We start from the raw sequence: 142852 nt of genomic DNA, 5'->3' as shown, positions 1-142852 counted from the left end.
CACTGCTCTCTTGCTGGTTATACTACAACACTCATTTCGGAAGTAATTGCTTTGGCACATTTGTTATTCATTTTTATTATAAAAAATTGTTAATAACTTTACTGTAACACACTGTACTTCCACCATATTCAGTCCACACATCACTGCCTTCCTTGATGGTTATATTACAACACTCATTTAGAAAGTAATTGCTTTGTCATATTTTTTATGAATGTTTATTATGACAAATTAATAACTTTACTGTAACACACTGTACTTTCACCATATTCAGTCCACACATCACTGCTCTCCTGCTAGTTATACTACAACACTCATTTGGGAAGTAATGGCTTTGGCACATTTTTTATAAATTTTTATTATGAAATGTTTTAATAAATAGCACATAATGAAAATAAGAATTGTTTACCCAAATGATGTTGTTACCCACCTAACATATTAGAATATATATTAGAATATACATAATTCACAGTGTCATTAAGCTTGGACTTTGTCTTGTGTTTGCACCTTTCCCTGCCTGTGCTCATTGCCATGGTCACTGATGCCATTTCCTTTAGCTGTGGTGACTTTCATGAGCTGTAAGCTCTAATCTTCAAAATTAAATTTTTAAAAAAAAAATACCTTTTGAAGTGTTTTACTTTACATGTAATGAATCTAAAATATATGAAAGTGTTACTTTTTGAAATAAATTATAAGAAGAAATTAACTTTTTCACCATATTCTAATTTTCGGAGATGTACCTGCATATATCAGTGACCGTGGCAATGAGCACAGGCAGGGAAAGGTGCAAACACAAGACGAAGTCCAAGCTTAATGACACTGTGAAATTTTCTAATATGTTAGGTGGGTAACAACATAATTTGGGTAAACAATTCTTATTTTCATTATGTGCTATTACATCCTAGTTAATGGAAAAGTAAATTAATTCAAAGTAGTTATATATCGATGTTTAAATTTAGTTGAGTTCACTTAATTCAGTTATGTACATCCTGCATTAGGTATCTGAGTTGAAATAACATGTTTCTACTGTGTGGAACCAAAGCTAATAATTTAAGTAATTTTATTACATCATGAAGTTATGTTGTTACGAAGTTATTACCATTTTTTTCTTAATGAACAATTAAAGAAAATATGGAAAAACATTTATTTTCTAATTAAATCTTGAAGTACAACCAGCAGGAGAGCAGTGATGTGTGAACTGAATTGATTGAAAGTACAGTGTGTTACAGTAAAGTTATTAACAATTTTTCATAATAAAAATTAATAAAAAGGTGCCAAAGCCATTACTTTCAAAATGAGTGTTGTAGTATAACTAGCAGGAGAGCAGTGATGTGTGGACTGAATATGGTGAAAGTACAGTGTGTTCCAGTAAAGTTATTAACAATATTTCATAATAAAAATCATAAAAAATATGCCAAAGCAATTACTTCCCAAATGAGTGTTGTAGTATAACCATCAGGAAGGCAATGATGTGTGGACTGAATATGGTGAAAGTACAGTGTGTTCCAGTAAAGTTATTAACAATTTTTCATAATAAAAATTCATAACAAATATGCCAAAGCAATTACTCTCCAAATGAGTGTTGTAGTTTAACCACCAGGAAGGCAGTGATGTTTGAACTGAATTTGGTGAAAGTACAGTGTGTTACAGTAAAGTTATTAAAAACATTTCATAATAAAAATTTATAAAAAATGTGCCAAAGCCATTATTTTCAAAATGAGTGTTGTAGTATAACCATCAGGAAGGCAGTGATGTGTGGACTGAATATGGTGAAAGTACAGTGTGTCACAGTAAAGTTATTAACAATATTTCATAATAAAAATCATAATAAATATGCCAAAGCAATTACTTCCCAAATGAGTGTTGTAGTATAACCATCAGGAAGGCAATGATGTGTGGACTGAACATGGTGAAAGTACAGTGTTTTCCAGTAAAGTTATTAACAATTTTTCATAATAAATATTAATAAAAAATGTGACAAAGCAATTACTTTCAAAATGACTGTTGTAGTATAACTAGCAGGAGAGCAGTGATGTGTGGACTAAATATGGTGAAAGTACAGTGTGTTACAGTAAAGTTATTAATAATGTTTCATGATAAAAATTCATAAAAAATATGCCAAAGCAATTACTCTCCAAATGAGTGTTGTAGTTTAACCACCAGGAAGGCAGTGATGTTTGAACTGAATTTGGTGAAAGCACAGTGTGTTACAGGAAAGTTATTAAAAACATTTCATAATAAAAATTAATAAAAAATGTGCCAAAGCCCTTACTTTCAAAATGAGTGTTGTAGTATAACTAGCAGGAGAGCAGTGATGTGTGGACTGAATATGGTGAAAGTACAGTGTGTTACAGTAAAGTTATTAACAATATTTCATAATAAAAAATCATAAAAAATGTTCCAAAGCTATTACTTCCCAAATGAGTGTTGTAGTATAACTAGCAGGTGAGCAGTGATGTGTGGACTGAATATGGTGAAAATACAGTGGGTTACAGTAAAGTTATTAACAATATTTCATAATAACAATTTATAAAAAATGTGCCAAAGCAATTACTTTCAAAATGAGTGTTGTAGTATAACCAGCAGGAGAGCAGTGATGTGTGAACTGAATTTGGTGAAAGTACAGTGTGTTACAGTAAAGTTAACAATTTGTCATTATAAAAAAAATCATAAAAAATATGCCAAAGCAATTACTTTACAAAGGAGTGTTGTAGTATAACCATCAGGAAGGCAGTGATGTGTGGACAGAATATGAGTAAATACAAATTCGCGTTTGGCACTTTGCAAACGGTCCCTTAGGACTTGTCTCTCAGACGCCAGTGCATTTAGATCAATGTATCTTATACAGAGCGGAGGAAACCTTGTTTTGAGGAAACCTCGCTTGTAGCTCGTTTTCTACATCACTAAAAAAGAAAAGTGGCGTCATTTGTGTATTAAAAACGATTTGCTCGCAAGTTATTGATCCGGAAAAGTCAATATCTTGTCAACTTTACCGAACTGTCTAAGGATTGGTTAAACCGCAGAGGGAAGACGTGATTTGTTTGCACTAGATATAAAAATGAGTTTATTAAGAACTCATGGGACTATTTCTGTTATTCAGAAACAGCGCATAAAAACTTAAAACAAAGTTCATATTGTTCCTTCTTTTATTTAGTTTTATATAGCTTTTTACACTTTTTTTCAGAAATGTTCAATTGTTCAATTTCACTTGCTTCGTTAAATGTGAGCAGTCTACAAGATTTGGTCAAAAGAAAGGCTTTGTTTTTATTTTGTAAAGGGCAGAAACCACCTTGTCTTTTGTTACAAGAAAGTCATTCTTCCGAGTTAGACACTAAATTCTGGGCTAACCAATGGGGTGATCGAATATTATTTAGTCATGGGACCAATAAGTCTGCTGGTGTTGCAATTTGTTTTAATAGGTTTCCAGGTGACATAATTAGGGCAGATGATCAAGGTCATTGGTTAATGGTGGTTTTAAAAGTTGATAGTTATTTTTTTATCTTAACAAATATATATGGACTTAAAACTAATGTCCAAAATAAACAAATGCTTGAAGATGTTACAAACACACTATCAGAGCACAAAACATTATACCCTACAGATTTTATTTTAATGGGAGGTGACTGGAATATGACACCGGATGAATGGGAAGACAGATGGCCCTCTAAATTCGACAGTAACCACTTTAATAGCATAATTGGAGAATTTGTTACGAGAAATTATCTGGTAGATATATGAGAAGGGTAAATCCAAGAGTAAGGCAATATTCCTGGCATAAACCTAATAGCACCTGCCAATCTAGGATTGACTATTGGCTGGTTGTTGATGCACTTACTGGGTTTGTCTCGGATCTTTTGATTTCTAAAGGAGACTGTCCTCCTCCAAAAAACGACCCCATAGGTCGTATGTGCAAGCAGCTTATTACGGCCATATCTTACGTTTTAAAGTGAAGCGCCCTCTAGCGCTCCTGTAAATAATGGCAGTGCCGTGTGTCATGAAACGACGTTTGACCGTCGTTACTAGTTCAAATAAAACATTTTTTTTTACAGTCTATGGTTCAAATACTATTTATTTTATCTTCGTATTTACACGATATTACTTAATAAAGAAAACTGAGTTGTTTAATAAAAAAGAAAAAAATCTATTTTTGCACCATTTTGGAAAGTAAAGAACCACATTAAAATTAAACTCTTTTCAAATATAATTTGAATTGTAATTAGGCCTATATTATTATTATTATTATTATTATTATTATTATTAGTATTATTAATAAATCTTAATTAAAAAAAATAACTTTCAATTAAACGTTTTCTAAGAAAGCACACACAAAAAAAAATAGCTGAAAATGTTTAAAAGCACTTCAGATAATTCAAATTATATTTTTTCCTTCTGTCAGCTAACGTTAATGTTAACAATATGACCATAGCGACACACACACACACACAAATCAATCAATCAATCGATAAAATAAAATAATAATCAGAATCAGAATCAGAATCAGAAAGAACTTTATTGCCAAGTGTGTTTGCACACACAAGGAATTTGTCTTGGTGTTATGAGCTTCCAGTACAAAAAGTACAACATAGTGCAGACAACATATAATTAAGGTGATAAAGAACACTAATGAAGAGAATATACAATAATTAAGGATAACAATAGTAATAAAAATAAAAATATACAGAAAAGAGACATGACCATAGACAGAACTGTGAATGTGCATGTGTCCTATGTACAGATGAAGGTTTGATGGGTTATTTACAGATGTACAGTACCGGGGTGTGTTATGTGTTGTTCAGGTGGGATACGGCCTGGGGGAAAAAACTGTTCTTGTGTCTGGCTGTTCTGGTGCTCAGTGATCTGTAGCGCCGGCCAGAGGGCAACAGTACAAAGAGAGAGTGAGCTGGGTGTGAGGGGTCCAGAGTGACTTTCTTAGCCCTTTTCCTCACTCTGGAGGTGTAAAGCTCTTGAAGGCTGGGCAGAGGGGCACCGATAATTCTCTCAGCAGTCCTAACTGTCCGTTGTAGTCTTCTGATGTCTGTTTTGGTAGCTGAACCAAACCAAACAGTTATAGAAGAACATAGGACAGACTCGATGATTGCAGAGTAGAACTGTTTCAGCAGCTCCTGAGGCAGGTTGAACTTCCTTAGCTGGCGGAGGAAATACAGCCTCTGCTGGGCCTTTTTCGCAATAGAGTCAATGTGATTGTCCCACTTCAGGTCCTGGGAGATGGTGGTGCCCAGGAATCTGAATGACTCTACTGAAGTCACAGTGCTGTTCATGATGGTGAGTGGGGGGAGAGCAGGGGGGTTTCTCCTGAAGTCCACTATCATCTCCACAGTTTTGAGCGTGTTCAGCTCCAGGTTGTTAAGACTGCACCAGACAGCCAGCTGCTCAACCTCCTGTCTGTAAGCAGACTCGTCACCGTCCTTGATGAGGCCTATGACTGTAGTGTCGTCCGCAAACTTCAGGAGCTTGACAGAGGGGTCCTTTGATGTGCAGTCATTCGTGTAGAGAGAGAAGAGCAGTGGGGAGAGAACGCAACCCTGAGGGGCGCCAGTGCTGATGGTGAGAGCCCTGGATGTGAGTTTGCCCAGCCTCACTAGCTGCTGCCTGTCTGTCAGGAAGCTGGTGATCCACTGACAGATGGAGGAGGGCACAGAGAGCTGTCTCAGTTTGTCTGAGAGAAGGTCAGGTATGATGGTATTGAAGGCCGAGCTGAAGTCCACAAATAAGATCCTTGCATAATTCCCAGGTTTGTCGAGGTGTTGCAGGATGTAATGCAGTCCCATATTGACAGCGTCATCCACAGACCTGTTTGCTCTATAGGCAAACTGAAGAGGATCCAGCAAGGGTCTAGTGATGTCCTTCAGGTAGGCCAGGACCAGTCTCTCAAGTGACTTCATGACCACAGACGTGAGTGCGACAGGTCTGTAGTCATTAAGTCCAGTGATTTTGGGCTTTTTGGGGACGGGAATGATGGTGGAGCGTTTGAAGCAGCAGGGAACTTCACACAGCTCCAGAGATCTGTTGAAGATTTGTGTAAAGATGGGGGCCAATTGGTCAGCACAGACTTTTAGACAGGCAGGTGAAATACCGTCTGGTCCTGAAGCTTTCCTAGATTTCTGTTTTCTGAAGACCCGGTTCACATCCTCTACACAGACTTTAAACGCAGGTAGAATGGTGGGGGAGGGAGTAAGGGGGGTTGCAGGGGGGGAAGGTGAATGTGTGAAGTGCAGATCAGAGCGGGTGCTGGGTGTCAGTCTGGCCTTTTCAAATCTGCAGTAGAACACATTGAGATCGTCAGCCAGTTGTTGATTCTCCACAGACTGTGGGGGTGGTGTCTTGTACATGGTGATGTTCCTCAGACCAGTCCATACCGACGCCGGATCGTTGGCTGAAAGTTCTTTTTTCAACTTCTCAGAGTAGTTCTTTTTAGCCACTCTGATCTCCTTTGTTAGTCTGTTCCTGGCCTGGTTATACAAGATTTTATCCCCACTTCTGTAAGCGTCCTCTTTGGCCTGACGAAGTTGTTTGAGTTTCCCAGTAAACCACGGTTTATCATTATTGAATGATAAGAATGTCCTGGTGGGGATGCATATATCCTCACAGAAACTGATATATGATGTTACAGTCTCTGCGAGTTCATCCAGATCGGTGGCAGCGGCTTCAAAAACACTCCAATCAGTGAGGTCAAAACAAGCTTTTAAATCTTGCTCTGCTTCATTAGTCCATCTCTTAACAGTTCTTAATACAGGCTTCGAAGATTTGAGTTTTTGCCTATAGGTCGGTATGAGATGAACCAAACAGTGATCGGAGAGCCCCAGAGCTGCCTGTGGGACAGAGTGATATGCATCTTTAATTATTGTGTAACAATGATCCAATATATTACTGTCTCTGGTGGGACATGTAACGTGCTGTCTGTATTTTGGCAGTTCGCGGGCGAGATTTGCTTTATTAAAATCTCCAAGAATGATTAAAAAAGAGTCCGGGTACCTTTGCTCTGTTTCAGATATTTGTTCAGCCAGCTGTTGCATCGCGGCGCTCACGCACGCGTCCGGAGGCACGTACACATTCACGAGAATGAACGAGGAAAACTCGCGGGGTGAATAGAACGGCTTACAGTTTATGAAGAAGGCCTCCAAATTAGGAGAACACATCTTCTTCAGAGTTGTTACATCTGAACACCAACCTTCATTTATGTAGAAACATAGTCCACCACCTCTCGTTTTCCCCGTTAGCTCCGTGATGCGGTCTGATCTGAACAGCTGATATCCCGGCAAATGAAGCATGTTATCCGGGATGTTTTCACTCAGCCAGGTTTCAGTGAAGCACAATGCAGCAGAGTTTGAAAAGTCCTTATTTGTGTGGGTGAGGAGAAGTAGTTCATCCATTTTGTTAGGAAGGGATCGGAGATTCGCTAGATGAATGCTTGGGAGCGCAGTTCGGAAGCCGCGTTCGCGGAGTTTAACCAGCGCGCCGGCGCGCTTCCCTCTTTTCCGTCTGAGCGCGCGTTTGACTAGGACCGCTGCCCCTCCGACCAAAACATCCAACAAAGCGTCTGAATAATCAAAAACCGGAAAGAAATTGTCCGGTGTGTGTTGCCTTATGTCCAGTAGTTCGTCTCTGGTAAAACTGACAGTAGGAGAATAACTAAACACAGAACAAACAAACAAAAACAACAAAAGTACGGGAGCGTTCCACACCACAGCAGCCATACTCGGCGCCATCTTGAACAATAAAGAAAAATAATAATATAAAAAAAGCAAAAAAAAAAAAAAGCTAGCAAGCAAGGGCCAAGAGGAAGATCTGATGAAGCAAAGGAAGAAGAAGAATGGAAGTCCTGGGCCAGGCGTTGCACTGATCGTCGTAGCTAAGGTGTGCATTTCAAGTATCCTGTTGTTGTTTTTTTAAATATTCATAAGTATTTATGTTGATTGTCTGAAATTCATGTGGAACTATGTAAGTCCAGCTCAACGTTTTGATTATGGTTTGGTTTTATCCATTAATAACACGTTATTATCTTAACGTACCTAACGTACTATCCATGATCGCTAGCATCATGTGCTGCTAGCTCACATGCAAACATTGCAGCTAGGTAATTACTTAATTAGTTCGTGCACTTTATAACATAAAATCCTTGCTTCCCAATTAACTATAAACCGGAGAAGTTCATTTAGGGGGGCCTTCCAAAATTTATCCGGTTAAATTATAAATAGACAATAATTTAGGAGGCATTCCCTCCTAATAATAATAATAATTATAATAATAAAAAGGTTTTGAAAAGACTAATGCCCCTTTTGTAACAAAACACGTGTAAATGAATGGCAAATAGCAATTAAGATATGACCTCTAAATTGTCTGATGAATCACATTCTCTGTCCTGAACTAAACTTTATGTAATATTGCCAGAATTTGCCACAATTAACTTTAGCTTAGTCCATAAATTTAGGTAGGGTCACCATTATAAGAATATTTTCTAAATCGCTTAATCTAGATTACTTAATTTCAGCACATTATGGAAAACTATCAATTCCTCTTTAAATTAGGGATATACAATTTTAAAGAATTATTTAAAACATAACAGGTGCAGTATTGGCAAAATTGTTTGTCAGAATCAGGTTCAGGTTGGAAATAAATAAATCCCCATTAGTGCGTTCAGATTTATATTTTTTTTATCTTACCGAGGCCTGGTTGTTCTGTTTGGTGCACTCTCAGAAGTTGTGTTGACACTCAGCTTATTCCTCTTTGACCTTTGTGGTTATTTCAGAAACAAGTTCAATGCGGAGTTGGTACAACTAATCCTATCACATCTGTTTGTTTTTCAGGTTTTTGTACCCATCTATTCCATCACTGAAATATAGAAATCAAACGGTTCTTTTAAGAGCCAATTTCTTTCTCCTCCTCTGTCTCTTTTTTTTTTTATATCTCTCTATTTTGTACTTGTTTGTACATTGACTTTATTCATTATTTCTCTTAAAGAGGAATTCCACAGAGTGGCAGGTTTGTCCTTTGTAGTAAAATCTATGACGCATATTAAGATTAGATTAGATTCAACTTTATTGTCATTGCACATGTAAAGTACAGGGCAACGAAATGCAGTTAGCATCTAACCAGAAGTGCAATAAGCAGAGGTACAGGATATACAGTGCCTACAATATGTTACATATGTACAGAATATACAGATAAGGCAGTAGTACTATGGACATAATTTACAAGTTTTTAAATACTATCAGTAGGGTATACAGATGGGTGATATGAACATACTATACAGATGGATTGTGCAGTAAATGTATGTACACTATGAGCAAAAACTATGAAAATAATTACAAATGGATATGAATAAGCTATAAATTAAGATATATAAACACTAGTGCAATGAACATTGAAAGTGCATAGAAATAAAAATTTACAGCACATAGTACTCAGTGTGTAGATTGGTTGTTTTTTTTGTTTTGTTTTTTTAATCGATTTAATGATGGGGAGGGGTGAAGAGTTTGTAGTGGTGTGTGAGTGGGGTATCATTGGGCAGAGTTTAGTAGGGAAACAGCTGTGGGGAAAAGGCTGTTCCTGAGACTGCTTGTCCTTATTCGGAGGCTCCTGAAGCGCCTCCCAGAGGGCAGTAAGTTAAACAGTCTATGGTCAGGGTGAGAGGAGTCCTTAAGAATGCCGCGAGCTCGACGTAAACAGTGTTTTCTCTGGACGTCCTCAATGGCAGGGAGTGGTGTCCCTGTGATGCGTTGGGCGGTTTTCACCACCCTCTGTAGTGCCTTGCGGTCAGCAGCTGAGCAGTTCCCATACCAGACTGTGATGCAGTTGGTCAGGATGCTTTCAATTGCACACCGGTAGAAGTTCCGCTGGATGATTGGAGACAGGTGGTTCTTCTTCAGTGTCCTAAGGAAGAAGAGGCGTTGGTGAGCCTTCTTGACTAGGCTGGATGTGTTAGTGGTCCACGTCAGGTCCTCCGAGATGTGGGTTCCCAGGAACTTGAAGCTGGAGACACGTTCAACAACCATCCCGTTAATGTGGATGGGGTCATGCGTTCCACATTTCTTCTTCCTGAAGTCCACAATAAGTTCCTTTGTCTTGCTGGTGTTGAGGAGCAGGCTATTGTCAGCACACCATGCAGCCAGGTGCTGTACCTCCTCCCTGTAGGCAGTCTCATCGTTGTCTCTGATGAGGCCAATCACTGTGGTGTCGTCAGCAAACTTGATGATGGAGTTGGATCCATGCACAGGCCTGCAGTCATGGGTGTAGAGGGAGTAGAGAAATGGACTCAGCACACAGCCCTGTGGTACGCCGGTGTTGAGTGTGATGGTGGTGGAGCAGGTGAGGCCTGACCTAACATGCTGAGGTCTGTTGGTCAGAAAGTCCATAATCCAGCTGCAAAGGGAGGTGTTAACACCCAAGTCTCCAAGTTTAGTGGTCAGCTTGGAGGGAATGACGGTGTTGAATGCTGAGCTGAAATCAACAAACAATATCCGTGCATATGTGTTGTTGTTTTCCAGGTGTGTGAGTACCGAGTGCAGTACTGTGCCTACTGCATCCTCAGTGCTTCTATTGCTTCTATAGGCAAATTGGTGTGGGTCCAGTGTGGGTGGGAGGCAGTTCTTGAGGTGTGCCAGGACCAGTCGCTCAAAGCACTTCATAACAATGGGTGTGAGTGCTACGGGGCGGTAGTCATTCAGGCACGTTGGGGAGGAGTGTTTCGGCACTGGCACAATGAATGTGGACTTAAAGCATGTTGGCACCATTGCTTGGGTGAGTGACAGGTTGAAAATGTCTGTGAAGACCTCTGCGAGCTGCTCTGCACATGTCCTGAGCACACGTCCAGGAATGCCGTCGGGGCCAGCAGCCTTGTATGCGTTGATCCGGCTCAATGCTGTGCAGACATCTGTGGAGGTGAGTTTGAGGGTCTGATGGTCTCCTGAGAGTGTGATCTTGGTGGCTGTCTCCTTGTTGTTGTTGTCAAAGCGAGCATAAAAGTCATTTAGCTCGTTAAGGAAGGAGACGTCTGTGACCGTTGGAGTGGAGTTGCATGGCTTGTAGTCACTGATGACCTGGATGCCCTGCCACATGCGCCGGAGGTCAGAGTTGGAAAAATGCTCCTCTACCTTTAGCTTGTAGCAGTGCTTGGCCTTCTTGATGCCCCTCTTCAGGTTAGCCCTGGATATGCTGTAGGCCTGAGCGTCATCTGATCTGAAAGCAGTGTTGCGGGCTTTCAGCAAGAGCCGCACTTCCTTGTTCATCCATGGCTTCTGATTAGGGTACGTTGTGATCTGTTTCTCTGTTGTGACACTGTCAATGGAGGTATTGATGTAGTCCAGTACAGAGGTGGTATAGATGTCAATGTCCGTGTGAGAGCCACTGGCAGCCTGAGAAGCAAACATACTCCAGTCCGTGTGTTGAAACTTGTCCTGAAGTACAGACTCTGCTCCCATTGGCCACACTTTGATGGTCTTCACTGATGGCTTCACACGGTTGATGAGGGGTGAATACTTGGGGGTGAGAAACAAAGAAAGGTGATCAGACTGTCCGAGGTGGGGGAGGGGAGTCGCGATGTAAGCTCCAGCGATGTTTGTGTAAACATGATCCAAAGTTTTTTCTCCTCTAGTGTGGCAGGAGACATGCTGATGGAATTTGGGGAGCACTGTCTTTAAGTTGGAGTGATTAAAATCACCCACAACAATAAATGCAGCTTCCGGGTGTACAGTCTGTTGTTTACTAATGGCCGCATGCAGTTCGTTCATAGCAAGCTTGGCATTAGCATCCGGGGGAATATAGGCTGCAGTTATGATGGTGGAAGTGAACTCCCGCGGCAGATAGAAAGGTCTACACTTAACCATGAGAAACTCTAGGTTAGGTGAGCAGTGTTTTCCAACAATGTCAGAGTTCGTACACCAAGCTTTGTTTACATAAATGCACAATCCTCCGCCTCTGGTCTTGCCGGAGTCATCTGCCGTTCTATCTGCTCGGAGCGTGTAGCGTCCGGTTAGATCAATAGCATTATTGGGTATGTCGCTATGTAGCCATGTTTCAGTGAAAACCATGACATTGCAGTCCAAAAGTTTCTTACTATGGGTGATGCGAAGTCGTATCTCATCCATTTTGTTCACCAATGACCGCACATTAGCGAGGAAAATGCTGGGTAAAGAGAGCCGGTGCGGTGTTAGCTTTAGCTTAGCTCTTAGTCCTCCACGCTTCCCCCGCCTTTGTTTACGATCTCGGCGCCGCCTGTGAGCACTTCCGCCTGGCCGAGCAGAGTGCGTTGCCTCGGGTGTTCTGGAGATCTCCGGGATGAGTCGATGATTGGTTATAAGATTGTTGGAAAAGTGCAGACCGATATCCAAAAGCTCCTGTCGGGTGTATGATGTTAAGGCAAAGCTGTTCAGTGAGAACAGACCCAAGATGAGCAGGAAAAATACTGCAAAATTGCAAAAACTGGTGAGACGCTGAGCCTCGCGATGTGTTCGCACCGCCATCTTGGTCTAATGCCCCGCCATCTTGGTCTAATGCCCCAACAGGAACCCCAACAGGGTTTTGCACACAGAGATGGAAGACTATTGAGAGACAGGATTTGTCAAATATTAAATATGTAGTCATACTATTTATATCTATACATGTATTCATCCTGCACACACACACACACACACTTTAAACTTCCATATATGACTTTCTATTTCAGGATTTCCAAATGTAATTGGGTGCATTGATGGCACACACATTCCTATTAAAGCTCCTTCAGTAAATGAGGGAGACTATGTTAATAGGAAATCTATTCATAGTATCAATGTGCAGGTAACAATTTCATTTTGTGTTCCTAATTTTTTGTCTTGTTAAAATCATTAAACTCATTACTTTTTCCCACTAACTATAGGTAATATGTGAGGCAACCCACATCATTACTAATGTGGAGGCAAAATGGCCAGGATCGGTGCATGATGCCAGAATTTTCCGCGAGTCATCATTATGTCAGTCATTTCAGGAGGGTATGTTTTGCTGTATACAATTTCTTTTTTCTTTTTTTTTACTATATTTGTATTGTACACTTGAATCATTACAGGACAGTACAATGGTTACTTGCTGGGGGACAGAGGATACCCTTGTCTGCCCCATTTAATGACACCCTACCCTGAACCTGATCCCGGACCACAGACCCGCTTTAACCTGGCTCACAGCCGAACACGGGCCAAGGTGGAGATGACCATAGGGATCCTGAAGTCTAGGTTTCAGTGTCTGCATGGGCTCCGGGTCAGTCCAGAGAGGGCATGCGACATCATAGTGGCTTGTGTTGTGCTTCACAACATTGCCACTATGAAAGGAGAGAGCCACCCTCCTTGGATTGAGGAAGATGGCCCAGAGGAACCCCAACAGGGTTTTGCACACAGAGATGGAAGACTATTGAGAGACAGGATTTGTCAAAATTACTTTTATTAAAATGTTTGCACTGGTCTGCTCTGCAGTTCATTTCTTGATTACAATGCTTTATAGTACATTTTTTGGAAGGTAATGGTACTTTTACTTGAGTATATATTTTCAGTACTCTTTCCACCACTGTATTTCAGGAAAGTTGCAAACGACCTATACGGCCGTATGGGTTGGAGAACTTGTTGTTCTAAAGCCCCATTAACTTTAGATATATTTATATTATTTATATTAATGTATAATAGAAATGAAGATAAATTCAGCTAATAGAAGAAGTAAAAATAAAGGTTATTGGAAATTTAATTCAGGTTTGTTAAAAAATAAGGGATATTCTACAAGAATAAAGGAAATAATAGCCGAACATTCCATCAAGTTCAGTAAGGAGTTAATCAAGGAAAAAAGAAAAGAAGGCGGCTGCCTGTTTCAGGAAATTAGTAAATACTGTGAAAAAGTTGCTTCCATCTGGTAAGAGCTTCCGTAGCCTGATGGCAAAAACTGAGAGACTTAGGAGGAGCTTCTTCCCCCAGGCCATCAGGCTCCTAAACTCTAACTCTGTGTCATAACATCACATGACTCCATGTATATACCACTATATCAATAGCTATTCATAATTTTTCTCTACCTCATATTGCTGCTATTTAAATACCCTGGACAACTTTTTGCACATTCTTTTTGCACATTCCTCTTATTACTATTTAAGTCAACAACATACTGACCTGTACTGACCTGCACATTTATATTTATATTTTTTTATCTTTTATTTTATTTTATTCCTCTTATTTTTTCTATTTTTTCTTTTTCTTAATATTTGTATTCTATATAATTGCACTGTCCTTGGAGCGGACCTGACCTACATTTCACTGCTGGTTATACCCTGTATAATTGTGTATGTGACAAATAAAAATCTTGAATCTTGAAGTAGAATCAAACGGTGACGATAAGGATAAATTATTGATACTACAAGCTAAATTAGATGATATGTACTGTAAAAGAACCCAAGGCGCTTTTGTAAGATCACGGGCAAAGTGGATAGAGGAATGGAAAAAGAATACCTCGTATTTCAGTGGAAAAGGTTAGAGAAAAGGAGACAGGAGAATATCATAAGTCATATCAAGTTTACTGATAAAAGGTGTCACGGTTCACTAATCCATTGCTTTCTCCTCGTGTTAGTGTTGTCATGTTGTGTGTAGGTGCTTGTGGGCGTGACCTGCCCATCACCGCTGATTTGTCCCGGCTGTGTCTCGTTTGCAGCACCTGCTGCAGCTCATCATCTCAGCTACTTATACTCACCAGTTCTTCTATCCGTTGCCAGATCGTTGTTGATGTCTTCCAGTGTGGTCACCTGTTTCCTGTTCCTGTTGGCGTTCTCTGTTCCGGATCACTCAGCACTCACGGATTATCTCTTCACTTCGGCCATCTGTGTGTCCATCAAGGTTCCTGCGTCAATCACCATCATCCTGTGTTTCCACCTGTGTTTCTGTCTGGCTTTTAATAAAGCTCTCGTTTCCCTCGCTACTGCTTCCTGATCCTTTTTACGACGTGACAGAACGATCTGGCCTTCGCATGGAAGCAGCGAGGGCGTCATCTGACTCCGGGGAGGAGTTTTTTAGACTGAGCACCCACAGGATGGATGCACAGGAGGCGAGTCTGAATAACACGGGCCGTGCTATTCAGGCTCTAGTGGCGCAGGTGTCCGAGCTCACCCAGCAATTCCAACATCTGCGACCCCCCACTGTGCCACCCACGCTGCTGGCTCCTCCTACCCCACCTGAGACCCTTTTCCAGTCAGAGCCGCGTCTACCTGTTCCCGAGCTCTATTCAGGGGAGCCCAGGTACTGTAGAGCTTTTCTGACTCGATGCTCCATGCACTTTGCTCTGCAACCACGGAGATTCGGGGCAGAGCAGAGTAAGGTGGCGTTTGTATTGACGCTACTGACTGGAAGAGCGGCATTATGGGGGACTGCGGTGTGGGAGAACCAGGATCCATGCTGCGCCTCGTTCCAGGCACTATCTGAAGAAATGAAGCGAGTATTCGATCGTGCCGTCGCTGGGAGGGAGGCGGCCAGGATGCTCGCCGATCTCCGTCAGGGTGAGAGATCAGTTTCGGATTATTCCATCGAGTTCCGGACCCTGGCGGCAGAGTGTCGCTGGAACGAGGAGGCACAGTGGGACGTGTTCCTGCATGGGCTGGCTGACCGCATCCAAAGGGAGATCTACGTCCTGGACCTCCCCACTACACTCAATGGGCTCGTTGAGCTGGCACTTAGGGTTGACGCACGGCTCAATAGAGTGGAGCAACGCGCCCCTGCCAGCCGAGCCCCTGGAAGAGCGGCGAGTCCGCGGTTCAGCGACGGGGATGTGGTCAGCCCCACCTACGATCACGAACCCATGCAGGTAGGGCGGGCTCGGCTTTCCCGGGAGGAGAGGGAAAGGCGGAGATCCCAGAGCCTTTGCCAACACTGTGGAGGAGGCGGGCTACTATCGGGTGGAATCTCCGCCGAGATGACCTCATCACCTTCATCGACCCTCCTTCCGGTGAAACTGAGATGGACTACACATTCACGGGACTGTCGGGCACTACTGGACTCTGGGGCGGAGGGTAATTTCTTGGACCATACTTTTGCACTTGAACTCCAGATCCCCATCAAACCACTCACTCACAAGATTTACGTTCACGCCCTCAACGGCCATGCATTAACCACCATTTCGTTTACCTCTGGACCCGTCACCCTCATCACGTCAGGCAATCACACCGAAACCATCTAATTTTTGATCATGGACTCCCCCCTCGCACCTGTTGTCCTCGGTCATCCCTGGCTCATCCGTCACAATCCGAGAATAGACTGGCAGCAGAGATCCATTATAGCTTGGAGCACTAATTGTTATGAGTCCTGTCTTATGTCTGCCTGTCCGTCTGTTTCTGTTTCTGTTTTTCAGGAGGAGGCAGTGGATTTGTCTAACGTGCCCGCAGAGTACCAGGACCTGAGGGAAGTGTTCAGTAAGTCTCGAGCAGCTTCTCTTCCTCCGCATCGTCCTTACGACTGTGCTATAGATTTACTGCCAGGTACGTCTCCGCCGAAAGGCAAGTTATATTCGCTTTCTGTACCAAAGAGGGAGGCTATGGAGAAATATATTTCTGATTCTCTAGCATCCAAGTTCATCCGCCCTTCCTCTTCTCCAGCGGGGGCGGGATTCTTTTTTGTGGGGAAGAAGGACGGGTCTCTGCGTCCTTGTATTGACTACCGGGGGTTGAATAACATCACGGTAAAGAATACTTATCCTTTGCCGTTGATGTCTTCAGCCTTCGAGAGGTTGCAGGGAGCGTCTATTTTCACAAAACTGGATTTACGTAATGCCTATCATTTGGTTCGCATAAGGAAGGGGGATGAGTGGAAGACTGCCTTTAACACCCCCAGGGGGCACTTTGAATATTTGGTCATGCCCTTCGGGCTTTCCAACTCCCCGGCGGTCTTCCAAGCACTCGTCAATGATGTGCTGCGAGATATGGTCGATCAATTCATATATGTCTACCTGGATGACATATTGATTTTTTCTTCTTCTCTCCAGGAACATGTGCAGCACGTCCGCCGAGTGCTTCAGAGGTTGCTAGAGAATGGGCTTTTTGTCAAGGCGGAGAAATGCGCTTTTCATGCACAGTCCGTTCCTTTTCTAGGGTACATTGTCTCGTCTGAGGGAGTGCGCATGGATCCTGAAAAGGTTAAGGCTGTGGTGGATTGGCCAAGTCCAGATTCCCGTAAGGCCCTACAGAGGTTTCTGGGGTTCGCCAATTTCTACCGGCGTTTTATTCGCAATTTCAGCCAACTAGCCACGCCTCTGACTGCCTTGACCTCCCCCAGAACTACGTTCAGGTGGTCTAACACAGCCGAGGCTGTGTTTACCAAACTGAAGGGCCGCTTTGTTTCAGCCCCTATCCTCATAGCCCCTGATTCATCACGTCAGTTTGTGGTGGAGGTCGACGCATCAGAGGTGGGGGTAGGCGCAGTGCTTTCCCAGCATTCTTCCGCAGACGACAAGATGCATCCCTGCGCGTTTTTTTTCCCATCGCTTATCACCTGCCGAACGTAATTACGACATTGGTAACAGGGAGTTGTTGGCAGTCAAGTTAGCGTTGGAGGAATGGCGTCACTGGTTAGAAGGGTCAGGGGTACCTTTTATCGTCTGGACCGATCACAAGAATCTGGAATATATCAGAACTGCCAAAAGATTGAACTCCAGGCAGGCTCGGTGGGCACTTTTTTTCGGTCGTTTTGATTTTTCCCTCTCGTACCGTCCGGGTTCTAAGAACATCAAACCCGACTCTTTATCGCGTATTTTTGATCGCTCCGAACGCCCGTCCACTCCCGAGTGCATTTTACCCGAGAACCTTTTTGTCTCCACACTCACATGGGAGATCAAATCGAAGGTCAGAACGGCCTTAGAAGGGGTAACGCCTCCGTCCGGGTGCCCACCGAATCGGTTATTCGTGCCGGAGGGATTACGGTCCAGCGTTATTCAGTGGGGACATTGTTCCAACGTGGCTTGTCATCCAGGAGTCAATCGCACCAATTTTTTGGTCAAGCAACGATTCTGGTGGCCACTTATGGCTCGCGACATTCGCAGTTTTGTTTTGGCTTGCTCGGTTTGTGCCACTGGTAAGACTTCCAATCGACCCCCAGATGGGCTACTTCAACCGCTGCCTGTCCCTTCGAGACCCTGGTCCCATATTGCGCTAGATTTTATTACCGCCCTCCCGCCCTCCCAGGGCAACACGGTCGTTTTGACCGTGGTGGACCGATTCTCGAAGGCGGCCCATTTCATTCCCTTGCCCAAATTACCCTCAGCCAAGGAGACAGCGTTGACAGTCATAAACCACGTCTTTCGCTTACATGGCCTCCCGATAGACGTGGTTTCCGACAGGGGACCCCAGTTTGTGTCCAAATTTTGGCGAGAATTCTGTAAGTTGCTGGGAGCGACTGTCAGTCTGTCCTCAGGGTTTCATCCCCAGAGCAATGGCCAAACCGAGAGAGCCAACCAAGATTTGGAGAGGGTGTTGCGATGTTTGGTCTCCAAGAATCCTTCCTCCTGGAGCCAACAACTGTCAATGGTGGAGTACGCCCACAATGCATTACCAGTGTCGTCCACGGGCCTATCTCCATTTGAATGTAGTTTAGGTTACCAGCCACCCATTTTTCCCAGTACGGAATCCGAAGTCGCGGTCCCCTCCGCTCACGCCTTTGTCCAGAGGTGTCACCGCACTTGGACTAGAGCCCGTGAGACTCTACTCCAGGTGAGGGCGCGCACCAAGGCTAAAGCCGATCGCCACCGGTCTAAGCCTCCCGTTTACGTCGTTGGTCAAAAAGTGTGGCTTTCTACCAAGAACATTCCTCTCCGCTCCGTTTCTAATAAACTGGCTCCCAAATTCATTGGCCCGTTCACTGTCACCAAGATCATTAGTCCGGTGGCAGTCCGCCTCAACCTCCCTCCGGTGTACAGGAGGATTCATTCCGTCTTTCACGTATCCAAAATTAAACCCGTGTTTCACTCCCCCATTAATCCGCCAGCCCCGGTTCCCCCCCCGCCGCGACTCGTAGACGGGGAACCCACATTTTCGGTCAACCGTATTCTGGACTCTAGACGGAGGGGACGCGGATTTCAGTACTTGGTGGACTGGGAGGGTTACGGTCCGGAGGAGAGAAGTTGGGTGCCTGCGAGAGACATACTGGATCACTCTCTCATCGATGATTACAATCGACAGGTAAGCGAACGGTTCACTAATCCATTGCTTTCTCCTCGTGTCAGTGTTGTCATGTTGTGTGTAGGTGCTTGTGGGCGTGACCTGCCCATCACCGCTGATTTGTCCCGGCTGTGTCTCGTTTGCAGCACCTGCTGCAGCTCATCATCTCAGCTACTTATACTCACCAGTTCTTCTATCCATTGCCAGATCGTTGTTGATGTCTTCCAGTGTGGTCACCTGTTTCCTGTTCCTGTTGGCGTTCTCTGTTCCGGATCACTCAGCACTCACGGATTATCTCTTCACTTCCGCCATCTGTGTGTCCATCAAGGTTCCTGCGTCAATCACCATCATCCTGTGTTTCCACTTGTGTTTCTGTCTGGCTTTTAATAAAGCTCTCGTTTCCCTCGCTACTGCTTCCTGATCCTTTTTACGACGTGACAAAAGGAGTAGAGTGTAAAGATGTTAAAACAATTGAAAAAGAGGTTTTTACTTTCTATAGAAACCTCTACACATATATGTACTCTCACTCCAATTCTTCCAAATTTTTTGAATAGAATTAAAGACTTCATACCCAAAATTGATGACACATTTAAAGAATTTTGTGAGTCTGGTTTAAGAATAGAAGATTTGGATGAGGTGACCGTGAAACTGTCCCTGAATAAATTTCCTGGCCCTGATGGCTGAATTTTACAGGTTTTTCTAGACTTTTGTTATTTAAAGCAGTTCAAGAATGCATAGAAAGAAAATAATTACTAACAAGCATTTAAACAAGGCATAATAATACTAATTCCTAAACAGAGCAAAGATAAAAGATTACTAGACAATTTAAGACCCATTATACTTCTCAACACTGACTACAAATTATTATCGGGAATTATAGCCGCTAGGATGAAAAAAGGCCTGTCTCAGATAATAAGTGAAACTCAATCTGGCTTCCTTGGTGGAAGATCCATTCATAACAACATAAGTTTGGTTTTAGATTTGATCGATTACAGGGATATATTTGTAGAGGGGTTTCATCGTATTTTACAAAGCCTTTGATTCAGTAGAACATCCATTTATCTTAGAAGCTTTAAAACATTTTGGTTTTGGACAGAAATTCACAAATTGAATTAGTTTACTTTATAATGATATTAATAGTTGTGGATCTTTAGAACATGGCACTTGCTCAAGATTTTCAGTTAAGAGGGGCATTAGGTAAGTTTGGAATAGCTCTCCTTTACTATTTATAATGGTTGCTGAACTATTGTCCATTATGGTAAAGAACAGTGGATCTGAAGGCTTTAACATATCATCATTACTCAATTTGCAGATGATTCAACTTTGTTCTTAAAAAATGAAAACCAAATTGTTACAGCACTAGATTCAATTAATACATTTTCTAAAGCATCGGGTGTTATGCTAAATATTAATAAGTGTGAAATTCTTGCTTTGCATGAACAACCAGCTTGCTCAATCAGTAACATGAGAGTTAAAACAGAAGTTAAATATTTGGGTAATACAGTCACACGAAGTAAAGAACTAAGAGAGAAAGAAAATATTCTTAAAAATATTGATAAATGTAAAAAGAGGCTAAACTTATTGCAAAGCGATATAACAATATTTGGCAGGGTTCTATTGTCCAAGATGGAGAGTATATCCAGAGCTATTTACCCGGCCTGTTCATTAGGAATTTCAGAGAATATAATAAATTTATTAAACAAAACAAATTTAAATTTTATTTGGAAAGAAAAATGCCATTACATTAGGAAAGCTGACATGATTAAGAGTATTGAGGAAGGTGGCATGAATGTTATAGATTTTTCTGTGATGAATGGTGTACTAAAGTTGAAGTGGTTGAATTCCTTTGTTAGTCATAAGGACTCCGTTTGGTTTAATATCCCTAATGCAATTTTTGGAAAATTGGGTGGAATTGATTTATTGTGCTGTGATTATGATTTACAAAAATTGCCTGTGAAACTATCAGATTTCCACCAGCAGGTTCTTAGATATTGGAATTTAATATTTAAACATAATTTCACTCCACATAATACTGTCACGGTGCACACACGAGGGAGGAACCAGGAACACGCAGACAAGGATGTAAACTCAAAACACAGTTTTTACTGGACATCAGGACATCAAGACAGGACAAGGCAAGGCAGACACGGACATCACACACCGGGGTTAACGAGTAGACCAGACGAAGTTTAACTGAACAGACAGGACTAATATACACAGGTAAATCATAGATAACGAGACAAACACGGCTAGACAAGAATTAACTAATGATTACGCTTAACAAGGACAGGAAACAAACCAAATAAGGAAACACAAGGGGCAGGAACACATGACACACACGACAGTTCCCTGACAAATATACCCCTGTGGAACAATAGATATATTATTAGTAATCTTTGTTTTTAGGGACTTGGATGGAAAAAGGAATATGGGCAATATCACATTTGATGGATAATTTTGGTAATTTTTTATATTATAGTGATTTGTGTGATAAATTCAATCTACAATGTTCAATTAGAGAATACAACAAAGTAATGAAGGTCATCCCAGCACCCCTGAAAACAATGATTCAGCAGTTTGTTTTGTACTCTAGTACTATACCAGAAATGAGATCACTCTGTATTGAAGGTACAAATTTAAAGAGCAAATCGTTTACAAATAAGTTTATTAGAAAGGTAATATCCAAAGAGTACTTCCCCAGTCAACTTAAAAGAAAATATATTCTTCAAGAATTTAGTGAAGAAGAGGCTAAGAAAATAAGGAAATGATATTTAGCATATCCAATACTTCCTAAGGCCAAAGAATTGACATTCCAAATTCTAAATGACAATTATCCATCTAATAATTTACATGAAAGATTTAATTGGGAGAATAATTAATGCGGGTTTTGTGAGAAAGACATTGAAACTGTAGAACATATGTTTTTCCAATGTGAACTTGTAGAGAATTTGTGGATTGAATTTCAAAACTGGCTTCATTCTAAACATATATCAATACACCCTTTGACTGTGGTCTCAATTAAAGTTGGAGTACCTTGGAGTTGGAGTATTTTATGCAAACACTTTATTCACAGATGTAAATATTTAAAGGTTAAGCCTCACTTCAGCAGATGGAAGAATGAACTGAAGATATTTGCTAAGTCTCTTTATTACATGAAGGACAGAAATGCCCAGAAACTCTTATATAATTTGAACTTGTTTTTGTTGATTGAAGACCCACACTCTTCTTTTCTTTATTCTTATTTTATTTATTTTTTATATTTTTTTCTTGTTTTTCTTTTTCAAATTACTGTATCAACGCTAATAACTTGTGTTTAGTTGAAAATGTGCCGTTAAAGTTTGTATTTGAATTGTATGCCTTAAAAAAAAAAAAAACATGACGCTGAAAGTCTATGGCAAGGCGTATTTACATTTAAAACTTTGTTTTGACTATCCATAAATATAATTTCGGATAGTCACAATTGTAATTCCAGATATCTATATTGCAATTATGACGTAATTGGAATTAAGATATCTACAATGTGATTATGACATTTAGATATATGTATTGAAGATATCTACAATGCTATTAAGTATGGCAAGCCGTTTTAAAATTTAAAACTTTTTTTTTTACTATCCATAAATATGATTTGGAAAGTCACAATTGTAATTCGGAGAGTCATAATTATAATTTGACTAGTCACAATGACAATTAGAGATATCTGCAATTATAATTGCACTAGTAAGGAATCTATGGCAAGCCGTGTTAACATTTAAAACTTTTTTTTTGACTATCCATAAATATAATTTGGATAGTCACAATTGTAATTCAGAGAGTCATAATTATAATTTGATCAGTCACAATGACAATTAGAGATATTATAGTTGCACTAGTAAGGAATCGGATTAGAGATATCTCTAAATACTTTATGACTAGTAAAAACTCCATTTAAGATATCTGTAATTACATTAGATATATCTTCAATAGCGTGTCATACATCCGCAAATGTAATTAGAGATATCTCTAATTCAATTTCGACTAGTCACAATTATAGTTTAAGATATCTGAATTGCAATTGCTCCTGGTCGAATTGCTCTTGTGTGATGTGCGAATAAATTTACTTAGCTCCTCCCAGAGCTACCCCCCCCCCCCCCCCCCCCCGCCTGCTGCTGACAACATAATAAAAGTACGCTTTTGTTGTCATGGAGAGAAAAGCTAAATAGCTAAATAAATCTGGATGCAGCCTTATGTGGTAAAAGGTCTCCAGCGTGCATGTATGTATGTGCTGTGATTTTAATTGAATCATGTTGCAATACGGACCAAATGCAGTGTAATATTCAATAAAGGCAGAAAATCGCAAACTCATCTGAATTTATGTATTATATATTTGAACACAATGAAAAACAATGGAAATATTAAAAAAAACAACAACAAAAAACAACAACAACATGAAAAATTGTACAAACAAATGCATGACGGACAAGAACAAAGCCTAATCAGATGCAGTGAAAAAAGGTAAAGGCTGATTTTAAAAAGATTACAATTTAATGAAAGTTTAACTGACATTGATGACATTTATTAGTAGGTTACGTTACGTTGTGTATGAATTCAGGTTCACTTGTGTCATTATGGCAGCTTGTTTCACTGCAAAATGCTGTGTAATGTTCAATAAAGGCAGAGAACCGCAAACTGCTCGTCTGAATTTATTTATTATATATTTAGACACAATGAAAAACAATGGAAATATAAAAAAACAACAACAAAAAACAACAACAACATGAAAAATAGTACAAATAAATGCATGACGGGCAAGAACAATGCCTCATAATCAGATGCAGTCAAAAAAGGTGAAGGCTGATTTTAAAAAGATTACAATTTAATAAAAGTTTATCTGGCATTGATGACATTTATTAGTAGCTTACATTACGTTGTGTATGAATTCAGGTTCACTAATGTCATTATGGCAGCTTGTTTCCACCATGGAATAAAAAATAAAGATAATTTGCAGCTTTTTATTTCTTTATTTAGTGGTGGAAACGAGCTTCCATAGGAAATAGCCCACAAGGTGGGAGTATTGTATTGTATTACAGCAAGAGATCTATGATGATGATTCTGCTGTGTTCAGTAATTAGCGCCAATGTATTATTTTAGGCAGCGGCTATTTGCACTAATTAGATTATATTTACACTAATTGCAAATAACATTTTCTTAACGATAGATGCTCTTTACACTAAGTGCAAACAGCTATAGATTTTATTTACACTATGTTAAAATAGCAAGATTTTCTGCTATTTATACTACTTATTTGAAATAGTGGCAATTATCTGCACATCAGTATTGTAGTACATCATAAAACAGTACCCAATAATAACGTATTGAATGTAAATGATCATTTTAATTCCAGTTTTTAAATAGATGGCACCTTATTGGGACAAGAAAGCCCTCCCTACACCTACCCTAACCCTAGCCAGTATTTATTTTCAACTTTTGAATTATTTCCTTAATTTTTATTGAAAAGAAATGCCTTTCCGATACGATATGAGATTTGAAAAGGGAGACAAAAAAAAGTTCGGCAAAAGGCAAATTCGAACTCGGGTTGATCGCATCAACAAGCATTCATTGTTACCTCTACTCCACTGAAAGTAATGCTGATTGAGCGTCGTTTTTCATTCTTGACTATCCAAATCACACGTTGGTAGGTGAATAGTTTAATATATTATTACACTATTTGCACTTAGTGTAAATAGACACTCCGATACTTTTAACATTATATCAAATGTTGCAACGGCTGGCATGAGGCTTATACATGTGTTCGTTTGTAAATAAAGGCTAACACAATTTAATCCACAGCACACACGTCTCAACATTACGATATAAAACAGGACAAAAGCCTATTTAAGTCCTCTCTTTTACACATGCTTTTACACATGCACAAGCTACATTTTTATTTCCATACTTTTGAATTACTTCTGTATAAAACCGTTTTAAATCACCCAAAGACGCAGGACCTTTATTATACAACTCTCAGACAAAATGGTGGATGACAACAGTTTCCAAGCTAGGATTGGTTAATGAAATGTTAAAGGTGGGGCTCAACAAAGGTGTATTTGCATGTGCATTTTAGATATCTAGAAAGGAATTTTGACTAGTCAAATTGTTAATTCCAGATATCTACATTGCAATTACGCCTAGTCACAAAGCTTAATGCAGATATCTCCAAAAAAGTTCTTATTGAGATATTCATAATTAAATTGCAGCTTGGCTCGGCTTGCCATATTACTAGTGCAATTATGATTGCAGATATCTCTAATTGTCATTGTGATTAGTCAAATTATAATTATGACTCTCTGAATTACGATTGTAACTATCCAAATTATATTTATGGATAGTCAAAAAACATTTTAAATGTTAAAACGGCTTGCCATAAAAAGCTTAATGCAGATATCTCCAAAAAGTTCTTCCTAGTCAAAAATCTGATTGGGATATCCATAATTAAATTGCAGATATCTTTAAATGGGTTTTGACTAGTCATAATCCCAATTTAAGATATCTATAAATATAATTTCCCTAGTCAAAATTCCAATTCAAGATATCTACAACTGTAATTTGACTAGTCATAAATGAATTGCAGATATCTACAAATGTATTTTTGGATATCTTTAAAAAAAATTGAATTAAAGATATCTCTAATTGTATTTTGACGATTCAAATCATATTTAAAGATACCTTGAATTGGGGATTACGACTAGTCAAAACTCATTTGAAGATATCTCTAATTGAATTATCACTAGTCAAATTGTAATTGGAGATATCTCTAATTAGAATTTTGACTAGGCAAATAATATTTAAAGATATCTTGAATTGGAATTATGACTAGTCAAAACTCATTTGAAGATATCTGCAAATATTTTTCAATGGAAGTCAATGGAAGAATATGACTAGTTGTAATAGCATTGTAGATATCTGGAATGTGTATTATGACTAGTCAAAATGACATTGTAGATATCTTCAATGCATATTATGACTAGTCATAATCACATTGTAGATATCTTAATTCCAATTATGACTAGTCATTGCAATATAGATATCTGGAATTACAATTGTGACTATCCAAAATTATATTTATGGATAGTCAAAAAAATGTTTTAAATGTTAAACTCGCTTGCCATAGAAAGTCGTCGTCTTCGTTTTTTTGACGGATCACAACAAAAGTCGCCCACTACTGCCACCATTTACATTTACATTTATTCATTTAGCTGACGCTTTTATCCAAAGCGACTTACAATTGCTATATATGTCAGAGGTTGCACGCCTCTGGAGCAACTAGGGGTTAAGTGTCTTGCTCAGGGACACATTGGTGTCTCACAGTGGATTCGAACCCAGGTCTCTCACACCAAAGGCATGTGTCTTGTCCACTGCGCCATCACCACCACCCGCCACCAGGAGCATGAACCGATACTACAACCCACATGACATTAAACAAACCAATCAAAATCTTCTGTTGGTTTGTACAGCCCACTTGCAGCTTATGTCCCACCCACTTGCGGCTGGCCCACCCATTTGCAGCTGGCTCCGACCTCCACCCACCCATTTCCTGCCTGTCACGCAGTGTCGCCAAGTTCACAGTTTTCCCGTGGAGCTGGGCTATTTTAACACTGTTTCCGCGGGATGTCTTTCATGTCCGCGGTTTGAAGCCCCCCCAAGAAACAGGGAAAGCTTTGGGCTAGTTTTAAGTAGCGATTGGGTGGGTTTTGCTGTGAAAACCTGGCAACCCTGCTGTTCAAGCACGTGTTGTCCAGTAATGACGTTAGGAAAGCAGATGTGGGAACTTCCTTAAATGTTTGTTCAAGTACAAATGTATTTCAGGCTCTCGTTGACAAAAGGATAGGATGTAACATCACGGATTTACAGGTAATGTGAAGAGCTTTTTTAAATGTGTTTAAGTGAAAGTTCAAACACTTGGAACTTGATTCATTTTACTTGCAATGTTTCAATCGTCGCACAAAGAAATTCGTTGTTTAATAACAATTCATTGATTTGCAAATTAAGGCAACATATTCGGGGACATAGAGGTCGCTTCAATACTACTGTGTTTAACACTTTATATTTAGTTAGCTTTTTGTTACTTTGGTACAGTGATAGAATAAGTCTTGTGTGTTTGTTTGATATAGCCTACTGTACGATATAGATACAATTATCATCATTTTACATGATGCACCAATATACTTAAAGGAATACCATGGAGCTACATGGTACTTTTTCAAAAATCCATGTTAAAGACATTCATTTTTAAAGTAGCTTAGTGTTAAACTGTTTTTCATCTTCCTTGCACAGGTGTAAGGGTGACTTAAGAATCGGGTGAATTTATCAAGACCCCATCCACTAAAGGTACTTATATTAAAACATTTATTTCATAATGATGTTCCCCCCATTTAAAATTCTTATAATTCTTATTACCCAATGAAAGGTTAGATTTTTGTTTTATATATATCAAAAAGGATTAACAAAACAGATTAAGTTTCGCAGCCGCCTTTGATCATATTTACCAAGGGTGCCGATATTTTTGGCCAAGACTGTATTATATAAAATATTAATTAATCTATGCCCGTTGGTCAAGAATAATACACCAACCAATCATGATCTGGCACAAGAAGTACCAATTTCATTGGACATGTGAAGTGGAGCGGTCATTTCCTGTTCTTATTCATAAATCGGTTGAAAATTACATGGACAGACGAGCTTACATGTGTGCAGCGATCTGGATCTGCGGTTTGTCTCATTTTATATATCAAATTGCTTCGCTGAGAAAAATGGATGCTAAATGACTACAAAGCACTGCACAAAACTGTGAAGCGCCAGAATTCGCAATAATGGTAAGCAGTGTTCTATTCACTTATATTTATGTACCTTATATTGATACACCATTTACTATTTCATGAAACTATAGTTAATGAAGCCAAAGTGCCACCTACAGGCCTATTATGTTTAGGCTGGCGAAATGGTGACGTGAAAGGACTTTATTGTAGGCTATTACCATTTTTTTTTATAATTATGCAGCATTATGAAAGTGTGTTATGCTAATCAAGTCTGCATTTATTTGATCAAAATTACAGAAAAAAAATTTAATATTGTGAATTATTATTACAATTAAAAATAATGTTAATCCAGTTGTGCTGGATTTTCTTTTCTTTTTTTTTTTTTGGAACCTGAGATACTTTTTTGGGGTTCATTGATAAACAAAAATAAAAAAAGAATAGCATTTATTCAAAATAGAGATGTTTTCTAACTATATAAATCTTTACTTTTTTAATAAATTTAACAAATCCTTGCTGAATAAAACAAAAAGCGAATTTCTTAAAAAAAAATACTGACCTCAAGCTTTTGAACGGTAGTGTATTTTGTTACAAAAGATCAAATCAAATTGCCTTTATTTATATAGTGCTTTTAACAATGCAAATTGTGTCAAAGCAACTGCACAATATCAAAATAGGAAAATAGTGTTAATAATGTAAAATGACAAGATTAAACACTCAATTTTCAGTTAAAGGCATTTCATTATTGAATTCAGTGATGTCATCATCGAGCTCAGTTCAGTTTAAATAGTATGTTTGCAATCAGGTCGAAGATATCGCTGGAAATGAAGTGTCCCCAACTAAGCAAGCCAGAGGCGACAAGGAACCAAAACTCCATCGGTGACAGAATGGAGAAAAAAAACCTTGGGAGAAACCAGGCTAAGTCGGGGGGGCCTGTTCTCCTCTGGCCAAACGATCCAGCAGTTCAATTCCAACTGCAGCAAAGTCAGATTGTAAGGGCTTAACTGGTTCCAGTAGTCTTTTCCCGATGGCTGTCTAAGTGGCAGGGTCCTCACTGGGGATCTGTCTCTGAGGCTCATTTAGGTGTCCTGGTCTCCGCTGACGTTCAGGGCTGTAGAGGACGTCTCTGGGTGCTGATCCACCATCTGATCTGGATACGAACTGGATCTGGTGACTGCAGTGACCATCTGGGCTGATACAGACCAGATCGGATGGCTATGGTGACCTCGGAATAAGAGAGAAACAGACTAATATTAGCGTAGATGTCAATCTTCTTACGATGTAACAAGTACATTGTGTGTTATGGGACGTCTTCCCGGTTCAGGTTGACCTAGTTAATGCAGCCTAACAATCCTTTAACAGATTTGAATATTAGAAGCGTATTAGTTGTTTTATGTGTACGCCAGGTTAAAGAGATGGGTCTTTAATCTAGATTTAAACTGACAGAGTGTGTCTGCCTCCCGAGCAGCGTTAGGTAGATTATTCCAGAGTTTGGGCGCTAAATGGAAAAAGGATCTGCCCCCCGCAGTTGATTTTGATATTTTAGGTATTATAAAATGGCTAGAGTTTTGAGAAAGTAACGCACGTGGAGGACTATAATGCGATAAGAGCTCGCTCGAGTACTGAGGAGCTAAACCATTCAGGGGTTTATAAGTAATTAACAATATTTTAAAATCTATACGATGTTTAATAGGGAGCCAGTGCAGTGTTGACAGAACCGGGCTAATGTGGTCATACTTCCTGAATTAAAGTTATATTTTAAATAAATGCTTTTCTTTATTAACTTTTTATTCATCAAAGATTCCTGAATCACAGGTTATAAAAAATATTAAGTTGCACAACTGTTTCCAACATTGATAATAAATTAGCATTTCATAAAATATATTTTAGAGTAGGCCTATATTAAAATTTTGATCAAATAAATGCAGGCTTGATGACCAAAAGTGACTTCTCTCAAAAATCTAAAATAGTAATGTATCCAAACTTTTGACCTATAATTAATTTTTTTATTATTATTTACATTGCCCCTATTTTACATTTTAGCCACTGCCCCTGAGGAACTCTCTGCACGTCCCTGCGCAGCAGCAGCAGCATGCGTGCCATCAGCGCAGCTGAAGAGTTCTGCGTTCAAATGCACGCAATAGGCTAAAACTTACCGCAAAAGTAATTACCATGAATGTGTCAGGGGGAAATAGTAAGAATAGTAATAGTAAGAGATATTTGAATTATTTTTTCTGAGTCCGTTTCGCAAGGATGAAGTTGCCGATCCTGACTCGCCTCGCTGTCTCCTCATTAGACGCGCCTTTAGAGAGAAATGCATCTTTATGGATTATGATTATAATGAAAGAGTTTTTGTTTTCGATTTGTTTTATTTCGTTAAGTAGTAATTTAAAGCTTTATACAGATATATTTATCATGTCTGTGAGGCATGTATTCGCTGAGTTTCGGTTCATTTTTGTGAAGCGCTCCAGTTCAAGACGAGACGGCAGAAAGTGCATCGTTTTTTATTTTATTTTATAAAAGCACAACGTTTTGTTGATATTGTGAGTGCACACAAATAAACGTAGACCCTTTACAGTTCCGAATGATGTATTATTCTTACCTTTATGTGTAAAAATTACAGTGTAACCACTGAAAAAAATGCAAATGATCGCGCTGGCGTCTCCATGTCCTGCAAAGCGCGCTTTAGCTTCCACTCTCCGCACAAACTACTGGGTACAGCACACATTTATCTAGGTTTAGCGTTTAAACATTGTTATATGCTTGAACTGTTTTATATCTATAGATTTTCTGTAGAAGTCGTGATGATTTGAGAAGGCTAAATTGATCAAACATAGACTATGATCAGCTTACTGTTTGCCGCTGGCCGCTGGGTCGTTACTTTAAAAAACAAAAACTTATAACGAACAAAAAATGCGCCAAATGTTTTTTCTAAATTAACTTAATAAAAAAACAAAACTAAATACAGGCTAATCACTTTGCCATTACATACAAAACTGAACTATTTTAATAGCTGCAACAGTAGTATAAGCTGTTTTGGGAGAAGGGGGAAAAAAGACTGGGTTGTAGGGCTGGTAATTCTGATGAGGTGACAGACACGGGCCAGGCCAGGGCGTGAGCGTCTCGGGCTGGGCTAGGGCGTGAGCACCTCGGGCCGGGCTAGGGCGTGAGCGTCTCAGGCCAGGCTAGGGCCTAAATTTGAGGCCCGTGCAGGTTGTATAAATAACGAACTGTATTCTATATGAGAGAAATGATGAGTTAAATTCCATTGATTAAAAACCTGCTATCAAATGCTTCACTGTACTGGTCAACTTCAGCACGCACAGCTCAAATGCAGAACATTAATAACTACTGACATATACATAACGTTATAATGAGAGCACTGTTGTAAAAAAAATTGTGAATTCTTAGGGTTTCTCTGACATTAAATTTTTTGTATGTGTGAGGTGTCCATTACACATTTTCCCTGTGTGTTAACGTCAGTAATCATGACTATCCAATGTCTGACTTGACTCTTGGTAATGTATTTTGCCCCCTAGGGATGCATCGATCCGCTACTTTGTATCGGTATCGGCTCCGATACTGGCATTTTCTGCTGGATCGGGTATCAGTCAGAAGAGACCGATCCAATTCTGATACTGTGTGTGTATTATTCTGTTATTGTTAAGCCCCACAAAAGGCACAAAAACATTATAAAGCACCATACAATTTTCGTGCACTATATTTCAAGCTGTTCCATAGTTAAGTGTGAGGTACAGATTCATATTTAAGTCATTATATTCAAGATGACGTGAACTCTTCTTTCCGCTGCGGCTGTCTGTCATCCTCCATTCAGCATTCAAACTGCGTGCCATATTCGGTTATTCTTCAAGAGTGCACAATGGTGGGAAGTTGTGGCCTAATGGTTAGAGAGTCGGCCTCGTAATCCAAAGGTTGTGGGTTCGAGTCTCGGGCCGGCAGGGATTGTAGGTGTGGGGGAGTGAATGTACAGCGCTCTCTCCACCCTCAATACCACGACTGAGGTGCCCTTGAGCAAGGCACCGAACCCCCGGGCGGCACTGCATAAATGGCTGCCCACTGCTCCGGGTGTGTGTGTGTTCACTGCTGTGTGTGTGTGCACTTTGGATGGGTTAAATGCAGAGCATGACTTCCGAGTATGGGTCACCACACCGTATGTCACGTCACTTTCACAATAACCGAGATTTAAAATTGTTATAAGTTAATAAGTTTATTTTAAATTTCATGGCATCAACACATCTCAAAAAAGTTGGGACAAGGCCATGTTTACCACTGTGTGGCATCCCCTCTTCTTTTTATAACAGTCTGTAAACGTCTGGGGACTGAGGAGACAAGTTGCTCAAGTTTAGGAATAGGAATGTTGTCCCATTCTTGTCTAACACAGGCTTCTAGTTGCTCAAATGTCTTAGGTCTTCTTTGTCGCATCTTCCTCTTTATGATGCGCCAAATGTTTTCTATGGGTGAAAGATCTGGAGTGCAGGCTGGCCATTTCGATACCCGGATCCTCCTCCTACGCAGCCATGATGTTGTATGTGGTCTGGCATTGTCATGTTGGAAAATGCAAGGTCTTCCCTGAAAGAGGCAACGTCTGGATGGGAGCATATGTTGTTCTAGAACTTGGATATACCTTTCAGCATTGATGGTGCCTTCCCAGATGTGTAAGCTGCCCATGCCACACGCACTCATGCAACCCCATACCATCAGAGATGCAGGCTTCTGAACTGAGCACTGATAACAACTTGGGTTGTCCTTGTCCTCTTTAGTCCAGATGACATGGCATCCCAATTTTCCAAAAAGAACTTCAAATTTTGATTCGTCTGACCACAGAACAGTTTTCCACTTTGCCACAGTCCATTTTAAATAAGCCTTGGCCCAGAGAAAACGCCTGCACTTCTGGATCATGTTTAGATATGGCTTCTTTTTTGACCTATAGAGTTTTAGCCGGCAACGGCGAATGGCACGTTGGATTGTGTTCACCGACAGAGTTTTCTGGAAGTATTCCTGAGCCCATGTTGTGATTTTCCATTATAGTAGCATTCCTGTATGTGATGCAGTGCCGTCTAAGGGCCGAAGATCACAGGCATCCAGTATGGTTTTCCGGCCTTGACCCTTACGCACAGAGATTGTTCCAGATTCTCTGAATCTTTGGATGATATTATGCACTGTAGTTGATGATAACTTAAAACTCTTTGAAATTTTTCTCTGAGAAACTCCTTTCTGATATTGCTCCACTATATTTCGCCGCAGCATTGGGGGGATTGGTGATCCTCTTGCCATCTTGACTTCTGAGAGACACTGCCACTCTGAGAGGCTCTTTTTATACCCAATCATGTTGCCAATTGACCTAATAAGTTGCAAATTGGTCCTCCAGCTGTTCCTTATATGTACATTTAACTTTTCCGGCCTCCTATTGCTACCTGTCCCAACTTTTTTGGAATGTGTAGCTCTCATGAAATCCAAAATGAGCCAATATTTGGCATGACATTTCAAAATGTCTCACTTTCAACATTTGATGTGTTATCTATATTCTATTGTGAATAAAATATAAGTTTATGAGATTTGTAAATTATTGCATTCCTTTTTTATTCGTAATTTGTACAGTGTCCCAACTTTTTTGGAATCGGGTTTGTAATAAACTACTCCTCAATCTCTCTTTCTTTTTGTGCTTTGAACTTCTCTATGCAGACTGCAGAGCGCTGTGTTGCGACGGGATGTGCATAAGCGTTTTGTTGAAGCCTTTCGTATTATAATACTTCTGCACAATGAAAGATTATTAATAGTCTTTCTTGTTTTGTCCTATCTATCATATGTTGCTGCTTTCTTTACTGTGTTATACATTTAAAATAAATGTTTTTTTTAGGCTTTTAAGTCTTTTTATTAGATAGGACAGTTGAGAGCAGACAGGAAAGCATTGGGTGGAGAGAGGGGGGCAGGATCAGCAAAGGACCTCAAGACAGGAATTGAACTTGGGTCACAGTGAGCACAGTTATGCTATATGTCGGCGCACTAACTATTAGGCTATCGGTGCCGACAAAAGAATGTATTTTACAACAATACAAAGAGCAATATGTAACATTTTACTAGATTTAATCCTACACTTATTAACTTTTATTTGTTCCCTGCTAAATAAGGTTGTTTCACGAAATGATTAGATTTTATAAAATTATTGTGTGCCCATGATTTTTCTAGAGTAACGTTTGCTGCTTAATTATTTTTAAAAAAAATTATATATTTTTATTATATATTTTTTTATTTTTGATTAAGTAGATTGTTTATCACACAAAAGTGTGATGATCAGGTCAACACACAGAAGTATAGAAATTCTACATTGATTTAAAAAAAAAAAAAAATGGATCGGTATCGGCAGATACTCAGAATTTTCAGTATCAGATCGGTTATGAAAAAATGGTATTGTTGCATCCCTAACATTGACCTGTTGTATGTCAAAAGATCAAGGGAAATTTTATTTCTCAGTTCATGAACCCTTTAAAGAGTTTTGTGGAGTGTGAAAGAAAAAAAAAGTGTATATGTTTTAGTTTTTTCAATGCATTTAAGGTAAAGTATGTGTGATGTTAAAAAGCTTTGTGTATTTTGGTTTTAAAAACGGGTCATCGGATGCAAAATTCACTTTTACATGTTGTTTGAACTGAAATGTGTGTTGGCAGTACACAACCACCCTATAATGATAAAAATCCATCCAAATGTTTTTTTTTTTTTGTTTTTTTTTAATCCATAAAAATTATAACCCCTTTCTCAGATCAAGCCGTTCTCACGATTGTTGATTGACCCTTGGTGTCTTACCTTAGACCCGCCCTGTGTGAGCTGTCATCAGTCCGCCATTGTTTCGACGCCGGAGCAAGAGTAGAATGTCTCTTAAGCGATTGAGGTGTTTTGTTGTTGGATGTAATAATGAACATAGGAGTCATTTACTCCCAACATCTGAGCCACTGAAGACGCAATGGATATTCCCTTTTAAAGGGAATATGCCCTCCGATCTACCTAAATGCGTCTATGTTTGCACAAATCATTCGTGATCCAGCTTCACCTACAGAAGAAATAAGTATAAGGTTTTTTTAATGAATTTTTGCAAATGGCCTTTCCTAAAAATGTGCTAGTTGGCAAGTTCCGTGGCTAAATGCAGTTAAAAGTGGCTAAAGTTTACAGTCTCATGAGAATGGCTCGTCACCCCATGGAAGAGAGGGGCGAAGTCAGCAGAACTCATTAACATTTAAAGGAGCATGCACCGAAATGGGTTGCAGTGAACAGAGCTGTTTTTGACAAGGTAAAAAGGGTGTTGTTTTACACTACCATTGAGAAATTTTAACCAAAGTATGTTATAGACTTTTCATTAAGACCCTAAAAAATCATATCAACTTGTGGAAAATGGGCATCTGATGACCCCTTTAATGTTACAATAAAGGACTTTTTTTTTTTCCTTGTTCCTCATTTCTTGGTGGTCCAGCTGAATCATTTCTGTTTTGTACTTTTATTTCAGGTTCGTGAGGTTCCTGCTATTTGTGAATTATGATCAATAGTCAAAATGAGGACCACTTACATGGGGCAGCTTTTCCTCATGTCTCTCTACTTTACAGGTATGATGTAAAGTGTGTGCACATTGTGTGTGAAATCTAGCAGCCAATGTCTTTTGTCTCAAAGTCATTTGTATGATATTTAATCATGAACTAGATACCGTTTTAGTCCATGACTAAAGATTGAATAAATGCTCACAAATAAACCACAAAGTTTTTTTTTTTTTATAGTTCCAACAATTTTAGGTGTTGTGGATATTTTTGATAAACTATTGACAAGACAAAAAGTAAAAGATAAACATTGATTGTTTGTTCTAGGTGTCATATTTCTTTATGGTTTTATTTCTTCTAGTACTTCACACAATCCCTGCTCCTGTCAACTTTACAATATTGTCTCGCAACTTCAAGCACGTTTTACAGTGGAGCCCTGGAATAAATTCTCCTCCACAGACTGTTTTCAGTGTAAATCGAAGGTGAGTGTTCTCAAAGAGCAAATAAGTCAGGAACCAATTCTGCAACAAGTAGATAAAACCTTTCAGCTCACCTCAGGACAGAAAAGAAGTTGCTTTATTTTGCACACTGAAATTAAGTGCAAAACAGTTGGAAAAGGTTATGTTGTCAGTTTTGAATCATTCTAGAGACATTGTATCAAGTTAGCAAAACATAACATGATCAGTTCTAACACTAGGGAATGAATTTGTCACTGTGCCATTATGTTTGATACAAACAAATATATCTTAGCTCCCAGTTAACACCCTTTCCAGCCTGGTTGTTATTCAACAAAGTGTTGCAAAAGCATCTGATTATTTTGTTTGTATCAGAATCAGAATTATCTTTGATCGCCAAGCGTGCACAGGCACACATGGAATTTGTTGTGGTTTTTAAGGTGCTCCTGGTACATGCATGCATGCATACATACATACATATCTGACACGTAAACTGAAAACATTTAAATAGTAAAGGTCATTGCACACTGAGTCCGAAATTTTCGCGTGCGTTTTTTCCCCTTCCTCATCCTTTCCTATCAAAATGCATGCTACGGATGCGAAAACGCAGTAAATCGAACCTGATCAGAATTTTTTCATGACGGATGAAAGTTTCAGAGGCAGTGTGTAAACGTGATTCGTGAGGTCGTATTTATTTTTTAATGTGCGAAAATTTCAGACGAAAATTCCAGACTCTGTGTCCAATGACCCTTAAGAATTAACAATAAATAATAATAATGTTTATGAATCTGGAACAGAACATTTATGTACAGATTTCTGCCTAGTTTTCTCTATATACAGCTGTATAAATAGTGAGATATGCATATGCATATATATATTTACTAGGGGTGGAGCAGTTCTTTGTAAAAAAAAACATACGGTTCCCCACACGGTTCGGCATGCACTAGGACTGTGGTTCAACTTAAATCTGATAACTCATCTGTAATATGGTTTGTTATAAATAACAACACGTAAAACAAACAGGGTTCGGCTAATGTATGTTTCTGTTGATGGTTGCGCATTCTGGCTTCCCAGTACACTGTTAAAAATTGCTGTAAAAAAAATGGCCAAATTTTGACAGTAACATGCTGTTTTCCATTAAAACGGTGCATTCTGGGTAATATTTGTCATTTTCAAGAAAGTAGCCTGCTGCTATATATCGTGAATTAACAGCGTTCAAAGTCGACACTCAGAGACTGTTTCAAATCACACCCTACACCCTCATTCACTATTCCCTACATTTACTAATATAGTCCACCTGACAGAGAGAATGAAAACTGATGAGTGAGTTCAGACACTGATGAACACCTGCTGTTAACGAGCAGAATCACTGATGGAAAGAGAAACAAGACAAACACAAGAACTACAGCTGACTTCAACCACAGCTTTAGATGAAATCAACTGAAGATTTAAATAACTCAACAAACAGCTTTACCAGCTTCACACATTACTAACCAGACTGACTTTATTTCTGTCAGACATCCACAGAGGATCTTATTGAGAACGTTGACGTTACCATTGTGGAGATCAGTGTTTGCTTTAGCTCCTGACCCTTGACTTTTGAACATCAGTTTTTGTTTGAGTGCTATAACTGTATCTTTAAGATGCATTTATTACAGTAAAATAATTATGGTTGGTCAGGTGATGTTGGCTGTTTCTACTAATCTACTAGACTGACTTGCAGTGCTTGCGAATGTATTCATACCCCTTCATTTTTTTCACATTTTATGTTGCTGCCTTATGTTACACTGCTTTAAATTACTTTTTTCCCCCACATCAAGCTACACTCCATACACCATATTGACAAAGCAAAAACAGAATTATTAAAAATAAAAAACTCATAAGTACATACAGTAAGTATTCATACCCTTAACTAAATATTTAGCTGAAGTACCTTTACATCAAGTCTTTTTTGTTTGATGTGACAAGCTTTGCTCATCAGCATTTGGCAATTGTCTGCCATTTGTCTCCTCACCTCTTCACCTCTCAAGCTCTATCAGGTTGGATGGGGCAGATGCACATTTTCAGGTTTCTCCAGAAATATTTGATTGGGTTCAAGCCCAGGCTGTGGCTGGGCCACTCAAGGACATTCACAGCGTTGTGTATAAGCCACTCTTGCTGTGTGCTTAGGGTCACTGTCCTGTTGGAAGGTAAACCTTCTGCCCGGTCTGAGGTTCTGAATGCTCTGGACTGGGTTTTCATTAAAGGTGGAGTAAGCGATTTCTTGAAGCCAATGTTGATATTTGAAATCACCAAAACAAACACGCCCCTACCCCAAAAGGGTCTCGCCCCTATTTTGATAGCTCCGCCCCACATACATGTAATCTACGCAACCCAGGCAACGATTAGTTGCGTGAAACAAAGCAAAACAATGGGTTTAAAGAGAATAAAAAATAATATCAAAAAGATCGGTCCTGTCTGTTGTTTATTTATTCAAGCGGTGACGTTCTACAGTATTGTATCATGTTTCATATTAAGTATTGTATCAACTTACCAGTGACCGAATTCGTGTACACGATCAACTGATTCACGAGCTCGGGAGCTAGGGAGCTGATTGAGACGCACACCGTGTCTACACTAGATGCTGCGCGGCGTGACAAATCTCTGACAGAGAACTGCTGCCGCATTCTATTTATGATGTACTGACACAAATTTCAAATTATTTTCAACAGTCGCTTTATCGCGTCCGGTGTAGGCAGACTTTAGCTGTTGCGGTGCGCCGCATCCGGTGTTACTCACCTGATTACTGATTTCCTTCAAACACGATACTTAAGGCAGCAACATGAAACGTGAAAACAAATTAAGGGGTATGAATACTTTCGCAAGGCACTGTAGAGGAGTCCTTTGCACAATCTGATTCTGCTTTAGCTTAGATTTAAACTGCTGATTTTGTCTGGCCAGAGGAGAATGACATTATTTCGACACTATTTCCCCGTCTAAAAACTGTAAAGCTGATATAAAGCCACCCAGCTTTATATCAAGCCGACGTAAAGCTGCTTTGACACAATTTGCATTGTTAAAAGCGCTATACAAATAATATTGACTTGACTTGCTGTCAAACGCCATGTAGGGCTGTGACTGTTGTTTTAGCACTTCTGTCAGTGAACAAAACGCAGCCTGCAAAACACTAGGCAATCAAAGAAATAATACAGTTAAATAAGAAACTAGCCTAAATAATTTGTAACAACTTCAATCACATGCTGGAAATCTGCGTTGGCCAATTAGTACGTAAACATTAATGCTTAAGCCTACCTTGGCTTTTATATAATGTTAGATTTAAAATTCTTTGACAGAAAAACAAACATGTTGATATTGTCCGGTTTAAGGGAGTGTTAAGATGTTTCCAGCCACACTGAACATGCGTTCAGATGGTGTGCGTGTTTTAAGCAACCGTGGCCCCTGGCCAGGTATCTTGCCTCATTTATTCCACCACCAAGCAAGCCGGGTCTTCGCTGGCCTCCTCTCGCAAATAGCAACTGGAAACTGCTCTTGAGAAGTACTCTCCCACTTAACACTTAACTTGCCGCACCGCAACAACTAAAGTCTGTCTACACTGGACGCGACAAAGCGACTGTTAAAATCATTTGAACTTTGTGTCAGCACAAAATAAATAAAATGAGGCATCAGTTTACTGTCGGGGATTTGTCGTGCCGCCCCGCATCCAGTGTAGACTGCATCACTGATTATAATGTATTGTGTTCTATTGTATTTTGTCGTGCCGCGCAACGCCTCTCGCGTCCGGTGTAGACACAGTATAAAGGAAATGCCATGGCGTTTGAGGTAATTTGTGAATTTTGTGAATTAACAGTCTAAATAAAACAATTTACAGCTAAATGGTATATGCTATAAATACCGAATTCTATTGCAACTGTTACTATTATTGCACTTTTATACAAAACTTTGTATTTTATGCTTATAGAGTGTGTTATGTCACATGCATTACTGCCAGTGGCAGTGGACCACCACATTGACGCGGTTGTCATGGCGACCATCACAGCTCTAGTTATAGTGTTATATATTTTTTGATTGTGGCAATAAGGATTTAAAAACCGTTTGGGTTTAAAATATTTTGAACTACTATGTTATTTACACTCAAAGAGAGAGAGCCATCAAGAATCAGCATATGAATCTCAGCAGTGGTGACAATCAAAAGCTGCATGCTGGGTATCAGCACAGGACAGAACTTATGGAAGCATATGTGTAGCAAAATTCAATTTGCAATGTAATATGCAAAATGGCAATTTATTTCTGTATTTAAATGTACATTTTCCCATACATATGTGCAGTGCTTGAAGTGGAAAAAAAGAAGTGCCGGTACCCCCCCCCCCCCCATTTATTTATTTATTTATATTAAATAAGTACTTTTTAATAATTCACAATGTATAGTGCCACAATCAATCAATCAATAATTACATAAAAGTTTTCAATACAAATTAGCACAAATCAAGCTGCAATACCAAACAGGACCACAGGGAGACGCCAAAGACCACTAAAGCCTGCCTTTAATATACAGATCTATTAAGAATCGCTAAATCTCTGACCACCGCATAATCAGCGTTCATTATAAAACTCTTGCTTTTAAGCCAAATACATGCTGAAAATAATAATTTTACTGACATCTGAACGTAAGTCACTATTCTCTCCGTAATCGCTGATGAAATCGGCCGCGTTTTCTCTGCATTAGTGCTGTTTTGAGCTTACTGTTTGAATTTGTTCACTGGATCCTTGGACTTTCCAGGAGTTTACGGTTTAAAATTATGTGATTGCTAAAGCCTGCTTCTTTTCATTTTAAGATATGATACTGCGTACTGGCCCACTTCAAGTGCTGCATATGTGCAACATTTAGTGCAAATTAAAAATGAAAATTCAATTATATAATTTACATTTGCCATTTTCTACACTAGTTTTAATATGCATATTAAAAACATTTTAAAGCTTTAAAAGTTGCTCAATTAAAATGTATTACTCAAATTGTATTACCCAAATTGATTAGATATGTTTAACATGTCCAAGTAAAAACTGTAGCAAAATTATCATTTAAATGCTGTTTTTACTAAATGCATTTAGATTTAGAGGTAGGACACTTGGGATTGCATTTTCATCATGATACCATGGGATAATTGTAACAAAATGCAGTGAGAGTTTCAAAATGCATTCTGAGCCAAAGGTGCAGCAAAATGGCGATTTAAATGTCTTTTTTTTGTCTTAAAAATGTATCGACACTTGCATATGACGTTTCAGTTGCATTTTCATTAAATACCCCGTGATGAATATAGTTTGTCATTGTGGATTTGAAAATGCATTCCGAGCCGAGCACGCCCCCTAGCTGTCAATCATTACATCAAGGCGGGGCTCGGCAACAGGACGCACGATAGGTACTATTCTCTCAAAAGTCGGAAAATTCCTGTTTATTTTTACATATGTTAATCTGAGGCGTTGCGGGTTGCGTGCATTTTGCTTGACTGACTGATATTCCACAGTCTGTTCAGAAACCATAGGCTCTCGAGCCATATATGGATCTTTTAGTGAGTGGGTTGACGAAAGGAAAAAAATAAACCAAACAATGTTTAAAAATAGTTTTCATCAATAATGAAAGCTAGTGTGTCGATTTAAACATCCATATATTATATATTTTAGAATATTACATAATTCATCAATGCCCGTTTCTCATGTATAATACACCAATCAATCATGATCTGGCTCAAGTTCAAATTTCATTGGGTAATAATGTGAAGTGGAGTGGTCATTTTCCGTTTTTATTCATAAATTGGTAGAAAATGACATGGGACAGACGAGCTTATTTGTGGAGCGATCTGGAACTGCGGTTTGTCTCATTTTATAAATCAAATTACATAGCTGAGAAAATAGATGCTGAATGACTACAAAAGCACTGCACAAAACAAAAGTTGCAATAACGGTAATCAGTAGGCTATTCAATTCACTTATATTTATGTATGATATCCTACACCGTTTACTATTTCATGAAACTCAAATGCCACCTACAGGCCTATTGTTTGAAGTGTAGGCAGGCGAAATTGTGACGTGAAAGGACATTTATATTACCATTTTTGATAATGCAGCATTACGAAAGTGTCTTATGCTCATCAAGGCTGCATTTATTTGATCAAAAATACACAACTTTAATGTGAAATATTACATTTACATTTACATTTATGCATTTAGCAGATGCTTTTATCCAAAGCAACTTACATTGCATTCAAGTTACAGTTTTTACATTTTATTAGCTCTTGCTCATTCTTTTTACAATTTAAAAGAATGTTTTTCTATTTCAATATACTTTAAAATATCATTTATTTCTGTGATTCAAAGCTGAATTTTCAGCATCATTACTCCAGTCTCCAGTGCATGGTTCTTCAGAAATTATTTTAATATGCTGATTTATTATCAGTGTTGAAAAAAGTTCTGCTGCTTAATATTTTGCTTTTTATTTTAATTTAATTTATTTATTTTGGAATCTGTGATACTTTTTTGTGGTTCATTTGATACATAAGTTAAAAAGAACAGCATTTTTTCAAAATAGAGATGTTTTCTAACAAAATCGATCTTTACCATCACTGTTTCTATCAATTTAACAAATCCTTGCTGAATAAAAACGTTCTTAAAAAAAAAAATGACAGCAAGCTTTTGAACGGTAGTGTATATTGTTACAGAAGGAAAAATGCAACTATGCAGCAGTGATGATTTGGGTCTGTTACAGCACTTATTAGGCTATGCCTCTGTTAATTTCCTATAAAACACGGTAAGTATGACAGCATGGTAAATAAAAAATAAATAATATATACATATATAATGTGTGTGCGTGTGTGTGTGTGTGTGTGTGAGAGAGCGAGAGGAAAAATTACACCTGTAATTTTAAAGTGAAGGCTTATAAAAGCGCTCTTTTATTTCCTACTTGACAACCAACCAATCACAGTCTTCAAAAGACTGTCATTCCTAGCAACGAGGTCAACCCCGCCTCCTCACTAAGATAAAAGTTTTTGTCTTTTCCTTGCTCAGAGTTGCTCTCAGATTGGTCCTGAATCACTCTTAAGCTAAGACTCCTAGTTAGAAATTTTTAAGCTAAAATAGGAGCTCTCTGAGAGGATTCTTAGAATCTTTAGGAATATGGGCCCTGGTCTGCGGTAGCGTAAACTGTCTGCATGCCATATCTCAATGGTGTTGGTGGGATCGAAGTGCATGATATCAGGAGAGTTCAGCTGGACAGTAAGCAGGTCACAGAGCGTTTCAGCCTTCAGTCTTGCACACCAGTCAGTTTTCACCAACTTCATTAAACTAAAACCTCGTTCACAGTCAGCAGAAGATGATAGGATGTATGAGGTCAAAAAGTTTAAGAATATCAGGACACTCATGACCCAGCATCCTGTTCACAGCAGGCCTGGTTATCTTCTCTAAGGGCCCCATTTGCTGGTACAGTCGTGACTTTAGTGCAGTCCATTGATCTGGGATCAAGTCAACATCCACTCCAGTTGACGAGAAGAGTCTTGAAATGATGTGTGAGCTCTTCCACGTGTCGCCAAAGTATAAAATACATCATATTTATAAAATATGTTGATTTCCATAATACTGTTATCATCTCTGTTAAAAGGTGTTGGTTAAAGCTTAAATATTTAAATACTAACCTGTACTCATGTCTGCATCTGGCCAGCGTTGGAAACTCATCAGTCGCATAGCCTTCAGGACACCACTGCTTACGTCACCAAGTATTTCATTGAGGCACTGGCAAGTCAAGTCAATATTATTTGTATAGCGCTTTTAACAGTATTTAGACAGAGAAATAGTTTGTTGAAATAGTGTCATTCTCCTCTGGCCAGACAAAATCAGTAGTTTAAATCTAGGCTAAAGCAGAATCAGATTGTGCAAAGGACTCATTTTAAGGTCTCTGGGGCTCATCTAGGTGTCCTGGCTGTAGAGGTCATCTCTAGGTGCTGATTCACCATCTGATCTGGATACAGTCTGGATCTGGGTGGCTACGGTGACCTTGGAATAAGAAAGAAACAGACTAATATTAGCGTAGATGCCATTCTTCTAACAATGTAACAAGTACATCAGGGCCCGTATTCATAAAGATTCTAAGAATCCTCTCAGAAAACTCTTAATTTAGCTTAAAAACTTTTACGTAGGAGTCTTAGCTTAAGAGCGATTCGGGACCGATCTGAGAGCAACTCTGAGTAAGGAAAAGACAAAAACTTTCATCTTCGTGAGGAGGCGGGGTTGACCCCGTTGCTATGTATGACACAATCTTTTGAAGACTGTGATTGGTTGGTTGTCAAGAAGGAAATAAAAGAGTGCTTTTAAGAGTAGGGTATATTATAAGCCTTCACTTTGAAATTACAGGCGTAATTTTTCCTCTCGCTCTTTCTCACACACACACACACACATTATATATGTATATATATTCTTTATTTTTTATTTACCATGCTGTCATACTTACAGAGCCGGCTCCAGGGCACCTCCATCGGGGGGCATTTAAATTTCTGGGGGGGGGGCACAAATCACGTTGTGTGTGTGTCGGGGGGGTGGGGGGGCTGCAATCTGTGATCTCGTGCAGTTGCTGACGCTCACTAAAGCGTGCAATCGCATTATGTGCGCTGTTTTATCTGTACTTTCGCTTTCAAAATCGATCGCGTTCAGCAAGGAGGGGAGAGGATGGAAAGTGGGGGGGCACAGTAACTCGTTTGGGCGCCTTGGCGCCGGCCCTGCATATTTACTGTGTTTTATAGGAAATGAACAGAGACATATAAGCCTAATAAGTGCTGTAACAGACCCAAATCATCACTGCTGCATAGTTGCCAAATATTTTAATGTAGTGATTTCTGGCGCTATGGCAATTCTGCGCGGTGTCTGAGATGTTAGCATGTCTTTAATAAGATCAGTCACAAACATGATCCCTGCACGAACTAATGTGTAGTGTCTTATTAACTCAGTCATGCATTGTGTGCAACACATTTCTTCTCCCTCTTCATTTTCGTCCATTTTCTCCGCTGTTAAAGAAACTCTTAAGCCCCTTAAAAGTCCTCGTCCATACTCCTAACAAGTTTGACCTTAAGACCTCTTTTAAGGGTTAAGATGCTTTCTGAATTACTTTTTTCTTTACTAGGATTTTTTCTTTAATTTTAAGAGTAAACGCCCACATTTCTAAGAATTTTCTTAGAATTTTGTCACTAGGAGCTACTTTTTGCATTAAAATTCTTCATGAATACGGGCCCAGGTGTTTTGGGAAGTGTTCCCGGTTCCGGTTGACCTAATTAATGCAGCCTAACAATCTTGTAACGGATTTGAATTATAGAAATGTGATAGATTTAAACTCAGTGTGTCTGCTTCCCGAACAATGTTAGGTAGATTGTTCCAGAGTTTGGGAAAACGGCCAGAGTTTTGAGATCGCAACGGACGTGAATGACTATAATGCGATTAGAGCTCACTCAAATACTTAGGTGCCAAACCATTCAGGGCTTTATAGGTAATTAGCAAGATCTTAAAATGTATACGATGTTTAATAGGGAGCCAGTGCAGTGTTGACTGAACCGGGCTAATGTGGTCATTCTTCCTGGTTCTAGTAAGAACTCTAGCTTCTGCATTTTGAACCAGCTGGAGTTTGTTTATTAAACGTGCAGAGCAACCACCCAATAAATCATTACAATAATCTTGCCTCGAGGTCATGAATGCATGAATTAATGTTTCTGCATTTGACATAGGTCGTAATTTTGATATATTTTTAAGATGGAAAAATGAAGTTTTACTCTTTACTGATCTCTCTTTACTGAGCTCTTGTGGTACAAAGTATAAAGACCAGTCATTAGGTCTTCAACCTTCCTAGCCATCAGACTTTGTTTCACTGCATCATCATAAGCTAGCTCAAGCCTATGGGCCATGCAGTGGATGCCTAGCACATAAGACCTGTCTCCCCGGATTCTTGTGACCACACCATTCTTCTCACCAGTCATCACCGCAGCTCCGTACAATTTTTCTCTTCCACTGAGTGCTGTCTGTACTTTTCCCTGATATACTGTCCATAATGCTACTCACTGCCTCAGCAATGTGGCTGGTGTCTGGCCTAGAGACTGCCTGAACACCAGCAAAATCAACTTTTACCTGCCCAGCCTTTACGGTCCATCTCTTCTTCCATAACTGAAGAGTCTACAGATCCATCTGTCATCACAGACATAAATTTCGCAGTGGACACACTCTCCCTTAACTTTCTTCTCTCTTCCTCCGCTATGCAGTGCATGAATAGCTCTGCTTGATTGACGTTCCTGTATGTTTTCCCTACATCTAGACCTTTCTGACCGTCAAGTCTAAAATGTCATAAAACAAGAAAAAAATTATTTAACATATTCAGTGTTTAACAATACAGTTGGGCAAAAAAGTATTTAGTCAGCCACCAATTGTGCAAGTTCTCCCACTTAAAAAGATGAGAGAGGCCTGCAAGTTTCATCATAGGTACACTTCAACTATGAGAGACAGAATGGGGGAAAGAATCCAGGAAATCACATTGTAGGATTTTTAATTAATTAATTGGTAAATTAAGTATTTGGTCACCTACAAACAAGCAAGATTTCTGGCTCACAGACCTGTAACTTCTTTAAGAGGCTCCTCTGTCCTCCACTCGTTACCTGTATTAATGGCACCTGTTTGAACTCGTTATCAGTATATAAGACACACAACCTCAAACAGTTACACTCCAAACTCCACTACGGCCAAGACCAAAGAGCTGTCGAAGGACACCAGAAACAAAATTGTAGACCTACACCAGGCTGGGAAGACTGAATCTGCAATAGGCAAGCAGCTTGGTGTGAAGAAATCAACTGTGGGAGGAATTATTAGAAAATGGAAGACATACAAGACCACTGATAATCTCCCTCGATCTGGGGCTCCACGCAAGATCTCACCCCGTGGGGTCAAAATGATCTCACGAATGGTGAGAAAAAATCCCAGAACCACACGGGGGGACCTAGTGAACGACCTGCAGAGAGCTGGTACCAAAGTAACAAAGGCTACCATCATTAACACACTACGCCGCCAGGGACTCAAATCCTGCAGTGTGCCTGACGTGTCCCCTTGCTTAAGCCAGTACATGTCCGGGCCCATCTGAAGTTTGCTAGAGAGCATTTGGATGATCCAGAAGAGGATTAGGAGAATTTCATATGGTCAGATGAAACCAAAATAGAACTTTTTGGTAAAAACTCAACTCGTCGTGTTTGGAGGAGAAAGAATGCTGAGTTTCATCCAAAGAACACCATACCTACTGTGAAGCATGGGGGTGGAAACATCATGCTTTGGGGCTGTTTTTCTGCAAAGGGACCAGGGCGACTGATCCGTGTAAAGGAAAGAATGAATGGGGCCATGTATCGTGAGATTTTGAGTGAAAACCTCCTTCCATCAGCAAGGGCATTGAAGATGAAACGTGGCTGGGTCTTTCAGCATGACAATGATCCCAAACACCGCCCAGGCAACGAAGGAGTGGCTTCATAAGAAGCATTTCAAGGTCCTGCAGTGGCCTAGCCAGTCTCCAGATCTCAACCCCATAGAAAATCTTTGGAGGGAGTTGAATGTCCGTGTTGCCCAGCGACAGCCCCAAAACATCACTGCACTAGAGGAGATCTGCATGGAGGAATGGGCCAAAATACCAGCAACAGTGTGTGAAAACCTTGTGAAGACTTAAGGCCATTGCACACTGAGTCCGAATTTTTCGTCCGAAATTTTTGCACGTTGAAAAATAAATACGACATCACGTTTGCACACTGCCTCCGAAATTTTCGTCCGTCAAAAAAAAATTGGATCGGGTTCGATTTTTTGCGTTTTTCGCATCCGTATAAAGCATTTTGAGATGCTTTGAGAAGGTGTTTTGACAATTCAGAGCCACCGTACAAGCGAAAGCCAAAATCCAAAATAGTGTCAGACAAATTAATACACTTCGTCTTGCAGCACAGAGCACTTTATGACAAACAAATTGCGGAATACAAAGATACAGAATATAAAGAACTGCTGTAGCCTATTTTTTTATGCCTGGCGCGCACCTTTCAGATGCCGCAGTTCGGTGTGTGTGTGTGTGTCCATACCTCAGACAGTCTCTGTTCAGGATAAATTGGTTCACGGAAATTGGTGGTCTTTTTAATATGTGGATGCAGTATCGCTAGCAAAGTATCAAACTGAGGCACTGACATCCTGAAATAAACTTTGAATCTCTCGGGATAATCCCGCTACTCTTTGATAAGGAGGTGGAACTCTCCTTCCTCTCTGCGCAATCTAAGGATTGGATGGACCCAATATTTCCTTTTTCTTTTTGTTTTTTAAAAAGAGAGAGGACAACAAAATCATCCTCACTGCTTGAAGACATTTTGTATAGTTTTGCGAATTTTTTCGCAACTGATTAATTAAAACGCATCGGACTCAGTGTGCAAGGTCTCTGTGCGTGACGAATTTTTAAGATTGCGAATGCGAAAAAACGCATGCGAAAATTTCGGACTCAGTGTGCAGAGACCTTTACAGAAAACGTTTGACCTCTGTCATTGCCAACAAAGGGTATATAACAAAGTATTGAGATGAACTTTTGTTATTGACCAAATACTTATTTTCCACCATAATTTGCAAATAAATTCTTTAAAAATCAGACAATGTGATTTCCTGGATTCTTTCCCCCGCATTCTGTCTCTCATAGTTGAAGTGTACCTATGATGAAAATTACAGGCCTCTCTCATCTTTTTAAGTGGGAGAACTTGCACAATTGGTGGCGGACTAAATGCTTTTTTGCCCAACTGTACAGTACTGGTTAAAAGTCTGGACATTTTACTATTTTTAATGTTTTTAAAAGAAGTCACTTATTATCATACCTGCATTTATTTGATCAAAGAAATAGAAACAAAAAATGTTATACTCAAAATAATGTTTTTCTATTTTAATATACTTTAAATATCATTTATTTATCACAATATTATTGTTTTTTTCTGTGTTTTGGATCAAATGAATACAGGCTTGATGCGTATAAGAGACTTCTTTCAAAAACATTAAAAATAGTGATGTATCCAAACTTTTGACTGGTACTGTATATGTTTACTATACAGCATAGTTTAATAAACGTAACCATTTCCTATGTCACTGTTTAGTAAACAATCTACTCTTATATTGGAGAGCTTGCATATTACTTGGCTAACAATTGATCATAAACCGTATGTATTTTAAGTATGCCTCTGTAAAGGAGCACAGCAAAAACAACATCCATGTGTAATCCGAGAAAAATAAGTTTCATTCGGTCTAAAAGCGATGACTTCATTGATAAGCATTTAGCGGCAACGCTGTTTTCAATAGATGTTGACTTTGCTTGTTTTGTTACAATGCTTTGGAGATGACTTTTAGAATTTTCGTGGTCTTTAATAGCTTCCACTTTCAAATTGTTCATTCCAGTGACAAAATTATAGTCATAGACGAGCCATTCATAGCCAGTTTGCCACTTGGTATTAAAACTTCTGCTTTTCTTTTCTTGGTCTCCTTCGTTGTTTGGGGCTACTTTCCTTTTTACGTTAGTAACCCCAGCTAAGTATCGCCACAAGTTTCTCATAGTCAGTATGTTGTGGACCCATCAAAATAAAGTGTTAGAAGATATTAAGCAGACAGTCTACTAATACTCTAATGACTGCTAGTAGACATGTAGTCTGTTACCAAGAGATTTAATGACTTTTATTTCATTTGATTTCATCTGAAGCTATGGCTGAAGTCAGTTGCAGTTCTTGTGTTTCTCTTTCATTCAGTGATTCTGCTTGTTAACAGCAGGTGTTCATCACTAATGCACAGTCATCACTTAATTAATCACAGAATTATCTCATTAACTTCAGCACTGATTCAGTGTTACTCTAACACTCTGTAGTGTGAACACATTATGTGTTCATTTAAAACTGAGGATTTTGTTTTGGGGTTTAAAGATTAAAAAACAGCACGAAGTGTAATTTAACAGTAAAAACTTTAATTTACGGCAACACACTGTAGAAAAACAGTAACATGCTGGCAACCAGAGCTGCCAGTAGATTACCATTAATTCAAGGAAAAAAACCGCAATATACTGTAAAACGTAACAGTCAGAGTTATCAAATTAAACAAGATAATTTCACTAAAATATTAGTGAATGTTTATACTGATAAGTAGAGTAAATATTAATCTGAACTGTATTAATGTGCTTTTGCACAAGAGAGATCTGTTAGTTTAATTTAGCTTTGTGGGTCACCATTGTGCTGGAGAGTAGAGCCTATGCTTCAGGCAAATAATGAGCCACAAACACTGATGTTCTGCTGCTTTATTTAAAGACAGTAACTGTGGAGTTGCTGCTACAATGACAGCCTCTTTACTAAGCATTTTAGTATATAAATATGTGCTGTTGCTAGTTATTGACAGTCTACACAGATTTGAGTAAAAGCCATGTTTTGCTTGCTTTATTACACTTTAAGTGTTTGCAGTTTTATATTAAGAAATATTTCTTAGTGGACTTAGTGGTAGTAGATTACTTTTATTTTACAGCGCAATTATTTACAGTGTACATTACAACAACAGCGATGGAGGAAAAAAAAAAAAAGTGGACCAACCATTCACTCTTGTTCCATGCGAGTGCTGTATGCTGGAATATGAGCAGTCATTTATTCCGTCATCGTGCTGATGGCATGCGTGCACAGGTGAAACCTGAACAGCGCACGTTGATATCTGTGTTTAAACAAAACTCATTTAAGCCTTGCCAGTTTAAACATTTAAGAGCCATAGGATTCGAGCTCGCTCGCGCGCGCAGTGAGAAGATTGTTAGGCCTACCTAAACAAAACTGAAAATCACTGTTTATTTTATTTGTATCTTTACTCTGTTGTATTTATTTGTGCTGTTGTTTGTAGTTAGATTATTCTTATTTTCTTTTATTTTTATTTGACAGTATAGGCCTAGTTTTTCCCTAAACATAGCACGTACCAAACCGTACCAAAACCGTGACGCTAAAACCGTGATACAAACCGAACCGTAAGCTGAACCGTTCCACCCCCAGTATTTACATAATACTTGATAGTCCAGGTGATATGCGCAAAATTTGAGGTCATATGTTCACTTTTTCATAAAAGCATGAAACTTGGTACAATTGTAGAGGTTAGGGCCCTAAACATTTTCAGAAATGGAGCCATTGCAAAAAGACCTCTGGTTGCCATAGTGACCATATTACTTTCTGCCATAACCAAATTATGTATTTTGTGTCATATCTCCTGAACCAAACATAACACAGAAAAGGTGATGTCTACCCCTATGTTTTGATGATCAAGGATTACAATGATACCATATACAAAAACAAAAACTGTTCAGGTGAAGAGTTAATGGTGAAATCAGCAATGTGAGAAAGAAATAACAGCACCCTCCTACTTCCTCCTCTCTCTTACGAATTTACATCCCCTCCAGAAGCCTGAGATCTGTAAGTAAGCGATGCATTGTGGTAACATCACAGAGAGGCATTTTCGTTCACCTTTCCTGGCTTTCCAGCCTTTTACCACAATCACAGTAATTAACAGAACACCCAACACGTTATCTGACAGCAACACATACTCAACCCTTTTGACATAAAAACTGGGACCCGAACCGCACCTGCATTAAATCTCCTACATGAGGTGTGAATAGATTAAATACAGAAAGCAAGCAAAGAGTTCTCCCTTTAATATAATCACTACAGCTGTCAATCAGTGACAGCGCGATTTGCTACATTGCTCAGCGTGTACTGGACCGAGTCGAAATATTCTTGGTTACTGGACCTGCAACTCGACCATGCCTGTCACCGTCCAGCCCACACTCGCACTGCACCCTACACATAAATATTATACCACCCGTTACATCAAATATTAGCGATTCACCTGCGTGTACTCGCCTGCATGCAGGACCCTGGCTTCCCCCTTGTGGACAACATAATAGACAACTCTGGCCCTAGAGAGTGATTGTAAATTAAGTTGAAGTTAAATATGTTTGAAATTTCATTGTAATCCTTATCTTAAAGTCACTGAATTCACCATTAACCCGGAACTGAGATTCAACAAGCAGATCAGTGCTGTGGTTGAGAGCAGTTTTTTTTTTTCCCCCGGATCAGGCATCTTGCTCGATTAAAATCAATTCTTTCGACTGAAGATCGAGGTTCGAGAAGAAGGTTATAAATGCCTTTATTTTGTCTCTTTAGACTACTGTAATGTTCTTTGTGTGGGGTCCTCTCAGGCATTTTTGTCTTTAAGATCAACTAATAAGCTCCTAAATTATAAAGGGATCAAGCCTTTGCTTTTACCGGTCCGAGACTTTTATGTATTTGTATGTTGATTGTACAGCACGTTGGTCTGCATGTGCAGATGTAATTAAATTAAATGAAATGTGTCTCTAAGAACATCAGATGTCAGGTGTCTCTTGGGTCTGTGGTCTGAAGAGCTGGTAACCGCTTCCTGTTGCTTGTTGAGTTGCATTCAGTGTAATTTCATATCAACTCTAAAAAGTGATATTTTCGTGGCCATAGAAAATAACTTTCTTATAGTACTATTAGAGCATGTAGCAAGATCAGGAATTGTTAAGGGGACATTATCCACAAGCAGTGACAGAACCAGAAACTCATGTAATTTGTACACCAACTAATCCATTAACTAAACACTAACACAAACTAGTCTTCATACATACACACTTATGCATACATACACAGGGGAGTTAAAGTGGATGAAACAATGAAACTATTAGAGGAACCAGATAATTCAGCTCTGGAAAATGAGTCTGTTAACCACCTGAGTGAAACATCAGGAACTGCTGGTGTTATAATAAGGAATAAGCTTATAAAATGAAGAAGAACGCATGCAGTAACCCGAATGGGGACTAGAAAGGTAAACTCTCCTGCCAATTTTAGCCACTCTTTTGATTACATACTAATTTAAGAGTAATATTAAATATGAATTACCTTTGCAAAAACCCCGGGAACATTAGAAATGCTGGGTTATTAAAGCAACAAGCTTGTAATTGAAATATTGCTCTGAGATGCTCAAAGTTGTATCATGACTCGCACATCTATAAATGAACACAGTGTGGCACACATTTGACTGTGAAACCCACAGTGCTTTTATTTTTTTAAATTCCAGCCTTTGTGATTTGATCATTGCGACAATGCATGTTGCAATATTGATTTTATTTAATTATATCGTGCATCCCTAGGGGCAACATTATGCTCAGGGTTTGCAACTTGGATAGAGCCAAAATATATAGGAGTGTCCTTGAAGAGTCATTGTTTCTGACTGCCAGAGATCTTGGATTTAGTGTCAAGATTAATTTTCCAGCAGGACCTAAGAGAAAGTTCAGTATTTTATATTAGAGTCCAGGGGCCGTATGTATAAAGCCGCTTAAATTATTTAAGAGAGCTGAAGAGGTCTCCTAATCTAGTTAGGAATAACAAGATGGCAGCAAAGAGGAGACGACAAACACTTTCCATCGAAGATGTGACACATTGGAGTTACATGATAATATGGAGTTGACCAAACGATATAAACTTTGTCAAGATCAAGATCTTCCACTCAAGTCAATGCTCTAATTGCAGAAATGAAAGTAGTAATTAATAAAAAAAATATTGCTGCAAAATTGGAAAAATGCAGCAATGCACCGGTGATGACACTGATATTGTGGAACTAACCCCAACAAACACAACAGTGGCCAAAAGTGATGTGTGGATTTTTATTTATGACTTTATTTAGTTTTTTTTTTTTTTATGACCCCACATTTCACTTAAACCATTAAAATACAAAGGACAGAAAAACACTGACCAGTGCCAAATGCTTTCAATTGAAAGTAGCTAAAACTGGTCACTTAATGTTGCTAGATGACCTCATAAAGGTGAGTTCACTGATCTATATTTATATTTATTTAGATCAGTTAACTCGCCTTTATGACATCATGGGAGAGTCTCGGAATGTAGATAATGTTTGTCCAAGAAATTGATTTTGAAAAAAAAAATTCTCTAAAGGGATGAGGAAGTCACTGAAACTAGTGAAAAAATCACTAAATTGGCAACATAGGCACACTGACTACAACATAAGTTGTTAACATTTCATTGGTCCTCTTTGTTTTTGCATATGTTCATAATTTCTTTGTATGACAGCATGGCCAAAACTTATGACCACACAGTTTGGCATGTTTCATTACATTATTATCACAATTAAAGCAACTGACTCTAAGCAACTATGCAATATGCTTACAAAATCTTGCATATTTTATTTTGAGTGAATATGTCAAATTTCCTAGGCCGGACATCACTTTTGGCCACTACTATATGGCAGTTTATTGACTTTCAGTCGTGGCCTAGGGATTGTAGGTGGGGGAGTGAATAACCAACACTCCATGACTGAGGTGAGACCCTTGAGCAAGGCACCGAACCCCCAACTGCTCCCCGGGCACCGCAGCATTGGCTGCCCACTGCTCCGGGTGTATGTTCACTACTGTGTGTACACTTGGATGGGTTAAATGCAGAGTACAAATTCCGAATATGGGTCACCATACTTGGCCACACACCAGTTCTATTTCCCTTTCCTTTTCATTTCCAACTGACCGCCAAACCATATTACAAAAACAAGGATTGTGATTGTGAGGATTGTGGGCTTTCCTGGAGTTGTTGGAGCCATTGATGGAACTCATGTTCACATCATTGCTCCAACTGTAAACAAGGAGACATATCAATAGAAAATGAAGCATCATTAATAATTTATGATAATTTTGCACAAGGGCAAAGCATTTAAAAATATACATTTAAATATTAAAATATTTCAGTGTCTTAAATTTATTTTTATTGTAGTTACATTTAAATGATTGGTGTTGTGCTGCTACAGTCCCGGCGCCATGGGCGGGTAATGGGGGGCCTGGCCCGCCCTCTGAGTCACTAGTGCCCGCCCTGGACGAGCCTGCTGAGTAAAGAAAACTTTGTACTATTCAAACATCAGTTATTATTTATTTACCCTTGCATTGAGAAAAAGCGGAGATCTGTTTCCTCCAGGCTCAATCTGAAAGGAGGCGGGGTGGAGTTACGAGTAGAGCCCTGCATTTCGGCCCTGGCCCGACGGGCCCCGACTTTTTTACGCCTCTATAGCCGGGCTTCGGGCCAATTTCCACGTCATAGTTCAGACGCGGGCCGGGCATCGGGCCTGTTTTGGGTTTCTCCTTATTTTATATTGTAGACATCTATCCATTGGCGATGAAAAAAATTGCCGCGCTGGTGGAAACAACACGAGACCGTGCCGCGACTGAGAGCAGCTCGATGGTGTTTAGTGTCTCGCAGCAGCAGCAGCTGTTCTGCGTTAAAATGCACGCAATAGGCTAAAGCTTGCTGCAAAACCCCAGCAAACATAACCATGAATGTGTCTGCGGGAAATAGTAAGGAGATATTTGAATTATTTACTACTAAACTAATTTTTCTGAGTCTGTGTTGCAAGGATGAAGTTGCTGATCCTGACTCACCGTCTCCTCATTAGACGCGCCTTTAGAGAGAAATGCATCTTTATTGATTATGATTAAAATTATAATAAACGAGTTTTTGTTTTCATTTTTTTTTATTTTGTTAAGTGATCATTTAAAGCTTTCTATAGATATATGTACCATGTCTGTGAGGCATGTATTCGCTCGGCTTCGGTTCATTTTTGGGAAGCGCTCCTGTTAAAGACGGCAGAAAGCGTATCATGTTTGTTTTCTTTGTTTTATAAAAGCCTTTTGTTGGTATTGTGAGTGCACACAAATACAAGTAGACCCTTTACATGTCCGAATGATGTATTACTCTTACCTTTATCAATAAATAAATAAATAAATAAATGACGGCGTAGGTTATTTTAATTTGTTTCCACTGAAATAAATCCATGTGTTTGCTGGTGCCTCCATGTCCTGCAGAGCGCGCTTTAGCTTCCACTCTCCACACAAACTTACATATAGGCTAGCGCACATTATTATTATAGCAGGTTTAATGTTTAAACATTGTTATATACTTGAACTGTTTTAGTATATCTATAGATTTTATTTTAGGCACGTCGTGATGATATGAGAAGGCTAAATTGATCAAACATAGGCTATGATCAGCTCATGCCGCTGGCCGCTTGGTCGTTACTTAAAAAAAACAAAAACTTATAGGCTATTTAACGAACAAAAATGCTCCAAACGTTTTTCTAAATTAACTTAATAAAAAAACAAAACGAAATATGTTAATTTTGCCATTACACACAAAACTGAACAATTGTAATTGCCGAAACAGTAGTATAAACTGTTTTAGGAGAAGGGGGGAAAAAAAGACGGGCTCGGGTTGGACTCGGGCCAGTAATTCTGATAAGCTGTTGGACGTGATCGATTTCAAAAGCGAAAGTGAAACCAATAAAACAGTGCACATAAGAAAGCGATTGCATGCTTTAGCGAGCGTCAGCGACTCACCCCCCCCCCCCCCAACAAACACACACACACGTGATTTGTGCCCCCCCTGGACATTCAAATGCCCCCCTGATGGAGGTGCCCTGGCGCCGGCTCTGTGCTGCTATGACTTTACATGAGCAGGCTCACTATTGGCTGATTCAGAGGTCGAGGTCAGCCATTTTGTGTTGACATCATTGTAGTCCTTAGTTCACAACACTTAAGTGTCACCTCAGTCAACACTTAAGAATCAGTCTTAGACTTTACTGAAAGTTGCTTTTAGCTTCTTTATAAAAGTCTCCTACTCTTAGAAAAGTCCTACTTTTTACTAAGAATGTTTTGACACTTTTTGACACAGTCAAAGCTACAATGATGTCAACACAAAATGGCTGACCTCGACCTCTGAATCAGTCAATAGTGAGCTCATGCTCATGTAAAGTCACCGCAGCACAACACCGATAATTTAATGTAACTACAATAAAATAATTTGATTAAGACACAGAAATATTTTAATATTTAAATGTATTAAATTTCTTACTTTGTCAGTTACAAAAAAAAAAAAAAAAAATTGATCTTGAAGTTTGTATCGTTTTATCAATTCCATATCATCATATAACCCCAATATGTCGAATCTTTGCTGGAAAGTGTTTGTCTCCTCTTTGCTGCCATCTTGTTACTCCTAATTAGGTTAGGAGACCTCTTCTATTATGCAATATCAATGTGCAATAACCTTATATTTATTTGCTACCACCTCCATCCTAGTACATCCCTGCATCTCCTTCTATTCTATTCCATTCTATAATCTATAGCACAACTGTACATACAATCATTTGTTTCAAATTTTTCATTTTCAATTTTTTGTTCATTTATAGTTACATGTGTATTTTTTATTCTCATCTTATTTTTATTGTCTGTTTGTCGTTGTTGTCTCTGTGAACTGGAAGCTTATGACACTAAAACAAATTCCTTGCATGCGCAAGCATACTTGGCAATAAAAGCTCTTTCTGATTCTGATTCAGCTCTCTTAAATAATTTAGGAGCTTAGACCTAGTCTTAACACTTAGGAACTTTTATGAATCACTCTTATTCTTCTAGGAATAAGAGTAATATTACATCCGTCTACAATTTTGACACACTTAGGACTAAAATTGTATTCTGAGCGGCTTTATACATGTGGCCCCAGATGTGGCTTTCCACCAGTACTCTCCATTCAGTTTGGAAGGATGAAGCTAAAATTCCAGTCCACAAATATGCAAAGCTCACACAGACATTTTCAAAGGTGTGAATGCTTCCTGAACCCATCGTAAAAGACAACTCTCCTTTTGTCAGTATCACACAAATTTGGTTGAAGTTTCTCCTAGTGCAAAATATCAAACATATTTTTTTCCTGTTATGCCCATCTTACTAAAGAGACTGATTTATTATTTATATAGCTGTTCTTACAGAAAACCTCAACGTCTGCGACTGAACATTAGAAATACGACAGTAGATGTCTCTGAAATGTTTAAAGACATCTATACATTCTGCACATTCTTTCTTTGGGCATCGATTGACAACATGACATCTTCGATAGTTAATAAAAGCATTATACCATATGAAGACAGTAAGTACTTGAATATCTATGTGTTGTTTGTGACGTGAAGATAGTTTTACAGTTAATACATTTACTGAGTCATATTTTCTTTGTCAGTTTGCATATGCAGGTCTGTCAAGATCTACTGTAGTTTTTTGTCTTTATAAAATGGTGTATATACAGTCAGGTCCATAAATATTGGGACATCGACATAATTCTAACATTTTTGGCTCTATACACCACCACAATGGATTTCAAAGGAAACGAACAAGATGTGCTTTAACAGCAGACTCTCAGCTTTAATTTGAGGGTATTTACATCCAAATCAGGTGAACGGTGTAGGAATTACAACAGTTTGCATATGTGCCTCTCACTTGTTAAGGGACCAAAAGTAATGGGACAATTGGCTTCTCAGCTGTTCCATGGCCAGGTGTGTGTTATTCCCTCATTATCCCCATTACAATGAGCAGATAAAAGGTCCAGAGTTCATTTCAAGTGTGCTATTTGCATTTGGAATCTGTTGCTGTCAACTGTCAAGATGAGATCCAAAGAGCTGCCACTATCAGTGAAGCAAGCCATCATTAGGCTGAAAAAACAAAACAAACCCATCAGAGAGATAGCAAAAACATTAGGCGTGGCCAAAACAACTGTTTGGAACATTCTTAAAAGGAAGGAACGCACCGGTGAGCTCAGCAACACCAAAAGACCCGGAAGACCACGGAAAACAACTGTGGTGGATGACCGAAGAATTCTTTCCCTGGTGAAGAAAACACCCTTCACAACAGTTGGCCAGATCAAGAACACTCTCCAGGAGGTAGGTGTATGTGTGTCAAAGTCAACAATCAAGAGAAGACTTCACCAGAGTGAATACAGAGGGTTCACCACAAGATGTAAACCATTGGTGAGCCTCAAAAACAGGAAGGCCAGATTAGAGTTTCCCAAACGACATCTAAAAAAGCCTTCACAGTTCTGGAATAACATCCTATGGACAGATGAGACCAAGATCAACTTGTACCAGAGTGATGGGAAGAGAAGAGTAAAGTGAAAGTGATAAAAGTGATAAAGTGAAGTGATATATAGCCAAGTATGGTGACCCATACTCAGAATTCGTGCTCTGCATTTAACCCATCCAACGTGCACACACACAGCAGTGAACACACACACACTGTGAACACACACCCGGAGCAGTGAGCAGCCATTTATGTTGCGGCGCCCGGGGAGCAGTTGGGGGTTCGGTGCCTTGCTCAAGGGCACCTCAGTCGTGGTATTGAGGGTGGAGAGAGCGCTGGACATTCACTCCCCCCACCTACAATCCCTGCCGGCCCGAGACTCGAACTCGCAACCTTTGGGTTACGAGTCCGACTCTCTAACCATTAGGCCACGACTTCCCCACAAATGGAGAAGGAAAGTATGGAGAAGGAAAGGAACTGCTCATGATCCTAAGCATACCACCTCATCAGTGAAGCATGGTGGTGGTAGTGTCATGGCGTGGGCATGTATGGCTGCCAGTGGAACTGGTTCTCTTGTATTTATTGAAGATGTGACTGCTGACAAAAGCAGCAGGATGAATTCTGAAGTGTTTCGGGCAATATCTGCCCGAATAATCTGCTCCTATTCAGCCAAATGCTTCAGAACTCACTGGACGGCGCTTCACAGTGCAGATGGACAATGACCCAAAGCATACTGCAAAAGCAACCAAAGAGTTTTTGAAGGGAAAGAAGTGGGCTTTTATGCAATGGCCAAATCAATCACCTGACCTGAATCCGATTGAGCATGCATTTCACTTGCTGAAGACAAAACTGAAGGGAAAATGCCCTAAGAACAAGCAGGAACTGAAGACGGTTGTAGTAGAGGCCTGGCAGAGCATCACCAGGGATGAAACCCAGCGTCTGGTGATGTCTATGCGTTCCAGACTTCAGGCTGTAATTGACTGCAAAGGATTTGCAACCAAGTATTAAAAAGTGAAAGTTTGATTTTATGATTATTATTCTGTCCCATTACTTTTGGTCCCTTAACAAGTGGGAGACACATGCAAACTGTTGTAATTCCTACACCGTTCACCTGATTTGGATGTAAATACCCTCAAATTAAAGCTGACAGTCTACAGTTAAAGCACATCTTGTTCGTTTCATTTGAAATCCATTGTGGTGGTGTATAGAGCCAAAATTTTTAGAATTGTGTCGATGTCCCAATATTTATGGACCTGACTGTGTGTATGTATGTATGTGTGTATATGTGTGTATATATGTGTATATGTGTATATATATATATATATATATATATATATATATATATATATATATATATATATATATATATATATATATATATATATATATATATATATATATATATATATATATATATATATATATATATATATACATATACATATACATATACATATATACATATACATATATATATACATATATATACATATATATATACACATACATACATGCATACATACATACACATATATATACATACATACATACATACATACATACATACACATATATATATATACATACATACATACATACACACACATATATATATATACATACATACATATATACACAGTGGGTACAGAAAGTATTCAGACCCCCTTCAAGTTTTCACTCTGTTATATTGCAGCCATTTGCTAAAATCATTTAAGTTCATTTTTTTATTTCCTCAATGTACACACAGCACCCCATATTGACAGAAAAACACAGAATTGTTGACATTTTTGCTAATTTATTAAAAAAGAAAAACTGAAATATCACATGGTCCTAAGTATTCAGACCCTTTGCTCAGTATTTAGTAGAAGCACCCTTTTGATCTAATACTAGGGCTGGGTATCGTTCAAAAATATTCGATACCGATACCTTGAGTTCGATACCGGTTCCTGAACGATACTTTTTTCGATATCAGTTTTAATATTACATTATCTCAAAAAAATATTTTTTAATGTTGATATTTATACAGACTCAAAGCCTCATCTCCTGAGCCACTGCACAATGGAACAAAATATATCCAACACAATAAATAAATAATTTTAATAAAGTTCAAATTGTTTTCAGTTTACACATCTGTTAGGCTACGTTTACATTAGTGCGTGTTCATTTTAAAACACATCATCACTTCTAGGTTGTTAAAGACTTCAAGAAATTTTAAATCTTCATCCACTTTAAGTGGGTGTTTTATTTTCTTTCACCATGTTTTATTGTTATTAAATTCTGGTGTAGTATGTCTAATTATTTGAATGCATAAAAACAACTTAGTTTATTTAAACTTATTCTTAAAATAGCCTTATGAAATGTTTTATTTTTCCTCAGAAATTCTGTGTTCTGTATCTGGTTTTCAAATGAAGACATAAAACATTCATTTAATTTCTTTAAATTATTGAAAATCAAAGTTTATTTATTTTGGCAAACAAAGGGGGTTTACTATTAAAATAAAAAAATGGAATAACTGTTGTGTGATAATTTCTAAAAAAAAAAATAATAATAAAGTTTTAATTTTAACAGTAGCCCAGTAGTAGCAGTATGTACTGTCCGCTGAACAATAATATTTCTGCCGCAGTGTCTTCCAAGTGAAACCGAACTTTTATTTTGACGGGTTTCTGGGAATACCTTTACAGTTCTGTGTGTAACTTATATGATATGACGTTAGTTTTACTCGAATCAAACGGTAAAATGCTCATTAATTGACTCTCACAGCAGTTCTGGAGATGTTGTTCATGTGTTTATGTCCTCATTTAGTTAGGCGGCAGAAGCTGAAATCACCGCGAGGCGCGAGCATCACGCGAGCTTCAGTCTGTGTGTAGTAAACAAACCGCGCGATATAGAGAGCAGACTGCTCCGTGCGCTTTCGAAACGCTCTCGCGGTATGTCAAACACTGATCTATCAGCGCCGCGCCGCTTCTAGTCAAACACACCTAGTGCTGCAGGATTATTGGCTCACTGACGGTGATGAGATTAACCCCTTAGGTATCGAAATTTGGTACCGAACGACAAGACGTTTTTCGATACTCGGTGGTATCGAGGCAATTCGGTCGGTGCCTAAAAAGTATCGAACTCGATACCCAGACCTATCTAATACAGCCTACAGAGTCTTTTTGGTAAAGATGCAACAAGTTTTTCACACCTGGATTTGGGGATCCTCTGCCATTCCTCCTTGCAGATCCTCTCCAGTTCTGTCAGGTTGGATGGTAAACGTTGGTGGACAGCCATTTTTAGGTCTCTCCAGAGATGCTCAATTGGGTTTAAGTCAGGGCTCTGGCTGGGCCATTCAAGAACAGTCACGGAGTTGTTGTGAAGCCACTCCTTCATTATTTTAGCTGTGTGCTTAGGGTCATTGTCTTGTGGGAAGGGAAACCTTCGGTCCAGTCTGAGGTCCTGAGCACTCTGGAGAAGGTTTTCGTCCAGGATATCCCTGTACTTGGCCACATTCATCTTTCCTTCGATTGCAACCAGTAGTCCTGTCCCTGCAGCTGAAAAACACCCCCACAGCATGATGCTGCCACCACCATGCTTCACTGTTGGGACTGTATTGGTCAGGTGATGAGCAGTGCCTGGTTTTCTCCACACATACCGCTTAGAATTAAGGCCAAAAAGTTCTATCTTGGTCTCATCAGACCAGAGAATCTGATTTCTCACCATCTTGGAATCCTTCAGGTGTTTTTTTTTTTGTGTCTTGCACTCAGGAGAGGCTTCCGTCGGGCCACTCTGCCATAAAGCAGAGCTCATTAGCTTTATTAAAGCAAAATCTTCTGCTTTGTGTGTTAGTTTGTATTCAGCGCGTATTAAACTGGTGGAGGGCTGCAGTGATGATTGACTTTCTACAACTTTCTCCCATCTCCCGACTGCATCTCTGGAGCTCGGGGTTCTTGATCTTTGGGTTCTTTGGGTTCTTCTTTACCTCTCTCACCAAGGCTCTTCTCCCCCGATAGCTCAGTTTGGCCGGACGGCCAGCTCTAATAAGGGTTCTGGTCGTCCCAAACGTCATCCATTTAAGGATTATGGAGGCCACTGTGCTCTTAGGAACCTTAAGTGCAGCAGAATTGTTTTTGTAACCTTGGCCAGATCTGTGCCTTGCCACAATTCTGTCTCTGAGCTCCTCAGGCAGTTCCTTTGACCTCATGATTCTCATTTGCTCTGACATGCACTGTGAGCTGTAAGGTCTTATATAGACAGGTGTGTGGCTTTCCTAATCAAGTCCAATCAGTATAATCAAACACAGCTGGACTCAAATGAAGGTGTAGAACCATCTCAAGGATGATCAGAAGAAATGGACAGCACCTGAGTTAAATATGAGTGTCACAGCACCTTTGAGTCTGAATACTAGTTGGCTACTTCCACACAAAGCCAGATTTCTCCCTATCCAATCTTTTTTTTTTGCCTCAAATTCCGTAAACACGGAGTCGTCTCAGGAAATATCTGCGTACACGGAATCACTGAAACCGACTGAAAACGATGTAGTACACATGCCAGACCAATATGTGGCGCTGTAATTCTGCCACAGAGATACACAAAAAAACAGAGAAGAAGACTTGGACCATGTGCGTAAACCTTGCGCGCTGAATACAAACTAAAGCCGGGCTCACACTGTGCGATTTTTTTTTTTTTTTTAAAAGTCTTTTGCAATTGTTGCTTGTCACACTGTACGAACATGATCCCCATGTCAGACTGTAGGATCTCAGTTGTCTTAATGTCAGACTGTACGACAGTCAAGACGCGACAAAAACGGACGTACTCAAGAAGACTTGTCCGGAGTTTTACGTCATCAATACGTGACCCGCGTTCTCTCGCTATAATGGTAGCTAGCAAACAACAGCAACGTGTAGCGTTAGTTTTATTAATTACATGCCTTGATGTTAAAAAAAAAAAAAAACGAAAAAGACGACGTGTGTGGAGCAAGTCATGGCTGGGCAAAAGAGGACTTTATGGACTTCCAGTTCTACAGAGCGAACTTGAGGTAATTTTGTTATTCGAGTTTAAACATCCTGCCCCTTAATAAATAAACTTTAAGTAAACTTTACTTTGTACATATATTGTTTTTACAAATAAACGAAGTTGAAGTTTGAAGTTGTCGCGCTAATTGCGTCATCAAGTTCAGTGCTCCTATTGGTTCTTGGTTTGACGGTCGTCGTAGGAGATGTCACACTGCAGGAAAGTTTCTGAAATCTTCTGACACTGCCAGAATTTAATCGGAGGAAAACGGCGTTTTCAAATTTATCCACCCTGGGACCCGGTTTCAAAAATGATCGGTTTCACTCTTCGAAAACGCCGGATTCGTGTGGACGAAACGCCTATACGGTAAAAAATGTATGCGTATACAGCGAAATGCGTCTTTGCGTGGACGGGGCCTCAGGACCATGTGATATTTCAGTTTTTCTTTTTAATAAATCTGCAAAAATGTCAACAATTCTGTGTTTTTCTGTCAATATGGGGTGCTGTGTGTACATTTAATGAGGGAATATATATATATATATATACCCTTTAAAATGGTAAAACGCATTGTATATTCTATGTATGTATTTTTTTTTTTTTTTTTTTTTTTTTTTTTTTAGCAATTATAGGTCCACCCATTATATTTCTGTCTGGCTGTGGACACTGTCTGAATATCAGCATCTCTCTACCCAGTGAATCAAGGAAAGTAGATCAACTGCATCCGTTTTATAATTCTGTGTCCTTCAATATAAATTGGAAGAAAGCTGGACAGAATGAGGTAAGTATCCCTGTGAAAGGAGTCTTTTGTATCTGCCCAAACAGAATAAGATGTGTTATCACAGACTTTGCTAATTTCAGTTGTTTTTTCACTGAAACTCATCATGAAAACTCTCCTCTTGTTTAATGCTGTAAGGTGTAGTGAATTGGTGAATCTCATGAAAACATGTCCAAGTCAAGTTTCTCCACAAAATCTGATTATTTTATGTAAAAATTTGAGGCATATTTTAGGACCATTATTTTCTATGTGACCCTGGACCACAAAACCAGTCTTTTTTTTTTAAATTGAATTAAAAATGATTATTTATCAATATTTGGCTAAGATACAACTATTTGAAAATCTGTAATTTGAGGGTGCAAAAAATCTAAATATTGTGAAAATCGCCTTTAAGGTTTTCCAAGTGAAGTTCTTAGCATATTACTAATCAATATAAAAAAAAAACTTGCTACATGTACTGTAAGCTAACTGAGACTTGTTATAGCACTTGCATATCATTGCTCTTTTGTTAATTTTGATTGCTTCCATTATCCTCATTTGTAAGTCGCTTTGGATAAGTGTCTGCTAAATAACTAAATGTAAATGTTATGTAATGTAAATGTAATCAAAAATTAAGTTTTGATATATTTACAGTAGGAAATTTACAAAATATCTTCATGGAACACGATCTTTACTTAATATTCTAATGATTTTTGGCATAAAAGAAAACTCGATCATTTTGACCCATACAATGTATTGACTATTGCTACAAATATACCCATGCCACTTATGACTGGTTTTGTGGTCCAGGGTCACATATATGCATATTACTCTCTTATAGGTCTTCAATCCTCAGTTCAGTGTAGTGTTACAGTAACTGGAGCACTGAAAGTGTTTGCAAAAACCAGCTGTCATTATAGATCGTATGTCATTATATTGGCTCATTTTGAGTCACAGTGACTGTCAGACAAGTGAGTTTTGATTTGAGTAACCTGTAGACGTCCCCTGCACCGTTAGAAACAGGAGCTGTCCCCCGCACTTTGACCCACCGCCAATATGTCCACCCACGTTCTCTGATTTGTTACTTAGATCTGAGTGAACTAACATTCAGCCAATCACAAGGCGAGTCATCTCTTGGGCGCGTCTGCCATGAGCTTCAAATCTCCCGTTGCTCTCACGGTTTCATTCATTCACTTCTTTGCTCTTTGGCAGTCTGGGGTAAAATGCACCCCAGAAAAAAGCAGAGGAGGATTATGTTTTTCAAACACACACACTGTAAGTGTGTGTTATGTCGCGATGACACGATTCAAGTGATCAAATTTCCATGTTATGGTTTAATCTACTGTAACGCCGCATCTAACGTTACACTGGATGCAAGCACTGCGATCATGTGACGCGACAAAAGACAATAGAACCTCACGTCGCACCGCTTTTGTTGCATCGTGCTACTCGCGTCCAGAGTAGAATTATCCTTTCCCAAGTCCAACTGTTAAGAATTAAGATAAAAGGGTTACACTTTATAATAACTGCACGCTATGAATCATTAGGTAAGCATTTATAAATAGTCAGTTCATCCTTTATAAAGCATTGTCCCAACATTAATAGTCGTTAGTAAGCAGTTTATAAATAAAGCTATAAATGCCTTGTTCTTGATTTATAAGCATATCTATTACAAAGGAGATTTAAAGGCTCAGTTATCTTCCTAACAGAAAAAATTAAACACAACACAGAGGGATACAGAGCTCAGAAATATTTATTTCAAGATGCAAAAAAATTAAACTGTACACTTGAATTTTATTTCTATGGAAATAGTTATTTTTTTTAATCAAATGTACAGTTGTACAGTTTAATTTTTTTTCATTTTGAAAATAAATATTTCTGTGTTCTGTATGCCTCTGTGTTGTTTGTTTAACTTTTCTGTTTGGAAGATAACTGAGCCTTTACATCTTTGTAAATGCTTTACAAGGTATATATACACTCACCTAAAGGATTATTAGGAACACCTGTTCAATTTCTCATTAATGAAATTATCTAATCAACTAATCACATGGCAGTTGCTTCAATGCATTTAGGGGTGTGGTCCTGGTCAAGACAATCTCCTGAACTCCAAACTGAATGTCAGAATGGGAAAGAAAGGTGATTTAAGCAATTTTGAGCGTGGCATGGTTGTTGGTGCCAGACGGGCCGGTCTGAGTATTTCACAATCTGCTCAGTTACTGGGATTTTCACGCACAACCATTTCTAGGGTTTACAAAGAATGGTGTGAAAAGGGAAAAACATCCAGTATGCGGCAGTCCTGTGGGCGAAAATGCCTTGTTGATGCTAGAGGTCAGAGGAGAATGGGCCGACTGATTCAAGCTGATAGAAGAGCAACTTTGACTGAAATAACCACTCGTTACAACCGAGGTATGCAGCAAAGCATTTGTGAAGCCACAACACGCACAAGCTTGAGGCGGATGGGCTACAACAGCAGAAGACCCCACCGGGTACCACTCATCTCCACTACAAATAGGAAAAAGAGGCTACAATTTGCACGAGCTCACCAAAATTGGAAGGTTGAAGACTGGAAAAATGTTGCCTGGTCTGATGAGTCTCGATTTCTGTTGAGACATTCAGATGGTAGAGTCAGAATCTCCATCAACTGCAAGATGCTATCCTATCAATGGGCCAACATTTCTAAAGAATGCTTTCAGCACCTTGTTGAATCAATGCCACGTAGAATTAAGGCAGTTCTGAAGGCGAAAGGGGGTCAAACACAGTATTAGTATGGTGTTCCTAATAATCCTTTAGGTGAGTGTAGTTCTCACTTTAGATGAGCTCACAAAAAATTGATGGCTGGCAACTACTAAATGTTTTGTAACTACCTGACTTAATCATGAATTACAGCAGGAATACGTGTTAATAAAGCATTTATTAACACACTGAGCAACTATTATCGTGTCTACATAAAATATTTATAAATGTACATTTAAATAGTTTATTAATCATTTACTTACACTTTCTAAATTATCTTATGAACCACTGACAACTCCTAAATAACTGGTTTGTAAATAACATAATAATTTAGAAATGATAAATTGATCATTAATAAAATATGAAAATACAATTATTAAACATTGTAGATATTAGTCGTGGCCTAATGGTTAGAGAGTCGGACTCGTAATCGAAAGGTTGCGAGTTCGAGCCCCCGGCCGGCAGGAATTGTAGGTGGGGGGAGGGAATGTCCAGCGCTCTCTCCACCCTCAATACCACGACTGAGGTGCCCTTGAGCAAGGCACCGAACCCCCAATTGCTCCCCGGGCGCTGCAGCATGGCTGCCCACTGCTCCGGGTGTGTGTTCACGGTGTGTGTGTGTGTGTGTGTGTGGATTTGTTCACTACTCACTGCTGTGTGTGTGCACTTGGATGGGTTAAACGCAGAGCACCAATTTCGAGTATGGGTCACCATACTTGACAATACGTCACGACTTTACTTTTTACTTACGACTTATATGCTCAAGAACAAAACATTTATAGCTGTATTTATAAACTGCTTGCTAATGCCTATTAATGTTGGAACAATGATTTATAAAGGATGAATTGACTAGTTACTAATGCTTAACTAATGATTTACAGTATGCAGTTATTATAAAGTGTTACTGATAAAACTTATTGTTCAAGTGTAGTGTAAGTGAAATATTGTAAATAAAATAAAATATCATTGTTTAATAAAAAGTATATTTTATTTCATCAGAAAATATAGATGTCCACAGTGGTCTCAAAGTCCCAAGTCCTGAAGTTATTTTTCAAATTTTAGTATGATATCACAAAATAGGTTCTTGTAAGCTATCATGGCATGTTCCCAAAATTGCAACTAGTGTGCTCTAAAACGCCAGTTGGTATTCTATTTAGAATGTATTACCGTTTCAGACAGTTCAGTCTGATTTGGTGAACTGGTTCAACTAGTTTACCAAAACGAAATGGTTAACCATTGTTTATAGCAGCAGCAGCATAAAGTCTGGTTGCATGAAATTTCAGTGACAATACATGGTTACCCCATGTATTGTCACTGAAATTTCATGCAACCATTTCATTTAACTCTTTAAATTTGAAATAGGCTTTTATTACTTTATTTATTTAACAGGGTGTACAGAGATTTTGTGAACTCTTTAAAGCGAAATAGGCATTATTTGTTTGCGTTTAATTTTTTAATAAAGATGATTATATTAATTCTTAATACTTCATGCAGCTGTAGCAGCAGTATGCATAGCTATTCAGATCGCAATTTGTAGCCAATTTAATAGCAGCAGAATGGCATAGCAATGTTAGAAATAATATTAGCGGCAGTCTGCATAGCAACCAATTATTATTTGCTAATATAGAAGGGGCAAGTACTTTTAGTTGCATGAAATTTCAGTGAATATGCATGGACGGGCTACAGCAATTCTAGTACTTTCATGGAGTGTAGCAGAAGTATCCATAGAATTTCAGATCGCGTTATTAGCGAAAAGTTGATAGCAGTATGCATAGCAAATCAAATGAAGCATTTAGTTGCGGCAGCAGTAGGTAGACCATAGTTTACATTTACATGTATTCATTTTGCAGAGGCTTTCTCACAAAGCGACCTACAATTGCTGAAGTTTCAGTGAAACAAATGGATGGTATGTGAACTCAAGCGAATAGTCATCATTCGTGTTTCATTATTTAAAAGGGGCAAATAGCAATTCTAAGTACCTTGTGCAGCTGTAGCAGCAGTATACATAGTTATTCAGATTGCACGTAGCGAATTTAATAGCAGCAGCATGCATAGCAAATTCATATGCAATGTTAGAAATAATATTAGCAGCAGGAAGTCAATCTTGGTGCTAATATAGCAGCGGCAGCAGAAAGTACTTTAGTTGCTTGAAATTTCAGTGATAACACATGGGGTAAGTAACTCTTTAAAGTGAAATAATAGATTGCAGATTGCAATGTTAGCAAATTTTATAGCATGCATAGCAAATTCAGATTTAGGTTAAGGTTAGAAATAATATTAGCAGCAGCATGCATAGCAAGTCATATTGTTGCTAATATAGCAGCGCCAGCAGAAAGCGCTTTAGTTGCATGAAATTTTAGTGATAACTCATGGAGGGTTAATCAACTCTGCGCAGCAGCAGTAGATTATGCTTCTCAAATTCTGATTAACAGTACAGTACGGCTCGCACTAGGGATGCGCGGTATACCGATACTGGAAAAATACCGGTATATATTATATTTCAAACAGTACGATATCATAATTTTGCTCAATTCGGTATTTCATACGCTGCTGTTGCAAAATGCACCTGTAGGTGGCAGTGCTTCCCAAATTGTTGCGCAACTGGTAAATGTGACAACAGAACAACGCGATGGATTAAACAGATGAAACTCAGCACACCCAAAATTAATAAATAAATAAAGAGAACAGTAGAAGTGAAATATGGCATTACTTTGGATAAAAAAACAGATGACAAAGGTGAAGGAACTGACCTTACTGCACCTGTATGCAAGCTTTGCTATAGGCCTAAATCATGTTGCCACAGGAACACATCAAATCTTTTTAAGCATTTGTCGCTTGCTCATCCTGATCTTTTCAAACAATTAAGAGATCGACAGGTGAGTGCATCATTCATAAATTCAGATTTGATTTGACCTTTTATTTACATCTGATCAACGTACATTCAGATGTAATACAGTAAGCGCAAATGTGCATGTGAGACACGCTAGAACCAATTAAGTTTTGGTCACGTAATACATGCACTTGTATTTCATACAATCAAATTTTAATTGGATATGAATTGAGCAAGAGTTTTGCTATATTAATTTTAGTATCAATGATATGAAGGGAATGTTTCTGACGCGCTGCCGACCGCTAATATGAAGCAAGTGAGAGAGTGAGATTTATATTTAATGCTTTTTCTTTGGTTGAGTCTGAAATCTGAAAACAATCTGAGAGAGAGAAATAATAACATTTGAATATATTTTCATCTTATTACTTCAGTTAGCCTATTTATTTATTTTTCTCCAACATCAAAATGTAACCTATGTTCCCTTTAGGTTTTTTGTTACAGTTTGATACAAAGGTATTAACATATGAATCTGTTTTTATTATTATTATTATTAATAATATTTTTTTTTTAAATCACTTATCTTTTGAGGCTGGTTATTTGTCACCTATGGTATCGATTTAGTATCGATACCGAGGTACTACATTCTGGTATCGTACCGAAGCCAAAATTATGGTATCGAGCCATTCCTAGCTCGCACAGTAAATTCCTACTACAACATTGTGAATATCATTGACAGCAACAGCATGTATTTCAACTCCGTATTGAAATGTTAGTGAATATTATCAATAGCAGCAGTAGCAGAAGTTTTGTTGCGTTGGCCGTATCGCACTGCATACTGCAGCTTTACTAATCGTAACGGGTCTATTGACTATCATGTTGTGCCGCTCGCGTCTGGCATAGAGACAGTGTTAGAATAAAGCAGGCATTTGCCTAGCTACTTATATGCCTAATTAAGGGACCTCTCAGCAGTCAGTCTCTGTGCAGTAGTAGCAGCTTGCATAGGCATTTAGTCATCGAGATTTCTCAGCAGCAGCATGCATAGCATTTCTATGTAGCAATTTTAATTTGGACACAATTAATATAAAAGCAGACAACTGCATTTAAATATAGTCACTGTATCTTGTGTCTTGCTCAAGACCATTCTGGAACGACCCATGCATTTAGCAAAGATGTGTTCATACAATGCAAACATTATTGTTCTTAAAATGCAATATAAATATTTTAAATTATCGAAATAAATGAGCAGCTGCTTTTGAGGCAGAATTAGTCCTGAGCGCATATGACACCACAACTACAGGGTGTACAGTGATTCATTCAATATTTTGTTAGCTATTAATAAGTTAAAGGTAAGTATTTCCATTGCAGTAACGTTGATGAACGTTAAAGATAATAATAATAATAATAATATAAAAATATATAATGAATTTAAAAAAAAATTACAACTCAAACAAAAATGACAAATTACGACAAATTTAAACTATTCGTTCAGGCCACCCGAGCCTGAGTCAGGTGGTTGCTGGGGGCTACTTCATCTATCAGTCTGCAGTGTGATTCCTGTTTGTTAATAAGACAGACCTAGGTTTCTACCAAGGTAAGTTTGAGCTATTGGCTCAGACTCACATAGTTATTTAGGTCATTATTTAAATAAACCTAAGGGTACATCACCCAGGTTCACATTGTTAAGCCACTAGTTAATTTATTATGAGCAGCAATATACAGCAATGTAATATTTTGAGATGTGAACAGATACCGTATGTAAAGACTGCATAAATTGTATGGTCAGCATTGGTCACCACACCTCTTAATCAATGTGTTATTCTAGCATTTATTTATTTACAAATTATTTTAGTGTTTTTCAGTTTTCATGAGATTTAACCATTTATTATTTGCTTTAGGCTAGTTGAGATCACTTTGTAAAGAACAAATATTAATCTGGATTTTAAGATATTACTAAATAATTAAGCAATTTAATAATTTAATATTATTTAATACTCTGTTTTATTTATTTAATTTAATTACTGTTGATTACTGAATGCTTACTCATTCCTTGATTGTTAAAATCTATATTTGTAACATCACATCAGCTGAATATCTAAAGTCTTTTACTGTTGTCTTGTTAATCATATAGGCCAACCAGATCTCTACATCAAGTAAACAGTATGTCCTGCAGAATCTTCAGCCTGGTAATCAGTACTGTGTTAAAGTACTTCCCCAAATCAATTCCAACCACAACAGTCAACCATCTGCTTGGCAGTGTGAATACACTAGTAAAGAGGAGCCAAGAGGAAGTAAGAAAAATACCTTTAACAATAGCTATATTCTATATAACTATATTCTCCATATTTCTTTTATTGCCTCTGGAATTAATTCAGTAAAATTATTTAACATACAGTCATTTAAACATTTTCCAGCCCTTTGTGTGTGTGTCTGGGTTTTTTTTTTTCTTTTCAGACTTTAAAATTCTTTTCATACAAAATCAACCCCTCAACCATCATGAAAGTCAAAAATATCATATCCAAATTTAAATGGCTGTAGCTCCTAAAACCTCTGGTCTACAGTGTAATAATTTTAGAACTATTATTTTAATTTTAGTTTTTAGAAATCGAGTATGGATTCGATATTGATATGATTAATTGATATTAACCAAAATGTCCAACTTGTACCTTATTAACGATACCTCATTAACGACTTGTCCAGCAAGCATTAAAATCAGTACCTCTTAACAATTCAGTTTATTCCCATGGCCACGGTAATACAGAATTCATTAGGTAATTTTGAGCATAGGTAATGCGATCTTTGGCAAATAGTTTCAATCACATAGCACCAGACAAAAGATTTCTTTATAAATCAAAGTTTATTTGCTACTCTACAATACTACTAAGCTAAATAACACAAAACAGAATACGTACACACAAACACACACATTGCAGGCAATGAACTTGAAGAAAGCTTAAAACTAGCACTCTTTTGCTAGGTGCTGAAACTTTCCCTGAGGAAGTTTCATGCAGAGAACTTGTCTATCTTTACTCTTAAAATTACTTCAACCAGTTTCCAGCAGAACTATGGAGAATTGTTTGATTACTTGCTCTGAGTTGTTTCGTTCCTTTCCTGGTTGAGGGAACCCCGGGTGCGGATTGGCTGCTGAAGTCGTCGTTGCGTGATGTCACTGGGGATGCCCTCTTGCAATTGGCCGTTGCCTTCTCTGTGACATGATGCGCTTAGCAAGTTTGTTTCAGTTCTTACGGCTTCAGATGAAAGTTTCTTTGTTCGCAACTTTGAAGTGGTTGCTCACCAGATGGTATATGGCTGAGAGCGCTTAACAGCGTGATCAGATGAGGCGCCGAAGTTTCAAGCAGGTCAGTGCACGAGCAAGCAGCACTAGCCAAAGCTGGGTGTCTGTTTTTATCAGGCTGATTTCAGTCCGCCCCTTTTGCTGTTTGATCCAATCACAAGTATTTCTGTAGGGCAGAGCCCTGCCCCGCACGGCTCAGTTTTCATCAGTTATTTCATCAAATGAAGAACATATCCTAGCAGATTCCTATAAGTGTTTTAATCATACATTGTGATGAGAAAAGTCAACTATCATCCACCCCAAATTATCGTTGATGCAACTACCTTTCATTCAAAATCAAACAACAGATGTTTGGCATACACAAAGTATATACCTTAATTTTATATACTACATGGGTTAATGCATCGATTAACATCCTACTTTCTAAATAATCACACGAAGCATATGAAAGACATAAAATAAACATACAACCTTAATATATATTGTCTATATATTGTGTATGTATGTGTGTATATATATATATATATATATATATATATATATATATATATATATATATATATATATATATATATATATATATATAGATATATATAGATATAGATATAGATATAGATAGATATATATATATATATATATAGATATATATATATATAGATATATAGATATATATATATATATAGATAGCATATTGCTTTTGGTAGCAGCAACAATTATTATTTGTCCTTTTGGAACACTTATAAAGGTCTGATTTTCTTTGCTCTGCCAATAAGAAGAAAAGGCGCGTTTCTCTCTGCTGGAGAGTAACGGGAGGTCATGGAAATGTCACTTTGGGTGTGTGTCTGTAAAATCATTGAATTACATGTTTAAGCAGTTAGGAGGTCGTGTCCAGAGACCGCGGTCTTTGTCTTGTTTCTGGTTGAGTTATGCTTAAGTGATAAGAACAACCATGAAGTCCTTTTCCTAAATACATTACAGATTTTATCCAAAAATCTATCCTTATTTTAGGGGTCTCGTGAGACGTTAAAGAGAGCAGAGCAGGATGTTGAGTGCGGGGCTTGTAATTTATTAATTATACGGCCACAGATAATGAAAAGAGGGGAGTTCCTCAGGAATGTGCTGTCCTGTTAATAGTTGTGTGTGTGTTCTTGGTTCGACAAGGTTCTACACATTCCCCCTTTGCTCGGTGAGGTTCCCATTGTGAACGTCGGCGAGCACTGGAACAAGAAGCAGGGAGAACAGGCACACACAAGACACAAACAATATCTCCATCACTGATTGAATCCTGGTGCAGAGTAATTTGGGAAGGAACAGGTTAGAAACTTGAGAAGACGTAGGATTACGTTCTTTAGGTTTATTGGTAATAGGGTCATTTTGATTGGTTTAGTTGTCAGGGGTTCGACGAGGCATTATAGGCGTGATCTCAATCAGGTTGGTTGAGTTCTCCGGTTCAGGTTCTTGGACAGTTTTATCACGTCGAAAAATGCGCGGGACGCCTGATGTGCATTTGTTGAAAGACTCTTGAACGGCATTCACTCGCTTGTGTAGGAGGAAGGCCAGTGTCAAAGTCACTACATATCCTACAATAGTAGAGATGCAAAGCGCTGTGTCAGTGGCAGACCAAGACCGAATAATTGGCGAGCCAGCGGGCGTTAATTTCGGCTTGCGTTACATCAATTTGAGAACGTGGTGTCGCTTCGGCGGGGCAGCTAGTGTCGGGTCTAATGGATTCTAGGCCGCAGATGCCCTCAGTATTATCGCGGACGAAGGGTTTACTTCAGCAAAGGAAGTGAATGTCCTTCGTGAGCGTAGACATTTTTAGGTTTGGGGCCAGATACAACTGCTCGTTGTTATCGTGATACGCAACGACTTCAGGAGTGTGGATTTTGACATAGGTGTTCCCTTGCCAAAATCCCACATTCACACGTCTTTGAGCCGGTAAATGTTATTAGCGTCGATAATGGGCAAACTGAGGAGAAAGGCCCAGTCGCCTGGATCGGTTGACAACGGTTCTCATGACTTTATTGAAGGGAGTTAATCTTAATTTTGGGACCTGGATTTAAAGGATTTGTAAAGGGAGTTCCCTGATGAGGGGACTAGAGGGGAAAATAAATTATAGTGAGAAAGGAAAAAGGAAAAACACAAAAGAGACACAATGAAAAACAAAGAGAGACACAAAGAGACACAAGGACACCGAATGAGATGAGGCAGCGAACGAGTGTCACGTGTGGAGTAACTCCTCTCTACTAGAGGTTGGTCGTAGTAGTGCAGCTGAGGAGAGAGTGTAAGTGTTGTGTTTAAGCAAGGACACTATATGTTTCCTGAACAACAGAGGTTATGATAGTGTGGTGTAGAGCGTATGATTGTCAGTCTGTGTCAGTGGGTTTGATCTTCCCCATTTCCGGTAGGCTGGAGCTCTGGTGCCTCTTTATCTGGTTTCGATGGACCCATAGAAGGACTGGCTCGCTGCGCCCCTGTTTGATCTTGATTCGGTAGGCGACAGGTGAGAGCTTGTCTACGATCTCGTGGGGTCCTGTCCAGTGAGGTAGGAACTTCTTTGACAGGCAATGGGGAGTGTTCTGCTTTGGTTTGGCAAAGCTGTAGTACCACACTTTGTCTCCGACATTGAGCTCATGGTGAGAGGCCTTTTGGTCGTAGTAGGCATTACGACCTTCCGCGCTTCGTTGTAGTTGCTGTTGCGCGAAGGCGAAAGTCGTTCTCAGGTGCTGATGCTCTTCCAGGTACTGGTGAGTGGTATAGGCGATGACGAGGTTCAGGTCACCAGGTTGGTGCAGCAGATGTAGCGATAGCGTCATGCTTCTCCCTGTCGTCAATGTGAACGGGGGTACTCCGGTAGACTGGCGAGGGGTGGCTAGAGCGGCCATCAGTACCAGCGGAAGTTTAATATCCCAATCCTTTTGATTAGTGGACACATACTACTTCAACATGCTGACCACTGTCCGGTCCGACCATGGGAAAATCATTCCTTTCCTTTGCAGTGGGGCTCGGTGGTTTGGGTTTGCCGGTTGGAACTGGCAACACACCAGGCATCCTTTTACGTATTGCGCTACGTCTTGCTGCATGCCAGGCCAGTATGCTACTTGCTTGAGTGTTTCATAGGTGACCTTGGCACCGTGGTGTCCCACGCATGGTGCATTGTGTGCGTGTGTCAGCATCATCCCCCTTTGGCCGTGAGGTACTACGAGCTTTGGCGCAGTGAGGGGCTCAGGGACATATGTGAGAACACCGTCTCTTAGATGCAGCATGTGCTTGATTGAGTTGAGCGTGCGGAGCTCGGAGGAACCTTAGGTCGGAGGTGGAAATAGGATGAGATAAGGGATCGGAAATGTGAGCTGCCATAGTTCGCAGTGTTGGATCTGCAGTTTGGAGGGTGAGGAGATTGTCAGTAGCAAACTGAGGTGATAGGGCAACATGGGAAGAAGCAGGGGCCTGTACGCCAGTGGCGTGTTGGTGGCGGGTAATGGCTGCTACTGAAGGTTTGGGTGGGAGGGCTTGAAATGTCCAGGATGCGCCTGCTTTGGCGAGGGCATCGGTTTGGTCATTGAAGTCTTTGTCTTGTCCTGGTTGACGTGAATGACCTCTAACCTTTTTCCAATAAATAATAATGTCATGTTCAGTGACAATGGCATCGCTTGCTTGGAAGAGTTCCTGGTGCTTGACAGGCTTGTTGTTAGCTGTCTTGAATCAATTCTGTTTCCATCCAGTTAAATGGCAGGTGATGCTGAGATGGGCTTTGTTTGAATCGGTACAGATGAAGAGTTCTTTGATGTTGTTCTTTGATGCAGCCATTTGAAATGTGATGAGGATGACTGCTATTTCAGCATATTGCGATGAGCGAGGGCCTAAGTTGAATTGTCGGGGTGGACAAGGGTCGTTGTTGAGCCAGACCACTCCCGCTTGTAAATTGCCCTTGTGGTTGTAGGAGCAGCCATCGACATATGCTGTGGGCATTCCTTCACACACATTCTCCTCGAAGTACCTGTGATTCGTCAGTTGAGGTTGTGGTGGTTCTTTAGGTTCTGCTGGTGTGTGCAGCGTGTCCGTTGAACAGTTTTGGCAGGCTGCTAGCCCGTTTCCCAGTGAGGATTTGTAGTTTTGGGCGTATCTTGCCTCAACGTCCCATCCTTGGAGTGTCATTATCCAGGTAGCTATGCGTGCGTTGGTCACCACGCCATCTCTGATGCGTTGACTGTTGAGGAAGGTGACAGACTGGTGACAAGTCTCGATGATGACTTTCTGTGCACCGATGTAATTAGAGAAACGCTGGATAGCCCACACAGTGCAAAGCAAAGCTTTTTCGCAGTCTGAGTACTTTCATTCTGGGGAAGCAGCGTTTTGCTGGCATTACCGACCACTCGCTTGTCTTTGTCATGGAGCTGGTATAGGCCTGCGCTGAGGCAATGATTGGAGAATCCAGCGTCCAAATAGAATTCTTTTCCTGGGTCTGGGTAGGCCAGACACGGAGCAGAGCACAGGCACTGTTTGTGCTAGCTCATCGCTGTGTCCTGGGCTTCCGTCCAAATGAAGGGTTCATCCTTTTTCAGGAGGGAGGTTAGTGGTCATGCAATGTCAGCGTAGTTTTCAATGAATTGTCGCGAGTAATTGCACAATCACAGAAAGCTTCACAGCTCAGAGATGTTAGTCGGCACTTTTATGCTTTGGATTGCTTGGATGCGGTTAGACTGTGGCTCGATGCCGTTTCTTCCGACAAGCAGTCCGACATAGTTTACCTTGGTTTTGCACCACTGTGCTTTGTGAAGGGCGATTTTGGCTCCTGCTGTTGTCAGCTGGTTTAGGACGTGATCAATTTCTTTGAGGTGGTCTTCCACACTTGAGCTTTTCATCAAAACGTCTATGTAGACAAGGTTGCCTCTGGCTCTGCCGTCAGGGCATGCTTTGTTCAGAAAGATGTTGAATTCAGCTAGTGAGTTGGCATAGTCGAAGGTGTACTGTCGATTGCCGAAAGTAAATGCCAACTTGTGTTGGTCATCGGGGTGGACAGGGATCGTCCAGAACCCGGAGGCGACATCCAGGGTGGACAGGATCGTCGAGCTTTTGATTTTGGGAATTTCTTGGTCCAATTGGTCATAGGCCACAATGGTACTTGCTGATTCAACTTGCGATAGTCGATGGCGAAACCCGCCATTTGCTGTTGGGTTTTAGGACTAGCCATATCGGGCAGAGTATGTGCTGTTACAGGGCCGGATGACCCCCTTTTCCAGCATGGAGTCAACAATTTCTTGCACTGGCTCATATGACGTTATTGGAATCTTGTACTGTCGCACAAATGTGGGTGACACATTTGGGTTTGTCGGGATGCACACAATCCTTTGCGAAGGAATCCTTGTACTTGTGCAGAACCTGAGTCCTTGGCGATCCACTTTGTCGTGGAGGGCATCCACCTCACTCAGGATCTGTTGAACTTGTGCGTTGAACCCGGCATAGGGTTCTTCTGCAGTTAAGTTATTTTAGGTATTTGACTATGACAGGTACCATCAGTTCAAAGTCGTGGAATGCCTGGCTGATGAGCCATCCCAGGTGATTGGCTTTGGGAACGTGGATGTCTTGGGCCGTACAGTTGTTGAACAACACATACACGGCACGAGATGACACTTCAACGAGAGGTGTGGGTTCCAGGGTCAATCCTAGTTTCAGGCAAGTCCTGGAAGGTTGGAAGAAGCCTAGCTTACTGTTGAGAGTTTGGCCAGGTTGAGGCGGACGCTGACACTCTTGCTGTAGGCAGGTATTGTGGCTTCTTGCTCCGTGATCATAGCGCATGCGTCTGGCATGGTTTGACTGGATTGGAGATTCTTGAGGTTGATTGAAGTTGTCAGTTGGTGTGACAGAGGAGCCCATATGTTGTTGTTCACGGTATCAATGCAAGCATTGAGCCGGACCATGATATCCGCTCCAATGTAGATGTCATGAGGCAGGTCTGGGACGACGAGGAAGTAGTGACTCCGATGTCTGTTGTTCCATCATATGTCCACAGTGCAGATGATCTTGGAGGTGGCCATGGTTGTTGATCAGGGACTGAGAGGGAAACGGCTGTACTTAGCGACATGTGGTAGACTGTGATGTCTTTGCTTCAGTGTTCGGAATAGCTTCAGGCTGATGGCTGAGTTCTCTGCCCACAGGGCTAGTGCCGCGTCGGACACTGATGTGCCTTGGACATCTTTTGCAGTCATGATTGGAAGGGGGCCTGCATTTGATTCAGGCTCCTGCAGTGAGCAGAGGAGAGGGTCCTGGTCCTTGCTGTTTGTGCTAGGTCCATATCCTGGCTTTGATACTGCATCAGCAATCAGTGAAGTAAGGGCGGTGTCTGTGACTTGACACTGTGACTCGTTGGAGTCTAATGACTGGCAGGGCAGAGGCTCGCAGACTTGTGTCCACATCTTTAGGTTCTTGAAGTCTATTAGGGGTTCGAAGCGATTAAGCAGATCTTTCCCAATGAGAAGTGGATACGTCTTGAGTGGTGAGACGTATACTGGATGGACGAGATCCATTGATCCCACCGTTAGGTGGATTGGGGCCACACGTTTCAGTTGGAGGCCCGTATGGCAATATGCTTGGAGGTTCAGTTCACACCTTTGGAGTTTGAGCGTTCTGTTAGTCCTCTTTGTTCTTTTTTGGACTTTTTCGAGGAGCTCGGTGGACATTAGAGTGAGGTCGGCTCCCGTATCAAGAAGGGCTTCGACTCAGTGTCGTTCAATGATGATGGAGAGGTAGAACTTTTTGGCTATACCCTTCTCAATGAGATCGCCTAGAAGTTGAGGGTCTGGAGTTTGGGAGGAAACCACTAGGATATCAGGACTAATGTGGTGTTTTTCGGAGGAGTGGCAGACGACCAAGACAGCACTTTCAGGAACTTGAGGGGTTTCGTCAGCAGGTATTTGTTGGACGCTGCTGTGATCTGGAGAATTGGGTGTGTTGCAACTCTCTTGCTGGGTTTTCAGGTGGGGTTTCGTGTCCATCTGAAGTTATTGCGATTGCAGTTCTCTGAGAGTGAGGTGAAGGACTGCTGTTCTCCGTGGCTGGTTGGGTCAGCTGGTCGCTGCCTTCTCGTCCGGCCGCTAGTCAGGCTGAATCTGGTTTCTCTTTCTTTTCCCATTTCCGATCTTCCTCTTTCCGTTGGAAAAATTCCTTCATCATTTTCATCAGTTCTTGTGAGTCAAAACACGGTGGTGTCTTTTGTTCTTGCGTGGATTCAGTTTGAGCTCGATCAGCTTGGAATCTTTGTGAATTCTTTTGTCGATTCCTTGGGCTAGTCGCTCCAGGGTGAGATTGTCATTTTCCCTTGGCGTTTCCGTTGGATTCCCATGAGTTTTTTTCTCTTGAGTTTCCAAATGAGCTTGGTTGGTTCCACGATATCTCCCATTGACTCTCATGAGAGTCAATGGGAGATATCGTGGAACCAGCCAAGCTTGACTGGTCCCATGTCTTTTCCCAATGCCGTCCAGGTAAGCGTTGACGTCCATGCGGTCCATCCCAGCGTTCATACCTCTGTTTAGATCTGGTACCAGCGTGGGAGTCTCGTTCTTTGTTGGACGAGGGTGCATTCCACTCTCTGGGTGGCAGCTTGTCATTGTCTTGGCGTTGGGCGCCCTCTAGAGCCAGCCCTTGACTTTGAGTGTTGAAGTCTAGAACTGCTGGGGTTTTGGCGCTCTTTTCTGAGGCCATCTTTTGTTTGCTTACGCCGGGGTGAAGGTTCCTTAGGAAGAGAGTTTTGAAGTTTAGTTCATCCTCCATGTCGGGTTCGTTGCGTGTTCCGAAGTATGCTCGTCTGAGTCGGCTGTAGTAGGCTTGAGGAGGTTCGTGACGTCCTTGTCTTGGTCTCCAGGACAGCCACTAGGCCTTGTTCAGACTCCGGGTCAGAGAACTCTTTAATGAGGGCTTCTCGGAGCAGTTGGTAATCAGTCTTTGTGTGAGCAGGCTGCCGGTCCAGGAAGCTGCGAACTTCAGGGACTGGATGTCATTCGGAGTAAATAGTCTATCTTTGTCCGTAACATTAGGTTGCATTTCCAGATGGAAATCGATATCTTGGAGATAAGCTTGGACATTTTGGCTATTTGGCCCGCTCGGGGTGAATTTGCCAATGTTCCTGGCGAGCTTGCCGAGGTCTTTTAGGTCCAAGCCATGCAATGATCTGTGGCTGGCTGCAGCAGATTCTTTTGGCTGAGGTAACGTGAGGTAAAGTTCTCCAGGGGGAGTTGGTGAATGTTTCAACACCACCCCTTCCACCTTTTTCTCACGTGTCAGTCCAGGAACAGGTGACCCGGTCCTGCTCGGCAGGGGTGAGGTCGGTGCGTGTCGTGTCCTCGATGGCTCACGGCGCAGTTCGTAGGCGTGCTTGAGTTCCCCATGGAAACTATCAGCTTCTTCTTTGACATAGCTGACCTCGTTTCTTTACATTTACATTTACATTTAGTCATTTGGCAGACGCTTTTATCCAAAGCGACTTACAATTGGGGAATACAAAAAGCGATTCATCTTGAAGAGGCAGTCAGACAGAGGAAGTGCTCGTAACACCAAGTCTCAGTCATTGTTCAAATAAGTACAAGCTAGTTGGTGGAGAGAAAGATAGAGAGAAAGTGTTTTTTTTTTTGTTTTTGTTTTTTGAGTTTAGGATGAAGTCAAGTACTGCCGAAAGAGATGAGTTTTCAGTTGTTGCTTGAAGGTTGCCAGGGATCCGGCGTTCCGGATAGGGGTGGGAAGATTATTCCACCAGCCAGGAATGGGGAACGAGAATGTTCTGGAGAGTGACTTTGAGCCTCTCTGTGATGGTACCACAAGGCGTCGCTCACTAGCAGATCTCAAACTTCTGGAGGGGAATCTGGGAAGCTCACCTTTACTCATCCAGGTGGGCTTCAAGGGCTTTGATTCTGCCGTTCTTATCCCTGAAGTCGGCCTTTGCTTTCTTCAGCAGCTGTTCCGCGTACTGTAGCTTTTCGGACCGATCAGCGTAGTCTGCCTTGACTTGTTGCATTTCTTGGCTAGTAGCTACTAGGGTTTCTTTTAGCCTTTTGATCTCCTCCTCAGAGCCTTGTCCCACCTCATCGGGTCTTTCCCGTCGTTCCTGGGCTTCCAGTTCCAGCTGCTCGATGCGTCGTTGGGCGTGTGCCAACTCCTGCTGGCACTGTGCAGCGTGCTTGTCGCTCAACTTGAGGGTCGTGATGAGTGTGTGGCTTAAGGAGCCAGTGATCTTGGCTAATTCTTTGTGCGTGTAGCTTTGACTTGGGTCTTGTGCCATGAGACTTATGTTTTCATTCAGCTGGTCCTGTCACTGGTGTTTCAGTGCTTCAGCGGCTTTAGGATACAGGCTGTCTGTCGCAACACTTAGCCATGTTTCCAGATCCTCCCAGTGACCGACATGTTCTGTCGTGCGAGACATGTTCTGACGGGGTGAGGGAGGTCTCGAACCGCAACTGACACAGACCTTGAAGAGAAAAACAAATCAAACAAACAAGGGGTGTAGATATGCATTGTAGAATGTGTACTAGTGTTGAGTGTGTATTAAAGCAGGTGAGTGTGGTTCTCTGTGACTGTGGTCCTCTATGGGGAGAAATTGAGCACACACACACACACGCGCACACACAGGTAGCACAGCTAGAGAACCGATAAAGAAAGGAGAAACACCACAGAGCAAGGAACAGGGTAATAATTGGATGCTTCACCTTTTCCTGTAAAGGAGAGCCCTTCTTTTTTCCTTTTCTTTTTTTCAAGGGCGAAGGTTAGGCTAACGCCAAAGTGAGGGAGAGGGACAAGAACAAAATCTCTCTTTCTGATATTAGATTTTTTTTTTTTGGTTAAGTCTGATGTTAGAAGGGTACTTCTAACCAGAGGATTGTAAATGAGAATATTTGTATATCAATAAGCAATCAATAAGCCTGTGATTGCTATTAATTTTCTCCGGGTGAAGGAAACAATAGCAATGACCGTGCTGGTCCCTTAATGGCAAGATTGACACCACAACGCTAGTTAGAGTGTCCCTCGTGCATGCTGGAAATCTCGCCGACGCTTACCTTTTCGTTGACCTGCTTTAGCCTGGCGGGGTAGAAGGTACAAAAGAGGAAGGTAAATGGAAAACAATTTTGAAACGTCGTTCTCAAGTTTCACAAATACCTGTTCAATTGCTAAAGTTCTCTGCTTATGCTTTCCCTCAGGTAAAATCCCAGCAAACAGTAGCAGTAGTCAAATTAGAAGATAGTGGCACTGAGAAAAGAGAAGAAGAGGAGTGAGGATTTACTCCCAATGTCAGGATTAGTAACAAGGGTGACAGCGCTGTTGAGTCGATGCACCAAGGGGTTTGGCTTTGCTAATTTTAGTAAGGTAAAAAACACTGGCCTAAGTATTGAGAAAAACCTAATTTTCTTTTGGAGTTTGGCTAATTAGAAGGTTAAGGTTAAGAAAACCAAGATGGCGCCTCTGTGTTCGGACGCCGTTCGGGTCGCTCCGCTGAGATTTTGCTTTAACTTTCTTTTTTACTTACTTTTACTTTCTCTTTTTACACATTTCACGTCGGCACTGATCACCTACAACATAGAAACACTTTTGGACATTGGAAACCGCTACACCAACCTGTTTCAGGACACTTTATCCATGAATCCTGCGTGGCCTCTGGAGATTCTTCGGAACGCGGAGACGAACAATAACCCCCCGAGGCGACGGATCAAGAAACACCGCGGGAAGCGCGCTGGAATTCGAGTCAGACTCAGGAAAAGGGCTCACAGTCCTCCTCTTCCAAGCATTCTCCTCGCTAATGTCCAATCCTTGGAGAATAAGATGGACGATCTTAGAGCCAGGATTAGTTTCCAACGGGACATAAGGGACTGTAACATTCTTTGTTTGTCAGAAACGTGGCTTTCGTCCTCGGTCCCGGACACTGCTGTAATGCAGAGTGATAACTTCTCTGTCTTTCGGACGGACAGAACAGCAAAGGCCGGTAAATCCAGGGGTGGAGGAGTGTGTTTCATGATCAACAAGAAATGGTGTGATCCCAGGAATATCTCCATTCTGTCACGTTCCTGCTCGCCTCATCTGGAACATCTTTCCGTTATTTGCCGCCCATTTTATCTGCCCCGGGAGTTCTCATCGATCATTGTTACTGCTGTGTACATTCCACCACAGGCGGACACCGGCTTGGCTTTGTCTAAACTTCACGATGTGCTCAGCGGCTACATTAACAAACATCCTGACGCTGCCTTTATCATCGCGGGGGACTTTAACAAAGCCAACCTCAGGCAGGTCATGCCGAACTTTCACCAACATGTATCCTGTCCAACTAGAGGACCAAACACACTGGATCATTGCTACACTCGGTTTAAGGATGCCTACAAAGCCCGCTCACTACCGGCTTTTGGCAAATCGGTCCATGCCGCCATTTTTCTAACACCGGGATACAAACAAAGGCTCGTTCAGGAACCTCCGGTGCAGAGAGTAGTGACGCGCTGGTCCTCCCACTCAGAGACTATGCTGCAGGCGGCGCTTGATGACATCGCCTGGGACATGTTCCGGGCGAGTTCTTCTGACGTCAGCGAGTTCACAGATGTTTTGTAAACACGCTAACCGAGCAAGCTACAGAAACAATAACGATAAGGACATTCTCCAATCAGAAACCGTGGGTGGACAGAACAATCCGTGCCGCGGTTAACACACGCACTGCCGCTCACAATGAGGCTCTTCTGTCTGGGAATACGAGCGAGTACAAAGCATCGTGCTATGCTCTCCGACGCGCAGTAAGAGCCGCTAAACACAGATACAGAGAGAGAATTGAGTCTCATTTCCAGCTCAATGACTCTCGACGGATGTGGCAGGGACTGAGGACCATCTGTGACTTCGGAAACAAATCCTCCGCGGAGGTGAGAGCAGATCCGTTGCTGGCCGACGAGTTAAACATCTTCTACGGCCGCTTCGATGGCAACGGCGGCGGCGCGTTTCTGCCGACCAGCGCGTCAGGAAGCAACAGGCAGAGCAGCGACGATCCTGTAATCACCGTGTCGGAGGATGAGGTTCGGAGGGCGCTAAAGAGAGTGAACGTCAGGAAAGCAGCCGGACCTGATAACCGGCCGTGTTCTGAGGTCCTGCGCCGATCAGCTCGCTGGTTTGTTCACTTCCATCTTTTATGAGTCCCTTGCTACCTCCGTGGTTCCCACTTCATTCAAAAAATCCATTATTATCCCTGTGCCAAAGAACAATAAACCCTCTTGCCTGAATGACTATCGCCCAGTTGCCCTCACATCTATAGTCATGAAGGTTTTTGAGAGACTTGTAAAGAGCCACATCTGCTCCTCCATCCCGAATACTTTGGACCCTCTTCAGTTTGCCTATCGCCCAAACAGATCCACAGACGATGCCATTTCTCACATTCTCCACTCTTCCCTCACACACATGGACAGCAACAATGGGAATTATGTAAGGCTGCTATTCATTGACTATAGCTCAGCTTTCAACACAATAGTCCCCATCAAGCTGGCATCTAAACTCACAGACCTAAACTCCTCACTCTGTGACTGGATTCAAGACTTCCTCACCGGCAGACCTCAAGTGGTGAAAGTTGGCCAGTTCACCTCAAACTCCATCACTCTGAACATAGGAGCCCCACAGGGCTGTGTCCTGAGTCCCCTGCTCTACTCTCTCTACACGCATGACTGCGTGTCCTCTCACAGCTCCACATCTATTGTCAAATTCGCTGATGATACTGTGGTTCTGGGCCTCATCTCCAACAACGATGAGACCGCATACTTGGATGAGGTAGAGAGACTCACATCATGGTGCCAGGACAACTGTCTCTCTCTGAATGTGAGCAAAACTAAAGAGCTGAACATGGACTTTAGGAAGAGACAGCAGCAGCCCTACACTCCTCTTATGATCAGTGGGACCCCTGGGGAGAGGGTGAGTAGCTTCAAGTACCTCGGTGTAAACATCTCCGAGAACCTGACTTGGACTACACGCATCCAAACACAGGTTAAGAAAGCCAGGACTGTACCATCTGCGTCAGCTGAGGAAATTCAGGGTCTCACCAGCAATCCTGAAAACTTTCTATTCAGGGACCATAGAAAGTGTATTGACCCAGTGCATCTCAGTGTGGTATGGAAACAGCTCCAATCAGGACTACAAAGCACTACAGAGAGTGGTGCGCCTAGCTGAGCGCATCTCAGGGTCTGCTCTCCCCTCTCTGCAGGACATCTATCAGAATCAGAATCAGAATCAGAATCAGAATGAGCTTTATTGGCCAAGTATGTTTACACATACAAGGAATTTGTTGTAGTGACAGAGCTCCACAGTGCAACAGAAGGACAGTAACAGGACAGGACACAGGTAATGAAACAAAATAACAGAAAAAGGGCTGGTAAAATGCTGAGATTTATTAACCGGTAGAGATCTACCTCAAACGCTGCAAAAATAGAGCTGTTAAAATCTTCAAGGACTCAAATCACCCTGCTAACCGACTATTCACTTTGCTTCCATCTGGTAAGCGCTTCCGTAGCCTGATGGCAAAAACTGAGAGACTTAGGAGGAGCTTCTTCCCCCAGGCCATCAGGCTCCTAAACTCTAACTCTGTGTCATAACATCACTTGACTCCATGTAATATCACCATATCAATAAGTTATTCATAATTTTTCTCCATGTAAATATCATATATCAATAAGCTATTCATAATTTTTCTCTACCTCATATTGCTGCTATTCAAATACCCTGTACAACTTTTTGCACATTATTTTTGCACATTCCTCTTATTACTATTTAAGTCAACAACATACTGACCTGCACATTTATATTTATATTTTTTATCTTATCTTTTATTTTATTTTATTCTTTTATTTTATGTTTTGTACTTTTCTCCTTCTTAATATTTGTATTCTATATAATTGCACTGTCCTTGGAGCGGACCTGACCTACATTTCACTGCTGGTTATACCCTGTATAATTGTGTATGTGACAAATAAAAACTCTTGAATCTTGAATCTTGAAAGTTCTTATGCCCAAGGCAGGGTGAGGAATTAAATTGGTCCAGTGGAGTACAGCAGCAAGGCCGCACCACCTGAGCAGTATATCCGCACCACCTGAGCGCACCAGGTGAGCTCCTGTAAGGGTCCTGCCGAACACTCAGTCCCCACCGTAGTTGCAGTGAGCCTCTCAAACAGCTGTGGCTTTTGGCACAACCGGGCTGAGACACGGGTGAGGCACGTCACCGAATGCTGGCCTGAAGAGGGGCGGGGCTAGATCTCGGGAGCTATCCTGTCGGCGTGGACCCGGAGTCCGACGTACTTCAGTCAATAGCTAGTCGAGGTGGTATTTCCGCACCTTTGCCCAGTCAGCCTGTTGACTCCTCATCCGATACCCAATTGCTGGGCCTGCTGCGGACCTTCACTGTGCAACACTAGAACAGAGATATTCGGTTTTCCCCTCCAGCCTGCACCAGGTGTACGTCGGAACGGGTGGCTCCACGTGCTGTAACCCACACTGGGAACAATGTCACTTCACCAACCAAGCACTAGGGGGAGCCCTATTTACTATTAGACCCAAGCAAAAGGGAGACTTAAATTAACTTCAGTGTTAATTAAGTGACTAAAGGATTGAAAATAAGCCAGATGGAACCAACTTAATTGCGAATTGAATTTAGAATTTCAAATTATAAATCGTGATTCCTAATTAAATTTTAATGATGTCAACATTAAAATTTATTGGATCGAGTCAGATAAAATTTTTCAGAGGGATATCATTTTATTATAATTTTATAATGGTTTTCCTAGTTGCAGAGTATTATTGTCAGTTAAGGATTAAGATCTTAATGATGTTTGTCATTAAAATTATAAGCGCAATTACGACTGGAACCAGTATGGAAACAGGAACTGTAATTAATTATTAAATTGAATTAGAATTTTCAAATTCGTAATTAATTAGGAAATTAAATTACAAATTCCACATCCCTAAACCTAACAGATTAATAATTCCTCCTTGTGTCGTTAGAACCATCAGAACAAATTAATCCTTACCATCTCAATTATAAAGGAAATGTAAAAAAAAATTCCCGGGCCTGACAATCAAACACATTGATAGTTAATAATTAAGATCTTAATGTTATTGTTAAATTATCAGAGCACACATAATTATCTCAATCAGTCTATATGGAATCAGGAACTGAAGTTATTTTAATGAAATTAGTTTAATTTCACATCTGGGATTAGTTATGAAATTAAATTATCAGTTTTAAATATTTCATAGCAATTCACCCGCTGATATCCTTAAAATCATGAGCGCAATTATAATTAAATTAATTACCTTCCTATCAAAGACCAATCTTAAATAAATGCCTTATTCCTATGAAAATTAGCTGCCTAGCAATGGTTTATTTAATTTTGCATTTGTTAAAGTCCTTTCAAATGGGAGGAGAGGTATAGTATGAATAAATGCAAAAGAGATAAGGAAATGACGTGAACAATCTTAGTGTGAGTTAAAGTTCAGCGATAAAACCGTCCAAAACACACTGCACAACACACTGCATTCAAACCCACAGGCTACAAAACGATAGGTGCTAATCGCTAGCCTTCAATGCTACCAGCTTTGGCTAGGCTTCAATGCTACTTATTAGCTTCAGTTAGCTTAGCTCATGCTATGCTCTTTGTTTTCCAAAGCTCAACAAAATGGCGCTCGCAGGCTGCGCTTGCGCACTTGACTTCCTTGGGTTACCCTGTCACTATGGTGACCAACATACCGGGATGTTCCAATACATCAGATGATGTGCATCGAACAACCACAAAAGCACTATTTAGATTCTTATCTTTATAGCACTATCTCAAGTCAAGTCAAGTGACCTTTATTTATATAGCGCTTTTAACAATGTAAATTGTGTCAAAGCAACTGCACAATATCAAAAAAGGAAAATAGTGTGTCAATAATGTAAAATGAAAAGATTAACCCTCTGGGGTTTGAGGTGATTTTGGGGCCCTTGAGATGTTTTGACATGACCTGATATTTGTGCTTTTTTTCAGCTACTTATACTATTGACCAACATGTATTTTTGTTTTCAGCACAAACTGTGCTACAATAATATGTGACCAAGATGGATGTACATGTTTGCATTTTTTAGAAAAAAAATATTATTTGTGGTTAGTAAGTTTTGGGGGCAAATGTAGCTGAAATAAGGCCATAAAAGCCACACTAATTAGTCCTGAATAAGACTTTTGTGTAATCAGTCTTGTAGGCTAGAATATTTACTTCACAATTATGTGAAAATCATTCTGCTTACTCATTCACAGAAAACAATATATTGATTTAAATTTTTAAAGACATGTTTTGTGATTGAAAGCCAATATGCGAGGGAGTTGTAATGGCCTTGAATATTAAGTGATTTTCACCTGAGAGATAAAGGGCCCTCCCCTAATGGCCCCATAATGGCCCATCAGTGTGACTGAGGCAGGAGATTGAAAAAAAAAAATTTTTTTTAATTATTTGTATTTTATTTTAGAGGTCGACCGAATGATTAATTGGCAGATTTTTGGCATTTTTTATTAATCGGCATCGGCCGATTGTGGTGCAAATTAGGCCGATTAATATGCAGGCGCGTCTGCAAGCACACATGATGCTGCCTCGTGCGGCAAGCAGATTGCCATTCCACTGGCACAACGGATAACCCTGTGATGTCCCCCTCTGCCTGCTAACATTTTGAAGAGAGAACTACCTGGTAGAGCTGTGCGATTAATCGAATCGCAATCACTATTTGAGACGTTGCAATTTGCAAAGTTGTGGACGCGATATTATTCTGATCCAGCCTTCAGTGACAGTCTTACTAACCAACAGAGTGAGCGCACCTTCTCCCCGATCAGCACTGCTCTAGCCAACTGTGTAAACACCCACCGTTTAAAAAGGGTCAGATCGAAAGTTAGGCAAATTAAAACTAAAGAAAACATGTATATATATGCCCCACGCTGCGCGTCTCACGGACGAGCCGTTTACACGCAGCCTGTCTCGTAATGCGCTTTTATACTCACGGTCTCGCGCCCAGTTCTGATCAGCAAGTCTCTCATGAGCGCATCTGGCAATATGGACGAGGCCTGACGCACGCGCACAACCGGTGTCCACTCGCGCATTGCTCCGCGTTTAAAACGAATGTAAATTAAGTCTAACTGCTTGTTAATTTCACTTGGATGAAATGAAACATTCAGCACATTTTCCACTTGTTCTTAAAATCCCCAAAATACTTAAAAATTAATAAACCAGCCTGTGTAACATGTAATACTTTAATAATTGACTAAAGAAATGCAGTTCTTTTATTTATAAAAAATAAATAAATCTTTCCTGTGAAATTCAGTAATTCTGTGAAGCATAGGTGTATCTCAATAAATTAGAATGTTGTGGAAACGTTTTTCATGAATTCAACTCAAATTGTGAAACTCGTGTATTAAATAAATTCAATGCACACAGACTGAAGTAGTTTAAGTCTTTGGTTCTTTTAATTGTGATGATTTAGGCTCACATTTAACAAAAACCCACCAATTCACTATCTCAACAAATTAGAGTACTTCATAAGACCAATAAAAAAAAACATTTTTAGTGAATTGTTGGCCTTCTGGAATGTTCATTTACTGTATATGTACTCAATACTTGGTAGAGGCTCCTTTTGCTCTAATTGCTGCCTCAGTTCGGCGTGGCATGGAGGTGATCAGTTTGTGGCACTGCTGAGGTGGTATGGAAGCTCAAGTTGCTTTGATAGCGGCCTTCAGGTCATCTGCATTGTTGGGTCTGGTGTCTCTCATATTCCTCTTGGCAATACCCCATAGATTCTCTATGGGGTTCAGGTCAGGCAATGAATCTAAAATATATGACTTACAAGAAAAAAATGAACTTTTTCACCACTTTCTAATTTATTGAGATGCACCTGTACATAATAAATAATATTTTGGCATTCAAATACATTGCGAATATGGAAACATTTGATTTTGTGTCGAATGAGACCCAACGTTGGTTTCAGTTTCGTTTTAGCCTAAATTAATTCCTTTTGGCTTGTCGTTTATAGGTAGCTTCTTATATTTTTAATTCTTGTTCTTTTCTAAATACTGTTAATTGAAAGTATTTGTTGTGGAGTGAGGGGAAATAAAATAGCCTAGCTATGTTTACAGTGTTTATTATAATGTTTGTAAACATTTCACGTCGGCATTAGGCCTATTTCTGAATGAAATAATAAAATGCGACTTATACGTGACTTTTTTTCTCTCTCTCTCTCTCTCTCTCTCTCTCTCTCTCTCTCTCGCTGTTTTTAATAGCGATATGCAACCACGATCTATTTCGATGTTTGATAGGGAGCCAATGCAGTGTTGACAGAACCGAACTAATATGGTCGTACAACCTGGTAGGGATGCACCGATACTGATATCGGGCATCGGGTCGATACTGAGCTCATGTACTCGTATTTGTTAAAATGCCCCGATACTAAACGCCGATACCACGCACGTGATCAGTGCCATATTCAGACAAAGAAACACCAACAACAGAAAAACAGACAGCAGAATGTAGTTATTAGAGATTAAGGATGTCTAAAAATGTACATGCAATGAATATAATGTTAAACATTCGGTATTAATGCCTGTATAGCTGATGTGAGCAAGCTGATAAGCAAAACACGCTGAGTGGATCCAGCGCGCGGCGGCGCAGATGAGCGACCTTGTCTAGTGAATATCCCTTTCTCACAGATATCACTGGAAAGTTTGTACTTCGGTCGGAAATGTCAAAAACGAGTAAGTAAAACAATGCACAAGTTACTTAACAGTAGGGAGAGAGAGATAGAGAGAGCGCGCGCGCACTTCTGTGGTGTGATCTTTATTGGTGTTCGCTCAGCACGCATCATTTGAATTAAAACTAAATCGTAAATATATGACAACATATAGGGGCATTCATTCACTTTAAACATCATTTATTTTTAACCTTAAGCATTGAACAAGAGTGAAACACAAGTGAAACTATCAGCCTGTGTGAAATGCGCTAGGCTGTTCTGTACTTGTCCCTTTCATTTGCTGCAGTACACATAAGTGCGCGCGCTGTGCTTGTTTTCCTTGCTTCATGCATGTTTCTGCAATTATATGGCTTTTAAATCTAAATGTTTCAGATAAAAAATAAAAAAAATTCTATATCTGAAAATGATTGATTTATAACGAGTGGTTCCCTGCATAATTACAGCAAAAAGCGTGGTTACAGCACTGAGCCGCTGCAATGGAGCAGCTCTAATGCCATTTAAGATGATGTACCATAGAGCAAATAAATAAATAAAAAATTAACAGTGAAAGTAACAAAAAATTGTAAATTACATTTTAATGGGCATAATTAAGTGTGAAAAATAACCGAAGGATATACAGTCAAACCAAAAATTATTCAGAGACCAGATATTATTTTTTTTATTTTTTTTTACTAGTGCGTGCAGGACACTATAGTTAATTTAAGTAACTGAGGATAGCAAAATAAAGTAAACTGTGACAAATTATACCCAAAAATTCTTCATACAGTCGACTACCAGTAAAATTGATACAAAAGTGAGACCAAAAATTATTCAGACCAAGTAATGGAAAAAATTGAATTTCAGGCTTTCATGAACCTGGTTGACAGCATGCCCAGGAGACTACAGGCTGCCATTAAGGCTAAGGGTGGCCCGACAAAGTATTGATAGTTGTGTAAATATTTTCATACCAACAGCTGTCTGAATAATTTTGATTGATTGATAGAAAGGTATTATCAAGCTAAATTTGTTCTGACACAGTTTAACTCGGAGTTCTTGTAATATTTTATTAGCATTTTCTAAACTATAGCGAATAAAATGTGAGAAATGTTGAAGGTGTCTGAATAAATTTTGGTTTGACAGTATCTATTTGATAAATGAAGTTAATCAACTAACATTTTACATACTCATTTGTTTTCTTTTCCCAATATTTAAAAAATTTATAAATACAATAAAAATATCGGTACCGGTACTCGGTATCGGCAAGTACCAAAAAAGTATCGGTATCGGGCGAGTACTGGAAAAAGTGGTATCGGTGCATCCCTACTTCCTGGTTCTAGTAAGGACTCTAGCTGCTGCATTTTGGACCAACTGTAATTTGTTGATCAAGCGTGCAGAACAACCACCCAATAAAGCATTACAACAGTCTAACCTTGAGGTCATAAACACATGAATTAGTATTTCTGCATTTGACGTTGAGATAATAGGTCGCAATTTAGATATGTTTTTGAGATGGCAAAACACAGTTTTACAGATGCTAGAAACATGGCTTTCAAATGAAAAATTGCTATCAAACAACACACCTATGTTCCTAACTGATGAAGAAGAATTGACAAAGCAGCCGTCAAGTGTTAGATGTTCTAGGTTATTACATGTTGGGTATTTAGGTCTGATAATTAACACCTCTGTTTTTTTCAGAATTTAGCAGTAAGAAGTTACTGGTCATCCAGTTTTTTTATATCGAATATGCATTCCATTAGTTTCTCAATTTGGTGTGTTTCACTGGACCGCGAAGAAATATAGAGCTGAGTATCATCAGCATAACAATGAAAGGTAACACCATGTCTCCTGATAATATCCCCCAAGGGTAACATGTAAAGCGTGAAAAGTAACGGCCCTAGTACTAAGCCTTGAGGTACTCCGTACTGCACTTGTGATCGATATGATACCTCTTCATTCACTGCTATGAACTGATGGCGTTCAGATAAGTACGATTTGAACCATACTAATGCACTTCCACTAATGCCAACAAAGTGTTCTAGTCTATTTAAAAGAATGTTGTGGTCGATAGTGTCGAACGCAGCGCTAAGATCCAGTAGAACTAATAAAGAGATGCAACCACGATCAGATGATAGGAGCAGGTCATTTGTAACTCTAATGAGAGCAGTCTCAGTACTATGATACGGTCTAAATCCGGACTGGAATTCCTCACAAATACTATTTTTCTCTAAGAAGGAATATAATTGCGAGGACACTACCTTTTCTGGTATCTTTGACAGAAAAGGGAGATTTGAGATCGGTCTGTAATTAACTAGATCTTTGGGGTTAAGTTGTGTTTTTTTTAATGAGAGGCTTAATAACAGCCAATTTGAAGGTTTTGGGAACACATCCTAATGACAGTGATGAATTAATAATAGCCAAAAGAGGATCTATGGCTTCTGGAAGCAGCTCTTTTAGTAGTTTAGATGGAATAGGGTCTAACATACATGTTGTTGGTTTAGATGATTTAACAAATTTAGACAATTCTTCCTCTCCTATAGTAGAGAATGAGTAGAATTGTAGCTGACGGCTGCATGGTTACAATTTTATCTCTGATAGAATCGATCTTGGAAGTAAAGTAGTTCATAAAGTCATTTCTGCTGTGCTTTTGGGAAATGGTAACACCTTATTTTTCGTTAATTTAGTGACTATTTAATAAATACCGGGGGTTATGTTTGTTTTCTTCTACAAGAGACGAAAAGTAATAAGATCTAGCAGTTTTTAATGCTTTTCTGTAGGGTAGGGTATTTTCCCGCCAGGCTATACGAAATGCCTCTAGTTTTGTTTTCCTCCATCTGCGCTCCATTTTCCGGGCTGCTCTCTTTAAGGTGCGAGTGTGCTCATTATACCACGGAGTCGGACTGTCATCTTTGATCTTCCTTAAGCGTAAAGGAGCAACTGTATCTAAAGTGATAGAAAAGAGAGAGTCCATAGTTTCTGTTACATCATCAAGTTTTTCTGCGCTGTTGGATATGCTGAGGAATTGAGATAAATCAGGAAGATTACTTAAAAAGCAGTCTTTTGTGGTAGAGGTGATGGTTCTGCCATACTTGTAACAAGGAGTAGAATTTACAGTTTTAGCTATATGGAGTTTACACAAGACTAGATAATGATCTGAGATATCATCGCTTTGCTGCAGAATTTCAACACCACTAACATCAATTCCATGTGACCGTATTAAATCTAGAGTATGATTTCGACAATAAGTAGGTCCGGAAATGTGTTGAGTTCAGAATGTCTATGAATGCCAACAATTAAGACTTAATCTGCCGGCAGTACTAACTCAGCCTGTGTGAAATGCGCTAGGCTGTTCTGTACTTGTCCCTTTCATTTGCTCCGGTACACATAAGTGCGCGCGCTGTGCTTGTTTTCCTTGCTTCATGCATGTTTCTGCAATTATATGGCTTTTAAATCTAAATGTTTCAGATAAAAAATAAAAAAAATTCTATATCTGAAAATGATTGATTTATAACGAGTGGTTCCCTGCATAATTACAGCAAAAAGCGTGGTTACAGCACTGAGCCGCTGCAATGGAGCAGCTCTAATGCCATTTAAGATGATGTACCATAGAGCAAATAAATAAATAAAAAATTAACAGTGAAAGTAACAAAAAATTGTAAATTACATTTTAATGGGCATAATTAAGTGTGAAAAATAACCGAAGGATATACAGTCAAACCAAAAATTATTCAGAGACCAGATATTATTTTTTTTATTTTTTTTTACTAGTGCGTGCAGGACACTATAGTTAATTTAAGTAACTGAGGATAGCAAAATAAAGTAAACTGTGACAAATTATACCCAAAAATTCTTCATACAGTCGACTACCAGTAAAATTGATACAAAAGTGAGACCAAAAATTATTCAGACCAAGTAATGGAAAAAATTGAATTTCAGGCTTTCATGAACCTGGTTGACAGCATGCCCAGGAGACTACAGGCTGCCATTAAGGCTAAGGGTGGCCCGACAAAGTATTGATAGTTGTGTAAATATTTTCATACCAACAGCTGTCTGAATAATTTTGATTGATTGATAGAAAGGTATTATCAAGCTAAATTTGTTCTGACACAGTTTAACTCGGAGTTCTTGTAATATTTTATTAGCATTTTCTAAACTATAGCGAATAAAATGTGAGAAATGTTGAAGGTGTCTGAATAAATTTTGGTTTGACAGTATCTATTTGATAAATGAAGTTAATCAACTAACATTTTACATACTCATTTGTTTTCTTTTCCCAATATTTAAAAAATTTATAAATACAATAAAAATATCGGTACCGGTACTCGGTATCGGCAAGTACCAAAAAAGTATCGGTATCGGGCGAGTACTGGAAAAAGTGGTATCGGTGCATCCCTACTTCCTGGTTCTAGTAAGGACTCTAGCTGCTGCATTTTGGACCAACTGTAATTTGTTGATCAAGCGTGCAGAACAACCACCCAATAAAGCATTACAACAGTCTAACCTTGAGGTCATAAACACATGAATTAGTATTTCTGCATTTGACGTTGAGATAATAGGTCGCAATTTAGATATGTTTTTGAGATGGCAAAACACAGTTTTACAGATGCTAGAAACATGACTTTCCCTGAGGAAGTTTCAAGCAGAGAACTTGTCTATTTTTACTCTTAAAATTACTTCAACCAGTTTCCAGCAGAATTATGGAGAATTGTTTGATTACTTGCTCTGAGTTGTTTCGTTCCTTTCCTGGTTGAGGGAACCCCGGGTGCGGATTGGCTGCTGAAGTCGTTGTTGCATGATGTCACTGGGGATGCCTTCTTGCATTTGGCGGTTGCCTTCTCTGTGACATAATGACGTGCTTGGCAAGTTTGTTTCAGTTCTTACGGCTTCAGATGTTAACATGTTAACGTTTGCCAGAGCAACGGCGCATTGAAGCGTTTTTTTCCCCCACTAGTTTAATGTTTATGAATGAATTTAACTTGAAAGATTATCATTAATCTTGACAAACTATATATCATTCTGAAGGTCTAAGCCTCAAGCATCGACGACAGATCGCTGTTTTCCGATGGAAAGCTTATAAGGAATGTATTTGCTACATTTGCGTAAGCAGTACACTTCAAAACATGCAGAATAAAAAAGCAGTATGTACCAGATTCATTGTAATAACGAGCCACAAACGCGTCCACTGCTGAAATCCCACTTTAGTTAGACAGGTAAGGGTCCACAGAACAACATCCCAGCGAGCACTTTTAGTCCAGTGAAACAATAACGTTGTAATAAGGATGAATATTCCTTTGTTTACATTTAATTTCTTCGGGAGAGTTATTGTTCGCGTCCGTTATGGAATAAATTACGCTCAAAAACAGCGTCTTGGTGGTAAAAAAAACAACACTGTGTTGTAGCATACAGTTTTACAAACAGAATGAGACCGTCCACGGAAAAAAAAAGTCTCTGAAAAGCGGAATATAGTTATTTGAATTTAGCGCTCTCTTGAAAGCGTGACGCACGCTGTGACGCAGCTGTCATCTGAGCGGGGCGTAACTTAGCGATCTGCTTTATCCATAAAAAACTTTTTTTTTTCTTCTACATTTTTATATATGTGTGTGTGTGGGGAATGTGGCCGTATCTGCATGATTATCATCTGAATGGAAGCACATCAGCGTGTGATTACTGACTGTATGACCATGTCTGCCAATATCACTTCATGTCTGGCAATCAGAATATATACAAACATACTATATACAAAGCATTTTTTTCTATTTTTTTCCCTTTTTTATTACTCTAATTATTTTTGTATTTTTTAGTGCTCAAATAAATCACTTGTATGATGTCTAAAATTTTGTCAATTATTTTATAATTGAAAAACTATGCAGGAATATGTATAATGACTAAAATAGTTTGTATAATTCTGCAATCCGGTGGGAGGACTATAAATAGTTTCAGAAAAAATATAGCAGGAATCTCATTTTTCATTGTATCTTCTTCAAATTTGAAATATAAACTCATGAGACATGTGGCTTTCAATCCATTACTTTTCTGGATTGCTCCAGGACTTATTTCATGTATTTGTATATGAAATAAAAAAACATTCAGTGTGGAAAAATATTTTTCAAGGCACGTCAGTGTCTATCACTTTTTATATTTTTGAGCATTATCAACTCTGGATGATGGATAGTAAAGCCTAGAGTGTCTTCTTTCCAAAGATACCTAATTTGTTTGTGTAGCACACTTTGTCAGGAACTGTTACCGTTTTAATTTAGGTAGGTTATTTTCACCTGTGAGGCCCAAAATGGAGGCGAAGGTTAACAGGTTAAAAAGACATACACAATGAGTGATTAGAACATTATAGACAAATGTGTGGGTTACGTACATGCTGTGAAGTTATGCAGTGGACTGATATTTGTTTATAAGTCCTTTTAAGATAATTGTAGGCTCATCTACACGGTCTCTATGCCATTCTGTGGACGTGAGAATGTGTTCTGAGGAACAAAGGTCAAAAAGGGTGTAGAAGGAATTTCAGTCTGGTCTTTGTCTTGGGTGGGGGAACGGTGGGGGAACCCACCCAACAAAGTCTCTACTAATGATTTCCCTCATGTGATGGTCACGATATGCTGTGTCTTTGACCATCAATCTTGGTTACTTGCCCCAAATTTGACAATTTCCTTCCTGGGTTGAGATTCTCAATAAATGTTTTTTTTGTGTTAATGTTGTAAGCTGGCCAACTCCGAGAAGGGGTACGAGGCTGGCAGCCTCGTTATTTTCTTTTAAGTTATATTTACAAGCGTTTTCTGCCTTTATTGGGACAGGAGAGTAGAGAGCTGACAGGAAAGCGTTGGAGAGAGGGGGGGGGTGGGATCGGCAAAGGACTTTGAGATAGGAATCAAACTGTATGTTGGCGCACTAACCACTAGGCTATTGGCATCCACAAATGTTTGTATTTTAATTTTGACTAGATCTCTGTAATTAGAGTTATAAATAGTAAAAGTAAATTTTTGGCCATTCAGAATTACCTTCTTTATAATCAAATTAAAATTACAGATATCTCTGTAGAGTGTTCTCTGTACCTCATTATTCCACCAAGGCATTTGCACGTTCCCAAACATTTCTGGGGGATACATGGTCACCTTGGTTTGCTACTGCAAGGACGATCAACTGTCTTTCCTGACTCCCTCTTAGGCCTCTTACGTTATAGATATTGCAGCATTTTATTGCTCTGGGCACATCTGCAGTCATTATGTTTCCTGCAGCAGGATTATGGCATGTTCACGCAGGTGATCAGGGACCCCAGGCATTTTTCTTTTGGTGTTTTTCAGAGTCTTTACTGTCTTTTAAGTTATTGTAACTGTGACCTTAATTGCCTACTGCCTGTAAACTGTAACACTGTGTCCTAACTACACGCGCCACGATCCGCGATAAAAGGTATCTTTTCCATGTTAATCAGAGTTTTTGTGCTAACTAGCTGCGACGGCAACACGCAAAATTTCTAATTTAGAAACTGTTTCTATTTCCATGACGTCGTGGTTGGAACAACATACAAACTATATGACACTAGATAATCTCAGGTGATTATGTGCTTTATTCAAAATTAAACGTGTCTAATATGAGTTTAAATATCATATTGCGTGACCTTATAGCCATACTGAAAGCAACAACAGATTGCTTTCAGCACACCCAAGCACGCTTCTGATTGGCTGCGATATTTGATTGATTCTGTCGTGTCGCGTCTGGTGTGGACACCCAAATTGCTTGTCACTGGAATCTTGTCGCGTGTAGTTAGGACACGGTGTAAGTGGCATTAAGGGCTGTTCCACTGGTGTACATGCAAGAATTATGATTTTTTTTTTAACTTACACAAAAGATCTTATTTGGATTTTACTAAATTATCTTTATATTACTACATCCTGAAAAAGGGACATTTCTTTTTTTTTTTTTTTAGGTTTAGTAATATATACTTAATTCTCTGCAAGTGAAATTGAGTAGTCTTGATAAAATTACAGATATCATCAAATTCATTATAACTTGTAAAAGTGTAATTAAGAAGATTAATAATCCACTATTGTAATTCCACAACTTTCCAAAAGAGATACGGCACTATATGATACTATGTACGGCAGAAGAGAAAATGATGTCAAAGTGAAAAACAGTACCTCAGCAGCAGAATTTGGAAAAATCGTGTGGATTTGAAAACAGAAAGGATGTATTATCAGAGTTGTTAATATTAAAAATGCAAGTTGCAAAGCTCTCACTGAGACATACTGTCTTTATTGTGATCAAAAACATATGTTGATAACTTTAATGCAGTTAAAGTGTTCTACATATGAATCCAATTCATGAGCTTGTCAAGAGTATTTTTACTCAGAATATCCATAACACTATTAAGCATTCATGAGGCAAAACATCAGACAGGAAAAAAATATTGATAGTGGAATTTAGAGCTGTATGTGGTGCTGTATGGTTTTAGTGAGAAACTACTGAGGTCTAAATTTGAGACCCACCCCAGTCAGTGTGCCAAATGGCAACAATTTACCATATGGTTCTGTGGCCTGCCATGGGCTCTTATCCAGAGAAAAAAAAGAAGAAAAAAAGGAAACAGTAGAGAGCTACTGCATGGATATAATGTTTGATTGTTTTGTACATTTCTCTTTCTGCAGTGCTCTATTTAATGAGTTGGTCACTGGGAGCAACAATGTCAGGTTTAGGTGTGCTGGTGCTTGCTTTGAGTCTGGTTTACACTGGATATATATGTAAACCCAAGACCCCTCTTCCTAAATCACTGGTAAGCCTGTTCTACATTCATATACAGCATTTGCCGTATTCTGCATTTTCTATCATCAGTAATTTGTCATTCATTTTTATTTACATCATTAGTTTTTCTTACCTTACCTTTTCTAACCTAGAACACTTAAGAAATTGTTACTGAGCATAGTAAGGTTGCCTGGCTAATAAATGTCAGTAAATTACAGTAACAGTAAATATGTTTATTATATGAAAACGTTTTTGCCCCTTCCTGTTTATATTATTTTTTACTAAATTTTTCACATAGGGCCAGGTAGGGCCCTTAATAAATTAAATCGTCATTTAAAAACGTCTCGGTTACGTATGTAACCCTCGTTCCCTGAAGAAGGGAACGGAGACGTCACGTCGGTGACCGACGAATTGGGATCTCGCTTAGAGAGACCAATCCCCTACGAGAGTATCTAAACAAGCCAATGGATATTGGCATGCGATTATTGCATCCAGCTGCCGCTAATCACAGCGTGAGTATAAGTAGGCAGCGGGTGCAGCGCATATTCAGGTTTTCGCTAAGGAGCCGAGCCGGTGACCCGGCCGCTCAGCGGTGGTACAGCAGCCGTGGCGACGGGACGTGACGTCTCCGTTCCCTTCTTCAGGGAACGAGGGTTACATACATAACCGAGACGTTCCCTATCAGTCGGTCACTCCGAGTCACGTCGGTGACCGACGAATTGGGATCCCTACCAAAGGGCCACGGGTACTGCCCCTTCCAGTGTCCTGTGGAAGCCTCCTGAGCCCCTATTTTTTGGCGCAGGTCAGGGCTACCACAGAAGACCAACTACTGTTGCCATGGCACTACCCACTCAGTAAGACTGGATAACACTGGGAAAACGTACCCGCTCCAGTTGGAACCGGACGCTACGGAAGCTCGCCCTTCCCGCAGGAGGTTCGGAGCAATTACGCATATGATCAACCTTAGGCGCATATGGAGAATTAGAGGAAATTGTACCTCATGGATATTGGCAGAAGACCTGCCGGGGAAACACGGGCTCTCAGGCTATACCGTGGACTATACACATATGGGGTCCAAAAGGCCTTTCATATGGAACCCAGCCCTCTACCGGTTCTCACGGATTCAACGAGTGAGGGCCTAGCGTCAGATGCTCCGCCACATCTGACTGCCGAGGGGACGGAGGAACTCGACAGGGTCTACAGTACGGACTCTCTGGAGCAATTTTAGCAAGCCGACCCGAAAACGGAGCCTCTCAGTGCTTCTACCCGTTTGAGGTGAGAACACAGGAGGAAACCGGTTCCACACGAAGGCTATAGAACCTAGCGAACGTGTTAGGGGTCGCCCAGCCCGCAGCTCTACAATATCTGCCAGCGAGGCGCCACGAGCCAACGCCCAGGAGGATGCAACAGCTCTAGTAGAGTGAGCTCTCAACCTGAACGGGCAGGGCACACCCTGTACCTGATAAGCCAGGGTGATGGCATCCACTATCCAGTGGGTCATCCTCTGCTTGGAGACGGCCTTCCCCCTCTGCCGGCCTCTGTGACAAACAAAGAGCTGGTCTGAGGTCCTGAAGCTTTGTGTCCTGTCGACGTAGCATCTCAAGGCCCGGACAGGACAAAGCAAAGCAAGGCTGGGTCTGCCTCCTCCGAGGGCAGCGCTTGCAGGCTCACCACCTGGTCCCTGAAGGGAGTAGTGGGAACCTTGGGCACATAGCCAGGCCGGGGCCTCAGGATTACCTGGGAGTCAGCCGGCCCAAACTCTAGGCACGAATCGTCGACCGAAAATGCGTGCAGGTCCCCTACCCTCTTGATGGAGGCCAATGCAAGCAGGAGCAGAGTCTTCAATGAAAGAAACTGCAGCTCAACCGACTGCAAAGGCTCGAATGGGGCCTGCTGTAGTGCTTAGAGCACTAGAGACAGGTCCCAAGAGGGTATAGAGGGGGGCTGTGGGGGATTTAACCTTCTTGCCCCCCTAAGGAACCTGATGACCAAGTCATGCTTACCCACTGACTTCCCTTCCACGGGGTCGTGGTTGGCAGCAATCGCAGCCGCATAGACTTTAAGGGTGGAGGGAGACAGCCTTCACTCCAACCCCTGCTGCAAAAAGGAAAGCACGACCCTGATCGGCACTTCCCGGGGGTCTTCTCGGTGAGAAAAAAACAACTCGACGAACAGGTTCCATTCCAAGGCGTAAGCCTGTCTCGTGGACGGCGCTCTAGCCGAAGCGATGGTGTCAACTACCCCTTGGGGTAGGTCACCTAGAACCTACGCGTCCCGCTCCAGGGACCAGACATGAAGTTTCCAGCTTCTTAGGTCTGGACGCGGGTGTCATAAGGTGCCCTGTCTCTGAGTCAGTAGATCCTTCCTCAGAGGAATCTGCCAAGGAGGGGCTGTCACGAGGAGCATCAGTTCTGAGAACCAAGTCCGAGTGGGCCAGTAAGTACGGCGCCACGAGCAGGACCTGCTGCTCGTCCTCCCTGATCTTGCATAGTATCTGTTTTTGCGAGAAGGCTCACTGGGGGAGACGCATACTTGCGAAGGCCCCGCGGCCAGCTGAGCTGGACCGTCTGGGGATGGAGTCTCCATTCTCCGGGGAGCGCAGCTCGTGACAGCTCGTCGGCTGTCCGGTTGAGCAAGCCCGGAATATGAATGGCACGAAGCGACCTCAGATGCTTCTGACTCCAGAGGAGGAGGTGGCGGGCGAGTTGCAACATGCGATGGGAGCGTAGACCACCGTGTCGATTGATGTACACAACGGTCGCAGTGTTGTCCATGCGGACGAGTACGTGCTTGCCTCGTGAGCGCCTTCTGAGACGGATGAAGGCCAGACGTACTGCTAGCAACTCTAGGCAATTGATGTGCCAGTGCAGTAGGAGGCCCGTCCAAACCCCAGACACTGCAAGCCCGTTGAACGTGGCGCCCCAGCCGGTGGTGGAGGCAGCTGTGTAAATCACAGCAAGCCTGGAGACCTGTTCCAGGGCACTCCTGCCCGCAGAAACGAGAGGTCTGACCACGGGGTGAGGGTTCGGCGGCAGGCCGGTGTAACTTGGACCCGGTGAGTGCCGCGCTGCCACGCCCACCTCAGGACTTGGCCATGGAGCCAGTGTTGAAGCGGTCTCATATGAAGCAGCCCCAGCGGCGTGACTGCCGCTGGAGCTGCCATATGCCCCAGGAGCCTCTGAAATTGCTTCAGTGGAACCGCTGACCTGCTCTTGAACCTATTCAGGCAGTTCAACACCGACAGAGCACATTCCTGCGTGAGGCGTGCTGTCTGGCTGACCAAATCCAACTCCATGCCGAGAAAAGAGAACCTCTGCGTCGAGGAGAGTTTGCTCTTTTCCCAGTTGACCTGAAGGCCCAACTGGCTGAGGTGTGACACCAAATCCCTGTGTTCGCACAACTGGTCCTGAGACTGAGCCAGTATGGGCCAGTCGTTGAGGTAGTTGAAAATGCGAACGCCCTGTTCTCTCATGGGAACAAGGGCTGCTTCCGCAACTTTCGTGAAGACACGGGGTAACAGGGACAGCCCGAAGGGCAGGACCTTGTACTGATATGCCCGTCCTTCGACGAAACCCGCAGGAATGGCCTGTGGCGCGGAAGGAATCGACACATGGAAGTACACGTCCTTCAGGTCGACCGCTGCAAACCAATCTCGGGGACGGATGCACCCAAAGATGCGTTTCTGCGTGAGTGTCTTGAACGAAAGCCTGTGAAGGGCCCAGTTCCAGACACGCAGATCCAAGATTGGTCGTAACCCACCGCTTTCTTGGGTACAATGAAGTAAGGGTTGCAAGCCCTGTCTTCATATCGGCTGGAGGGACCGGCTCCATCGCGTCCTCCGCCAGTAGGACAGCGATCTCGCCATACGAGACGTGAGCATCAGCTGCCTTCACTGCTGTGAGGTGGATGCCCCTGAACTTGGAAGGAAACTGAGCCGCATAGCCGAGTCAGATGGTCCACTGGAGCCAGCAAGACGGGCTGGGTAGACGCAGGCACCCAAACACCGTACAAGCGGACCAGCGGGACCACCGACATACCCGCGGTGGGGCAGCGAGGTGGAACACAGGAACATGGCCCGTGGCGGCCCAAGGGGTCCGAGTGTGCGGTGCGCGCTTACCTGGTTCCGAGGTTTGGCAGAGGGTGCGTGAGTAGGGCCTTTGATGACGCTCTCGAACCGCCCACTGCTGCCAGCTGGCGAAGAGGAGGATGAGCACGGTCCGGAGTTGGTCCGTCCGTGACTCTCCATGTCCTCTTGGGACCCAGAGGCAGAGACAAGCGCTTCTTGTCGAGATTTTTGAAATAGAAGAATCTCCACCCGGCCCTCCTCCGGGGGAGGGGGAGGCGCATCCGCCACCTCCCAAAACAGTCCTCTCTCTCTCTCTGGGTCGCCCATCCTGTGCCTCTTGCTCTTCCGCTCACCGCCAGGTTTGACGGGGGCCAGGACGGGCGGGGCGGCCTGCCTACGCCCAGCTCAACGGCACCGCTTCTGGAAGCTGCTGCGGATGCGGGAGCAGGGACGGACGCAGGGGCCGCCCTCGGCGACAAGCAGGTTGGGGCGCTGCAGCCGGCGGACGGGTGGAGGCAGCAGCCGAGAACTGCTGGGCCATGTTCTTGACTGCGTCGCCGAAGAGGCCAGTCTGGGACACAGGGCCCTTGAGGAACCGATACTTTGTCGGCGTCCCCATGTCGACCAGACACAGCCAGGGGTGAACGTCCTGGACCACAAGTGTGGACATCGCACGACCCAGAGACCGCGTCACCTTCGTCGCTCGTAGCGCGAGGCCCGAGGTACAAGCTCTCAGAGCTTCCGGATCGTAACCACCCCCGTGCATGTCCTCAGTGCTTTTCGCCTGAGGACCCTGCAGTAACGCCATAGCGTAAGGTGGAGGCAGCTTCCCCACAGGCCATATAAGCACCGCCGGACAGACCAGACGAGGCCCGGAGGCACCTACAGGCCCGGAAGGGGAGGCACGGTTCGCCCCGCCGAGTAGAGACGGTATTAGGACACAACTGCATCACAACCGACCGCTACACCGGGGGGACCCCCGTATACCCCCTAGCTGCGCCACCACCGAGGGTGGTGAGGGGGAGGAGTTAACAGGGCGGTTTCTGGCAGTAAAAGGTGCCGTCCACGACCTGGTAAGCTCCCCATGCACCTCCGGGAAGAGAGGCACTGGGGCAGGGCGCTGAGAACCAGCGCAAGCTACCCCGAGAAACCAGTCGTCCAACCTCGAGGGCTCGGGACACGGTGGGATCTCCACTCGAGCCCTACCCTCTCAGTGGCCCGGGAAAGCATAGCCGTGATTTCTAGATCCGACTCAGGCACTGCTACTGCCAGAGCAGCAGCAGCCGAATCTTCTTGCCCAGAAATCTCCAGCTCACCCTCCGATGCAGCAGTCGACGTCTGGTCGTCGGGAGGAGCGCCAGGGTAACTGCTAGTGCTCCCCTTGTAGAGGGCCCAGCACGTTCCACTGACAGCTCAACTGGTTTTGGAGCGCAAGAGGGGCGATGGTCCCTCGAGGGTTTGTTCCCTGGAGGGTTTGCCACCATGCCACCGCCTGAAATGGTCCCTGTCTGTCTGCAGCCAGAACGAGAGCCAAATCAAGGCAGAGGCTACAGAGCTCCGTCCCTTTGTCGAGGTATCAGAGCCTGGCCCGCAACTCCAAGATGATCATCTTCCCACCATGAGAAGATGCCTCATCCACGAGCGCCACCTCAGCATGTTACTGCCCAGGCATGTGAGGCAGCGATCATGACCATCACCCGGCACCAGGTAACAACCGCATCCAGAAACGGACGGGTGACACGTTGTCTGAAGCAAGACCCAACTCGTCTTTACAAAGACGTAACGTCGAGTTTGCCAGACGCAACGTCGTCTTTAAAAAGACGCACCCGTGAATGCTCTTTTAGAGAAATCACTCTTTCAGTGTGCTGAAGCGCACAGGGGAGATGGCCGTTTGCAACACAATCAGTGGGTAGTGCAACCTGATGTGTGCAATCCACTTGACACAGGAAGAACCACCGCCGCTGACGCGCCGTACCACCAGCACAAGAATGCCTCGAAGAGCGCACTGACTTGCAGACACTGTAGGTTGGTCAGGAGCAGAACGATGAACGCTCGGCTCCAAAGCGAAAAGCTGAATATGCGCTGCACCCGCTGCCTACTTATACTCACGCTGTGATTAGCGGCAGCTGGATACAATAATCGCATGCCAATATCCATTGGCTTGTTTAGATACTCTCGTAGGGGATTGGTCTCTCTAAGCGAGATCCCAATTCGTCGGTCACCGACGTGACTCGGAGTGACCGACTGATAGGGAACTGCTTTTTGTATTTATTGCGTTACCTTTGTCTAATATTTCAATTTGTTTGGTGATATGCATCTAAGTGTGACATGCAAAAAAAAAAAAAAAAAAAAACAGGAAGTGGGCCTTACAGGAATATGTCCCTTATATGGCTGCTTTATTTCCCCACCAATGTCAAAATCAAAACCTACGCCCTTGCTTCACATAACACAAAAACAAACTTTTTGTCTTATTCTTTGGCTTATTCTTGACTATAATACTATTACTGTAGCTGTTTATTATAATTATATTTAACAAGTCGTCTTATTATACTTTATTATACTCATTTATAATTCATATTTTTAGGTGTTTTTCCTCCTTTCTCTGTTGTGTCCTAACAACATCAGAGTTCTGGAACCCAGAATATTTTGATACTTGAATAAAAACAATGAGAGCCATTAGAGCATCCGTACTGTAGTTAGTACTGTGCTCCACACTTTGGTTTAGCAATGTAAAAGGGCATGAAAATCGAGCAATGGATGATGAAACGTACAGTACAATGTAATTTTGAAAGCACTGATGTTTTTATTTTTTTAAAAGCCTATTAGGATATGACAATATTTTTGGTGAGTTTATTATGTAATAAATTTCTCAATGTAATAATTAGTATATAATGAGCTCAATATTTTATTACGTTTTGAGAGAATTATTACATTATGAACATTTTATAACAACAATAATAATGTAATACTTATTACATTATGTGCAGTTTTTACATTATGTGCAGTTATTACATTGAGTTGCTACACACGTCATTGTCTCTCTTTTGTGAAACAAACATGGCATGGATGCAAGATGACCAGTAGGTTAGCAAGATAATAATATTGCTCTTTCACTTTCACATATATCCATGACGTCATCACAGTTGTCAAGTTAGTCATACGGATGCATGATAGTAGTGGGGACAAGTCTACTTTAAAGTCTCCTCTGGAGTCTGAAGTGTTTTTTGGGGGGTTTTTTTGGACACTTGATATCCCCAACATTTGTGCACAGTTTCAATAAGAAAATATTAGTGGCTGAAGTCTGATTACACTCTTTCTAACACAAACTGTTAAAATATTATGTGAGCAAATGCAGTGTACATAATGAAAATCATATATACATCCAAGTGCATCCAAACCTTTTATTAGTAGAGTTGGAGCAAGAATCATCATTTTGACTTAGTCTCATGTATCTCTCTGTATTGTTTTTTTCCCTCATTCAGGGTAACATCACTGAAGTGTACTATCTGATTCCTGAACAGACATTATCTGACAGTATATCATTGACTGAGTCACAGTTAATCAGTGCATCTAAAAATCATCCCACCGAAAACAAAAACCCACTGAATACAGAGGAAGATCCAGAAAGCAAGCAAAATGAAGACGAGGAAAACTATGCCAACAAGGTCTGTCTGATACCCATTTCAAAACATATATATGGGTCATTCCACAAAATCGGTGTCTTTTCCACTTGGAAAAATAAAAAAACTAAGTAAGTTTAATCAGCATTTTTTAAATATCCATGAAATAAAGACACCTTAAAATGACAAGAAATTGTATTGTGCCATCTCAGGCTATGTAATTTATTATTTTATTACTATTCGTCTACCTCATGTTTTGGTATTTTTGCCAACCCTGTTACCGATACAAGCATTGCTGGATACTATAGTTTAATTAGAACTGTGTGATAGTTTTCACATATATGAGCAGCATTTTAGTCTCTCTTTTCACTGGCATGGTTTCAAATTTTGTATTTTTTGTATATATATTTTTATATTTGTCATTCAGATGACCAAAAACATCCTAATTTTAAGAATGACCACGTCAATTAAGAAAAACATTTATTTTTACAAGAGAGAGATTAAAAATGGGGCTTTGCCCAAAATAAAATATAGTTAAAGTTACAAAGGAAAAACCTGGAGGGCTGTATTAAATATATCTTTTTTTTTTTTTTTACAATTTTTATGAAATTAATGACAGAAACAGTATTGACGTCATAATCACAGGACTGACCAGAGTAAAAGGGATGACAGGAGACATTCTTCAGCACACTGCACATGTAAACTGCATATATTTGTTTACATAATAATGTACAGTTTTACAATTTTAAATCGCATTATATTGTTTAGCACTTACTTGGGATAGTTTTCTGACAATAGTAAACAGTCAATTTTTCAAAGTCAGTTCATTGTTGATTTAGCACAGCATTTCCCAATCCCAGTCGTCAGGCCGTAAGTGCCCTGCGAAGTGGACATCACCGTATATTCCGCCATGATTCCAGGTCGAAAAGAGTGTATATGTTCCATTGAAAGGGCATTAAAGGGTGTGAGATGTGAATTTAAATAGTATTTATTTACAGAGGTTTTTTATGTTATACTTCACACTTCTCTAGCTGCGCAAATCCATGAATGAATGTTCCGAAGTGAAGTAAACTTCAACAGATTTACTCTGCTCAGGGAGTATGAAGCAATGAACACTGTGTAGGGATCACATCAATTGGAACACAGTTCATGCACGTAGCTCTCTTCTAACAAGCTGGTTATCTGAATCAGGTGTGTTAACTAAGAGAGACATGCAAAATATCCAGAGTGGGGGGCGCGAGGCTGGGATTGGGAACCGCTGATTTAGCACATTACATTTCTAAGAGATCTAATGTTTTAAGGGTATTGTAATTATATATTGCATTCCATCTGTTTGTCTGTGTCCCCTCACAGAACTTCAAATATATAAATCTGGTTCAATTAATTATACAAGCTTTCTGTGATCATCTGAAACCAGACCAAGATCTTGACTTTCTTGAACATTACAAGACTGGTGTGAAGGTCCGCAGTCACCTTGCTGCTCTTGTTTGTAACGGAATTCACATAGATGCATTATTGACAATGAGTGTTGGAAGAAAATTAGTTTTATTGAGACTGACCATCCTATCTCGGTCATTAACAACAATAGAAATAGTAACAATACCAATAATACCAACTAAAATGTAACTCATGCTCATATGCCACTGAATGATATAGGCATTAGCTCAAAATTACACCCAGGGTGACCTTTAAACATGTTTGCATTTTACACAAACAATCATTAAAAACAGGATGACACCTAATCGTCCCTGTTACCAGAGGTGGAAAGAGTATGAAAATATTTTACTCAAGTAAAAGTACCATTACATTAATGAAATTTTACTTAAGTACAAGTAAAAAATACCAGTCTAAAAATCTACTCAAAGTAAAAAGTAGCTCATTTAAAATTTACTTTGTTACTTTTTAACAGTGGGAGGGATGCAAAAATGGGATAGGCCAACGGTGTCAAACTCAGTTCCTGGAGGGCTACAGCCCTACACAGTATAGATATAACCCTAATTAAACACATCTGATCCAGCTAATCTAATCATGTAGGCTTATTTGAAAACTACATGGTATGTGTGTTGATCAGGGTTGGAACTAAACTCGGCAGGGCTGCGGCTGCTGTGTGTGTGTATTTGAGCACTGAGAACTGATCGCGCGCGCGCGCGCGAGAGAACACTTCTATCAGCGCGTTTCCGCCTATCGCACCTTCACTGACTTTAAGTTAATCGACAATGAATTGTGACTCCCGGGAAAAACGGGACGTCTGGTCACCCACTCCCTAACCCTTCGGTTGCTGAGGCCATTGTTTCAGATCGCTAGTTCGCGTTTTGGTAGGTTATCCGTCCACTGCGGCTGCCATACTGAGACTAGATATGCAAACGCCCCTTATCCAATGACAGAGACGCACATTTTGAAAGACAACACAGTTAACTTAGCCTATAGGATGTATTTTGAATGTCCGGTAGTCCTCAAATAACATTTTAGTCCCGTCTCGTCTTGTTAACGAAGACGCGCATACATTTCGTCATAGTTTTTATCATCAGATATTAGTTTTAGCTCGTCAACGTCTCGTCTTAGTCACAGGAAAAAGGTTCGTCGACAAATATTTTTCTTCGTCAACGAAATTAACACTGGTCACTTGAATGTACATTTTACAAGGGTTTTTTGATGAAGGTAACAGGGCTGACATGAAATCAGGGGACACCAATAAAATGAATGATATTTTATAGAAAAAAATGCATACTTATGCCAAAAACATTGCTTAACAATGAGACTATATTTAAAATAATATGCAAATGTGATTTTTATATCATTTTGCAAATTAAAAGTCCTGCTGAAAAAGAAAAAATCAGTGAGGGACAGGCCAAAAACCTTACCCTTATCAGCATAAATGCTATTTAAATTATTTAAAGTAATATTTAATTGGCTTTTTATGTAATATTGGTAAAAGAATGAATAGTATTATGTTGTTAATTTTCAAATTTATTTGTTATATGAAATCTATATGTTTGATTATTTCTAAGGTGCCGATTTTGTTGAATGACCCATATACTATACATGTGGAATGTTTGTGTGTGTGTATATATATGTATATATATATATATGTGTATATGTGTGTGTGTGTGTGTCTGTATGTCTATGTATGTATAGAGAGAGAGAGAGATAGTAAGGCTTAAAATATTTTAGTACTTTTTATAGTTAAATTTTTAAGGAAAAACATCATCTGGGTTGTATAGAAGAGCTGATTTTCCAGGTCTTATAGGAGAAAATGAATGTACATACATATTGCTTGATTCATTTATATAATACATTTCAAGTGTTGTGATATTTGAGTTTCTAATGTTTTGTGAATTATTTTTCAGCCTGACTCTCATATGCAAATGATCTGACAGCAGTTAATAATGACATTTATTAAAATGCTGGTTCCTTTACTTGCACCAGCCATGGCACAGACTATTCATTCAATCACTTGTTATAAAAATGTACACTGCCACCATGAAACATGTTTTTATTGCAAATTCACCTGCTGTCGTTCTCACAGGCAGATACAGAGGATGAGGAAGAAGAAGGCAACTACATGGATTGTGTAACTGACAGCATTGGTTGGGAAACTAATAACAGTGAAGAGAAGGCTATAGTTTCAATTTTGACTCTCCATACCAGGTCAGGGATCTACCATACAAAAGAAGTAGCCATGGAACAAATCCATCATGATGAATTTGATTGTAAAAAGCGAATTCCATTAGACATGTTTGAAGATAGAAGCAGCCATCTTGATGACAAAATTGCTGAGTTAGAATCAAAGGGGAATCAAGATGGTGTAGCAGATGTCTCGGGGAACATCAACTTGTTTTCAGTCACTTTGAGGGCTCTGGGACCAGAGAATGATTTGGATGAGGAGGTCTGTAAACCTCTGCTACCCAAATTACTGAGAAGTGAAGTTCAAGAATTATCGACATCTCACATCAGTCTACTGAAGAGACAGAACAGAAACCAACAGCTTTGTGCACCCACACAAAAAGAAATGAAAACAGACAATCCAATGCAAATGGAAAGCCTAGATCTCCTTTTTCTATGTTCTTCTGATTTGGACATGAGGACTGAGCATGACACAACATCAGGATATATGGTGACCCATACAGGAAAAATGCATGAACACAACAGGTCCTTGTCAGAGGGGACAGACTGTGATACAGACTATATATAATGGTAAAGACAGCAATATTTATTTAATAAAAATGTTTATAAAATGTTCATAATAAAAATGGTAAAATGTAAAATAAAATGTTGATATATGCATATATATCAACATTTTATTATCAGGCTTTCCAGTAGCTCAAATAGTAGAGCATGGCGCTAGCCACGCCAGGGTCATGGGTTCGATTCCCAGGGAAAGCAAGAGCTGATAAAATGTAAAAACTGTAACTTGAATGCAATGTAAGTTGCTAAATGCATAAATGTAAATATATACACTGTATATGGGAAAAAAATACAGTACTTGTGAAAAGTTTGGGAACATTACAATTTTATGTGCTCAAAAATACAGTAAAACACTAATATTGTGAAATGTTATGCTTTTAGTCAGCAAATATGCATTGAATTGATCAGACGTGACTGTAAAAGCAGTTACAAATTATTCTATTTCAAATAAATGATGTTCTTTTTAACTTTCTATTCATCAAAGAATCCTGAAAAAAGTTTCCAAAAAATATTAAGCAGCAAAAACGACTTTTAACATTGATAAGAATCATTATTAATAACCGAGAAACAATAATTGAGCAGCAAATCAGCATGATTTCTGAAAGGATCTTCTGACAATTGAAGTCATGGTGAAAATTCAGCTTTGCATCACAGGAATAAATTTCATTTTAAAATAAATCCACCGAAAATATTTATTTCAAATTGTAATCATGTTTCACAATATTACTGTTTGTTTTGTTTGTTTTTTCCGTAATTATATTGTGTATTGTGTATGCCCAGTACTGGATCTGGATCTGTGAAGCTTGACATAGTGTTGACTCGTTGAACTGTTAGAAAAAGAATAGTAAGAAATGGAACCTAAAAACTTTTCACATACTTTTCGTGTCTTATATAATTCTAAATGTAACTGCAAGTGTATGGGGAAATTGCTAAATTTTGAATCAGCCTCTAGCAAAGATGACCTTTAAAAAAGAAGAATGTTTTGAAATAATGAGCTTTTTTTCCTTTTTGTCTTGTCTTTTTGTATCATGTCCGAAAATTTTATTAAATATGACAACACAAAAAAATCAGTTTTTCTGAATTGATAATTCTGCGTATTCAGTGCTTCAGAAAACGGTTCCACATTACACTTAATTCAGTAAAAGTATTTGATTCCTCTATATTTATGATGGTATTTGAGTGTAAGAAACTTTAATTGTGATAACACTTGCTGAGAAAAGGAACGAACGAAACAGAAACCTTGACTAACGTTTTCAAATGTAGCCAACTACGTCACCTAGGGACTTCCACCCCAGGATGTAAAGGAACACACAAGGTTCGGTCCACCCAGAAAGGACTGAGTCAGTTCTGCCAGTTAAAACCAATGGTTATTATATAAAAAATAATTTTCACGCAAAAATCATAACATTCACTGAAAAGCACAATCAATACATTTACCCTTTAAGGTGGGTGTACAGCAGTGACAGATGGGCACATATAACGGTGTCCTGTCGTGTTACCACAGCTGACAGCTATTAATTTTCACCTGTACAAGTGAACAGAAAAGCATCGGCAGCTAATGAGGTGCATTAGAGTGTAGCAAATTAGCTCAAAAGGCAAATGTATATAAATAATTACAATTAATCATAATTGCAATTGTTTATATCAGCTGCCAGTAGTAACTGTATCAGAATTAATATTGTCATCAACCAATGTTCGTCCAGCGAACATTTAGTCTAAATTCACATCATCTCTAAGCAATGATATTTTCGTGGCCACAGAAAATAACATTCTTACAGCATTAATGCATTAGGGCATATAGCTTGATCGTAATCGTAAAGGGACATTCATTTACAAGGCAGAATCAGAAAGTTGTAATTTGTGCACAAGAGTTTTATTAACTAAACCCCAACTAGGGATGCAACGATTATAGATTTTGCTGGTACGATTATTGTCTGATGATTAATCACGGTTTTACGATTATGACGATTATTAGGCATTTATTCATTTCCCAACATTAATAATGTATAAAATCACATGAACACTCTTTAGATGTTAAAGTGTTATTTATTGCTGGCTTTTGAAACAGAAATAACACAGTAACCAACAATACAGCACAAAATAATAATAAACAAACAACAAACAAAAGTCCATCTCTCCCATTAGAATTAAAAAAGGTGACCGCTGCTCTGTAAACATCCATGACAGTATTTCTCTTTTGAAAATAATGAACGAAAGAACAATAGATAGGTCCCATTTGTTAACATTAGTTAAAGCAGGTTAACATTAACTAAAAATGTGCAATAGCTAATTGTTGCAGTAGTTAATATTCTTTGTTAATGTTGATTAATAAAAAATACAACTATGTTAGTTAATGTTAGCTCCATTGAATTATATTAAGACAACTTTTGATTTTATAATGTATTATTAAAAGTTGAAATTAAGATAGCATTATTAATAAATGCAGTCATTGTTTTTTTCATGTTAACTAATGGAACTTGTGTTACTGAACAATAATAACGAATCAGTCGTTGATATATAGATAGGCCCACTGTTCTCTATTTTAGATCAGTGGATGGGCCGTGTTTTAGCTTAGAAAAAATGTTTGAAAATAAATAGCTCATTAAGTCTTTAAGTAAGAATTATTTGATGCTATTGTGAAGACTAAAGCGAATATAAATATCTAAATGACTGAGTGTGAAACATTATTTACACAGCGCAGCTGATTTGTTTACTGGGTTACCGGGGTAACGGCAGCGGCAGCGCCCTCTAGTGGCGAATGTGCGTCATTCAGCGCGTCTTCACTTTAACTCGCTCCGCTTTTCTTCTCATCTGTGCTCATTTAAATTAAACCGTTGCCTTTTTAAAGTTCTAAAGTAATCATATGAGGCTGTATCGCAATTTTTCCATAAATAAACAGAATAAATTAATACGTTTGTTATAGGCTACTGTATAAGTTAGGCTGTTTTGTATTCGCACTTGTGCTCCTAAATACATTTTCCAGTTCGCACACATCTATTTTTAGTCGCAAATGCGAGTGAAATGCTCGCACTGTCGAGCCCTGCACACTACTATCGACAGGCATTTCTTTGGTGGAAATAAAGCTTCGCTGTTTAGTCCCTCTGTCACTAATGTAATTAGTGTAGTAGCCTCAGTGTCTCTGATAAGCACATAATTTTAAGCTGGTGCACCACTAGTGTGACTTTGTTTTCATTTTGCACAAGCTGCAACAGTTCAGCTCTGCAACAGAAACACTCGGTTTTGTGGAACCTTTACGATTAATTAACCGTGACGTTTTAAAGCGCAGTTAATCGCGGAACCGGTTAATCGCTGTATCCCTAACCACAACAGATAACTAGTCTAAACAAACAAACGAATAAACATACACTCACGCGTACATACAAAAGGGGAGCAAAGTGGTTGAAAGAAATCATTAGAAGAACAGGGAATGAAGCTATGGAAAAGGAGCCATTTAACCTTCAGTGAAACCATCAGCACCGTTTTTCAACAGGTTATACTAAACCTCTGTTTGTTTAGATAAATGTATGATACTTGCATTGCCTTGCTTGTTGACGAATGTTCGGATGCAGTCGCAGATGAAAGTCTTGATGGTTCCAAGGTTTGGACTTGCGATCATGTTCTTCCACGTTATTCCTCCAAAGATATTCTGACTCGATGGTGATTGGGAGTTTCTTCCCAGGTGGAAAGTGAAGAAGAGCTAATCCCAGATAGCACAGGTACGTCGCGGGGACGTCTGTGCGATGTGTTGTCACGGAACATTAAGGGCGTGCACGGCAATGGTCTGCGTGAGGGGTAGGAGGGGAACTTGAGTCTTATGAGCGGGTTCCCCTTCTACGAGTCGCGGCGGTGGGGGAACCGGGGCTGGAGGATTTATGCGTGCATAAAACACGGGTTTAATTTTGGACACATGGAAAACGGGATGAATCCTCCTGTACACTGGAGGGAGATTGAGGCGGACTAATGATCTTGGTGACAGCGAACGGGCCAATGAATTTAGGAGCAAGTTTATTAGACACGGAGCGGAGAGGAATGTTCTTAGTAGAAAGCCACACTTTGGAACCGACGACGTATACGGGAGGTCTAGACCGGTGGCGATCGGCCTTGGCCTTGGTGCGCGCTCCCACCTGGAGTAGAGTCTCGCGGGCTCTAGTCCAAGTGCGATGACACCTCTGGACAAAGGCGTGGGCGGAGGGAACTGCGACTTCGGATTCCAGACTAGGAAAAATTGGTGGCTGGTAACCTAAGTAAGTAAGTAAGTCGTGACGTATTGTCAAGTATGGTGACCCATACTCGAAATTGGTGCTCTGCCTTTAACCCATCCAAGTGCACACACACAGCAGTGAGTAGTGAACAAATCCACACACACACACAGTGAACACACACCCAGAAACCTCTGCAGGGCCTTGCGGGAATCTGGACTTGGCCAATCCACCACAGCCTTAACTTTCTCAGGATCCATGCGCACTCCCTCAGACGACACAATGTACCCTAAGAAAGGAACAGACTGTGCGTGGAAAGCGCATTTCTCCGCCTTGACAAAAAGCCCATTCTCTAACAGCCTCTGAAGCACTCGTCGAACGTGCTGCACGTGCTCCTGGAGAGAAGAAGAAAAAATCAATATGTCATCCAGGTAAACATATATGAATTGATCGACCATATCTCGCAGCACGTCATTGACGAGTGCCTGGAAGACCGCCGGGGAGTTGGAAAGCCCGAAGGGCATGACCAAATATTCAAAGTGCCCCCTGGGGGTGTTAAAGGCAGTCTTCCATTCATCCCCCCTCCTAATGCGGACCAAATGATAAGCGTTACGTAAGTCCAGTTTAGTGAAGATTGACGCTCCCTGCAACCTCTCGAAGGCTGAGGACATCAGCGGCAAAGGATACGTATTCTTTACCGTGATGTTGTTCAGCCCTCGGTAGTCAATACAAGGTCGCAGGGAGCCGTCCTTCTTCCCCACAAAAAAGAACCCCGCCCCCGCTGGAGAAGAGGAGGGACGGATGAACCCTGCTGCTAGAGAATCAGAAATATATTTCTCCATAGCCTCTCTCTCTGGAACAGAAAGTGAATATAACTTGCCCTTAGGCGGAGACGTACCTGGCAGTAACTCTATAGCACAGTCATAGGGACGATGCGGAGGGAGAGAAGCAGCACGAGACTTACTGAACACCTCCTTCAGGTCGTGATACTCCGTGGGCACGTTTGACCAATCCACTGCCTCCTCCTGAAACGTAGAAACAGAAACGGACGGACAAGCAGACACAAGACAAGACTCATAACATTCACTGCTCCATTCCGATACTGATTTCTGCTGCCAATCGATCCTGGGGTTGTGCTTTGTGAGCCAGGGGTGACCTAAAACAATGGGTGCAAGGGGGGAGTCCAGAACGTAGAAAGAAATGGTTTCCGTGTGGTTGCCAGATACGATGAGTGTGACGGGTCCAGTGGTGAATGAAATAGTGGGAAGGGCTTGGCCATTAAGGGCGTGCACGGCAATGGTCTGCGTGAGGGGTAGGAGGGGAACTTGAGTCTTATGAGCAAATGTGTAGTCCATGAAATTACCTTCAGCCCCAGAATCCAGCAGTGCATGACAGTCGTGCGTGTGAGCTGACCATCGTAGTCTTACCGGGAGGAGTGTAGATGTCGATGAGGTCTTCTCAGCGGAGATCCCACCCGACAGTAGCCTCAACCTTACTGCCGGGCTTGCCCTTTTACCGGGCAGTTGTAAGCAAAGTGTCCTGCGGCGCCACAGTAAAGGCAAAGGCCCTGGGATCTCCGCCTCTCCTTCTCCTCCCGGGAAAGCCGAGCTCGCCCTACCTGCATGGGCTCGTGATCGTAGACGGGGCTGACCACGTCCCTGCCGCTGGCTCGTAAATCCTGGGATGCTGGAACCCGAGCGGATGACACCCGGCATTCCACTCTGGAGATTCGGGAATCCACCCGAATAGCCAGCTCAATCAGGCCATTGAGAGTGGACGGCAAATCCAAGGTGTAAATCTCTCTCTGGACGCGATCAGCCAACCCATGCAGGAACATATCCCACTGCGCCTCCTCGTTCCATTGACACTCTGCCGCCAAGGTCCGGAACTCAATGGAGTAGTCGGCCACAGATCTCTCCTCCTGCCTGAGATCCGCAAGGACCCGAGCCGCCTCCCTTCCCGCAACCGCACGGTCGAAGACTCTCTTCATCTCGGCGGAGAGTGTCTCGAACGAGGCACAGCATGGATCTTGGTTCTCCCACACCGCTGTTCCCCATAGCGCCGCTCTCCCCATCAGTAATGTGAGCACAAACGCCACTTTGCTTTGTTCACTAGCAAATGTTCTGGGCTGCAGGGTGAAATGCATGGAACATCGAGTCAGAAACGCTCTGCAAAATTTAGGCTCACCGCTATATAATTCGGGAGAAGGTAGGCGGGGCTCTGACGGGGAGGGGTTCTCAGGTGGTACGAGGGAAACCGGCGGTGTGAGTGGCACAGTGGGAACTCGCAGATGTTGAAGTTGCTGGGTGAGCTCGGACACCTGCGTCACCAGGGCTTGAATAACCCGACCCGATTCCTGCATGTTCCTCTCCTGCGTATCCATCCGCGCTACGCTAGATCGGATGAAATCTTCCAGCGAGGAAGAGGAACTGCTTGCTGCTTCCATGTCTGGTCAGATCGTTCTGTCACGGAACAATCAGGAGGAAGCAAGGATGCAAGCAATAATATATTTAATGGTCAGAGGACACAAACTGAATTACAAAGTCTCTCGGGTGGGCAGGTGGCGCAGGGACTCGACAGACAGCGTGCAGGTGGTGAGTGGTGTTGGTGAATCCAGCAGAGGTGCACATCCAGGTGAGACGAACCACGAAGACGAAACACAGACCAGGAACCAGGCAGCAGACGACGCGCGAAGACACACTGAGGACATCAACCAACGATCTGACAAGGAGAGGAAAGTGCGGTGAGACTTTATAGGTGAGTAGATTGGCAGCAGCTGGTGCGGGAATTGAGATCAGCTGGCGCGCTGATGACTGGAGTGAGCGGTCACGCCCACTCACACATACACACACACACACACAGAGAACAACAATACACGAGACATGAAGAAACCAGTGAATTCATGAACCGTGACGTGTGCGTTTGCATCTGGGAGACGTATTTTTAAGGGCGTTTGCTCATCTGGAATACGTCGCATAGACGTCCTTTCCCGACGTTCCAAGGACATCTGGTGGACGAATTATAGACGTTAAATATTAGAATGTTACGTCTATGCGACATCTGATTTACATAGTATAGATGTTGTTCATAATTAGACGTTTTAGACGTTCCTTCATATTTACCGCTATTGATAACAGTAAATATTATCAGTTACACTGATTATACTTGTGTCTACACATATATGATAACTAAACCCGATTATTTTACACTCAGAATGAAAGAACACAACAGCTGTTGAATAATTTGTATCATTTTATTAACAGTGAATGAAAATAAGCAGTCATTTGTTATATAATTATTATTATTTATTAATCCTGAAACAAACAAACAACAAAAAGCAAATTGATTTAAGACGGCGTTCTTCCTGGGGCCAAGCGGAGATAATCCTTAACATGTTTTTCAGCCTCTGCTTCAGTTGGCGAGGGCAGCACGGGATTCTTCAGAGCTGCTCCTGTATGTTAAAAAGGTCAAACTAGAATAAGTTTAACAAATACAACTTCTCGAATTAGTCATATTTTTCGTGCTTGTATGCATAAAGTGCACGCCGACCCAAACAAATCCATGCATTAACTGCGCAAAATAACGTAAAATAAGACATTTATTTCGTCTCATACGTCTATTTAATTGTTCATATGATCCAGAGGGCCAAGTTACTACCTGATAATGATCAGCCTATGCTAATAAAATCTAATTAATATAGAGAATTGATGTGCAGTTAATGCTTGTCAACTGTTTTTAATGTCAGTCAGCGTTTTAGGATGTCATATATACTTCATGTATGTGCTTTCAAATTGACTGGTCGCTGTTAATTTCCAGTGGTGCTGAAACTCTGCTTCAGTCATAAAAACTTTAAACTTCGCTATGCTATTGTCTCTCATGTAATCGGTTTCAGGTTCTTTTAGTGTAACTCTCAACACTAAAACATTAGTGGGGAGACAGCCTGAGTCGAATATTAATAATTGTATATTAAGTCTACTTCGAAAACTGGGCTGGTCAGATTCAAGGAATCGACTCTTTTGGAGTCGACTCTTCATCACTACTGCGCACGTGCTTCCGAAAGATCATCACATAGCACGTGGAAGACAACTGAGGTACGTAGCCTGATTCATTGTCATCAATATGTGTGGTGGTCAGTCAAATATATATTTGATTTTATATAAAGTAAATCGAACAAATAAAGCATTACCTTAATTTTGACAAATAGGTGTTTCTGTGGTTTAATCAAGTCGCGGTAACAGCAGAATTTGTGGTTCATCAACAGTTCTCTGTCACTTAGCCTAATTGTGTTAATGTTAAAACAAAAGTTTCCATTTCTAAAATGCTTTTGTGTATATGAAACAACATTTTACACTGTTTAAATGGCATATATCTGCTGGTAGGCACATGCATCTTAATATAAAAAGAGATAATGTAGGCCTAAGTCTGTATGAAAAGCTCATGAGGAGTAATCACGCTTATGGAGCTGTATCAACAGTTATTGCATACAATTTTTGCATGCACAGGTAACACTTTACAATATGGTGTAATTTGTTAACATTAGTTAATGCATTAACTAGCATTAGTGAACAATGAACAACACATTTGCTACACTATCACTATTTATTAATCTTAGTTATTGTTTGTTAATAAAAAATTCAGGCGTTCATTGTTTGGTCATGTTAATTCACAGTGCATTATCCAATGTTAACGAACAACTTATGATTTTAATGCATTAATAAATGCTGAAATTAACATTAACTAAGATCAATAAACGAAGAAGTATTGTTAATTCTTAGTTCATGTTAACTAATGTAGTTAACAAATGTTAACTAATTAACCTTAATGTAAAGTGTTACCCGTACACTGTACATTGGAACACATTTTGGACGTACCTATTAAGAGTGCGCCTATGTTTGTTTTCCTGATCCCTCTCTTTTCTCCCCTTCCACACCAGTTCAGTTGTTTGGCTACAGGACCAAAAACCTTGGAGCATATTCTCCATATGGTTTTCTTCAGTGTGTGTCCTCTGCTGATGGATAACCTGTTCACCTAAAAATAAAAGGTAATTTCAAAACATTACAGACAAGCACAAACATTATGGCCCTGTTTCACAGACAGGGACAGAGCTGGGTAGTAGTTAGGTATTACACATTTTAAATAATGCAATCATGTAATGCAACTACTTTTAGAATTCTTTTAAATTATTTTTGACCTAACTTGTCAAATCACATTGATTTAAATAGGATAATCAAAGTACCATATGGACATAAAAATACAAAGATTAAGTAAATACATTTTAGCTGTTGTTATTAACAGCATGAAGTGCATTAAACATTATATTACATCAAGGTTTCCCAAACTGGTGTTTGTGAAGGAACTGCAGGGGGCTTATGAGTTTAATGAAAAGCTAATAAGGATTTAAATCACTAAATATATATATATATATATATATATATATATATATATTAAATGTTAAAAATATTAAAAATAAAGCATTTTAAAATTAAAAAGCATTTTTTTCAATTAAAAAAACTTACTAATAAAATCTATATTTTATTTGTTTACCTGCATTTCATGTGACCATAACCAATGTCAGAGAACCAATGAACATACAAAAGTGATACTTAATTATTAAAATATTTATTTTAAAATCTCAGGAGTACTTCAAGTAAATATATTAGGTGAAAGAGGATCAAATGACAAAAAAGTTTTTGAATTTGTGCATTTTACTGTTTGAAAGACAAAAGCCTTCCAAAGACATATAAATACATGGTTAAACCTACAGGGTAATGATTCAAACAAAAATTAATGTGTTCATCAGTAGATGCAATGTTCTTAAACCTGGAATTATTTTTGTAAATTATATTTATGTTGCCACCTGACTAATGACTGATCTCTGTGTGAATGTCAACAAAACCTGAAGCCTTTCTAATTGTATATTAGCAGCAGGCTATTTTAGAAAGGAAAATTTAAAAGATGAAAAAGAGGAATTGGGGGAAAATTAAATTCTGAATAATCTATTGTTATTATGTAAATAATCATGTAATCCATAAAAAAGTTACTGTAGTCTGATTACGAGTATTTTAAAATGTAATTTAATCTAATTCCAAGTACTTAATTTTTGGAATCTGATTACGTAATTCAGATTACATGTAATCAGTTACTACCCAGGGGTGCGTTTCCCGAACAACGATGTAACTCGCTGATTAACCACCATAATATGATACATAATTTTGGAAACAAAAATACATAATTAAAATGCATTTTATATTTAGATTGAATAGAATATACAGACAGTACTGCATGTTAGCTTGCTTGTTGTGCCCAAGAGCATGTGTAATTAAGCCCATATGTCTTACAAACAAGAAACTATGCTTCTAACCACAGGTCGAGAACTGTAGTTCCAACCACGTAAGTTTGTGACACTGATTGCGAACGTTCATTTGAACTATGGTTTCGGGAAACACCGAATCGTTGAACTATGCTGGTAACGATGGAACTTGCGACCATAGTTAACGATGCTTTTGGGAAACGCACCCCAGCTTAAATTAGGTTTAAATTAGGACTATAGGTCTTAGTTTTGCTTTTATAAAAATGCTGTGTGCATCTTGAGACAAAACAATGGCACTGACGTATTGTAAGGTATTTCATTGCAAGTTATTTTCAGTTAAGACAGCTCACACTTGCATTTTAGTCTGGGACTTGCCTTAAGCTTTGTCTGTGAAACCGGGTATATAATAGACATTATTTACTTCACTACAACTGTTAAACCTACAAATGTCAATGATTTTTACCATCTTTTGCATCATTGCTTTTTCTGATAATTGTCTTTCCAGTTTGTCTAGTTCCTCCATGGTTTTGAGAGGAAAGACATCATCCTCACGGTCCACCACCAGCAGCACTGGAGCATTGGAACGGCTGTTAGCTGCAAGCGACTGGACCACTGAAGTTAGATGACTGATCTTCATGTCCAGTTCGTTGAGTGCCTCCAGAATTGCCCTCTCAACAGCTGCAACAAAGTAGGTTTATCTGGGAGAGAATTTTTATTAAACTATAAAATGTATAATTTTACAAATTTAGTGTTTCAATTTAACGTACGTGTACATTGATTAGTGATGCAGCTCCATCGTCTCACACCAGAAGCACCTGCAAGCACAAAAAGCTCTTAAATGTGATAAAACTAACACGTTATAAAAATGATGTTGCTAAAGATATGGCTACATGCTTAAAGCCTTGGGCTGATGATACATGGGGCAACTTTTTGGGCAGCGTTGCTGTCAACAGGCAACCAAGTGAGACACAGGGCCCACGACCGATCTAAAGTATCCAAATAGAAATGTGTTACCCATTCTCAACGGGAAAGTGCCCAAGCAACATTTCTCAAAAAAGTTGCTCATCAGCCTAAAACAATTTTATTTTAATGCTTAAAAACTTGTAACTATATTCATTTGATTGCACGTAGTTCCCATGATTAAGCTGGATTAAACTGTAAATCACAGGATCCAGAAAAGTTCAAAAAACACAAAACTATATTTAGGGAAAGTAAAACTGAATTAAAAAAATGAAACAAAACAAAAACAAAGCAGGCTGGAGTGGTAGCCTCGTGGTCAGTGCTTCCATATTGTGGTCAGAGGCATCAAACCATGGGTCCTCTCAGTTTTCTGAGCAAAATGGAAATGAAAATGAATATTATTATTATTATTATTTTTTACTTACTCTGCATTCTTCCTTGATGTGTGGTTGATGGTCTTTGGTCATTAGAGAGTCTCAGGACAGAGAATGTGTTTTCTAATTATACAGAAAAAAATGTTGTATTAGCTTGTGCTGTGACTCATTTGCAATGAATGAGTTTTTGATTTCCTCCATATACTAATTAATGCTTTTTACCTTGAGTGGTAGATGGGTGTTCTTCCCAAGTTTCCAGCTGGTGGTCTGCAAGAAAGAAGCTCTCTCTTAAATGAGCTTAATTGACATTACAAAAGGTAATCTTTCTACTGCTGCAACTGAATTGTGCTCTCTTGCTTTGTATTTTAGCTTTAGTTTTACATTCTTGCTATTCACATTTTCTGTAGTAACCTTAGATGAAATGCTACAGTATTTACCAAAAGTGAGACATTAGGGCTGTGCAATTAATCGCAAGATGAATTGCATTTGATTATGAACGCGATATTGCCTAGCTTGTCAGTGAACTATGGCTCTGTGTACAAACCCGATTCCAAAAAAGTTGGGACACTGTACAAATTGTGAATAAAAACAGAATGCAATGATGTGGAAGTTTCAAATTTCAATATTTTATTCAGAATACAACATAGATGACATATCAAATGTTTAAACTGAGAAAATGTATCATTTTAAGGGAAAAATAAGTTTATTTTAAATTTCATGGCATCAACACATCTCAAAAAAGTTGGGACAAGGCCATGTTTACCACTGTGTGGCATCCCCTCTTCTTTTTATAACAGTCTGCAAACGTCTGGGGACTGAGGAGTTCAGGAATAGGAATGTTGTCCCATTCTTGTCTAATACAGGCTTCTAGTTGCTCAACTGTCTTAGGTCTTCTTTGTCGCATCTTCCGCCAAATGTTTTCTATGGGTGAAAGATCTGGACTGCAGCTGGCCATTTCAGTACCCGGATCCTCCTTCTACGCAGCCATGATGTTGTAATTGATGCAGTATGTGGTCTGGCATTGTCATGTTGGAAAATGCAAGGTCTTCCCTGAAAGAGACAACGTCTGGATGGGAGCATATGTTGTTCTAGAACTTGGATATACCTTTCAGCATTGATGGTGCCTTTCCAGATGTGTAAGCTGCCCATGCCACACGCACTCATGCAACCCCATACCATCAGAGATGCAGGCTTCTGAACTGAGCGCTGATAACAACTTGGGTTGTCCTTGTCCTCTTTAGTCTGGATGACATGGCGTCCCAATTTTCCAAAAAGAACTTCAAATTTTGATTCGTCTGACCACAGAACAGTTTTCCACTTTGCCACAGTCCATTTTAAATAAGCCTTGGCCCAGAGAAAACGCCTGCGCTTCTGGATCATGTTTAGATATGGCTTCTTTTTTGACCTATAGAGTTTTAGCCGGCAACGGCGAATGGCACGGTGGATTGTGTTCACCGACAATGTTTTCTGGAAGTATTCCTGAGCCCATGTTGTGATTTCCATTACAGTAGCATTCCTGTATGTGATGCAGTGCCGTCTAAGGGCCAGAAGATCACGGGCATCCAGTATGGTTTTCCGGCCTTGACCCTTACGCACAGAGATTGTTCCAGATTCTCTGAATCTTTGGAGGATATTATGCACTGTAGATGATGATAACTTCAAACTCTTTGCAATTTTTCTCTGAGAAACTCCTTTTTGATATTGCTCCACTATTTTTCGCTGCAGCATTGGGGGAATTGGTGATCCTCTTGCCATCTTGACTTCTGAGAGACACTGCCACTCTGAGAGGCTCTTTTTATACCCAATCATGTTGCCAATTGACCTAATAAGTTGCAAATTGGTCCTCCAGCTGTTCCTTATATGTACATTTAACTTTTCCGGCCTCTTATTGCTACCTGTCCCAACTTTTTGGGAATGTGTAGCTCTCATGAAATCCAAAATGAGCCAATATTTGGCATGACATTTCAAAATGTCTCACTTTCAACATTTGATATGTTATCTATATTCTATTGTGAATAAAATATAAGTTAATGAGATTTGTAAATTATTGCATTCCTTTTTTATTCGTAATTTGTACAGTGTCCCAACTTTTTTGGAATCGGGTTTGTATTAACTGCCACTCCATTTGAAAATAGGTGATGGTGATTTGGTGCCAAACTGGTTTCACAGAACTGGCTTTACTGACGAGATGTGAATGATAATCACATGCGATTAATTGCACAGCCCTATGAGACATACAACTTACGTGGTGTTCTGTCTTGGTTGGCACTTGAAGGTCTCAGCACAGAAAATGCATTTTCCGATGGATTGCACAGAAAATGCTGAATTACCTAATGTGAGGATCATGTGTGCAGTAAATGTCCTTTTGATTTCTTTTACCAAATACTAATTAATGCTTTTTTTTACCTTGAATCTTAGGTGAGTGTTCACCCCAAGCCTCTTGTGGCTCGTCTGCCTGGGAGAAGCTCATGGGATCATCTGGAGCTGAGAATGATGGTACTGGTAAATTTAGTTTGTGAAAAGTAATTTTACATGACATTTTAATTTTTAATGGCTGGTTTTCATTCATTAAAGAGAATTGCAACATCTGACATTAGGCAGAATAAGCACATGACTAAACATCTACAGTGTGTGCATAATCATTACGCATTCATATATCTGATCAAATTTTTTTCCAAGTACATTTTCCCAATTACAAACCATATCACATAACCACACTACTAAAGTCTTATGCAGTTAATATCTTTTCTTCTCAACCTGTTTTTTGTGACCCTGCTACACCAAGGACCATTTCTTGTCCAATGGTCACACCTCAGTTTTGCAATTGCTATAGTGTTGCATCTTTCTCCTGGGAATTTTATTTTATTTATTTTTTACTTTAAATTGTGAGTTAAATCTCTTTTTCTTTTTTTGCCAATTTTACCTGTAAAATAAAAAATGCTTATTTTTGCACACCGGAAAGTCTCAAAACAGGCCTGCTGTGGCTTTTCCATGGCCCTTTGGTGGTGATTAACAAATGCTGTTGAAAGAATTGGTATGTACAGTCTTGGCCAAAAATTTCGGCACCCTTGGTGGAACATTCATTAGCATGGCACAAAGTGCTTGAAACCAATAAATATCAGTTTTCTAAATTTAAAACTTACGATTGCTGAAAGAGTTCACTGCTTTGCTTGATGTAAGCAGAGGTCGTACAACAGGACCTGAAAAAAAAAATAGTGCTCAGCAGTCACACACACTTATGTCCAGCAGTCATTTGACTGGTTTTATTGTATTTTTACCTTTTGTCTTGATGTGTTTTAGGGTTGTTAGAGCTTTTGGTGCAGGCGGGACTTTTGGTGCAGGCGGAACTTTTGGTGCAGATGGAACTTTTGGTGCAGGCGGGACTTTTGGTGTAGGTGGAGCTTTCTCTCTATTAATTTTCTTTTTTTTTGTGGGGGGTATCATAAGGCTCATCATCTGATGAGTATATTTTCTTTCTAAGGGCAAAATAAGGGATTTAGATTATTTTACAAAGCTGGATTACATACATAACACTGGCATGTTTGTCAGTTGAAAGAAAAATTATATTACAAAGCTGGATTATATAGATAATAACACTGGCATGTTTGTCAATTGGAAAAAAAACTTTAAAAAAACAATGAGAACAATGTAATTTTGTCTCGCAATTCAAACTCCAAAAAGGGTGCATGCTACTGTACTTTCTGTGGTATATATACAAGTCTTCTGATACTGTTCAGTAACTTAAGAAGGTTAGGAAAAGGCCAAAATATAGTGTAAAAAAAAACTGAATCTGGCACAATTCTTGCTTTGCATGTGGCAAAAAATTGGCACAATTGACCCTTCGCAGGAAGTTTGATTGACAGGTGATCTGACCAATCATAAGGTAAAATCTGCGATTGTAGTCCGACAAACAAACCAGACCGGAGAGTAACGACCGGATTAACGTCAGAGGACTAAACTAATTTTTGTATTGACGTCTTTTCGTGTTAAAACAAGATACCTTATGATGCTCATACAAGTTTATTTTATGCTGTAACTAGTAAAGAGGAAGAGGTGATCAGTTCACGTACCACTTAAGCTGATTTATTGTTTGAAAAATGAAAGGATTAAAGCTGAGGCTTTCTCTCATACTTGAAGGAACCTGCTCTGTCTTGTCTGCTGGTGCAATGACATTTTCTTCTTTGCCGCCGCAATGTATTTTTCACTGCTTGAGAACAGGATGTGTGGCGTGAGAGTGTCATGGCTTGTTGGACATAGCAACAGTAACTAAGGGTGAAGGGTCTTTGAAAAGGGTCAATTGATGACACATTAGTAACTGAACATACCTGGTTTCTAATTGTGAATGACATGTGAAAGCTGGGGCTGAATTCTAGATTATAAATAAATAACTTAAATTTATCTTTGTTGCTCACATAAACTTTGTATAGCTTCAGAAGAAGCTATTTTCAAAGTGAATTATGCATTTTTACAACTTACTTGTGCATTCTTTTTAAAGAAACTTCAGATTCTGAGATGTCAGAAGTGTAGCATGCCCTTTTCCATTTTTTGGAAATATTGTCAAAAGATGCTGAAAGAACCAAAGTATGTGAACTTAATTCATAAAAATTAATCCATGGAATGTCATGTATTACTGATTTTACCATCTGTTTTAATGTTTATTTAAAGTGTAGTTTAACCTGCTTACTCGACTCGTGTAGAATTCTGGCCTGATGCTTGGTCCAACCCTTATCTGGCTGTGGTGCCTCCATAGACCTGACGCTCTTCAGTAACCGGTCCAACTCTTTGTATGGAGGCCACCACGAGTGGCCATCTGAGTACCAGGACTTTGCTACAGGACCGGTACTCCCTTCTCCGACGAACTCCACTATCAGGTACATGTTTTTTTTGTTTTTTTGGCTGCAACAACCTAGAGCCCCATAATGTGTAACACCTATTACATTTCAGTTGTTCATATGCATTATCTAATTACCCAAAATAAATGTAGCAAGTTAAAAAGGAAAAAAGATATTAACACACACACACAAAATGCATTGCACTAACCTGCCAAGCCAAATGCAGTGGTTCTCAACTCCAGTATTGGAAGACCCTTGCATTGCACATTTTTGATGTCTTTTACATGTGATTCAACTCATCATATAATAGAAGCTCCTTAAACGGAATAGAGCATGTTAGATGAGAGAGACATCCAGAATGTGTAGTGTTATGGGTCCCCAAGATTGGAATTCAGAATCACTGGTTTAATGTCTAAATAAATACACATACCTTGTTTTTGACAGAGAGTGTGAACTGTGGATATCGTTGTTGAGTGAGTGTGGTTGACTGTAGAGAACTCTCTGTAATTGGGGAAGTAATATAACAGGTAATGTCAGTTTTGTCATTTTGTTTAAAGTATTGGACCTAAATGTGTGCCTAGAAATAGCATACAAAAGCTTAATAATATGTGTGTGGTCTTTTGTCCTCTTTTTTTTTTTTTTTTTTGAAGGGTTCGATACCTGAAGAATTTATCTCTAATTCTAACCAGATGATGATTGTTGAATGAGGGTTGGGACTAAACTGGAAAGAACGGCCAAAATGTCAATATTTAATGTAAAAATATATATATATTTTTGATCTGCCCAAAATTTAATGTCATAGGACAGTGAGTGTCATCAGAACAAATTTTGAAGGATATTTTTTAAGATGGACCCAGAATAATACTAAATAATCTTTTACAGTTATCTATACAAAATTGTTTAGTCTTTTAAGGGCCTATGTATGCCCAGTTCTATTCCTAAGGATTATTATTACTACTACTACTACTACGGTACTTATTATTATTATTATTATTTTTTTATACGTTTCAGGGATTTTTGTTTCTGCTACCAAGATATGATGATTTAAGTGGACTTGGTGACCAATAAATAGAAACAGGATGAAACTTAAAAAAAAAAAAAATCTAGCCATAAAATTTTTATGTTTCATCGACTAAACAAATAAATAAACGATGAGCCATTTCTGTGCATGGATATTATTCCTCCATCTTTCACCTACACTGACGCTAAAAAGAAGATTATGGGAAAAGCAGATGTCATTAATATTCATTAACTAATTTCCATAGCTATTCTTAGTTAAAATATTATTTAAGATATCAGTAATTCTATTTTCACTAGTTGCATGGGCAATTTCTGATATCAACTGCATTTACTGATATCAATAATTACTTTGATACTCTTAAAAAAAGTGAATTCATGATATCAAGAATTCAATTAGTATGTTATGATGAATCTGGCAAATCAGAGATGCAGGATGCTAGTTTTTATTTATTTATGTATTTATTTATTTAATTTCATTTTTATTTATTTTTTAAATTAACCCTTTTATGTATTCATTAAGACATCACTAACATGCTGCATGATGTTGCTTTAATTGATCTAAACCCAAATACTGAGAGGTATCTGACAGTCAGTCAAAATATATACTCACAAAGCCAAAGACGCTCTCGAGATATGGCTCTGAAAAGAGCCTTTGGGGTGTATGTAGCTGCTGTAGACACAAGCAAAAGAGAGAAAAAGAAGAATGAATATGAGTGAGATATGTCTGAACAAATGGAAATGTTTTCAGTTTCATCAGTGATTATTGATTAATTAGCATGTTATGATGAATCTGGCAAATCACAGACGCAGGATGCTAGTTTTTATTTATGCATGTACATATTACTATTTTCACTTACAACAATCAGACGGCAATCGACACTGAAAAAAGAAAGAAGATAATAATTATTTTCATGATAGTCTAAATAGATATTGAATTCCCATAGTTTATGAAGGCTCATAGACCTTACAGCCCACTAACAAATAAGCCACAGTAAGATGCATTTTCATTCTTGAGAATCACAACAATAATAATAACTATTATTATTATTATTATGGTTTTTACAAAATGAGGGATGACCGATTTCATCTAATCAGGTATCAAGGTTTATGAGTCTCTCTCTCTCTCTCTCTCTCTCTCTGTCTCTTAATAATATCTTCATTATTCATATTTAAAGTAGTGCGTTGTCACAGGTTTAACTGCGAGCGCGTGAGCTCTGTCTCTCACACACACGCACCTAGAGAGAGAGAGAGAGAGAGCTCACGCGCTCGCAGTCAAACCTGTGACAACGCAATACTTTAAATATGAATAATGAAGATATTATTAAGAATAATTGTATAATTGGTCTTTTTTAAGTAACGTTAACATAACAGATAGCCCTCAAACAAAAGAGCGTCTCTCAAACGGAGCGGATTGGTTCCATTAGCAGTGACGTCACACTGCTGTAACGGCATTAACGGTGTTTAACGGCGCTGATGAGCGAACTTTATATTAAAAGACGGAAAATCGTTCTTTGTGTGAGACACAAAGTGTCTTTGTGTGTACATTTACCAGAAAAGACAGTCATAACATGCAATTTTATGGGTTTCATGAGTGAAAAAGCCTGCTATTTATTTTAGTGGTTATTCTCCTCAGAAAAACGAACTGTTCCCTCAGGACCGTTTGTATTATAATTACTTATAATTAAATTGTATTTTTTCTTTATAGTTTGAAATGTCATTTACTTTTGTTGTCAGCCCATACTTTTAAAAAGTAATTTAACTAAATTGGTTAAGTAAAAAGTAATTCACCTGAGGAAAACGCACTGCTGGGAAGTCAATCAAAGGGGAGTCAGGTTGTGCGCGCGGTGGGCACAGACCCCGGCTTATATAGGCCCGGTGCCCTGCTTCGCGGGCTTGGCTCGCAACTAAGAATTTAAATGTTGAGAGAAAATTTTATTAATGTTCATTTTTTTTAAAATGTATGTACAATTATTTAATGACACACTGCGTTAACTTGGTATTAAACGTCAAAAAATCATAGGGTTTTCAAATAGTGTGGTGTTTGTGTTTTCATACTATATATATATTATATATATATATTACTACTTTCTTTATATATTTACTACTTTTCTTCCCAGTTTGAGTCCCTCTTTGTTAAATATAATTGAGCAACCCCATAGGTGGCGATGTACGCACGCGAGTCGCCAATTAGCCAATGGATGAAGAAGAGCCGCGCATTAGTCACGCGGTCTCTTCACTGTGTGTGAGGTACTCTGATGGTTGAGAGGTAAGCACAGTAAGATAGGTGGAAATGCATGGTTTTATGATAGTATGTTTGTCATTGGTGGGATTGTAACATTTTTAAAAGTTAACTAATTTTAAACAGTTTTACCCGACTATATTTTGCAGCACCGCGTTTTGTAACCAACCGCGGTGCGTCGTCTATTTGGAGTTAGCAACAGAGATAGCCTAACATATGATCCCAAATCAACTCCGATACACAAATGCATAGCAAAATTCTTAATTTAAATAATATTTTTTTAATTTACATGTATGCAATACTATAAATCCATTAAATTCCAAACCCATGTGACCTAAAGACTTCAAAGCATGTGCAAATTATTAAGAAAGTTATTCACTAAGCCTTGTGCAATATAGAATATTAAGAATAATAATAATATTTATTGCATTTTGCTATGAAAGGGACATTTTCTTGAATATTTCTTAATGAAGACATTAAAGGGATCATTCTTAAAAAAAAAACTAGCATCCTGCATCTCTGATTTGCCCGATTCATCATAACATGCAAAAAAAAAAAAAAAATATATATATATATATATATATAAATTGCTTTGATTTATAGGGATTAAACTAATAAACTATTTTGACTAGTGACTTTACCATTTGTTTTAATAATGTTTATTTAGAGTGTAATTTATTCTGCTTACCTGACTCATGCAGAATTCTGTCCTGATGTTTGGCTGTGGTTCCTCCATCATCACTCTTCGGCAAATGGTCTTTGTATGGAGGCCACCATGATCTATACAGATCTAGTTGTCTCTTCTCCCACAAACTCCACTTTCAGGTATGTTTTTTCTTTGTTGTTGTTTTTTCAACAACATTGACTGTATTTTTCCATGCCAAAACTTAGGGCTGTGTGATATTGAAGAAAAATGCATTATGCGATTGCGATAACTTGTAAAATAATTAGATATTTGATATGCAATTCAATAATGCTTAAATTGTGTAAAATAAACATAAACATGTAAGTATATTTAAAATCTGAAAACTTTATAACTCATGTTAATGTTCACATTCTTTTTGTGAGAAGAAAGCATGCCCACAACTTCTGAACAGCTGTAGCATTACATAAAAAGTGCCATTTTAATATAAGTGTAAACCAGGGGGTTTAGGGTTTCAGGGAGGCCCAAATTACAGTCAGGTCCATAAATATTGGGACATCGACACAATTCTAAAATTTTTGGCTCTATACACCACCACAATGGATTTCAAATGAAATGAACAAGATGTGCTTTAACTGCAGACTGTCAGCTTTAATTTAAGGGTATTTACATCCAAATCAGGTGAACGGTGTAGGAATTACAACAGTTTGCATATGTGCCTCCCACTTGTTAAGGGACCAAAAGTAATGGGACAGAATAATAATGTAGGTTTGTAATAATGTAATATTGTAGGTTTATTTAACAGCAGAAATTAATCAAATGTAAAAATTAAACACTGCTTAGTCTTCACTATATGAATGAAATGCACACTGATTCTCATGAAAGCTACAAATGATATTCAGTCATGAGCAGTGAGAGATTTTCTCTTTGTCTTTTGTTGTTTGATTCATATTAAGCACACAGAAGGAAACAGGTTTATTTGGTTGCTGTAAATTTAAGTGCTTCAATATTTTGTTACACACACTTTCTGAACTGTTTGGTCCACTTAACCAACTTATCTGACTGTTTATGTGAATACTCACCAAGACAGGAATTTTCACATAATTTTGGGTAGGACCGCACGATATATAAAAATTTCAAATTTACATATCACCAGTATACCTAGTAACTGCATGACTTTAATGCTTCAAAAGATTACAAAAAGTCCAAAAAAGATTTAGGTCGACGCAGAGAGCAGACTATATTGGATCTGACAGTAATGACACAACACACAAGTGTGAGTAACTGTTTTCATTACGTGGTCACTATTGCTTTATCTGTTATTACAGATCATTTGATATGAGTATTTATGCGTTTTTAATCTAAATCACTGCAGAGACTGCAGGGTTGCCGCGGGTTGTAAAAGGTAGTAAATCAAATTATGCCAAATTAAGGCCAGTAAAAAGTAGTAAGCGTCATCTGACGAGGTAGTAAATTTACGCGACGTGTACGTTGGGCGCCGCGCGCGCCTAGAGCGGTTCAAGCTGGTACCTGACGCCGGTTTCACACTGCAAGCGTAAGCAGCGCATATTTTTTTCGGCGCCCATGTTAACGGATGAGAGCGTTCACACAGCACGCAGGGGCGGCGCGGCAGCGCGTAGCAGGAGCGGCAGTGCCGCGATCGTTTCGGCGCTGAGTCTATTTTTGCTGCGCTGCTTACGCTCAATTAAAGTGACAAAGCATTGATTATGGACAAAATACACACGAAAAAGTGAAATTGTTCCCCAGAATGTAAATTAATTACATCTACTATGTTGTAAATAGTGTAAACTTCAGTAAAAAAAAAAAATTGTATATATTACAAAAAACTAAATAAAATAAAGTTTGTGTTCTAATCACTAAAATTAGTTTAAATAATTTATACTGTTATTTCAGCTTAAGTCACTGGTTAATTGTATTAATTATATTAGCCTATATGTGTTATAACTATATAGTAAGTTGCCATAAGAACAGGTGTCATGTTGACATCATGATGACGGTACTAGTGCTAATGCAAAGAAGACAATCATGGACGACACTTGTCTAATCGTGGAGGTTGAGAAGCATACAGTTATTTATGATCCTCATAATTTACTATATAAAGACTTGCAGGCGAAGGAAAAAGCATGGGAGGATGTTGCATCAGCACTCGGTGCAGAAAGTACCTTTCTTACTTTTTTGTTTTCAATTTTTGTCTGTGGTGGAAAGTTCCTCTGACCAAGGAGCTCTTGGCATCTGCTGCTTCAGCAAGGTCACAATACAGGCTGTACCTTGATAGTGAGCGGAAAAAAAGGAGAGTGCCACACAAGAGCTGAAGAGGAAAGCAGCAGAGAAAGAGCTGGAGGACCTCCGGAACCAGCGGCAGGTACTCTGTAGTGTGTGCCATTCACTTGAGAATGAAGCCGACAAGTGTGCAGAGATGGCTGAGGGAAAGGCAGGAACAAAGATGGCTGAGCTCATCAAAAAATCCAACTCTCTTCGAAGAAGGCACAAGGACAAAAAAGCAGAACTTCTCCAAGTGGAAAAATTTATCGAAGAAAAGGCCGCACAGCTGAGGCACTTGTGATCCTGCCTTAGCAACTTTTATGTTTGTTGTTAATTCAATTAATTGTTTATGCTCTCTCTCGATCTCTTTTTCTCTCTCGGTGTTGGACAGTGCTTGTGTCCAGTGTTGAAGTTATTTGTTTGTTAATGAAATACTGTTATTATAGTGTAAAATTGCACTTTATTATTACACATTGTGTAGCTGTTCATTCTAAAGGTCCAGTCTGTCTTCTAATTTTTATGTAATTGTTACTCTTTGACATATTGAGTAAAACCTATGGACCAAGGCCTGTTGTGACATCTTGATTAATCCCAGTCCTATGGTAGAGTTCCCTCTTACTTGAATGTAGCTCACTCACTTGCCCTAACACACGTGCACACTCACATACACCTGGTTCTCTATCTCTCTCCCTCCCAGTGTTGAAATTAAGTTATAATTACCTCATTAAATTGTGATAAAATGTTATTAATTCATTTTGGAAAGATATTTAATGTCTTTACTTGTCACTTAACACTTTACACTGCTACAGTTGAAGTTTGAAGCCGTGTTGGTAGTAAAAATATTTTGATGGTAGTAAAATAGGTAGTAAAAAGGTAGTAAATTCAATTAAAGAATCTCTGTATAAACCCTGGACTGTGAAGGACGTATACTGTCAAACATACACAACTCTTAGCCAATCATAGCAGTGGTTGTTTACTTCTGAGTCTACAATCCTCCACAGCTATTCAGACAGAGCGCCCTGATGAGGGGGGTTAAAAACAGGACAGAAAATAGCCTATTACTTCTACATTATGATGTTTTTTTTATGTAAAAATCTTGATAACATTGTAAGTGGACCTCAGAGAACAGTACAAAAAAATAAAAAAACAAAGGCAGTTCATGACCCTTTTAAGCATTATAGTATTGAATATTGCATTATTTAGTGAGTTATGTTGCATTTTTCTTCATTATCGTGTAGCCATACTTAATTGCAATCTTACAAACTACTCAAACTTTCAGGAAAGATGTTTTTAGATAAAAACTGACAATGAATCAAGGGAGGTGAATCAATGGACTTGATTCATTGTCAGAAATGGCAAGATTTGGAGCCAAATTACAGGAGGGTAAAAATGACTTTAGAAAGCTGGCTGCATCTTTATATTATTTTTACACAGAGCAACAGAGAAGCTAAGGCAGCGGTCTCAAACTCAGTTCCTGGAAGGCCACTGTCCTGCGGGGTTCATCTACAACTCTAATTAAAAGGTTTGTTCACACAATGTCGTAATTGTGATGTCAGATTTCAGTAAAAAGTGTTTATGTCCTCAGAGTTTATAATTGCAGCTTGTAAAATGAGTTTTCTGAGAGCTCCTGCTTGTATCATGTGACCTCTGTACCACCTGACCTCTGCAGATCCATTTAGCCATTGATAATGATGCCATAGAAATGCATAATTTCCTTTCCGAGGATGTAAACGGTTCTAAATAGAATATCACATGTTGCCATCTTGAGCCTACGGTAATTACAAGATGGCATGAACGCAGCAAAACACACCTGATCCAGTTAATCAAGGTCTTCAGTACACCTGTAAACTTCCAGGTGGGTGAGTTGGACTTAAACTCTGCAGGACAGTTTCCCTCCAGGAGTTTTCTTTTTTACACTGAAATATTCTTACAGTCAGATTTTTTTCACATTTGGATTCCCTATCTTAATAGAAAATCCAGTACTCACACACTGTCTGAGAAGTGCTTGTAGACTTTGGGTTTGTCCAACAGGATAAGTACTGCATTGAGTTCTTTATCAAGGCTTATTGCATTTAATTTCAGTTCAGATATGTATTGTCATCCATGCATTGTTTTTAAATTGCTCTAACATGTCAATAGCTTTAAGTAGTCTTGTGCTGCATTGAATATATTTACATACCACTATAAAAACAATACAGCAATAAAATCTTTGAGTAGACACTCTTATTGCCACCTCAATATATATTTTCATACCACCCAACCCTAAAATAACTTATGTCTTTATCAGGGTCTGGTGACAACTAGGGGGTGTCGACAAACTTCCAATGAGGACCATTAGACCACTTGAGATGAATTACCTCATATGAGCAAGCTTTAATGTTGTAAAGCAGATTTTGAGCTGATCTCCTTCATTCTGCCGCCAGCACACCACAACCCCTGGGTGCACCAGCGGTGGAAGTTACGGGCCAAACTTTTGGGTGAGGACCTTTCTCCCACTTTCCACCACTAAACCTCTTCCTATGTAAACAGTTGTTTAGCGCACTTTTGTCTATATTTAAATGGTTATTTTTTTAGGCTGTAGCCATTGATTATTTTAATAATCAAATAATGTTTTAGATTAATTGAATAAAATGACACATTTTCTATAAATTTATTTTATAATTCTAAATTATAAAATAAAGTTTGTCCAGAGTTGAATAGTAGAAGACAGTTTAACCCAATTCATTATAAAAAATAAAGAAAAGTAAAGAAAAACAAAAGGACAAACTGTTCAGACTCATAGGTAGGCTGTGTTCACACTGTCACTATTTGGGAGTAACAACTGCATTCACTTACAGATGTGAGTCTCAGTGTTCTCTAACCCTAACTGAAGTCAAGCAGTATTCTATTTGTGATTATTACCTCTAATTATAGCAACGGTGAGTAAAGTACTATCAAAGATGGTGACAGCCGTACTACTAAAAGCCTTAACACAATTGGCACAACAAGAGTCCAGTCAAGGCATGACTTCATCTGTTAAATCTGCACCAGCAGCATCTTTTATAACTGACTCGAATAATCCTATCTACTCCAAATACAGAGCACAAAACTTGAAAGGAGCAGAGAAAGTGCTTCAATAAACACATTGTGTGTGGTTTTCCCTGTCAGATGCTTCGACAGATGCGTGTTTCTCCAGTGCATAACTTACATTTGATGGTTGTGTCCTTCTCTAATTTTGGAAATAATTGAAGAGATAGGAGTGTAATAATTCTGACTAAAACTGACATTTTTCTAAAATATTTAATTTAAATGTAGGTTTAATATTCTACATGTTGTATTTATGAGAGCAGTAACTGTAAAGGGGGTATACATGTAATTACTACAGTTGATACATGTAAAACAATTGCTTAGCAGCTATGTTAATTTACTATATTCAGAAAATACATGTATATACATGTGAATACCAGTTAACCAGTCTGTTTTGTTTTTAGCATTTTAAATGTCTTATGTTTTAAAATGGCGGGCAAATAACTTTTTGTTTTAGAATCTGATGTTTATATTTTAACCCTTTTTTTTTGCGAATGTGTAGCACAGCCTACATAAATACATTCACTATGTTTGTTTTCTTTGACTTCAGTTTTCACGTTGTTTGGAGGACAAAATTGGGCAAGATATAGGGGCCCACTGAAATTCTTAATCTTTAATTTGTAAGCAGGATTTTCTGATTGCTCATTACAGGATTAAGTCCCTTGTACCTGCATCAGTCTAGCAGTTGTAACAATCCTTTAATGGTTGCATACTTTTTATTTTTTTTTATTTTCAGTTATGAGCTAAATGAGAGAGCCAAAATCTGTTTATTTCTGCTTGTCTTAGATCAGTTTGGAGGACACATACATGGGGCAGTTTTGGATTATTTTCTGTGTGCTGTTTAATGTATGATAGTTGGAATGTTGTTCAGTTTTATTCATTACTGTCAGCTTTCACCGCAATACTGTTAAATGAGCGATTATCTCTATCAAACCATCAAACATGGACCTTAAAGGGATGGTTCACCCAAAAGCTTTATTCAAATAAATTAATATTGTGACAATCATGTTCATCAGTCTGATTTCAGTCTGATCTAGTACAGAGGTTGTTGACAGTATTGTGTGCATGTTGCTGCATTGTACATAGTGTTCACTGCCCAATATGGTGTGATTGTTTACACCTTCAGTAACTTGTTTATTATTTCCTTATAAAATGCTCTAACATCTTTTTGCATTTCTTTTCTCCACCAGACACCCTAGGAAATGGTTCATCCTAAGATGCACAGATCTACCATCATTCCCACACCCATCTTGCAACAAAGTTTCATTAAGTGCAGTCTATAACCAGTGTTTGCCATGCACGGTCTGCTTCTTGTTTATTGCAGATGTTATGGATTATTCTATTAGAGATCTTTATACTCTTTATTTGAGACTGTTATTATGTAGAGACTATGTTGTGAATAAAGTCAACTCACCTCGGTGCTTTTAGCAGTTAATACATTAAAGTGTGTCCTTATGTGTTTTATTATTTAAAGATTGTTATAAAGTTTATTACAGGCTCAGTGAATTTTCTTTAACTAGAAAATAAAGTGTACTGCAAACTGTCATAATCCAGTCTGGGACATTTGTCAGTATTACTAATTCTGAGAGTCATCAAATCAAATGGACATTTGTGTAGTGTTTCATCCAAAGGCTTCTTCCTCATTTAGTTAAACATCAAGGGTTTTCTGTGCCTTTGTCACCTTTAACTTACTCATTGGAGAGCATTATTTGCAACAAAATATGAATGATATGTATTACACTATATTTCAATGCACAGAATGGAGTCAAAGAACCACCTGACACAAACCGTTCACCTTCATACAGACCATGTTATAAATTGAAGTGTTACTCAAATTTTCAAGCTTGTAATGTTAAACAGTTGAAATTGTAAGCAGCAGTCAAGCTTGGTCTAATTTATGCTTTCTGCAAGATGACAGACAAGGACTGTAAACCAACGATAAAGTAGGTATAATTATAGTTAGCTTGAAACAAGGGTCACTTCAAATAAGAAACTGGGCTGGCATTTTTTGCATGTATTTTTGTCTATGGAGGGATCAAGCAAACAAAGGGATAGATGGTCAAACAAACAGATTTAAAGGCTGGTTGTGCATGATGGGTTTCAAAGAGTTTTTCTGTGTGAGTTTGTTGTTGTATTTGTATTTTATTATAATGTCTTTGGACGCGAGCGGTGCGATGCACGCTACAAGAGAAACCCCATAATCACTATCGTCTGGATGCGACGCGACTCATTATATTTCTAGCATAATCCAAGCTCTTTGCAACAACGGTTGCGTCTGGTGTTACATTAAAAACCCCAGTTCTACTGATTCGTCTGCTTGACTTGATCCATCGCTGAGTGCACGGCAGCACGTACTTTCAAATGTTGAATATTCATCGTATAGACGTCATATAGAGGTAAAGGTGACGACTCATTAACAACAAAAAACGTTCGATCGAATGCGACGTTTATCAGATGCTACGATCTTTCACAGACGTCTCCACGACGTACCTGTGCTATCTGGGAAGCGACATTAGCTGAGATCCTAGGATCTTTGGTGAATGAAAAGGCCTGGCACAAACTTAGGTTAGGTGTCCTTAGAAGACTTCTAGCTCAACATCCCCATCTTCTCAGAATCTAAAAGAAACTAGACTGGGGCAGGGCATTGATGTGATTTGCCTTTATCTTCTGTCAAGGTCACACCTCTCGGGGGTCAAAGAGCCAATGATGACTTGCACTTCTGGAGGGAAAGTTTACACCTTTTTGTCTCCGAACATGGTAATTTGCATATGTAACTGGATTGGATGTTGATGCAAAGACTACTAAAGGTTCTTAGAACACTAATATGTTGCATAGGTATAAACATATAATATACACTCTCAATTAGATCATCCAAAGACAAATTCATAGAGACTTAACATGGTACAGGTAGTGATTCTATCATAAGCATGCATAAAACTACAATACAGAAGACAATATACAAGAACAGTAATGATATACACAATGACCTGAGGATATGTGATAGGAAGATCAAAGAAAGGTTTGTCTGTGAATGAGTCCATTTATATGGGATTGTGTGTCTTTCCTATGGGTAAATTAACGGAGAGTTGCTCTGACCGCATTCCTTTGGGCAATAAAACCAGTGTTTTCAGCATTGGTTGCCATGGAACCAGTGGCCTGTTCTGCCTTTCTGAGGTGTAAGCCACATTTCGGGGGAAGGGTCCATAGACCCTCATAGTTGGCTTGTTGATTGAGGGGTGTTACGTAGTATTTGTTAAATCTAACAAACAAAATTGTGTTTCTGATTGGTCCAGATGCTACAAGAGTGACGTCAACGCCACTCTTCGACTGATTGGCTAGAGGAGGAGCTGTCAATCTAGAGCCGTTTTGTCAATCTAGAACTAGTGAATCAATGGTGACGCTTAAACCTGCCCTGATTTACATGAAACTCTAACCGAGACACTCCATATGTGGTGCTTTATTGGAAGAATTTGGTTGATTATATTGATTGGAAATCAATATACAGACTCTGCCTTTGAAATACATAACTAAGTTAGAGAAATATAATTCAAATTGTTACACAGATTTTATCCAGCTAAAGTGTTTTTGTAAAGGTTTAAATCAGACATAGATACAAGCTGCTCTTTTTGTGGTGCCCCTAGTGAAACTGATATTTATCTTCTGCGACTGACCTCACACGCAGCTATTTTGGATTGAATTTTCCAGTGTTTTTAATCGTAATGTGCTCCTGGGTGTCTCTTTGTTTTTTAAGGATATACTGTTCGACTTCTTTAATATACAAAAAGATAAAATCAATGAAGACTTTATTATTAATCTATATTACTTCTTGCAAGATTTCATATTCACCGCAGCAAATTCATGCATCAAAATCCTTTATTATTTTTGAAAAAGTGGTTCAACAGTGTATCCAAGAGATGAACATCCGATTTAAAGAAAATTTTTCAAAGGAAGATCGAGAAGTTTGTGCTAAGTTGTGGCCAAAAGTGCAAGAAGCCAGGAAAAAAATGGGAAGAGAGCCTTTCAAAGAGAAGGCTATACACTTACTGATGGACTCAGGGTTGACCCGTAACTG

At 39.8% G+C, this 142852-nt stretch overlaps 1 protein-coding gene and 1 long non-coding RNA gene across 4 annotated transcripts; both read left to right on the top strand.

Moving 5' to 3' along the window:
* Positions 1–26690: 26690 nt before the first annotated feature.
* On the top strand, positions 26691–113533 carry LOC306876622 (uncharacterized protein). Of its 3 annotated transcripts, XM_079427933.1 has the most exons (10): positions 26714–27043; positions 27467–27520; positions 35459–35555; positions 35845–35965; positions 57824–57993; positions 64526–64683; positions 72351–72510; positions 100890–101014; positions 108532–108714; positions 112196–113533. In XM_079427933.1, exons 3-10 carry the CDS (start codon positions 35504–35506, stop codon positions 112859–112861), a joined length of 1635 nt encoding a protein of 544 aa, XP_079284059.1. In that variant the 5' UTR covers positions 26714–27043; positions 27467–27520; positions 35459–35503; the 3' UTR covers positions 112862–113533. The 3 variants fall into 3 exon arrangements, with proteins under 3 accessions (XP_079284061.1, XP_079284059.1, XP_079284060.1); XM_079427934.1 differs by lacking the exon at positions 27467–27520 and having other exon boundaries at positions 26758–27043; XM_079427935.1 differs by lacking the exons at positions 57824–57993; positions 64526–64683 and having other exon boundaries at positions 26691–27043.
* A 19212-nt stretch (positions 113534–132745) lies between these two features.
* On the top strand, positions 132746–140650 carry LOC306876621. Its single transcript, XR_013784842.1, has 4 exons — positions 132746–132815; positions 133490–133613; positions 138002–138191; positions 139971–140650. It is a non-coding gene; the product is annotated as an uncharacterized lncRNA (long non-coding RNA).
* Positions 140651–142852: the final 2202 nt, after the last annotated feature.

Source organism: Barbus barbus (assembly GCF_936440315.1).
Source record: "Barbus barbus genome assembly, chromosome: 11".
In the NCBI taxonomy this organism is placed as follows: domain Eukaryota; kingdom Metazoa; phylum Chordata; class Actinopteri; order Cypriniformes; family Cyprinidae; genus Barbus; species Barbus barbus.
Note: the sequence above shows the minus strand (reverse complement) of the source record. Positions and strands in the feature narration are given on the sequence as shown.

Coding starts and splice junctions, on each gene's coding strand:
- LOC306876622 (XM_079427933.1), top strand. CDS start 35,504: ATGAGGACCACTTACATGGGGCAGCTTTTCCTCATGTCTCTCTACTTT. Junction 35,556..35,844: donor CATGTCTCTCTACTTTACAG/GTATGATGTAAA, acceptor TATTTCTTCTAG/TACTTCACACAATCCCTGCT. Junction 108,715..112,195: donor AGGAAAACTATGCCAACAAG/GTCTGTCTGATA, acceptor TCGTTCTCACAG/GCAGATACAGAGGATGAGGA.